The sequence below is a fragment of the Meles meles genome, chromosome 5 (genome assembly GCF_922984935.1).
Source record: "Meles meles chromosome 5, mMelMel3.1 paternal haplotype, whole genome shotgun sequence".
In the NCBI taxonomy this organism is placed as follows: domain Eukaryota; kingdom Metazoa; phylum Chordata; class Mammalia; order Carnivora; family Mustelidae; genus Meles; species Meles meles.
In genome coordinates, this window is record NC_060070.1 from 119,381,649 (window position 1) to 119,486,767 (window position 105,119).

General features: G+C 38.6%; 1 protein-coding gene and 1 non-coding gene across 2 annotated transcripts; both read left to right on the forward strand.

Annotated features, from left to right (window-relative positions):
- Positions 1–19,993: 19,993 nt before the first annotated feature.
- Positions 19,994–101,656, forward strand: SRPK1 (SRSF protein kinase 1). Its single transcript, XM_046004880.1, is given in 17 exon segments — positions 19,994–20,074; positions 20,077–20,133; positions 20,136–20,658; positions 64,235–64,353; positions 65,755–65,863; positions 66,653–66,740; positions 68,300–68,387; positions 73,002–73,108; positions 74,171–74,336; positions 76,197–76,222; positions 76,651–76,864; positions 77,243–77,662; positions 78,037–78,137; positions 88,296–88,403; positions 93,882–93,951; positions 97,648–97,740; positions 99,200–101,656. Coding segments are annotated over 17 exon segments (2,490 nt in total). The 5' UTR covers positions 19,994–20,058; the 3' UTR covers positions 99,385–101,656.
- On the forward strand, positions 60,251–60,441 carry LOC123942779. The gene has a single exon (XR_006818472.1). It is a non-coding gene; the product is annotated as a U2 spliceosomal RNA (small nuclear RNA).
- Positions 101,657–105,119: the final 3,463 nt, after the last annotated feature.

Consider the following 105,119-nt stretch of genomic DNA (forward strand, 5'->3'; position numbering starts at 1 on the left):
CAATGGGGCGTCTGCTTCTCCCTCTTCTTCTCCCTTTGTCCCTAACCCTGCTCATGCTCACTTTCTGTCTCACTCTCTCTCTAATAAAATCTTTTTAAAAATTAAAAAAATACAAAACTACAACCTAGAGCTATCGTTATAAAAAAAAATTAAGTAGTAAAAATAGTTACATAGCTCAAAAAACAAGAACTACTCAAAAAGTTGTCAGTGAAAAGTCTTGCTCCTAGCCCTGTTCCATACTCCCATTCCCAAATTCCTTTTTCCTTAGACCACCCAGATAACCACTATTATGTGCTTTTAACCACTTTTGTGTGCTTCCAGATCCTTCTAATACACCGCTATACAAATATGGCTATTTTAATTTAATTTTTTTTTAAGATTTTACTTATTTGACAGAGAGATGACAAGTAGGCAGAAAGGCAGGCAGAGTGAGAGGGGTGAAGCAGGCTTGCTGCCAAGCAGAGAGCCTGATGTGGGGCTCGATCCCGGAATCCCGGGATCATGACCCAAGCCGAAGGCAGAGGCTTTAAACCACTGAACCACCCAGGCGCCCCAAATATGGCTATTTTTTATGCAACTAGGCGTAAGTATGAATATGTGAACATATAGTCTTAGGTTCCCCTTTTCTTTTTTTTTAAGATTTTTTATTTATTTGAGAGAGAGAGAGAATGAAAGAGAGAGAGAGCATGAGAGGGGACAGGTCAGAGGGAGAAACAGACTCCCTGACAATCAGGGCGCCCAATGTGGTACTCGATTCCAGGACTCCAGGATCATTACCTGAGCCGAAGGCAGTTGCTTAACCAACTGAGCCACCCAGGCACCAGGTTCCCCTTTTCTTGCCCAAATGATAAATATGTTTGACAACTTTCTTTTTTAAAAACGATCTTGGAGATTTCTAATATTAATACTGACCTAAAGGAGGGTTTTTTACTTGTTTTATTAATTTTTGTATGTGTGTGTGTGCTGGACTTCAGGTCAGTTTTCACTTTAAACAGCTTTATTGAGCCATACTGATGTACAATAAATGATACATTTTTAAGTGCCGAGTTTGATGTTTTGACCTATGTACCCACCCACGAAACCATTACCACGATCAAGATAAGCATATTGGTCACCCCCCAAAAATTGCTTGTGCCCATTTGTAAACCCATGCTCTGGGCCCTGCCCAGCCAAGTCTCCACTCCCAGACAACCACTGACCTATTGTCACCATGCATTGGTTCTCATTTGCTGGACTTTTGCATAAATGGAATTATATGGTATGTGCTTTTTCCGGCAAGGCGGGGGAGCTGGCTTCCTTCACTTAGCACTTTAAGACTTAAGCATATTGCTGCATTTACCAAGGATTCATCTCTTTTTATTGTTAGTTTTCCATTGTACAGATAACTCACGACCTGTTTATCTATTCATCTGCTTATGGATGTGAGTTATTTCCAATTAGGGACTATTACAAATAAGGGTGCTATAAACAGTAATGCAGAAGTTTTTGCATGAACGTATAGTTTTACTTCCCTTAGGAATAGAATGGCTGAGTCATATGGTAAGTTTGTGATTAACATTTTAAGAATTTTCCAAAATGTTTGTACTATTTTATATTTCCACCAGCACTGTATAAGAATTCAGTAGCTCCCTATCCTCATCAACACTAGTTATGTTCAGTCTTTTTAATTTAAGACTTTCAAAAAGCTATTATATCTTACTGTGCTTTTAATTTGCTTTTCTCTAATTACCAATAATGTTGAAAATTTTTTCATGTGTTTATTTTGTATTCATGTATCTTTTAGTTTTATTGATTTGCTCTATGGTTTTTCTATTTTTTATTTCATTGATTTCTACTCTGATAACTTTATTTCTTTTCTTTGCTTATTTGGGATTTCATTTGCCCTTCTTTTATTAGATTCTTAATGTGGAAGTTGAGGTCATTGACTTGAGACCTTTCTTCTTTTTAACACTGTTGTTAGAATGCTATAAATCGGGGCACCTGGGTGGCTCAGTTGGTTAAGCTACTGCCCTCGGCTTGGGTCATGATCCCAGGGTCCTGGGATTGAGCTCTGCATCAGGCTCCCTGCTCAGTAGAGAACCTACTTCTCCCTCTGCCTCTGCTGCTCTGCCTGCTTGTGCTCTTTCACTTTCTCTGTCAAATAAATAAATAAAATCTCAAAAAAAAAAAAAAAGAATGCTGTAAGTTTCCATCCACATACTGCTTTAACAACATTCCACAAATTTTAATATGTTATGGTTTTATTCAGTTCAAAATACTTTATGATTTCACTCTTGATTTCTCCTTTGACCCCTGGATTATCTAGAAGTGTGTTATCTAGTTTTCAGATATTTGGGGGATTTTCTAGATACCTTTAGTTTATCTCTAACTTAATTCCTTTGTGGTAAGAGAGCATACTTTTCATGATTTGATTCCTTTAAAATCCTTTGAGACTTGTTCAATGATACAAAAAAGATCCATCTTGGCAAATGGTCCACATGCACTTAAGATGGATGTGTATTCTGCTCTTGCTGAGAAGACAATTTCATGAATGTTCATAAGGTCAAGATGGTTGATAGTGTTATTCAAATCTTCTAAAGCATTACTGATTTCCTGTCCATTTGTTCTATCAATTCTGAGAGAGAGGTATTGAAAACTCCAGCTACTGCAGCACCTGGCTTTCTCAATTGGAAAAGCATTTGACTCTTGATCTCAGAGTTGTAAGTTCAAGCCCCACGTTGGGTGTAGAGATTACTTAAAGTAGTATTAAAAAAAAAAAATGAAAAAAACCTCCGACTCTAATTGTAGGTTGGTCTATTTTTCTTCACATTCTGCTAATTTTGTTTAACATGTATTTTGTTCTTAAGTGCTTAATATTTAGCTTTGTTATGTCTTCTTGATAATGGACCCATTCATTCCTTATGAAATGGCACTCTTTGTGCCTGGTGATATTTTTGCTCAGAAATTTACTTTGTCTAATATTATTATTGCTGTTACAGCTTTCTTTAGAATAGTGTTGCCATAGCAAATCTTTTCTCTATCCTTTTATTTGTCACATATTTGTACCTTTTAATTTAAAGCGGGTTTCTTGTCTGCATCATATAATTTAGTCTTGTTCTTTTTTCTGTCTGAAAAATCTCACATCTTTATTTAGGGTATTTAAACTATTTACATGTAATGTGATTATTAATATGATTAAGTTTGAATCTATCATCTTGTTATTTGTTCTTTATTTGTATCATTTGTTCTTTGTTCCATTTTTCCTTTTTCTGCTTTCTTCTGGGTTAAGTGAATATTTTCAGTGATTCAGTTTTATCCTTTTTGTTGGGTTGTTAGCTACAACTCTTTGTTGGGTTGTAGTAGAGGTTGCTATAGGGTTTATAGTATGCATATTTAACTTATCACAGTCTACCTTCAAGTAATAGTCTGACTTCATCTTTAAGAACCTTACAAATGTGGGACGCCTGGGTGGCTCAGTTGGTTAAGCTACTGCCTTGGGCTCAGGTCATAATTCCAGGGTCCTGGGATCAAGCTATGCATCAGGCTCTCTGCTCAGCAGGAAGCCTGCTTCCCCTCTCTCTCTGCCTGCCTCTCTGCCTACTTGTGATCTCTCTCTGTCAAATAAATAAATAAAATCTTTTTTAAAAAAAAGAATTTGTTCTTTATTGCTGCTTTTAAGCAATTTGATTAAAATGTTATTTGGAATAATTGGAGGGGTTGTTTGTTTGTTTTTAAGATATTATTTTAAAGTAATCTCTCCACACATTGTGGGGCTTGAACTCACAACCCCAAGAGTCACATGCTCTACCTACTGAGCCAGCCAGGCACCCCTGGTGTAGTTTTCTTCGTTTTTTTTTTTCTTTTTTCCTGCTTGTGGTTCATTGAGCTTCAGGGATCTTTTGGTTTATACTTTTCATCAAATTTACAAAATTTGGTCATTTTTCTTGAAATATTTACTGTCCCTCTCCCTTCTTCTCCAGGAACTCCACTAACGTGTTATTAGTCCACTTGAAATCGTCCTATAGCAAACTGATACTCTGGATTTTTGGTTTTGGTTTTCCCCTTTTGTGTTTATTTTCTTTATTCTTTCTTTCTGTATTTCATTTTGGATAGCTCCTGTAGTTGTATCTTTGGGCTCACAGGGTGTTGGTTTTTTTTTCCTTCTACAATGTCTACTCAACTGTTAATCCCATACAGTAAATTTTTTCATCTCAGACATTATTGTTTTCTTTTCTAGAAGTTCAATGTTGGTCTTCTTTTATATCTTCGCATCTCTACTTAACATATTTAACCTTTCCTCTAGTGTCTTAAGCATACTGAATATAGTTAGAGTTGTTCTTGTGTTCTTTTCTACTAATCCTACAAGATACTTTCTGGGTTGTTTCAGTTGGTTGATTTTTCCTTCTCTTTAGGGGCCATATTTTTTGCCCCTTTGCATATGAATTAACTTTTATTGGATGATGGACCAGTCATGTTAGATACTGTAAATTTTACCTTTTGGAGCATGAGATGTGATTGTATTCCTCTAAACATTCCTGACCTTTGTTCTGGGATGTGGTTAAGTGACTCAAAAACATTTTGATCACTTTAAGAATCAATTATGCTTTGTTAGGTGAGACCAGAGTAGCATTTAGTCTAAGGCTAATTTTTCCCCTAAACTGAGATAAAATCTTTCTAAATATACCCAATGCTCTGAATATTGGATTTAACATAGTCAAAGGGGCGCCTGGGTGGCTCGGTGGGTTAAAGCCTCTGCCTTCGGCTCAGGTCATGATCCCAGGGTCCTGGAATCAAGCCCCACATCAAGCCCCACATCAAGCCCCACATCAGGCTCTCTGCTCGGCGGGGAGCCTGCTTCCTCCTCTCTCTCTGCCTAGTTGTGATTTCTGTCTGTCAAGTAAATAAATAAATAAATAAATCTTTATTTAAAAAAAAAAACATAGTCAAAGGAGCCTCATGGTTTAAACAATTTGTATTATTTTATAAATCTGCAGGTGGAGACTTTTTTGAGCTCATGATATAAGTTTGCTAAAGTTTTTCATTGTAAGAATAATACTTGCTTCTAAACAAAAATGTAGAAAATATAGAAAAGCAGAAAAAAAAAGTCCCTTGGACTTATATTCCCTAGAGATAAATTCTGTTGCATTCTGGGGTGCTTCCTTTGTTTTACTTGGGAGCATGAGCTTTCTCATGGTAATGGAAGGATTCTCCCCTCCCAACACTATAGAACTTTCTAAAACTTCAACAGATTAGGGAGTACTTTGATTAAATCTAAAAGGGAATAACCCATGCTAACATGCTTTTCTCGTTCTCAGGTTGACTGGTAACCTGGGAAGTGCTGCTGGCAGCCCATATCTGGCCCCAGCCCTCCAGGCAGCTCCCAGGGCCAACAAGTTTTCTAGCACCCTTTCTTCAGACTAAATAAGCCAAGGAACTACCCAGTAGACACACTCTATGACCATGACCATTCTCTGACCCTCTTTTTTTAGGAAGCCTTGGGTCATGTCTGCACCTCCAGTCTCAGGGCAAGTTGTCCTGAGCCAATCTGTGGTGTCAGCAGTTTATCTCCAGATTTTTTTCACTTAGGGAACATTTGAGTGCTTGCCAATCGCCGAGTCTTATGCTTGTCCAGGTTTTTATAGAATGACTCTCTGCTCTGGAGGAAACCATAGGCAAGAGGAGGAGACAGCACACAACCCAAGGACTATAATGTTAAATACACTGATTCCCCTGTTCGAAGTTGCTGCAGGGCAAAGCGTGAGGCAGGACTCTACATCACCCTCTGCTGGGAGCATTGGGAAAGAATTTTAGTTTTGATCCGTTGGTTGGTTTCTGTTTTTTTTGTTTTTTTTTTTTTTTACAAAAATACTAAACATACTTTCTTGGTAGAGAAGAACAGCCATTACATGGCCCATTAAGTAGGAACATACATTAGCAGTCAAAGGGTTAGTGTTATATACAAATATAGCTTTTTTCTTTTGTAGCCGTGGCTATAGCCTTAGGCATGTAAAAAATAGCATTTTGCAGCAGCAAGTTAGGAAACCGAGAAGCACTCACCAGTGGTTTTGAGCACATTAACAAAAAGACACAAGAATGGGTTCAACCACTTTAGTGAAAAATATCTAGTGAAAAAAAATATGGGTTCAACCACTTTAGTGAAAAACTGTAAGTTCAGTTCAATACTAAGCAAACACTAGAATTTGATATTACTTCCAAAATAGCTCACTCAGGTAGTATCGTATACTATTCTAAGTGATAAAAAGGTGCTAAGTAAACTTATTTACAGATACAATGACCATAGAGTGCCTTTTAAATCTGCAATTTAGGTTTCAGATTTTCTATGAAAAATTAACTGTACTGAAGTTCTATAGATTGTACTTAAGCAACTTGGCTATGAGAGTTTACAACAAAGAGAAATATTGCCATCCAAATTATTAACTACAGTTTCACAATAATCTCCACATCATGGCCACTGTCATTACTATTATCTGACTTGTTTGGCCATCTTCTAGTCTCACTTTCGTCTTGGTTCACAAACTCTTCGTGGGAATAGGAGCTCAGGATGGGAATCAATGATTAGACTGCACATGTCAACTTAAAAGTCACACATTGGGGGTGCCTCGGTGGTGCAAATGATCGTCTGACTCTTAATTTGACTCAGGTCATGATCTCAAGGTCCTGAGATCGAGATCCAACCCTTAGTTGAGCTCGTGCTCAACTGCAGAGTCTGCTTGTCCCTCTCCCTCTGTTCCTACTCCTTCTCTCTCTCTCTCTTTCTCTCTCTCTCTCTCTCTCTCTCGTAAATAAATCTTAAAAAAAAATCACACACAGGATTACATTGCAGCAGCTATTCCAAATGTCTGGGGGTTTTGTGTGTTTTATTGTTGTTGTTTAGTTTTTATTTCATAATCATAAACTTAACTCAGCAATCCAGCTGGACTTGGAGGGGAGGAAGGAAAACATGAAACCCGTAGAACTGCAGTGAGCGCACAAAGATTATCGGATATTTGGATCAGATGGGGGTAAAGGGTGCCCTCCTGAGCTACAGAAGGAATGGTCTGGTATTTAAGAGAAAACACAAGTCAAATGTATTAAATTTGTCCGTAGTCTGCAATGGTGATCTTCTTGCTGGTCTTGCCATCCTGGACCCAAAGCTCACCATGGTTTCCATGATGTTCCTGCCCTCTTCTACCTTGCCAAAGATCACGCACTTGCCTTCCAACCACTCAGTGTAGGCAGTGCAGAAGAAACACTGGGAAGTGTTTGTATTAGGGTCCAGTATTCGCCGTGGACAAGATGCCAGGACCCACATGCTTAGGATGAAATTCTCATCATCAAATTTCTCCCCATAGATGCATTTGCTGCCAGTGCCATTATGGCCATGAAGTCACCACCCCAGCCCGCCAATCCCAGAACTGTCCTGTGAAAGCAGGAAACTTTATAACCACATCCTTTCTCCCCAGTGCTCAGAGCACAAAAGTTGTCTGCTGTCTTTGGAGCTTTGTCTGCCAATAGCTCAAAGGAGACGGGGCCCAAAGGCTCACTCTAACCAGCGATATCAAAGAACACCCTGGTGGGGTTGGCGGAGGCTGGCTGGCGTGAGTGGCTCGGAGCAGCAATGACTACAGGGTTCCAAATGTCTGCTTTGAGTTAAAGCACTCACTAAACTATTCATACCTAACCTATCAATACAATTTTACTACCAACTTTATAAATCTGAAAATTTAGAGCTATTATTTATAAAACCTGGTTTATAAACAGTACCTTTTGCAGAACAGGCAAGGAGACTAAACATAAACTATATCAACATGTAAGTGAACTCTACTATGCCCTTGTGGCCAGAAAACTGCACTTTTTTCTAAAAGGAAGATAGTTATTGTTTTTTAGATTTCCATTTACAGAACTCCAAGCATCGCTGCTTTCAAAAGTTTATAGAAAAATTCTTAATAAAACAAACTTAAAAGTGAGTCATACCATTGAAACACTCCTCCAATATTAATAATTCACTCTTCGGTAAGAAATAGAATTCTTCTTCACAAATGTCCCAGAATTACCTCACTCAATTACCACAAACATTAAAAACCAAACTGTTAGTTAAGTTGGCAAAATACTTTTGTAGCCCTACTGAATGTCTGTACCTGTAGCTCCTCTGTTGTCTCAATAGGCACCACACTTATCTAAGTAACAGCAGGTCACATCTGGCAGATACTCACACTATGCTTATATATTGTACTGAAAAAGCCTAAAGGTAATATGTGTGCTTATTGTCGGTAGACTCTCTGGGGCACATAAAAGTGGATCTAGTTAATGCCCTTTGAGAACAGCAGAGTTCTCTCTTAACTTTTTGTTTATAATGATACTTTTTTTTTTTTAAGAATTGGGTTTTGGGTTTTTTTAAAGATTTTATTTACTTATTTGACAGAGATCACAAGTAGGCAGAGAGGCAGGCAGAGAGAGAGAGAGGAAGAAGCAGGCTCCCTGCTGAGCAGAGAGCCAGATGCGGGGCTCAATCCCATGACCCTAGGATCATGACCTGCGCCAAAGGCAGAGGCTTTAACCCACTCAGCCACCCCAGGTGCCTCTCTTTTCTTTTCTTTTCTTTCTTTTCTTTTTTTTTTTAAAAGATTTATTTAAGAGCGAGTGCAAGCGGGGAAGTTATACAGGGAGTGGAAGAGAGAATTTGTAGCAGAAACTGCTCTGGGCGCAGAGACTGACGGGGGCTCAATCTCAGGACCCTGAGATCAGGACCTGAGCCAAAACCAAGAGTCTGACACTCAACCCACTGGGTCCCCCAGGCACCCCTATAAGGATACTCTTTTTAAAAATTCTGTAACATTTGGGCGCCTGGGTGGCTCAGTGGGTTAAGCCTCTGCCTTTGGCTTGGGTCATGATCTCACGGTCCTGGGATCGAGCCCTGCATCGGGCTCTCCCCTCAGCAAGGGGCCTGCTCCCCCCCACACCAACCGCGCCTGCCTCTCTGTCTACTTGTGACCTCTCTCTGTGTGACAAATAAATAAAATCTTTTTTTGAAAAAAGTTTTAAAAAAATTCTGTAACATTAATGATAAAGGAAGCCCATCAATTCCATTACAGGTAGTTCGTCTGCGGATTACTGCATGGCAGATAATGGCAGGCTGAAAGGGAAAGTCCTGTCTGGTGATACAGGAAACAGTGGTTCAAAATACATGCAAGAACTGGGATCTTTTAAATTCCAAGCATCCTGTTACAGCAGAGGCGCGAAACACACACAGGTCATGAGCATCAAAACTAAGGTTGTGTTTCCGCTGTTCAATCTGGACACGAAGGGATCTGCCGTAGGGGCGGAAGCTCACAGAGAAGAGGTAGTCCTCTTGTGCAGAGTCGCTGAGCAAAAATGTTCCTGCAGTTTTCCCTTCAAGAAGGGCTTTCACTTTGTAGCGGCCCATCGCTCCCCAGCAACGGGGATTACCTGTAGTCGGAAGCAAATCAGACATGAGGCAGTGTATGTAATCAGTGGGTGGCTAGACTTCCCAAGCTCCCCGTCAGTTAACATGGGCACAGCTGCCTCCAGATACCTGACGTTGTTTCTGCCTACGTGACCGCAAGACAGGTTGGTTGTGTCCTCTTCTGAGTCACAATTAGCTTGTGAGATGGCAAAATGGTTCCCACTTATTTCAGGCATTCCCTGAGCTAATAACTTTGGTCCCAGTTGATATAAAGAATTACTCTGTGCAGCGGCTTCAGTGTATGTATTTGTGCATTGAGAAGGGTGTCAACCCCTTCCCCAATACTAGGCCACCGTCTCCCTCTACCTTTACTTACTTTATCCTCTGTAGAAGCCAACTACGGAGCAAATGTATCAAAAAATGTGAGTGTGGTTTCACAGGGCCTACATGCTATGTAATCAAATGCCATTTTGGAGCTAAATCTGAGCCAGGAGGAAAAGGGCATTTTGCAAGGATTAATTCAGACAGGTGTATTTTTCTTTTATTAGAAAAAAAGGACTTTAACTACATGTTGTAAATTCTCATGGAAAAACACAAGCCCATAGTATCTGGCAACTTTTGTCCCAGAGACTGACTTCTTTTCAGGGGTCCAAACAAAGGGACATATTGAAATACTGGTGTCTGGATTGAGAAAGTAAATACTTGAATGACTGACTAACACATCTTTCTGCAAGTCAAATGGTTTCCCATTATCTGATTTTGACAAAATTGAATAAGGACCTCCTGGAATTGTCAGCCAATGAGGGATTAAAATAAGCTTTGGTGGCGATTACTGCATGATCTTTTGCAAATTATTTGAAAGGAGTTCCAGAAGAACTCTGAGCATTCTATTACTATAGCAGAACTCTTTCTATTCCCATCTACTTGTTTCACATGGGCCAGTTTTCTTGGCCACTACTAAAAGAAGTAGGAATGGAATGATGCAGGTCTCATTGAGAAAAATCACCTACTGTTCTACTGAGATGCACTTGCAACAAAATTTCATTTATCAGAAAATGATATTATATGTTGTTTTGATTAATCCTGCAATAAGAATGCTTGTAACAACAAGTAAGAAAGTTTTTAGAAGATTATGATCTCAGGAAATGTTTTTAAAAATTAAATTTCAGGAACACCTGGGTGGCTCAGTTTGTTAAGTGTCTGACTCTTGGTTTAGGCTCAGGTCACGAGGTTGTGGGATCAAGTCCTGCATCAGGCTCTGCATTCAGTTAAGTCTGCTTCAAATTCTCTCTTCCTCTCCCTCTCACTCGTGTTTTCTCTCTCTCTCTCTCTCTGTCTCTAAAATAAGTAAATAAAATCTTTTAAAAATTTTTTTAAAAAATTAAATTTCAATGTAAACACACATTTTTGTGGTAGAGAAGTATAACGGGATGATCAATAAAGACTTTTTTTTTCTCATCGTAAATCATTTGGAATCTATTTCCAACTCCAATATTTTATAGTTATTTTCTTGCCCAGGTGAGATTTTTTTTTTAAGATTTTTATTTATTTATTTGACAGACAGAGGAGAGGCAGGCAGAGAGAGAAATGGGGAAGCAGGCTCCCTGGCTAGCAGAGAGCCCGATGCAGGGTTTGATCCCAGGATGCTGGGATCACGACCTGAGCTGAAGTCAGAGACTTTAACCCATTGATCCACCCAGGTGCCCCCGCAGGTGAGATTTTATTCCTGACTCATGCCTCCCTTTTCTTTCATTTAAATTCAATTAATTAACATATAGTTTATTATTTGTTTCAGTGGTAGAGGTCAGTGATTCATCAGTTGCATGTAACACCCAGTGCTCGTTACATCATGTGCCCTCCTTAATGTCCATCACTCAGTTACCCAATCCCCACCCACCCACCTCCCCTCCAGCAACCTTCAGTTTGTTCTCCATAGCTAAGAGTCTCTTATGGCTTATCTCCCTCTCTGATTTCATCTTGTTTTATTTTTCCCTCCCTTCCCCTATGCTCCTCTGCCTTGTTTCTTAAATTCTGCCTATAAGTGAGATCATATGATAATTGTTTCTCTGATTGACTTATTTCACTTAGCATAATTCCCTCTAGTTCCAGTCACATCATTGTCAATGGCAAGATTTCATTCTTTTCCATGGCCAAGAAATATTCCATTGTATATATACACCACGTCTTCTTTATCCATTCATCTGTCAATGGACATCTGGGCTCTTTCCATAGTTTTGCTATTGTGGACACTGCTGCTATGAACATTGGGGTGCAGGCGCCCCTTCAGATCATTACATTTGTATCTTTGGGGTAAATACCCAGTAATGCAATTGCTGGGTCATAGGGTAGCTCTATTTTCAACTTTCTTTTTTTTTTTAAGATTTTATTTATTTATTTGACAGACAGAGATCACAAGTAGGCAGAGAGGCAGGCAGAGAGAGGAGGAAGCAGGCTCCCTGCTGAGCAGAGAGCCCGATACGGGGCTTGATCCCAGGACCCTGGGATCATGACCTGAGATGAAGGCAGAGGCTTTAACCCACTGAGCCATCGAGGCACCCCTATTTTCAATTTTCAATAAAGACTTGAAAGCATAAAATTACATCACTTGAGAATCAATTTCTGTGACAGTAAAATGGACTAGAAACACAAGTTCAAGGAGACAAAGGAGTAATGTAAACTTTCTTGTACTTAACAAAGTGATTTTACTTCTTTTTTTACATATATTAATGGATGTTGGCAGGTATCAAATTGGCATTCAAAGCTGATGTAACACTTTTATTTCAAAGTATCAATTTCCTTTGCAATTTGTATGCTTTTACCTCATTTTCTTGCCTAGTGACCCTGGCTGGTACTTCTAGTATACTACTGAATAGAAGGAGTAAGAATGGACATCATTGTCTTATCCCTGATCTTAGGGGACAGTCTTGTCCCCTCATAATAAGACATTCAATCTCTTACTATTAAATATGGTGTTAGCTGGGGGTTTTCATAGAGGCCCTTTATCAGATTGAGAAAGTACACTTCTGTTTCTAGTCCGTTAAATGTTTTGCATGGTGGTAGCTTAAAAGTTATTTCAGTGGGTAAGGGAGCAAAATGTTTGAAAGTTCAAGTTCAAGCTCCTCAGATGCTCTATCCTTGCTGTAGTCCTGCCCATAGAAGAGGCCCAACAAGTATCTGAGGAGCGAACTCTCTCCCATCTCCCCCCTCGCATTCTATGCTCCCCAGTGATTCTATGGTGTCTATGCCTCCCCCGCTCCACTCCCCAACACCGTGCTGTCTTATCTAGAATTTCCTTTCCACTCTCTTCTATTCCCAGCTGACACGTATTCATGATCCCCAACGCTGTCCAGGTGTCGTCTCATTCAGGAGAGACACTCTTCCTCAGACCCTGAGCTAAGTGGGCCTTTTTGTGTGTGTTCCCATAGTACCCTGTGCTTCTTCTACCATTATACACCGTGTGAATTATTTATCTATATGTCCATCCCCCACTAAATGAGACAGGTGATATACACACACAGGTGTGTGGCCAAGAGTGTGGATTCAGGAGCCTTACTGCCCAGATTCAAAACCCAGCCTCTTACTAGCTTGGGTGACCTTGGCTGTGCCTCAGTTTCCTTATCTGCCACGGATGATGATAATAACGCCTATTTGGTAGTGTGTGACAGCTGAGGGACAACAGTGTCTAGTAAACAGTAATTATTCCATGAGTTAACTATTAAGTCCCATAGGGCAAGGTGTTGGTTTTTTGCTTCTCTGCTTCTCATAGCCCTGGCCTAAAGGTGAGTGAGTCCTCAATAAATGTTCATCATGAGGGTGAGCATGGTGGACAGTATCTGAAAGAAGGAAAAGCGAAATGGATTCAACGTTGCGCCACAGGTAGAAGTCAGAATTCAAGTGTGTAAGCCATTTCTACATATTTCCTAGCCCTGCCTTCTGTCTCATCCTGAGACCAAGCTGGAGAAATTAAATACCTGTCATTATGTACTCCCTCTCCCTGGGGTCCCATAAGAGCCTGGGAGGTTTATGAACTGCTCAGAAAATACTTTGATCTCCAGTCCATTGTTTTTCTGGTCCAAGTCTTCATCACCCCTTGAACACATTTAGTATAACAGAGCATCTTGTCCTGGCTTCCACCTCATGATGTTTATAATTTGCCTTAAAATATTTTGGGGGCACCTGGGTGGCCTTTGGCTCAGCTCATAATCCTGGAGTCCCAGGATGGAGTCCCACATCAGGCTCCCAGCTCCACGGAGAGTCTGCTTCTCCCTCTTACCTTCTTCCCTCTCATGCTCTCTCTTTCTCTCTCTGAAATAAATAAATAAAATCTTTAAAAAAAAAAATTCGGGATTCCCCCCAGGGAATCAAGGAAAGATCGATCCTCTAGATCCATCTCTAGATAGACCCTCTAGGTGGTTCTTCTGGTACTTAACAGAACCTTAGAAAGGAGTTCCTGGGTCCCTGTTTCGGCAACTCACCTAGAGGGGATGTACTATAAAACTTTGGTAACCATTCCCTTAGTGTTGGACTTCCACGTTTTTTTTTTTCTTTAATTGGCATTTTTCAAGAAACACATCCATTTTTTCAAAATAAAATACTTGGGCATATTAAAACTTCTGACAAAGACCGGATAACATTTGTAGGTGCTAGTTACTTATAGTTAATGTCCAGGTGCGGCTTACATTCTAATCTGTGATTCCCATGCCAGGAGTGGTTTGTAAACATTCCAATCAGAAGGCGGCTTCCACAAAGGAGTTCAGGGTCATTGATTAACGCATATTCCGCCAACGGCAGCTTTTTTTTTTTTTTTTTAAATAACATCCATTACACAAATTAATAGGCAACTCATTTCATGAGTGGAAACCTGCTTCCAATGATGCCTCTGGTGTTGATCAGGATTGGAACAGCATAACTAATTATAAAGGAGACTCCGTCTCTGGTTCCCTGCTGCCAGCTCTGTGGGTGACAGGGTCCTGCCTCGGTGATACTGTTATCCCACCTTGAGTAAAACAGTAAAGCATTCATGCAGTGGCCAGAGCATCCAAAAGGCCAGAGAAAGAGCTTACATAGTCATAGGAGCTGTTTTGTGCCAGCCTGCTAATGAATGTGTAACAAAGATTGCTTGTGTGTGGCCGGTTTTAGTGTACAACATTTTTCTTTATATTCTGGGAGTGAAGATGAGAACCTGGCAACTCCTCATTGCTTTAGACTTCTCTGACAGTTATGGTTACCGACAAAAAAGAATGCAGAGTTGGACGTGATCAGCTCATTTCAGTTTACAACACCTGCTGTCTCCCTGAACATGCATGGAGCAGAGCAAGGGCTCTCCCTACCTCTGGAACCACCAGTCTCTGGGACCTGCCCATTGCTAGAGAATCTCCTTTCTCTCTCAACTTTCCTGCTGTGGGCAGAGCATCCAAAAGGACAGAGAGCTGAGACCTCGAAGAACTTACTTAGTTTCCCATTCCACCAAGCCAAGGTTTTTACTCTTTTATCTATTCTCCCTACTCTCCCCAACCCTTCACTCCAGCACTATTTCTTTTTGAAGCTTAAGCTTTATAAAGGAGGAAGTGGGGGGAGCCAGAAAGGGAGTTATCTCTGAGCAGCTTCTGTTCTCAAGCCTCTCCAAGGGAGCTCAAAAGGCCGGCTTATTTGCTTGGAAAGTGCTAGCCACTTTGGGTGTATCTTGTAGACTGCCCAGACAGGCTGTGCTGGATAGTCTCTGTTTGCCCCTCCAGATGAACCCTCCACCCTTCTCCACCCTCTCTGTGCCCTGGTAGGTTGGGTTGCACAGACCGCATCACCCATGCACCCTTGCCTTCTTACTTCCAGTTGGTTCACTCAATGGGAGGTACTAGCTGGCCTGAGAGGATGAGAGGAGTAAGAAATTGGGCATTGAATTCCCTGCCAGACAGTGGTTATGTCCTTTTATCAAAGGGCACAGCTGCCATCTAGATGTTTCTTATCACTACAATTCTGATAGGGGTTGAATTGTGTCCCCTCCACGTCTGCCCCCCCACCAAAAAAAAAGATATATTGGAGTCTTAACCCCTAGTACTTTAGAAAGTGACCTTATTTAAACATAGGATCTTTACAAAGGTTAAAGTTAAAGAGAGGGACACGGGGGGTGGCTGCCTTGAGCTCAGGTCATGATCCTGGGGTCCTAGGATCAAGTCCTACATCGGGCTCCTTGCTCAGCAGGGAGCCTGCTTATCCCTCAGCTTGCCGCTCCCTCTGCCTGTGCTCTCGTTCTCTCTCTGACAAATAAATAATATTTTTTTAAAAAATAAAGAGAAGTTAGAAGAATTAGAAGTTAAAAGAGATCATTAGAATGCATCCTAATGCATTATGACAGATGTCCTTATGAAAAGGGGAAATTTGGACACAGACTGAGACACACATAAGAAGGAAGAAAATATAAAGAGGTACAGAATCCTCTACAAGCCAAGGAAAGAGGACAGATCCTTCCCTCACAGGCCCCAGAAGGAACCACCCCTGCTGACACCTGGATTTCCAGCCTCCAGAACCATGAGACAATAAGTTGCTGTTGTTTAAACCACACAATTTGTGATACTTTGTTATGGCAACTCTAAGCAGACTAATACAAGGTATTACTGGGTTCTGGTTAACACCTCCACCCCTTGTCCTTTCAGGCCTAGGGGTGGTAAGGACTCCCACTATTGCTAGACCTTGGACGCCTCACCATTCCTTCTTGGTTTCCCTTAACCCTACCCACACCTCAATCCTTTCATTCAATTATCTTCAATTTTTCTGTTGAATGTGCCATGTGTTTCTTGAAACTCCAGCCTAGGATATAATTGTTTTCCCAATATACTTCACAAAACTATGTAAAATTCTGTTGGGATTCTTCAATCATGCAGACATCTACTGGGAATCTGAAAAGTAAAGCATCTGATTATTTTCATTTTGTTCTGCTGTCCATTTCATCTCACAAGACAAAAGGGAAGCCATAAAAGGGAAATGATATTTTTCGATTTAATTCAGATCAAAACTTAGGACAAAGTGTCAAGAGTTTGTGGTAACCAAAGCAGGAAATGTTGGGTTTGATGAAACATGTGTCCTAAACTATAGGTGATCAAATTTCAGAAACTTCTAAGAAGCATTAGGGGACGATCCCAGGGAAGTCTTAATAAATTAGCTCACATGGGGTGCCTGGGTGGCTCAGTGGGTTAAGCCTCTGCCTTTGGCTCAGGTTGTGATCCCAGGTCCTGGGATCAAGCCCTGCATTGGGCTCTCTGCTCAGCGGGGAGCCTGCTTTCTCCTCTCTCTGCCTGCCTCTCTGCTACTCGTGATGTCTGTCTGCCAAATAAATGAATAAAATCTTTTTAAAAAATTATAAATAAATAAATAAATTAGCTCACAGGGAATGGGATCTTTTCAGAAATTAAATTCTGACACTGCTCCTGAAGTTTTCCAAATAATTCTAGTTTTAAAAGAACTTGAGAAAAACAGTTGTGCAAGAGGGATATGCATGCTTCACCACTTGAAGAGGAAGGATGAAATCCAGAATAGGACAAGCCCTGTGAAATTGGGGATGAGAGGGTGGGGAGTGATTTTTAACCTTATGTTTAAATTAAGAAGCACAAAAAAGGCAGAGGCTTTATTTTTTTATTTTTTCAACTTTTTATTTAAATCCCAGTTGGTTAAAATACAGTGTAATATCAGTTACAGATGTAGATTTCAGTGGTTCATCACTTACATACAATACCCAGTGCTCATCACAAGTACACTTCTTTTTTTTTTTTTTTTTTTTAAGATTTTTATTTATTTATTTGACAGAGAGAGAGATCACAAGTAGGCAGAGAGGCGGGCAGAGAGAGAGGAGGAAGCAGGCTCCCCGCGGAGCAGACAGCCCGATGCGGGGCTCGATCCCAGGACCCTGGGATCATGACCTGAGCCGAAGGCAGCGGCTTAATCCACTGAGCCACCCAGGTGCCCCACAAGTACACTTCTTATCACCCATCACCCACCGAACCAAACCCCCTGCCCACCTCCTCTTCGGTAACTTTGTTTGTTCTCTATAGTTAAGAGTTTGTTTCCTTGTTTGCCTTTTTTTTTTTCTCCTATGTTTATCTGGGGTTTTCTTTCTTTTTTTAAAATTTTATTTATTTGTCAGAGACAGCACAAGCAAGGGGGGCAACAGGCAGAGGGAGAAGCAGGCTCGCCGCTGAGCAAGGAACCTGATGCAGGACTCCATCCCAGGACCCGGGGATCATGACCCGAGCCCAAGGCAGATGCTTAACTGACTGAGCAGTTTCTTACTTAAAAAGGCATGGGTTTTAGAATGTGGGAGATGGGGCAAACTAGCTCAGATGAACAACTATACGGATTTTAGAAAAAGTGTGGAGAACTGAACATACTGAGAGAAAGGGGAAAAAACAAAAAAGGGAGAAATGGTCAATGAGGGAACTCAATCCAGTGAACTTGACAATGACTCTGGAAAAATTCTCGAATGAGTTATTAAACAATAAGCTCTTAGGGAAAGAAGCAGTGATCACTCGGAGCCAGAATAGGTGTGAAGAATTCATGCCAAGTTAAACTTATTTCCTTCTTAATGAATCTGCAATATTGCATTTGGGTTATTAGCACAGTTTCACGTTGTCCGGCTCAGTGTTTTCTCTCTCTCGTCTAGAACTTTCTCATAAACTGCATATCATTTATTCTTTGATCAGACAAATATTTAAGCACCTCCTAGGTGCTGGATACTACACTAGGCACTGAGGATACCTCAAGGAAAATCCAAACAGGATTCCTACACTCATAGAGTTTACTTTCTTGTGGAGAGTACTTGGCCAATTCTGGGACTTCTCATCAGCCACCACAGCTCTCCTGTCTTTTCTAAATCACGGGAGGTTTTCCTGAGCTAGCAGAACCCTCAGGCTCCAAGGCCTCACTGTCTGCCCCAACTCTCCCTCTGTTCTCAAGTAGAGTGGGGAGGAAACTGGGATGCAGTTTTCCTTGGCCAACAAGTGGCTGTCCTCTTTTGCAGTATGTCCAGAAATGCTATCATTCAGGTTCCATGCAATAGATATTAATTACCTAAATTTCAAATTCGGCCAACCTGCATTTCTGGCATCACGTTCCACTGGATCCACTGCTGTCATTACCAGCCCCGCCCCCACCCTTAAGTTTCCAAATCTGTGCCTTTTTGCTCAACTGATTTTCTCATCCAGGAATGCCTAACGTCTCTTTCTCCACCTACGGAAACCCTACACATTTCCCAAGACCCAGTTCAAAAGCTGCCTCCTCCCCTGGCTGAATTTGATTACTTATTTTGCTCAATAAAATCCCACCCAAACCCCCATGCTTCACTTGTGCAGTACTATTACACTTTCATCTTCCTTTCTCAGTCAGTCAATTATTTGTCTGTCTTCCCCATAGAGTCTAACTTCTTCTAGGGCAAGGGTCTTCAAAGCTTACCTGCTGTCCAGCTTTGGTACTTTACAACAGGGGTTGGCAAACTAAGGCCTGAGCCAAGAATGATTGAAATAGTTGAAAAAGATTAATAGAAGAATAGTATTTTATGACATGTGAAAATTACATGAAATGCAAATTTCAGGGACCATAAACAACGCTTTATTGGAACACAGCCCCTGTTTTCTATTTTCCTTTTGAGCTCCAGGGGCAGAATTGAGGAGCTGAGAGAGATCTTATAGCCCACAAGCCTTAATGTTTACTATATGGCCCTTTACAGAAAATCTTTGCTAACCTTGCCTTACAATATGGGTTTGATGATGGAATCATTGGATCAGGACACCCAAAATTGGGGGCACATCCCCTCCAACTTTCAGTTTCTTAGTGGAGGTAATATTTTGTTTTTAAGCTGTCACAAATATCAAATGAGATAATGCATTTAGAACAGTATAAACACACGCTACAACTATATCATGTACTAAAAAGATGATAAAGTGGTAAAATGAGAAAACACTGTTTTTATTCTTCCCCTTCCTTCCTTTAGAGCCTTCATATAAACGTGGAATTTTAAGAGAAAATTCAGTTTTAAGGTTTTCACGTTTAAAATTTTTCTTTATTTATTTAGGGTTTTCACTTTTAGAATGAAGGTAAGTTCACAGGCTCCTGCTTTCCAGGCTCTTTTTGGTGCTGCTCCACCTTTCTTTTCTTTCTCACTTGTAATTTCGCCCGCCCGCCTGCCCTCATTTTCTTTCTATAGTATCTGAACTGAACCTCGCAAGAGTTCAGCAAAGAAACTGGGACACGCCTAATTAAATCCATTCTACAGACCAGGAAACTGAGGCTGACTCCAGTGGGCTGCGGAGCACCGACTCACCACCCAGGGAATCCTCAAAGCCACGCTCGTCTTCTTTCCTCAGGGGCAACCGCCCTGCAGAGAGAACGAACCTGACCCCGCCAGGCTTCCAAGCTGGTTCTCAGCACCTCTGTAGCATTCACACTTGGCGTTCTTTCCTCCTCCCAGCCCCCGATTCTATACAGCCCCCCCTCTCCTGGGGAGCAGGTGGTAGGCTCCGCGTTCAACGCGCAGGCGCGCGCCGTCGTGGGGCGGGGGCGGGGGCGGGACCTGGGGGGCGGAGTGTGCGCGGGCTTGGTTTTGGGCCGCGGCGGGAGCGGGAGTCACCGCCACTCGAGTGCGCAGGCGCCTGGCGGTTACCGGTCTCGCCATGGAGCGGAAAGGTGAGCTTGGAGCGGCCTCTGCCACGAGGGGCAACGGCTGGCGGGGCGAGGCCCGAGTCAGCACTGGAGCTTCGCCTAACCGCCGCAGTCCGGTCCCCGGGCGTGCGGCGCCCCCCCTCTGAGGTGGCGCCGCCCCTCACCCCCCGCCTCTGGGCTGCGGGTCCGCGCCCCTCAGCCCGGGCGTCCTTCCGCGCCGGCAGTCATCGCCCCTTGTTCCCCGACAGGCCGACCCGCGCCTTGGGGCCGCTGCAGGGCCCGGCGCTCGGCGAACCAGACAGACCTCCGCCCGCCGGCCCCCTGACCCGGCCCGAGCCCTCGCCGGCTCACCGCGCCTGGGCGCTGCTCTGCACCCCGTGGCCCGCCCGCCGCCCGGCCGGCCGCCTCGCCCAAGCCGCGGCGCTCGCCCCAGAGTCGCCTCTCAGGCGGGCCCCGCACCCGGGCCTCGCGCCCCTGCTGGGTCTCCGCCCTCACCTTGGTTGCCTCCTTTCCTCCACGTTCGCCCTTCATCCATCCCTCTCTCCTGCAGTGCTTGCGCTCCAGGCCCGAAAGAAAAGGACCAAGGCCAAGAAGGACAAAGCCCAAAGGAAGTGAGTCTTGTACCCCAACATCCCATTTAGATTTATTCCCGCACCTCCTTTCCTCTGGTTTCACCTCTTGAACGTGCGCCGGGTTTGGGCACCGCGCGGCCCCGGCCACATGGCCTCGGAGTGGCCTTGGAGGGTCGCACTCAATGAACCGTGTGGAACCGAGCCGATGTTGCTGAGGGCCAGGCCTGGGTATTAGCAGCCCCGGGCCTGCTGGAAGGGGCTGTTGGAGGAGGACCAGAGCCCGCCCGGTACCTTAGCTCACCAACTCCGGAGAGGAGGCACCGCTCCCCGAGTTTGGGCCTCCGGGCGGAGCTGGTTGATCAGTATCAGCTTGTGGACTGTTGGTCTCTTCCGTACCTGCTTCCCCGAGTCTTAACTGGACTCCTACGTCTGCACTGTAGGCGTCAGGGAGTTCTTAAATGAATTTTCCGCATTTTGGTCTGCCAGCCACACGCTCTCGCTTACAGAGGAGGGCACGGAGCTTTCCCCTGGGTTAGCCAACTTCCTGAGCCTGCTCGGCGCATCGCCGGCCCTGCAGTGTGCGGGCAGACCACTGTGTGTACAACCGGCTTCTCTTACTGCTCCTCTCCTCTCAAAACCTCAAGTCCTCGCGCTCAGTGCACATTACCTTCTGGAGTGGGCCTAACAGTGGTGACGGGTGTCGGCGATGCTGGTTTGGTGTGTGAAGTGCCACATGTCCGGGTTTATCAGCAGGATGCATAACCGTGGTTTAGCGCCACTGTGGGAAACACAAAAGTTGGTCCCATCTTAGAAACGCCCAGTAGAGGGCTTCTGCCAGTGAGGCTTAGCCGAAAGAACTTTTAGCTGGGGCTGACGTTTAATTGCCCCGTGTCTTGGAAGTTGTCTTTTAGGCAGTTTGTGTTGAGAAAAATAAATGCATTATTTTCTTGACACTTTTCCATTTACTTAATGTTACATGGAGTTACATACAGCTTCATTCTTCTTGAGCTGATGAAGCGAGAATTTCTAAGGTTTTCCTGGGTTACCTTTCTGAACGATACTGCCAGATGTGATGTGTCTGTGTGGGTTTTGGTGGCTCCAATGTTTGAGAAGAGCACATAATGACTTCTATCAATAGAGCTAAAGTGGTAGGTGACCTCACCTCTTGTTCCATTTCTATCAACTGTCTTATGAAATTTTTTATTTCGTAAAGTGCTTTGTAACCTACACATTTAAATATGAGTTTATCTACATGTGTGTGTTTGACTCTTGATTATCCATGTGTGGATCATTTCAAAACCAGTTTTTAATCCCAGATTGGCTTAATGGAAACAGCAGAGGAGCTAACCTGGTTCTTGTCTGCAATGGAAATTTAAATGTTATTCTTTTTTTTTTTTTTTTTTTGTATGTGCCTTAGTTTTGTTAGTCCCTGTGGAGATGTTGAGATGTATTATAAAACGTTATCTTTTCTGCTGATGTGGGGAGATGATAATTTTATTATGTACTGTACTGTTTAGAAAAGATCTGTCCTGTCCACATGGAAATTAATTTTGTATCAACCTGAATAGCCTATAATTTGGGAGGAAAGTATAGATAGATGGATTGATGGATGGATGGATGGATGTATTTATTTTTAAGTAGTTTCCACACCCACTGTCAGGCTTGAACTCACCGCCCTGAGATGAAAAGCCACATGCTCTACGGACTGAGCCAACCAGGCATCCCAATCATATATTTTTACTTAATATTTGTTTATTTTATTTATTTTTCAAGGTTTATTTATTTATTTGACAGAGCACAAGCAGAGGGAGCAGGAGAAGGAGAAGCAGGTCCCCCTCCAAGCAAGGAACCTGATGCGGGGCTCGATCCCAGAACCCTGGGATCATGACCTGAGTTCAAGGCAGTTGCTTAACCACCTGAACCACCCAGGCACCCCTGAATCATATATTTTTAGTACCAGATACTCATTACTTTGGATTATCTATTTAGACCATGTGCTTTATTTCTAAAGCGGAATGTATGTGCTTTGGATTATCTATTACTCCTTCACTTACTGGTGTATAATTTGTGTTATTTGCATACTTGCACATTTAATTTAAAAGCAGTTAAATAGCATAGCAGTTATTTTACTATTTGATCTTGTACAGCTTTTTTATGTAAATGAGCCTTCATTTACTTACAGTTTTAAAGATGCTTTATTCTTTTTTTAATTTTTTTTAAGATTTTATTTAGTTATTTGACAGAGATCACAAGTAGGCAGAGAGGCAGGCAGAGAGAGAGAGGGGAAGGGAAGCAGGCTCCCTGCCGACCAGGCTCAATCCCAGTACCCTGGGATCATGACCTGAGCCACCCAGGGGCCCTAAAGATGCTTTATTTTGGTTTTTGTTTTCAGTTAATAGTTTTTCTTGACAATTTTAACTTTTTGTTTGTTTGTTTCTTCAGACTCCTTTTAAGTAGCTGAAATGTCTAATTAACTTGGTTAGAGTACTGTGTCAGAAGTTCAGGCCCCACCGACTCACGTAACTTGACTCTGCTCCATGACTCCTGACTGCACTCCTAATTTCCAGTCATTTTGCAAAGGCAAACTGCTAGTTACCAGATTAGTCAGGGAGAAGGTCTGAGGAAGAAGCATGACATAAAGGGCGCCTGGGCGGCTCAGTGGGTTAAGCCCCTGCCTTTGGCTCAGGTCATCATATCAGGGGCCTGGCACGGAGCCCCTCATTGGGCTCTCTGCTTAGCAGGGAGCCTGCTTCCCCCTCCTATTCTCTGCCTGCCTCTCTTCCTACTTGTGATCTCTGTCTGTCAAATAAATAAAGTTTTTAAAAAATTTAAAAAAAAAAGAACCATGACATAAAATTCGGTCTTTGGAAAAAAGAAATATTTGGTCTTTGGAGTGAGTCAAATCTGGTTTGAATTGCGATTTTGCCACTTTTAGCAATCTGACTTTGGATAATTTAGTTAAGGCTATGGTCTTATATATTGTTATGACTAGTTGCTGAGTCATGATGAAAACTGATTAAGAATTTACAAAAATTAAGTATTTAAATGAAAAATTTTAGAGACTTTTGGAAGTACAGCCGTAACTGCATCTTAGTAATTTAGTCGTGGTGTAGTACAGGTGGAAAGGATTTCAGTCTCCTAATTTTGTAGATGTTAAAACTAGAACCTACATAACATGAAATAATATTCCATGGAGCTGGAGCTGGTTGTAACAGGATCAAAACTGGGATCCAGGGCTCCTGCCTTCCAGCTCAATGCTCCCTAGCCTTTGTTTCCTTCAGGTTGACTTTGGGGATTTTTAGTTGTCTTATTTGAAGAATTTTGCCTCCATTTCACTTTCTCAGACATTGTATTCTTATTTACTAACTTTAACTAGTGGATGATAATCTCTGTTTTACTTTACAGGTAAAGAAATTGAGATTTTTCCATATTACTCCCATAGAAAAGTATAAAGCCAGGTTTTAACCCCGGGTCTCATGGACCCCAAAGCCCTCAGTACTAACCATTGCTGTCTCCCAAGTGACAGTTTCTTCTGATGAGCCTGAGGACAGACAAGGTAGAAACTGAGCAAACTAGGGCTTTTAAATAAGGTAACTCAGGATGCCTTGGTTAAAGTGTAAGTACCTACTGGCTCGTGGCTATATTTCTAAAAGGACACAATTTTCTGTCTTTCTTAGGTCATTCAAGTTTCTTCGGTAATTTCAATATATATATCAATAGATGTGTGCCTTTATCTGTTTGTCATAAACTTTTATAATTTAACATCCTTTATGTTTGCTTTTGACATTATTTCTTATGGAACATGATTCCAGAATGGATTTCATATTTAATAATTTTGTTGCTTAGCTTAGGAAGTTAGTTGGGACAGTAATTTTTACTTTCTTTGAAGTTAAAGAACTTTATGAATTTAGTAGTCAAATTACTTGCACTGGAAAAGTGATTTTTGCTTGTTTCAGCACTCACTGATCAATGCAGTTAAAGAAGAGACAACTTTATTTCCTAGTTGTCTGGAAGATTTAATTGTTATATTGAAAATTTAGAAGAAAAGATAGTGGAAAATTTCTAACATTTTTATCCAGTAGAGAGCAGAGTACATAAACTTGAAACAGTTTTTTTTAGTTAAATGGTTGGATGCTTTTTACACTTAACAGTGTACCTTGGAAATTGATTCTGTATCAGTTCCTTATAGCATAGCCTTATTATTTTTTTAAAGTCTGCCTTTTTCACTAAGGCTTCGAAATGGTTCAGTATCAGGACACCTGGGTGGCTTAGCTGGTTAAGCATCCGATTCTTGATCTCAGCTCAGTTCTTGCAGGTCTTGATCTCATGGTGGTGATTTCAAGCCCCACATCGGGCTTCATGCTGGGCGTGAGACCTACTTTAAAAAAAAAAAAAAAAAAAAAAAAGAAGAAATGAATCCGTATTAGGGCATAGTTGAATAGCTTCATTTAGCATTCTATCATTCCATTAATTGGTTGTATCATAATTTATTTTAGCTCTTATTAAGCAATATATACACATGTATTTAGTTCCTATTAAGCATATCTATATATACATCCAAAAATGGAATCATGAGTATACTTTTCCCCAGCTAGCTTTATCATGCATATTTTTCATAACACTAAATATTCCATATCCTTTTCATTGTTCTAGTGTATGTTGTTTCCAGTTTTTCACAATTCAGAGCTAAGATAAATAAGCTTTTGGATGACAACCATTGTTCACATCAGTGATTATTTACTTAGGATAAATTCTTGGAAGTGATATTACTGGTATGTAGATTTTAAAGGTTTTTAATTTGGGGTGCGTGAGTGGCTCAGTCAGTTAAGCGTCTACCTTTGGCTCAGGTCAGGATCTCAGGGTTCTGGGGTGAACCCCCACATCCTTGGGCTCCCTGCTCAGTGGGAAGTCTGCTTCTCCCTCTCCCTCTGACCCTCCCCCTGTGCTTGTGCCCACACTTGCTTGCTCTCAAATGAATAAATAAATATAAATAAATAAAGGTTTTTACCTTCATATTGTCAACAAAGTTTTCTCCAGAAACATTAACTAGTTTAATTAGGAATTAACTAGTTGAATTTGCCTATTCATTAAACAAATAATTTTTTAACACCTTCCGATATCCTAGCAGTTTTCCATCCTCTGGTACATGGGTGAAGAAAAACGTCTTTGTCCTTGGGAACTTTATTTTCATGGGGGAGGGGATAGAGAATAAACAGTGCACATGGTAAGTACCTTATGTGGTATGTTAGGCAGTTAGTTGGAAAAATAGAAGAAGATAAGGGGAATTGAGGAGTGGGGATGGTGGTGCAGTTTTAAATAGGGTAATTGAAGCCATATTGAGAAGAGGGGAATGAAGGAGGACTGCTCCAGACACAGTGTTGGAAGTGGGAATATTCTTGCACATCCTACTTGGGCACCAGAACTGGGCAGTGTTACTTAAAAAGCTTCCCAAATTTGGTAATCTGTAATTTTAATTTTTTTTGTTACTATAATCTATATACCTATGGATAGGTAATCTATAATTTTTAATTTCTTTTGTTACCAATAAGGTCAACCATTTGTGGGATGTATTTATTGGCCTGTTCCTTTCTTTTACCCATTTTTATATTGGGTTGTAGATAATTTTTGTGATATTAAGAGCTATTTATTAAGAATATACCGTTGTCATGTGGCAGATTTATATTTCTCAAGCCTTTCTAATTTCATTTATAATGTGTTCTTGACATAAATTGATTTTTTTAAAAATGTGGCAAACCTGTCTTTTCCTTTGCTTTTTATCTTTGAAATTTTCAATGTTAATTGTCATCTTTAAAAAAGTTTTGTTTGTGATTCCATTAAAGTGTGTGGTTGCAAAATTGCATTTCTAGAATTACAGTTGTCAGAAATACTTTCTTGTCCTCTTTTCTTCCTCAGTAAGTTTATATTATGTTAGTAAATTTTGTTTACATGTCTTTCTGCTACAGTGAGGCCCAGAGGCTTGCCAGATTACTGTATTCCTTTAGTTTACTTGAAATCAGTAACTTATGGAGGTGCTGAAATGGTAGGTACTTAGGAACTCCTTTATCGAAAATGAAGAAAAGACAGGCTGGTCAACTAGATTCAGGTTTTGTTTTTTTTTTTTTAGAAGTTAAAGGGTAAGAGTGTTTTTTTTTTTTTTTTAAAGATTTTATTTATTTATTTGACAGAGAGAGAGAGATCACAAGTAGGCAGAGAGGCAGGCAGAGAGAGAGGAGGAAGCAGGCTCCCTGCAGAGCAGAGAGCCCGATGCGGGGCTCGATCCCAGGACCCTGAGATCATGACCTGAGCCGAAGGCAGCGGCTTAATCCACTGAGCCACCCAGGCGCCCCTAGATTCAGTTTTTAATGCATTTTTTAGACCTGGCAGAATAACTGCGGCAATTTTTCTCCCCCCATCTTAGGGAGACTTTTTGCCCCATGTTCCCCAGATCTTCTCTGTCACTAATGCTAACTTAGGGACTAGTTTTATTCTTACATTGTCTAAAGTATTATTGTAATGCTTCTCTCACTGTAACTGAATTAATTCCAAGTAAGTAAGAAAATTCAGATGGCCAAGAGATTTTTTTGAATTCTTCATTTCCAGTACAAGGCAAACAATGATTTAGCTAAGGAGAGATAGATAACTGGATGTATTTATAATCTTGGGGGTTTTTTCATTGAATTTGAGACGCTGTCATTTTTAAATTACACCATCTTATATTTATCACGTAGAAAAAAAAAAACCAGTTAAACACACCATTCGCTCTAAGATGTGTCTTGATTTCAGAGATGTGGGAATGTTAGGAGACCTGTTTGTGTTTGAATTTGTGAAATGCATTAATTCCAGTGATGTGTAGAATTGGGAGCACTTCTTTTTAAAAGCTTTATTGTGGGAAATTTCAAATTTATACGAAAGAGGAAATGGCAAAATAAACTTTTATGTATCCATCTCAACTTAAGCAGTTATCAGCTATGGCTAATGTTTCATTTTTATTTCCTGCTTCTGCTCCCCTCCATCTTTTAAAGCAAACTGCAGACATCATATCATTATGTAAGATATAAACTCTTAATTTTCTAAACATGGCTACAGTACTATTATCACACTTAAAATTTTTTTTTTAATATTTTCTTTATTTATTTGACAGAGAGAGAGGTCACAAATAGGCAGAGAGGCAGGCAGAGAGAGGGAGAAACAGGCTCCCCGCTGAGCAGAGAGCCCGATGCGGGGCTCGATCCCAGGACCCTGAGATCATGACCTGAGCCGAAGGCAGAGGCTTAAACCACTGAGCCACCCAGGCGCCCCCACACTTAAAATTTTTTGAACCAAGGCCTTTATTGGTTAATTTTAAGTTTGTTTAAATCAGGATTCATAAGATCATTACATTGCTATTGTTTGAGAAGTCTCTCTGGTCTTTTTATCTGTTGGTTCTTCAGGGTTTTTTTTTTTTCCCCCCTGCAAATTTGTTTTTGCTAGACTGCTTCATAGCTGGTGTTGTATACTTCTACCAGGGGACACCTGCTGTCTGATGAACTTTTTGTGATGTTAGCAGCCACTGGTCATTGCTAGATCCATCTTATTTAGGGTTGCAAAGTGGTAATAGTCTGTTCTTTAATTTATTAATTGTATTGTTCTATGAAGAGAAACTTTACCTCATCTCTTTGGTTACCCAGTGAGACACTTCATATATGTAAGACACGGATAAATACTTTCCAATTTTCATATAATGAATTAGATTCCCAGCATCCTCCAAAATGACCAAGAAAAATTTAATATAAACTCACAGATTTAAACATTTGTGTTTCAGTTCATTGATTGGATTTTTTTTTTTAAGATTTTTTATTTTATTTATTTATTTGACAGAGAGAGATCACAAGTAGGCAGAGAGGCAGGCAGAGAGAGTGAGAGGGAAGCAGGCTCCCTACCGAGCAGAGCCCGATGCGGGGCTCGATCCCAGGACCCTGAGATCATGACCTGAGCCGAAGGCAGCGGCTTAAACCACTGAGCCACCCAGGCACCCCCATTGATTGGATTTTTTTTTTTTTTTTTTTTTTTGGCTGGTATAGCTTTATGGAGGTATAATTTACGTATGAAATTTGCCTGTTTAACGTGTATAATTCAGTGGTTTTTAGTATGCTCACAGAGTTGTGCAACCATCACCATGATCGAATAAGATTGAAACATTTTCATCACCCCAAATAGAAACCCTGTACCCATTAGCAGTCACTCCTCATTACGCCACAACAGTACCCTACCTCCAATCCTAGGCAATGACTAATCCACTTTTTTGCCTATCTGGACATTTCCTATAAAAGGAAGCATATAATAAGTGGTCTTTTGTGACCGGCTTCTTTACCTTAGTCTTTTTTTTTTTTTTTAAGATTTTATTTAATTATTTGACTGAGAGAGAGAGAGAGAGAACACAAGCCGGTGGAGCAGCAGACAGAGGGAAAGGGAAGGGGGAGAAGTAGACTCCTTGCTGAGCAGAGAGCCTGATGCGGGGCTTGATCTCAGGACCCCGGGATCATGACCTGAACCGAAGGCAGATGCCCAGCGACTGAGCCACCAGGTGCCCTGTATAGTCATTTTTATTGATTGACCCATCTTTGGTCAGTTGAAGTCCCTTCGAGATGGCCCCAAAGTCCATTTGACTTAATCTGAAGCATCTTTTATAGCTTTTTTGCTGTGACAATTTGTCTAGAATTATCTTGTACATTTTCTGCCCAGACCAGGAAATAGGTCTTTCTCTAAGAAGCTTTTTCATGGGAAATGGCATTTCAAAATCACAATCTAGGTGCTTAAAGTATTTATTCCTACTGAGTTAGTCATTGTTTCTAGGCCTTGTCTGTGTTTGGAGCTAGGAAGTAAGTTTTTTTTTCTTTAAAAAAAAAAAATCATGAGTTCATGTTATACTTAAAAATCAAATTTTTCTTAGCCTTCTTTGATTTTACATCTCCCATTTCCTCTCTCCCACACTGGAATTATTTTCAACAGCACCAACATGATAACAGTATAACAACTTTCAAGTATAACAACAGATAACAACTTTCCAGCAGTATAAATACAAAAGAGTCACAGAATGACAATGCCAACACTACCACCAACATATTATTGAAGAAAGCTAATGATTTTTTGTTGTTTTTAAACCTTGGGATATATTTCCCTAGGGATATAGAGTCAAATTACTGAGTTTTAAAGTTACTTGGGCCAGTTCCTTGCTGTGTAATTATGTTACCACCTGGTTAACACAGCTTCATTTGTCATTTTGCTCTCAATTTTATAGCATCTTTGGTGTTTAAGACTCCATGTCTTAGAGAATTTGAGTCACCTGTGTTTTTAATTTAAAATTAATATTGTATGTAATTTTTAATTGTGTTATTTTATTTTTAGAATGTGGCTTATAAAACATACTCTGAGTAAGCCAAAAGGGAAGAGTGGTTATTAGAATGTGTGGAGTAAACCTCCTCCTTTGTATCTGAAGAAGAAACGACTTCTTAGCTCTCCTTCATTGTCCTGTGAGATGAGTCCAGTGTAATAAGATCTTCAGATTTTTCAGGAGACCCTGGAAATCTTTGTTTTCCTGTGATTCTCCAGATTATTTTGATTTTTTTTTCTTTTTCAACCATTGTAAACAAAAGTTTAGGGCCAGGATTTGCCTTACAGTCTGCAGTTTGTCATCTCTGCCACAGAATCTGAACAGGATGAGGGTTAGGTATTAATAGCCTAATTAATTGGCTTAATACTATATCAAGTACCCTTTCCTAAAGTTACAGTAAACACAGTTGTGGAAGAGCCCTGTGGTTCTGTGTACCTCTTATTGGAGAATGTACTTTGGGAATTTGGGAAAAAAACATGAGATCAGCTATGAAGACTGGTGTATCCAGTTTTTCAACTCTTTTGACAAAGAATGATTTCAGAAAGTTATCAGAAGCCACAAAATAAATATACTTTGTTCATTTTCAGGGAAGTATAGTAGTACTGGACATAAAAGTCAGTTGGCAGGAGCTAGATAAATAAAAATCATGTTCGTTTGTACCATGACAAACCTTCAGTTGTATAGATTAAGATTAAAGTTGAGGGCAATTTGTTGCTTTTGGGTAGTAAGTTCATTGGTGGCCTAAATGCCTTGGACAATATGGATGGGTATTTTAGGACAGCTTATCAAGAAGTTTGAGAACATTTAATACATATGTTTTTTAAGGACTTTTTTTTCTTAAGTAATTTCTACACCCAACATGTGGCTCAAACTTAGAACCCTGAGATCAGGAGTCACACACCACGCCAGCTGAGCCAGCCAGTTGCCCCTTAATACATATTTTTAATTACCATATAAGAATTGTCACAGATAGTGATGAACAAACATCAATGCCATGAAGTTTGGTGTTGGTAGGTACCATGAGTCACACTGATGACCTTTGTATTTGATTTACTCAAATTCTAAATTCTTTGTTTTGAGTGGCTAGGCGTTTTTTAAAAAGGCTACCAGTACTTTTGAGGTGATTTTGTGAACTTTTGTTTCCTGAAATACTAAGGTAATCTTATTTTGTAACTAATTATAAATGTAGTTTGTGGCAACTGTATCTTCTCATTCACTTTGCTTTTAATTATGGTGCTGCTTCAGTTTGTGAATATTCTTGAATGTCCTTCTAACCAAGGAGTTTGATCAAAGGTGTTGGGTTCTTTTTACACATGAGCTTGGTGACAAGCTCCCTTGATACTCCTTTTATCTTCTACAACTGTCTGTGCCTTTGAGAATAGATTTAACAGAAACCGTATTTTGCATTTTTCTTTGCTAGTATTAACAATATAATGTGATTAAATTAGTTAACTTGTGCTCATGTTTCTAAGTGGAAGGTTGGTATAGGTGTATATGCTTGTGTGCAGTTCGCCAAAAAGAGCTTGTCCTTTTAAAACACCATCCCAGGTTCCAGCCTTTCTCCAGCACCATTGCTGGGTTGATTTGGACAATGTCATTTGACTTCTGGAATCTGACATGGCTTATCTGTCGGTGGTGAGATCCTGAGGGTGAAACTGCGTGGGAGTGCCTAGCCTAGCCTAGCCTAGTGTGAAGCTGGAGTAAAGTGCTGGTGGTTACTTCCTTCCTCATGCTTTCTTCCTTACCTTACGTAAGGTAAGGATTACCTTTGACTTTTATGTGACATTTCTTATTATTATTCATGTATCAAATTAATGGTTTTAACTTACCTATTGGTGTTTCCTCTATATTAATCTGTATATATAAAGTCTGATTTGGGATATAATGGCCTAAAGGCCAGGGATAATTTATATTTAATTAACACCTGATAAACTTAGGCACTCAGATTTTTATTTTGATGGTGCCAAATCCTAGCTCTGGTTTAGGATTACTGAGTTGAGGTTACTACTTGAGCATGTCTCAGAAGTTAAGTTCAGCTTGTCAATTTGCAAAAGAAAAAATTCCTGTCAGGAAAAATATATATGGAAAAGTAGTGGGAGAACGTTAGTACTTACTGAGCTCTACTGTGTTTAGGTGCTGGAACTTAAAATAGAATCTTATTAAAATTTTGCATCAGATCAGGTACTTCAGAAGAGATGGAAAGATGGTTTCGTGCACATTCGCCTCTTCCCCTCAAGGGGCATACAAGCTCTTAAGGGAGATGAGTGTACAGATAGGATTTTCTCTTCGTCTGTATTAGTTCCCTAGGGTTACTGTAACAAAGTACCACAAAGTGTATGACTTAACCCATAGAACTTTATTGTCTCAACAGTTCTGGGGGCTGCTTGTCTGAAATCAAGGTATCAGCAGGTTTGGTTCCTTCTGAGGGCTGAGAGGAAAGAATCTGTTTTTAGGCCTCTGTCCTTGTCTTGAAGACGGACACCTTCTCCCTGTGTCTGTGCATCATCTTCCCTCTGTGTGTGTCTCAATTTGTGTTCGAATTTTTACCTTTTATAAGGACACTGGTCATATTGGATTAGGGTTCATCCCAGTGACCTCATCTTAACTTGTTCACCTCTGTGAGGACCCTGTCTCCAAATAAAGTCACATTCTGACATACTGAAGGCTAGGACTCCAGTATATCTTTTCGCGGTTATGGGGTGGGATACAGTTCAACCCATAACACAGTCCCTGGAAGACAGTTCTCTGCATTAGGAGATTCTATAATTCTTTATTCCCCACAGTCAAATGAAGACTAAAGTTTACAAGTATGTAACCTAGAGTTGCTGGGTGCTGTCTCTAATCAGCTTTTAGGCATCTCTTACCTCTACTCGAATGTTACAACCCTATTTAAAATAACGTTGGTGTACTCTGTCCCCTTAGCTTAATTTTTCTTCTTAGCCCTTCTTGTAGCCTGACATTATAGAACTTGTATCTCCTTGAGAGACATTGAGATAAGACTTTGATGGGACGTTGTAGTCCCAGCTTTAGCTATGCATTGGCAAAAACTCAAGAATCAGATAAATTCAGATTCTTTAAGGCTATTTTTTCACCTCATGCTAAAATGTAAACATGATAAAGACCCTATTTTTTCTTTTTCTTTTTTCTTTTTTTGCTCATGGTTGCGTTTCCAGCGCCTAGAAAAGTGCCTGGCACAAGTACTTAGTAAAAATTGGTTAACTAATGAACAGATAATTGCTTATTCCTTTTCCCTTATTTCCTTCCTGCAGTGCTACAATTTATGTATCAGGCCCTGCACTAAGTAGAAGATAAGCATAATGTCTATAAGGTAGATTTTTATCCTGTCCTCTTTTCACACAGCTGAAGGTCAAAGAACTTCCTAACCTAGCAAAGTGGAGCTCTGGTAAACTATAGAGCCAGGATCAAACCTAATAAGTCTTATGGCATCAGAGACCTTGCTTGGAACTACTATCTTTGCAATGTCTCTTATATTTTTGCTTTCTACTTCTGCTACCTTTTACTACCTTCTTGACAAAGGAATTTTTCTAAAACACTGTTTTTATAGGGTTACTTTGCTGCTTACATGTCTTGATGACTTCCACATAAAATAATTCAGTGCTTGACATTTAAGGCTCTCCACAGTCTCCTTCGGTTAGGGGACTGGTTTGGGGTGGGGGGCGTGTCACGAACAATCGAAGGATGGTGAGTGATAGATAGGGATGAAAGAGAAGATACATGCCTTTTATGTATCCCTTTCCTAGGCATTTGGGTTACATTTGAGCAAAATAAAATCTGTCCTCATGAGACTTAAATTCTGGGAGTGTGGGAAGGAAGACAAGAAAATGTCAACTGCTGAAGAAAAATGTAGCAGGGTAAGGGGATGGGGGGAGGGCATGCAGCCACTTGATGTTTTATATAGGAGTGTCAAGAAGTTCTCTGAAAAGGCAACACTAAACTCAGAACTAAAGAGATGTAGTCAGAGATGAGTTTGGGGGCTAGTGAAAAATTGGATCATGAAAGGCCTTGTGTACCGAACCTAGGCTGCTGTGATTGGAAGGTCACAGAGTGCCATCTAGTGGTTGTTGATCATAAATGTGGGTGAGCCTTCCAGACTGTAAGAAGGCTCTACAGTAGTTTGTTTTTGCCAGCTCAGTCATATAAATGGAAAATGTGGATGCCTGAAGAAAACCTTCATTTATGAACTATTTGAGAGTAATTATAAACATTGTCCCCCATACCCCTAAATATTTCATGTATTGCCTTAGAACAAGGACGTTCCCATATATAACCAGACTTATCTAAATAAGCAATAAAATATTGATACAACATTATTATTTAATCTGGATCTTACTCAATTTTACCAACTATCCCGGTGTCTATAGAAAAACAAATTTTTTTCTGGCTTAGTATCTAACCTAAGATCATGCATTGCCTTTAGTTTTTCTGTCTCTTAAATCTAGAACAGTTCCATAGCCTGCCTTTGTATTTCCTGACATTGATATTTTTGAAGAATATAGGCCATTTTTTTCTAGAATGCCTTTTGGTTTGGGGTTGTCTGTTTCCTCATGATTTAGGTTTTGTGTGTTGGTGCCACCAAAGTAAATTGTATCTTCCTTGGTGTATCACATCGTATCTGTCTCAGAATTGGCATTGTTCCCGCAATTGCTTAATTAAGGTGGTGACTACCCAGTTTCTCCAGCATAATGTTATGTTTTCCTCCATTGCAAATCACAAGTTCTTTGGGGGGGAGATACTTTGACCTGTGTAAATAACTTATTCCTCATTGAAATTTCACTCTTTTAGTATCCATTGTTGATTCTTGCCTAAATCAGTTGTTATTATGACAGTTGCAAATAGTGATTGCCTAATCCTCCCATTTTCTGCTCGAGTTATTGGTCAGCATTCAGTTGTTAGAAAAAACTTTCCCCTTTCCCCATTCATAATCATAGTCCTAATCCTTGGTATGAATTTAGGGAGTCTTGTTTTATTCATTGAGTTTTAATCCATTACTCTCATTATTTGATGCTCATATTCTTTCATATTTGACCAGTGGGAGCCCTTTCAAGCTGGCACCTTGTCTTTCGACAAGTTTTCTGCATTCTTTGAGCACTTATACTTTCTAGCACAACAAGGTGTTCCAGGTTCATCTTTGCCTGCTCCAACCCTGGAATCAGTCTTTTCTTGAAGGAACCCTGGTTTCTTTTTTTGAAGTCTTGGATTTGGGTGTGATTTTAAGATCCAAAAAATTCTTTGTTGGACAATATGTTGGCATAGTAGGACGTTTCTGTGACATCACAGTTCTTTATTTCCAATGAAAATTTTAGGTGGCAGAACCTGTGATAACCTCCTCACGCCTTCACACCTGTTCTTTGGTATTACCCTACACTGAGCAGGTTGCTGGACCAGTGATAATTAATGTTGTAGGAAACCTCCATGTTTCTATTCTTGAAACAATACCATTGTAGAATTTGTGATTAATAAGTTCCCTAAAATGTGAATACATGAAGACTCATTTAAATAATGATTAGATCTCCCCAAATTAATACATAAATGTCCTATCTAGTAACAAGATTCAGTTAAGAACTAAAGCAGATTTTAAATTTTAATGGAAAAATACAAATGTAAGAGTAATAAAAATTGTAAAAAGTATAATAATAAGGATGGGATCAGAACTGCCCAGATATTTTAAATGCTGTGAAGTTGTAATAATTAAAGTTGCTTGATACTTACCCTTGAATAAACAAGACAGTGGAACAGAATAAAAAATCCAAAAAACAGTGAGGGCATGGGAATTTAACACCATAAAAGTTGTATTTCAGATGAATTCAGAAAAATGGATTCCAACTGCTGTTGGAAGAACTAGGATTAAAAAAATATTCATGAGCTGTTCTTTGTTTTTGTTTAATAATACCAGCTAAAATTATTTTAACTTCTTTTTTTTTTTAAGATTTTATTTATTTATTTGACAGGCAGAGATCACAAGTAGGCAGAGAGAGAGGAAGGGAAGCAGGCTCCCTGCTGAGCAGAGAGCCCCAATGTGGGGCTTGGTCCCAGGACCCTGGGATCAGGACCTGAGCTGAGGGCAGAGGCTTTATTTAACCCACTGAGCCACCCAGGTGCCCCTCTTAACCTGTTCTTAACACAATTAATTAGAGGTGGAGCAAAGGTTTAAACATTAAAAAAGAAACAACATATAAGAAAAAATGTGAATGTTAAAAGTGAAATAATCTTGGAGGAAGGCATGACCAAAAACTGTATCTAAAGATTGAAATATTTTATAAAAATAAAAAATGTATACATGTCAAAAGGAGAAAGTCAGGAAAGCCAAACCAAAAAACACTGGGGAGGAGTACTTTTTTCTTTTTTTTTCTTTTAAAGATTCTATTTATTTATTTGAAAGAGATCCCAAGTAGGCAGAGAGAGAGAAGGAAGCAACCACCACCCCTCCCACCCCCCCACCCCCACCCCCACCCCACCCGGGGCAGAGAGCCCGATGCAGGGCTGGATCCCAGGACCCTGAGATCATGACCTGAGCCAAAAGCAGAGGCCCCAACCCACTGAGCCACTCAGGCGCCCCAGGGTGAAAAGTACTGTTCAACCTGTGCTCGAAGTGATGATGTTCATTGGGCATGCCGTTTGGTTCATTTGTGTTTGCATTCCATTTCAGGTTCTCCCACATCCTCGTTGGTTTTATTTATATTTTTATTTTGGGAGCCAAAGGACACATCACTGTGTTTTTGAAGAGTCAGAGCTATAGGAGAAGATATAATCAGAAGTGCACTTCCTCTTCATTCTGGCTACCCTCTTCCCCACTTTTTCTCTTTCCCGATTCCCCATTGTTGCTTTAGTTTCTCTATTCTTCCTGTGTTTCATTTTGCACAAATGAGCAGGTGCATGGATTTTTTTTTTTTTTTAATATCCACTTTCTTCCATGGATGGTGGCATACTGTAGCTACTCCTTTGCACTATGCTTTTTCCATTTAACTGTATGTCATGGTTGTCTATTATTCTATATCAGTTCATAAAGAACTTCCTCAGCCCCCTTTTTTTTCTTTTTTTGCAGCTGCATAGTGCTCACTTGTGTGCACATACCACACTGTATTTAACCACTCCCATGTGTGGGCATTTAGGTTGTTTTTAATATTTTGCAATTACAAACAAGGCTGCAATGAATAGCCTCCTGCCAATGTTATTTCCAGTTTTTTGAAGGTATATCTTTCAGGGTAGATTCCTAGAAGTGGAGTTGCTGAGTTGGAACCCAAGTAGATTTATCATTAAGTATTACCACATTTCCTTTCAGCAGGATTGTGCTGTGTGCTTTCTCACTAGCAGTGTATCAGGTGCTTATCTTCCAAGAGCTTCCCCAAAAGAATGTATATTTCGGCAGTCTGATAGGTGAGAAATGGTATCTCAGTATTTAATTTACATTTTTCTTTTCAATGAGTTTCACCTTTAATATGTGTAGAGCGTCATTTTTACCTGTTTTTGTAAATTGTCTCATCTCCAGCTTTTTTTCTTTTGGAAAAAAAATTTAAGTCTGTGGCAAAGTTGAAAAAAATGGGATGATAGCCTGTAATTGTCTTCTCCTGTATTCACTAGCTGCTGACATTTTGCCATATCTTCTCCTATCTTTCTACATCAGAGTAACACAGTTTGATGACTTAGCAGCTGTGTGCATCCATGAAATCACCACTGTAATCAAAATACAAAAAATTTCATTATACCCAGAAGTTTCCTGCTCCTTTGTAGTCCATTCCTTCCTGTGTTGCTGGCCCCAGGCAAAGACTGATCTATTCTCTGACATTATGCATCAGTTTACATTTCTGGATTCTTATATAAATGTAAATACACGTCATGTATTCTTTTGTATTTGGCTTCTTTCATTCAGCATAATGATTTTTGAGATTCATCCATTTTTCCTGTGTATCAGTAACTTATTTCTTCTTATTGCTGCATAGTATTCCAGGGTATGGCTTTACCACAATTTGTTTATCCATTCACCTTCTGATGATCATCTGGTGGTTTCCAGTTTCTGGCCTTAAAGCTGTCGACACGGTAATTTTGTTGCTGAACCGTTTGAAAGTTACAGGTCTCATGACACATCATCTGTAAATACTTCAAGATACATCTCTGAAGAATGGTATTTCCTTTAATAAATGCAGTAATGTTATTATACTGATAATGAGCACACCTAAGAAAGTGAATATTAATTCAGTGTCATCTAATACTCTGACCATATTTAGATTTTCCTGTTATCTCAAATATGTCTTTTATACCTTTCTTTTTTTGGATCTAGAATTTAGTCAGGGTTCAAGCATTGCATTTGGTTATGTCTCTTCAGCTTTAGTTATGTCTAAGTTTTTACGTAAGGAGATACTCCACATTCTCTTTGCTTTCCCTGCCTCAGAATGGAATCATCCATTGCCCCAAAGAACCCCCTTGTGCATTTTAGTGAGTAATTATATTTGGAAACCAAGATCTAGGTACTGGTCCTGCTCATTGCTATTAGGATTCTGTTTTTCTTGAAGTGGAAGTTGAGGGTAGAACTAAGAAATATATTTAAATATATATTTTAATTTTGTGTGTGTGTTGTGTGTATTTATTTATTTCATGGTACTTCCAATTCAAGTGTACTACAGGTTTTCTTTACTTTCTCTTATTCTGTATTGGTATATCCCTTCTTTGTTCTCAATGAATCTGTATTATTCCTTTTGCTTTCCTCCAGTTATACACAAGTACTTTCAAGATTACGTGTCACTGTCAACACTAAATTGATAAAGTGCAATGTTTCCTTGTAGTTCAAGTCCTAGCAGTATATCTCACTTAAGGATGCATAGACAGCTGTCCAAAATTAATTGAATTAACTTTTTCTCCTGTTTTATTGATTTAATATTCAGTTAATTTATTTTTTCTATCTATTTTTTGTTTTTTCTATCTGTTTACATTGAATATTAAGGTTTGCTTTTTCATCATTTTTTCTTTAATTTCAGTAATACAGATACCGTACATGGTTTAGGGAGCCATCCCTTTCCCCTTTTCCTTGTCCCCCACCCCACCTAAAGGTGACCATTTCATTCCTTTCTTTTCTTTTTTTTCTTTAAGATTTTATTTATTTTATCAGGGAGAGAGTGCATCCACATGGGGGTAAGAGCCAGAGGGAGAGGGAGAGAATCTTTTTTTTTTTTTTTTAAAGATTTTATTTATTTCTTTGACAGACAGAGATCACAAGTAGGCAGAGAAGCAGGCTCCCTGCCGAGCAGAGAGCCCGATGTGGGGCTCGATCCCAGAACCCTGAGATCATCACCTGAGCTGAAGGCAGAGGCTTAACCCACTGAGCCACCCAGGCGCCCCGAGGGAGAGAATCTTAAGCAGACTCCACGCTGAGTGGGGAGCCCAACACCAGGCTTGATCTCACGGCCTAAGGCGATCATGACCTAGGGTGAAACCAAGAGTCAGACACTTCACTGACTGAGCCACCCAGTGGCTTTTCTGATTTATCTCTTTTTGTAAAAAAAAGTATATATGTATTATTTCTTCATCTGCCTTATACATAAAATAATAAGCATACATTGTTTTGCAGTGTGCTTTTTTTTTCCCTCCTTAATAGTATATCTTGGAAATCACTTCATACCAGTTCTTAGGGATCATCATTCTTTTTATGGATTCCCAAGTTTTTTCGAATTCTTACTTTACTTCAGAGAAACCCCAGCTGGAAATTAGAGTTGATACATATGGGTGTGATAGTTACAGGAAAGGTGGTTAGGAACCGGAGTCAGTACAGCTATACCCGAGAAATGGCCTGTTCACTTAGATATTTTAGGTTATAATAACTATTTATAGTATATGTATGATTCCCTGCTTTACCCAGTGTTTTCACTTAACACAGATACCAGTGTGATCAACTTGAATTATAGAGCTTCTACCATCCTTTGAGATTCTGTGATTTCCCCATCTGGTTGGCAAAGAATAAAAAATAATATATGGTATTGAAAAGGAAATGAAGAGACACGGTCATATGTTGCTGATGGGAGTGTAAATTGATAAAGCATCTATGAAAGCCCATCAGCAGTATTATCAAAAAGTAATTTGCACATACCCTTTTTTTTCCAAAAATTTGTTCCAATATTCATTGTTTGTGCACCACACCCAGTGCTCCATGCAATAAATACATGCCCTCCACAATACCCAGCACCAGGCTCACCCCACCCCACCCCCGCACATACCCTCTTCTAGGAATTTGTTAAACTGATAGAGATATATGTGTAAAGAAGTATTAAATACAGGGTTTAGAAGTTTGTGACAATAGAAGAAAATATCCGCAGAAAGATATTTTTTAAAAATTAGGGTATACCCTGCTTCCATTAAAAATGAAGTACCTGCATCCCTACTTTGAGAATTATTATAAAATGTTAGTGAATGAAAAAAGAATGCTTTGAACATGTATTGCATGCTGACAATAGTTAAAAATAAGAATATGTGTACATGTGCCTATATACCCATACATACATTTATTATATAGAATGATATAGGAGAAACAGACTTATCCCTTTGGAGAAGGGAAAAGGGGGATGGGAAGCTGGAGTAAGATAAGAGAGTTGTTTTGTTTTGTTTTGTTTTGTTTTTTTAAGATTTTATTTATTTATTTATTTGTTAGAGAGAGAGAGAACACAAGCAGGCAGACTGGCAGACAGAGGTAGAGAGAGAAGCAGGCTCCTCGCTGATCAAGGAGCCCGATATGGGACTCGATCCCAGGACCCTGGGATCACGACCTGAGCTGAAGGCAGTGGCTTAACCAACTGAGCCAGCCAGGTGTCCCAAGAGAGTTATTTTTTACAGTGAATAACAAGAGATCCAAAGTAATAAGTGGCTGAAACAAAATTATTTCTTCCCAAGGTTAAAACTCTGGGGATGTATCTTTAGCTGTTTACAATGGCTCTGCTCCACACCACGAAGTGTCATGTGACCACAAACTCCTAGCTCACTGGTTCCGCCCTCCTGGATTTTGGGTGTTGTGCTTTGGGGCCAAGGGAGCATCTTGTTTAAGTCATGGGAAGAAGTCTAGGGTACTTGCCAGTTTCTTGAGGAGAGTTTCCCTCTACGTGGCCCATAAATAGCTGCAAGGGAGACTGGGAAATGTGTCTCTCTCTGGTATAGTCCATGTGTCCAGCTTTAAAAAAACACAATAAGTACTGTAGAGGAATAAAATGGAAAGTGATGTAATAGTCTCTGCCATAATATCATATTGTTAAAGTTTGAAGTTTTTGTGGTGTAAGCAAACTAAGTTGATCTGATACCTAAACCTTTTTTTTTTCCCAGCATGAATGTTAAGTAACCCACATGGCTAAATAGTTAATTAGTTTAAAAGAGGTTTTACTTTACCCTGAAAATAGTTTCTTTGAATGGCTGCTGCTTGAATTCATTTGAAATCATAGAGGGATTTCAAGTGACTACAGGACACTGAACTAAACTTTAGAGTTCCAAAAAGTATTAGGTATGGAAACATTTTCAAGTAGGTTTTATTTTCTTTTTTAAAGGTTTTTTTGTTTTGGTTTGGGGTTTTTTTTTCCTTTTTTTGTTTGTTTGTTTGTTTGTCTGTTTTGACACAGAAATAGAGAGTACAAGTAGGCAGAGCAGCAAGCAGAGGGAGAGGAAGAAGCTGGCTCCCTGCTGAGCAAGGAGCCTGATGTGGAGCTGGATCCCAAGACCTTGGGATCCTGACCTGAGCCGAAGGCAGCTGCTTAATGGACTGAGCCATCCAGGGGCCCTTCAAGTGGATTTTATTAAAAGGAACCCATGAGGTCATAGAAATTAAGCAGACTTTCAAATTTATTAACTTTTTCAAACTAAATTATAGAAAATTGTTCTGCGAGGTATCCTCCTGAAGGTCTGCATTTTGTAGAGACTTAAGCTGGCCCACATTTTTGCTCCTACTTGTTTTCACAGTTAGCACCCCATTCTTTGTGCTCTTTCAAGTGCCCTTTGAAAATTAAGTGCTTGTCTCCAGATCTGCTTTTACTGCTTCTTTTGTCTCTCTTGCTACTGTTCTTGCTCCATTGCAGGACCTTTCTTTATGAAAAGCTATTAGTTTGCTGCTGTTGGCCAGATGGCAAGAACTCTCAATAAGCAAGGAGAATCTCAGTTCCTTGGCTTTGTATTAATCCAGGGATAGCTTTAATTTCTATCAAAAACAGAGGGAGGGAAATACTGTGCCTTATTTAAAGTCACCTCTGTTGTGTAATTTACAAACAGTAAAATGAACCCATTTTCATAGTTCGGTATATTTTGACAAACATATACACCCATGTAACACCCCCTTCCCATCCTGACCCTGAGCCAGGTCTTCCTTCTGTTACTGTAGATTAGTTTGGTCAACAACTGAGATAAATGGACTCATACAGGATGTACCCTTCAGTGTCTGTTTGGGGCTCAGCATACTGATTTTGAGATTCATCCATGTTTGTTGCTATGTTAGTACTACTAACATTATAATATAAATTATATATCTATATAATATATATATTAATATGTATAATAATAAAATTATATTTTAAATAAAAAAGGTTTATTCCTTTTTATTGCTGAATACTAATCTGTGACTATACCTCAGTTTTTAGTCTTTAATCCATTGGTGATCATTCGTGTTATTTTGTGTTTGGGCCTATTATGGATCAAGTTTCTATGAATTTGTGTATAAATCTTTGAACATATCTTTTCACTAGGATTGGACTTCGGAGAAACGTCAAAGTGTTTTCTTAAAGAACTCAACAAGAAAACATTCCTTTTCATGGAAATCAGTAAATAAAAATGAAACCTTTTGTAAAATTGAAGGATAATTATGATTTATTAACAGGGCTAAAGAAATTAAGCCTGTTCAATTCAGTAAACTTTTGAATACCTGTGAATTGTTAGGGAGTATCTAAAACAAAAATGGATAAGACACAGTCCCTGTCCTTGTGAAAATTCAGCCTAGTGTCACATTGGTTGAGAGCAAAGAAAAATTAATATTGTTAAACAGATATTCCTAACTGCTGACTAACTCTAGTTAACCAGGTGTCAGAAAAGAAACAGTTTTCATTGGGGTGCCTGGATGGCTCAGTCAGTTAAGCATCAGAGTTTTGAGTTCAGCTCAGGTCATGATCTTGGGGTCATGAGATCAAGCCCTGAGTTGGGCCTGCGCTGAGTGTAGAGCCTACTTGAGATTCTCTCTCTCTCTCTAAAGAAAACACACAAAAAAGAACATATTTTTCATTATTGAACAAATATCTGCTTTATAAAAGGAAATCTCTTCTTTGGCATTCTGGTGGTTTATATAAATGGAATTCATAGTTTACAGAAATGGAATTCATAACTATACCTGTACTAGAGTTCTATAAGCCACAAGAAAATCATTTATTAGTTTATAGTTGTACCATGTCAAGAAAGTGGATTTAGGGGCACCTGGGTGGCTCGGTGGGTTAAAGCCTCTGCCTTCGGCTCAGGTCATGATCTCAGGGTCCTGGGATCGAGCCCCGCATCGGGCTCTCGGCTCAGCAGGGAGCCTGCTTCCCCCTCTCTCTCTTCGTGCCTCTGCCTGCCTCTCTGCCTACTTGTGATCTCTCTCTGTCAAATAAATAAATAAAATCTTTAAAAAAAAAAAAGTGGATTTAATGCTTTCCTGTGTGTCCCATTGTTTTTAATGTTTGAAGTTGTTAATCACAGAAACCTAAATATCCAATAAAGTAGAAATAACAAATAATGTATCTGTGTGGAATTTGCTTTTAAACAAGAATAATGACTGTAAAATGTTGACTAAAATACATATAAAGCATATGAAAACAGCTTGATTCTGTCCTAATCCTTTTTCTCAATTACGAAAAATTTCAAAAATCTAGAAAAGTTGAAAGACTAGCGTAGTAAATACTTTGTATATTTATCCATCTAGGTGTATTAGTTATATATATATATGTAAATACTTTTTATTTTTTGACTGAACTGTTTGAAAGTAAGTTGCAAAATCTATAACACCATATCCCTAAATACTTCAGCTTGCTCTTCCTAAGAATATGGATGTTCTTTTATGTATTTGTCTTGGCTGTGGTAATGATGTTATGGCTAACAGTAATTCTTTAGTATCATCTCACAGCCAGTTTATAGTCATATTTCCCTAGTTGCCTTTGTAAGTGTCTGCTGTTTAAGTCATTAAAACAAGGTTCACATATTTTGGGTGTGTAAATTTATCTCTTCATCTAAAACAGTCCCCCTGTCCCCCACCACCCCAATAACTGATTTTTTTTTTTTTCCAAGAGATCAGGCCAGTTATCTTGGAAAATATCCCACATTCTGGATTTGACTTGTTCCTCTCTCCCTGTATTTCCTTAAAACTAGAAGTTCAGACTTTCTGATTTTTCAGTTTTGAGTTAACATTTTGATGAGAGTAGTCAAGATGATGGTGTGTACTTCATATTGAATCATTTTTTGTTTTTTGTTTTTGTTTTTTATTAACATATAATGTATTATTTGCTTCAGGGGTACAGGTCTGTGATTCATCAGTCTTACACAATTCATAGCACTCACCATAGCACATACCCTCCCCAATGTCCATCACCCAGCCACCCCATCCTGAATCACTATTTGTAATGAGAAGTTTAACCATATGGCTCTTGGAATCTAGTTTTTGAATAATTTTTAAGGTAAAACCTTGTTCAGTGTAAATTCCTTTGATTAATTAGGAAATGCTAATATTTATAAATAAATATAACCTGATGGCTTTTTCTGTCCCCCAAATGGGAGAGCAAATTTTGATTTTGTTGCATGCTTTCTCCTCCAGGACTACTATTTTCAGTAGTGCGTAAAGAAGAAACAGGAAGTAATAAGCTTTATTTCTGGATCAGTGATGCAGTTTTGTCCTGTATTCCCATATAGTTTGGTAGAATACTCAAAATAACCTTTCCTTCATTATGTATATATCCATTACATAAAGCAATGGTGGAGTTTAATATCCTTGTGTTTTGAATTAGACTGAAACAAGCAAACTTGGTCTTTTTGCTATCACTAATTTGAAAAGTAGATGTGTGTGCAGCTTTTAAGTTTGATGTTTTTGTTGTTTAAAACCTATTGCTTCTTTTAAATCTGATCCCTCTTTGAAGAGGGGAGATCGTAACATGGTCTATGAGTTGAAATTTGTAACAGTATGATAAATTAGCTTTTTAAAAGAAGACAGTAATGGGATGCCTGGGTGACTCAGTTGGTTAACTGTTTGCCTTCAGCTCAGGTCATGATCCCAGGGTTCTGGGATTGAATCCGGCTTCAGGTTCCTTGCTCATAGGGAGCCTGCTTTTCTCTCTGCCTGACACTCCCCCTGCTTGTGCTTTCTCTGGCTCTCTTTCTCTGAAAAATAAATAAATAAGATCTTTTTAAAAAAGGAGAAGACGACCGTAATATATACTTTAGAAGTTCATTACACAGAAACATTTTTTAAAATAGTAAACATTTAAAATGGAATGTATTGATTAAGGGGTACAAATAGATAATCAAATTTTTTTATGTTAGATGAACAAATTGGCAATCAGATTTTACATAAATGGTGATTTTAAATAGCTAGTAAACTTACTTAGCACTCTCTTGTTGGATTTTAGGTTTCTAGTTTGTTCCATAAGGAATTATGTCTTTCAGTATTAAAAAATAAATATAGAATGGAAGTCCATTGCATAAAGGCTATTCAGTCTTCTGTCCTACTCTTTCCCCAGTTGTGGGCCTACTTCCTTAAAGCAACCATTTTGACCTGTTTCTTTGTAGTTGGTTGTTTTGTTTTATTGAGATACAGTTGACACATAACATATTCATTTCATATTCTTTTGTTTAATGCATATATCTATCGTGCTTATTGCTGTTTCTTGATTGATTGGCTTTAGCTATTACCACCAATTTGTGCTTGATTAAAGAAGATTTAATTCACTTGTCCCACCTCTACTCTCCCCTTTCCTACAACAGAGTTGTACAATCTTACCACAATCTAAATTTAGACCATTTTCACCACCCCTGCACCCTCCCCCACTAAAAACAAACATAAACAAACAAACTCATTAGCAGTTACCATTATACCCTTACCCCAGATTCTGCAACTAATCTACTTTCTGTCTGTGAATTTGCCTATTCTGGACATTTCATGTAAAGGAAATAATATAATATGTGGTCTTTTGTGGCTGACTTCTTTCACCTAGTATGTTTTTAAGGTTCATTCATGTTGCAAGTTATTTCCTTTTTATGGCTTGATACTATTGCATCACACGGATATACAATCTTTTATTTATCCACTCATCAGTTGATTTCCATTTTGTTTCCACTTTTGGACTATTATAATTAATGCTGTTGTGAACCCTGGTGTACAGTTTTGTGTGTGGGCATGTTTTCATTTCTCTTGGATATAGACCTTGAAGTAGAATTATTAGATCAAATGGTAACTTTAATATTTAACATTTTGAGAAACTAACAAACTCTTTTCCAAAGTGTTTGTATTATTTTGCACTTCCATGAGCAATATAGTATTCCAGTTTCTCCAAATGCTCACCAACACTTGTTATTTCTTATCTTTTTGATAATAGCCTTCCTAGCAGGTGTGAGGTGGTATCTCATTACGGTTTTGATTTGTATTTTCCTGATGTTCAGCATCTTTTCCTGTACCTGTTGGCTATCAGTATTATCTTCTTTGGGAAAATGCCTGTTCAGTTCTTCTGTGCCCATTTTTAAAAGGAATTTTGTTTTCTCCCTATTGAGTCTTATGAATTCCTTAGTATTTTAGATATTAGCCCCTTATCAGATAAGTGATTTCAAATTTTTCCTCCCATTCTATAGCTTACCTTTGATTTTCCTTCTCTCTGTAGTAGCTTTTTAGTGTATGATGTGGTCCCACTTATTTATTTTTAAAAAGCTTTTGTATTTGCTTTGGGTGTCAAATTGAAAAAATTAATAAGACACCCAAAGTAAATACAAAAGCTTTTTAAAAATAAATAAGTGGGACTACATCACCTATGTTTTCTTTTAGGAGTTTCATTGTTTCTGGTCTTCATGTTTAAGTGTTTAAGTGTGTATAGTGTAAGATACACCATTTTCATTCTTATGCCTATGGCTGTTCCAGTTTTCCCAGTACTATTTCTTGAAGAGACTGTCCTTTCCCCGTTGTATATTCATGGCTCCTTTGCCATAAATTAATTGACCATAGATGCGTGGATTTATTTCTGTGTTCTCTATTCTGTTCTATTGATCTAGGTGTCTATTTTTATGCAGTACCATACAGGGTTTTGTTTTTGTTTTGAGAAAGAGAGCAATAGCAAGCAGGGGGAGCAGAGGAAGAAGGAGAGAGAATTTTTTTTTTTTTAAGATTTTATTTATTCATTTGACAGAGAGAGACACGGTGAAAGAGGGAACACAAGCAGGGGAAGTGGGAGAGGGAGAAGCAGGCTCCCTGCTCAGCAGGGAGCCTGATGTGGGACTTGATCCCAGGACCCTGGGATCATGACCTGAGCCGAAGGCAGATGCTTAAGGATTGAGCCTCCCAGGCGCCCCAAGGAGAGAGAATCTTAAGCAGGCTCCACATTCAGTGCAGAGCCCAGTGTGGGACTTAATCTCACAACCCTGAGATCATGACCTGAGCTAAAATCAAGAGTTGGACGCTTAACTGAGTCACCCAGGCATCCCTAGTAACATACTGTTTTAACTATAGCTTTATAATGTAGTTTAAAATTAGGGAGCATGATACTTCCAGCTTTGTTCTTCCTTCTCAAGATTCTTTGGTTATTTAGATTTTTTTTTTAAGGTTCCACACAATTTGTACACTTATTTGTTCTATTTCTTTGAGAAATGCTTTTGGAATTTTCATGGGAATTACATTGAATGTGCAGATTGCTGTAGCTAGTATGGAAATTTTCATACTGATTCTTCCAGTCCGTGAATATGGACTGTCTTCCATTTACTTGTGTGGTTTTTTGTTTGTTTGTTTCCATTAATGTTTTATAGTTTTGTACACAGGCATTTCACCTCCTTGATTTATTCCTAGGCATTTTATTCTTTTTGATATAGTTGTAAATGGCATTATTTTCTTAATTTCTCTTTCTGATAGTTCATTAGTATATAGAGACACAACCAGTTTTCTTATGTTGATTCTGTATTCTGCTACTGAACTGAATTTATTAGTTCTAACAGTTTTTTGGTGGAGTCTTTAGGTTTTTCTATATATAATATCATGGCATCTGCAAACAGTGACAGTTTCACTTACTCCTTTCCAATTTGGATGGCTTTTTATTTTTTTCTTACCTAATTGCTCTGGCTAAGACATCCAGTAGTCTGTTGAATACAGTGTCTGCTGTAGGCTGTGTCATATATGGCCTTTATTATGTTAAGGTATTTTCTCTTTATACCTACTTTGCTGAGAGTTTGTATCATAAATGGGTGTTAAATTTTGTTAAATCTTTTTCTTTATCAAGGTGATCATAAGACTTTTATCCTTCATTTTGTTAATGTGTATCATGTTGACTGATTGGTGAATGTTGAACCATCCCTGCATCCCCAGAATAAAGTTCTGCTTGACTGTGGGAACAATCCTTTAATGTATTGTTGAATTTGGTTTGTTAATATTTTATGAGGATTTTTGCATTTATGTTTACTGGGGATACTAGCCTGTAATTTTCATTTCTTGTGGTATCCTTGTCTGGTTTTGGTATCAGGATAAGTCTGGCCTCTTAAAATGGATTGACAAGAGTTCCCTCCTCTTCTGTTTTTTGGAGGAATTTGAGAAGAATTGGTATTGTTCTTTGACTTTTTGGTAGAATTTACCAGTGGACCCGTTTGGTTTTTGTTTGTTGGGAGATTTTTGATTCAATCTCCTTACTAGCTATTGGTCTGTTCAGGTTTTCTATTTTCTTCATGATTCAATATTGGTAGGTTGTATGTTTCTAGCAATTTATCAGTTTCTTCTAGGTTGTCCAGTTTATTAGCATATAGTAGTTCATAGTAGTCTCTTACGATCTTTTATATTTTTGTAGCACAGTTGTAACATCTCTTTCATTTTTTATTTTATTTCAGTTATCTTTCTTTTTTTCTCAGTCTAGTTAAAGGCTTGTCAGCTTCTGTCATTGATCTTCTCTATTGTCTTTTTAGTCTATATAATTTCTGCTGTAGTTTTTATTTCCTTCCTTGTACTAACTTTGGGCTTTGTTTTTCTTTTTCTAGTTCCTTGAAGTGTAAAGTTACGTTGTTTGAGACTTTTCTTGTTTCTTAAGGTAGGCATTTATCACTATGACCTTCCCTCTTAGAAGCACTTTTGCTGCATCCCATAAATTTTGGTACATTTCAGTTTTCATTTGTCTAAAGGTATTTTTTATTTCTCTTCAGTTTCTTTGATTCATTGGTTGTGTGGTAGCATGTTTAATCCCTATTTTTAGTTTTCTTGTAATTTATTTCTGGTTTCATACCATTGTGCTCAGAAAAGATGCCTGATACGATTTCAGGCTTTTAAAATTTATTAATATTGTTTTGTGAATATATTATCTATTTTGGAGAATGTTACATGTACACTAGAGAAGAGTGTGTATTTTGTTGCCTTTGGGTGGAATATTCTGTATGTACCTGTTAAGTCCACCTGGTCTAATGAGTCATTTAAGGCCATAATTTTCTGTCTGGATGACCTATCCATTGATGTAAGTGGGATATTAAAATTCCCTATTGGTTTTTTTTTTCTCCACTGAAGTCTGTTAATACATTTAGGTACTCCTATGTTAGGTACATAAATATTTACAGTAATGTTATATCCCCTTGTTGGATTGACCCCTTTATTTATAATGCCATCTTTTCTTTTATTATAGTCTTTGTTTTTAAGTCTTTTTTTTTTTTTTTTTTTTCCTGGTAAAAGTATACCTACTCCAGCTTTCTTTGGGTTTCCATTTGCATGGAATACCTTTCTGTACTTTCACTTCAATCCCTGTGTGCCCTTATATCTGAAGTGAGTCTTTTGTAGGCCACATATAGATGGGTCTCATCTTTTTTATGCCTTTAGCCATTCTGTGTCATTTGATTGGAGCATTTCCTCCATTTACATTTAAATTTATTATTGATAGGTATGTACTTATTGTTAATTGTTTACTAACTGTTTTGTAGTTTCTATCTGTTCTTTTCTTGCTGTTTTCCTTTGTGATTTGATGACTTTCTTTAGTGGTATAATTACATATTCCTTTCTCCTTACCTTTTTTGTATACACCATAGATTTTTTTTTTTTGTGGTTACCATGAGGCTTACATGTAACAATTTTATCTAATAATCTATTTTAAGTTACTGACAGCTTAAGTTTGAGCCCATTCTAAAGCTTAACATTTTTACTCTCCCCCATATTTTGTTTTTGATGTCACATTTTATTGTGTATCCCTTAATCAATGTAATCCTCGTTATTTTTACTGCTTTTGTCTTTTAACCTCCATCTAGCTTTATACGTGATTAATCCATTTCTTTTGCAATATATTTACCTTTGCAGTGAGATACAATCTTTCATATGACTTCTTGTTGCTAATTAGTGCCTTTTCTTTTGAGCTTAAAGAAGTCCCTTTAACATTTCTTGTAAGGCTGGTTTAATGATGATGAACTGGAAAACTATCTTTCCTTCAATACTGAATGATAACTGCTGGGTAGGGTACTCTTGGCTGGAAGTTTTTTTGTTTTGTTTTTTATTTCAGTACTTTCTGTATATTGTGCCTTTCCTTTCTGGCCTGCAGGGTTTCTGCTGAACAGTCTGCTCATAGTTTTATGAGGCTTCCTTTGCACATAATGAGTTATTTTTCTTCTGCTGTTTTAAATTTTCTTCTTGTCTTTAACTTTTGAGATTTTTTTAAAAAAATATTTTATTTGAGAGAGAGTGAGAGAGAGAGACCATGAGAAAGGGAGCACAAGCTGGGTGAAGAGCAGAGGGAGAAGTAGACTCCCCACTGAGCAGGGAGCCTGACATGGGGCTTGATCCCAGGAACCTGGAATCATGACCTGAGCTGAAGACAAATGCTTAACTGACTAAGCCAGCCAGGTGCCCCAAGTTTTGAGATTTTTAGTTATGTCTTGGTGTGGCTGTCTTTGGATTCATCTTCTTTGGAAAACTGTAGGCTTCCTAAATCTGGATGTCTGTTTCTTCCCCCAGGTTAGAGAAGTTTTCAACCATTGTTTCTTCAAACAAGATTTCTGCCTTTTTCTCTCTTTCAAACTTCTGGGACTCCTCTAATGCAAGTGTTAGTCCATTTGATGTTGTCCCACACCTCCTTAGTCTGTCTTCACTTTTTTTTCCTGCTCTCTTTCACTGTCTTAACCTTTGAGTTGATTGATCCTTCCTTCTGCTTCATCTAGTCTAGTCTGCCTGTTGGATCTAGTGTATTTTTTCAGTTCAGTTATTGTACTCTTCAGCTCCGGGACTTCTGTTTGGTACTTTTTAGTATTTCCTGTCTCTATTAAAGTTCTCACTGCGTTCATCCATTCTTCCCCAGGGTTGGTGAACATCTGTATGACCATTGTTTTGAACTTATTTCCGTTGTTAAGGGCTATTTTTCTGAGGTTTTATCTTGTTCTTTCGTTTGGAACATATTCCTCTGTTTCATCATTTTGCTTGTTTCCAACCAACCACCTCTCCAAGTCTTGAAGGAGTTGCCTAATGTAGGATATGAACCTTACTGTTTAACCCTGCCCCAACTCTTTGTTGTCTTTCAAACATTTGTCCAAGCAGCCTATTATATTTTTAATAGAGCCTAGTAGTTGAGAGTATGCTAAACAATTTTTAATAGCTCCAGTAGTTGAGGATAACCCTGAGGGGAGGATTTAAGCACCTAGAATCAGGCTCTTTGGAAACCAGACCCTTAGGCAGCAGCTTTTAATTGTGTGCACATGTATATATTCCTGTGGGACCACAGCATAATTAAGTCTCACTGGCCAGACAATTTGATAGTGTCCCCTGGGCAGCATTTGCAAAAATTAGGCCTCCAGATGAGTGTATAATCTCTTTTCTGGGAGATACTGGCAACCTGGAACGTGGCAGAAGAGTTTCAAGAGGCACCCACAGCTGTGTTCCTTGAGAGCAGCACCATAGTCTATTAAATGTGTGCCAGACCTGAAGCCCACCCCTCAGACTGAAGCTCCTGGACAAGCCAACAGGCCTTCACAGAAAGACTGAGGGTTGTGCCCTGATATGCAGTCTACACAGTGCCCTGGAGGTAGCTTCCTGCCAGGACCCATCTCTTTGATTGCAGTCCCATGAGATGCAAGCCCCACTGGCTATCAGAAGCTAGAGGACAGCAGCTGCAAAAACAAGAGCACCAACTGCATGCAAAATTCCCCTCTAGGAGGCCACTGCTTCAGAGCATGGCAGGAGAGTGCAGAAGTGGTGTCCATCCTCTGAAGTCTCTGGAAAGGACTATAGTCAACCCCTAGATTCATTTTTTTTTTTTAAAGATTTTATTTATTTATTTGACAGAGAGAGATCACAAGTAGGCAGAGAGGCAGGCAGAGAGAGAGAGAGAGGGAAGCAGGCTCCCCGCTGAGCAGAGAGCCCGATGCGGGACTCGATCCCAGGACCCTGAGATCATGACCTGAGCCGAAGGCAGCGGCTTAACCCACTGAGCCACCCAGGTGCCCCACCTAGATTCATTTTTAATTATGTTGATTTTGAAAGTAGAAAATCAGTAATCTATTAATAACTTACATTACTTTAACTATTATACCTATAATTATATATACTTTTTTGTTTGGCTTTTGGTGGTTTTCTGGAATTTTATTGTTTTTCCCCTTTGTGTCATTTTCTTTTATCATGTATCTCCAATATCTTGAGTATACTTTCTTGTCTGTGTGTTTTCCCTGAGACCTCCCTCTTAGAGTCCTCCAGCCTCTCACTGTAGAGTAATCTCAGAGTAAATGCATTTTAGGGCTTTTTAAATTGTTATTATAGTAACATCCACAGTGTCGTTAGGTTCAGGTGTACAATACAGTGATTTAGCAATTCCATACATGACCCATTGTTCATCACAAGTGCACTCCTTAGTTGCCATAGGTTTTCTTCACAGTTGTTCTCTTGGAACTTTTTTTTTTTCTGTCATCTCTTTTGGATCTCATGTCTTCTTTCTTTAACTTTTTGTTTCCTGTTCTCAAGCAACTTCTTTAGAAAGGGTGAATGATAGATAAGTTCTATACCTTCTGTATTTAAAAGACTCTGCCTTCAACTCTATTCAAAACTACATTGGGTAAAACAAAAAAGTTATTTTCCTCAGAATTTAGAAGTCATTACTTCATTGTCTTTTCATATGCTGGATTTCTAATGAGACATTTGATGCCAGTGTGATTATTGTTCTTTTAAATCTTTTCCCCCCCTAGAAGCTGTTAGGACCTTAATACTGGATTCTGAAATTTCCCTAATAATATATCTATATGTGAGCAAAAGTAATCCTGTTTAGCACCATGAGGGGATGTTTTGATTTAAATGGAGATTCTGTTTAATCCCCAGACATTTCTTGTATTCCTTTAATAATATCCTCCCATCCAAACAGAAATCTCTTATTTTGCCACTCCCATTATTCAGATGTTGGACCTCCTGAATTGATTGTCTCTGACCTCTTTTTGGTGCATCTATCATCTCCATAGGTAATATTTCTCCCCCACATTTAGAAGGCTTTATATTCCAAAGCTTCTTTCCCACATTACTTATCTTTTAGAGCACCTTATTCCATTTGGAAGTTAATATCACTTAAGATATTAAATCTCTCTATTCATATAAATTATGGTTGGCTCTTGAAAAACAAAGGGGTTTGGGATGCCAACCCCAACAAAGGGAAAAATCCATGTATGTTTTGACTGCCCAAAAATTCAACTACTAAAAGCTTACTGAAGCCTCACCTTGCTGGTAACATAGTTCGTTAACACATATTTTGTATGTTGTATGTGTTATATACTGTATTCTTTTAATAAAGTAAGCTAGAGAAAAGAAAATATTACTAAGAAAATCATAAGGAAGAGAAAGTACATTTACAGAACTATGCTGTATTTATCATCAAAAAATTTGCATATAAGTAGTCCCATGTAGTTCAAACCCATGTTGTTCAAGGGTCAAGTGTAGTTTTATTTATTTATTTTAAAAAAATTTTTAGAGTTCTGTTTAGTTGAGAAAGAAAGAGAATGAGCAGGGAGGAGGGGCAGAGGGAAAGAGAGAGAAGCAGACTCCTGCTGAGCAGGGAGCCCAACATGGGGCTCGACCCCAGGACCTGGAGATCATGACCTGAGCTGAAGGCAGACGCTTAACCAACTGAGCCACCCAGGAATGCCCAACTGTAGTTTTAAAAATTGTGATCTTCCTGGGGCATCTGGGTAGCTCAGTTGGTTGGGTGCCTGACTGTTGGTTTCAGCTCAGGTCATGATCTCAGAGTTCTGAGATAAAACCCTTTGTTGAGTTCCCAGCTCAGCAGAGTCTGCTTCCCCTCATTCTTCCTCTTTCCCTCCCTAATCCCAGCCCCCTGCTCATGCATTGTGCTCTTGCATGCTCTCTCTCTCTCTGAATGAATGAATGAATGAATGATAACCTTTTTTTTTTTTTTTTTTAATGTGTTCTTCCTGAATGCACTTCTCTCAGATCAGTTTTCCAATTGTTTATCTTGGTCTCTAGGGGTTGGAGGCTTTTCTCAAATGTTTGCTAATACTTGGTCAGCTTTTCATTTTTATGAGTTTTGCAATTAGAGAACTGATTAAAAGCCTGTGTCCATAGCAAGAATTTTTCTTTAAGACGAATAAGTAGAGAATCATCCATGATTCTGGGCACCAGAATCTGGAGAACTTTACTCTGGAGTACCAGCATCCACACTTGACAGCCTTTGTTATTCTATTTGTGTTCATTTTCTTTTTTTTTTTTTTTTAAATTTTTTATTTTATTTTTTATTTTCTAAAGATTTTATTTATTTGTCAGAGAGAGAGAGAGGAGCGAGAGTGAGCACAAGCAGACAGAGTGGCAGGCAGAGGCAGAGGGAGAAGCAGGCTCCCCGCCGAGCAAGGAGCCCAATGTGGGACTTGATCCCAGGACGCCAGGATCATGACCTGAGCCGAAGGCAGCTGCTTAACCAACTGAGCCACCCAGGTGTCCCTGTGTTCATTTTCTTTAGAGAATAGCCCTACAGGGTAAATGCCAGACTATCTACTGTGCTGTGTTAGGGTGTCAAAGTTATTTTACAAACCTTCAGTTAATCTCTTTATTTATCCCTCATCTCATACCTGCATTCCATCATACCTGTATCCATCGTTTAATCAGGTATCACAGGTTGGCTATCTCCCTCTACCACCGTAGCTCACCCTACCTTTGTGTTTCTGGGTTGCCAGGACATTGCTCTTTCTGTCTCCTCCACATTGTTTTAGATTTATAACCTTATTCCTTTATTTAGTTTTGTTGGCTTTGAGCAGGAAGATGATATAAATAGTTGTGCAATCCATCATCTTAAAGTGTATTCCTAGTTTTTGTTATAATAAATGCTGTGATAACCGTAATTATGTCCAAGTCTTTGTCCATACATATCTTAATTTCTTTCACAAATTTTTAAAGCTTTTTAAATTTTAAAATAGGGGTTCCTGGGTGGCTAAGTTGTTGGACATCTACCTTTTTGGCTCAGGGTATAGTACCAGGTCCTGGGATGGAGCCTTGCATCAGGCTCCCTGCCAAGGGAGCCTGCTGTCCCCCTGCTTGTGTTCCCTTTCTTGCTGTCTCTCTTTCTGTCGAGTAAATAAATAAAATCTTTTTAAAAAAAATAAAAATAAATCTTTTTTTTTTTAAGATTTTATTTATTTATTTGACAGAAAGAGAGGGGGAGAGAGAGAGTGAGCGCACAAGTAGGCAGAGAGGCAGGCAGAGAGGGTGGGGAAGCAGGCTCCCTGTTCAGCAGAGAGCCCGATGCGGGGCTGGATCCCAGGACCCTGAGATCATGACCTGAGCTGAAGGCAGAGGCTTAACCCACTGAGCCACCCAGGTGCCCCTAAAAATAATAAATCTTAAAATAATTGCAGGTTTGCAGGAAGTTGAAAAGATAATATAAGGAGGTTCTAGTTTCCCCCAATAGTTGCTTCTTATGTAACTATATCAAAACTAGGAAGTTGACATTGGTATAAAGTGTGTGTCTATCTTAATTTATAGGATAAGTGTTTTAGAAGTGAAATAATTTAAAATTGTTGTGATTATTGCCTAATTATGTTTATGTATGTGTCTTATTTAGAATGCTTCTTGTTATAAGTACCCAAATTCAAACTCACTTAGGCTGTATCCAGAGGGATTAATAGGTAGGGAGTTGTCTGTAAACCCTGGAGATACATTCAGTGCCCATTTTCCTCCACCCTTAGCCAATAAATACCTTTGCTTTATTTTTCTTTATTTTGACTTCATTCTCAGAATTCTCTCCCTACTTGGCAACAATAAACATATTGGACAACTCCTTGGTCCTTACTGCTTAAGATTTCAGAAATAGAGCTCCCAGCAGCCATCATTTCCCCCTCAAAAGGATCCTAGATCTTGCTTGGATTGTGTGTCCACCCCTGTAGAGAGAGAAGGTGGGTAGGGCCATATGATTGCAGCCTTGGCAATTGTAGAGGGTCATTTCCTAAAAGAAAATGATGCCAGATAGAAGATGAAGCAGAGTATGAAAGTGGCAGTCCTATCCTTGCACTCTTACTAACCTAACAATGAGTTGTATCTTTTTAAAATTTTATCTATTTTTTAAATGATGTGAATATTTCATGAGTAACAATTTTTGTTTTATAATTGGTGTATTCATGGTTACAAATTTTTCTCAAGTGAAATTGTCACAGATTTTAACATGTAATATACCCATTTCTAAATACTTTGAAGTTTTATTTAATTTTTTAAGGATTTTATTTATTTATTTATTTATTTATTTGAGAGAGAGAGAGAGAGAGCAAGCAGGGTGAGGGGCAGAGGGAGAACCAGACTCCCTGTTGAGCAGGGAACCCAACGCAGGGCTCAACCTGGGACTCAGGGACCATGACCTGAGCCAGTCAGATGCTTTGCCAACTGAGCCACCAGGCAGCCCTACTTTGAAATTTTGATTTTCGTTTCCTCTTTAAATCAAGATCTAAGATATTTTTATTATATTTTATGGTATGCCCATTATGGGGATCTTATTTTTAGATGTTTGGGAAGACCAAATACAAAGTTCACGTGTAAGTATATCAGTTTAATATGTTAAGTTATTATATAGTTGTTGCCCATTTGTACTCCTCCTTGATCATATCCCTATATGGTAGCTCCACTGTAGAATTTGTAGTTACCCTGAATTTGTTTTTTTTTTTTTTCCTTGTTTTAATCACTTTTTTCCCTCAGCTTTTTTTGAGATACAATTGACCTATAATATTGAATAAGTTTAAACTGTACAACATAGTTACTTGATATATTTATATTGCAATATTATTGCCATTGTAGCATTAGCTAACATCTGTTGTGTCAGATGATTATCATTTCTTCTAGTGGTGGGGACAATTAAGACCTAGTCTCAGGGCACCTGGCTGGCTCAGTCCTAGAACATGTGAATCTTGATCTCAGGGCCATAAGTTCAAGCCCCATGCTGGTCTAGTTTACTTTTTTTTTAAAAAAAAAAGCAAAAGTGGGGCGCCTGGGTGGCTCAGCAGGTTAAAGCCTCTGCCTTCAGCTCAGGTCATGATCCCAGGGTCCTGGGATCAAGCCCCACATCCAGCTCCCTGCTCAGGAGGGAGCCTGCTTCCTCCTCCCTCTCTGCCTGCCTCTCTACCTACTTGTGATCTCTCTCTGTCAAATATAAATAAAATCTTAAAAAAAAAAAAAAAAGGCAAAAGCATATTTAAATGTTTTAATTTAAAAAACAAGATATTGTCTAGAGGTGCCTAAGTGGCTCATTTGGTTAAGCTTCCAACTCTTGATTTTGATTCAGGTCATGATCTCAGGGTCATGGGATTGAGTCCTATGTCAGGATCAGAACAGTCTGAGAGTCTCTCCCTCTGCTCCTCGTCCTGCTCATGTGCTCTCTCTCAAATAATAAATGGATAAATCTTTAAAAAAAAAAAAAAAAAAAGATCTAGTCTCTGAGAAAGTTCAATGTTTGGGGGCACCAGGCTGGCTCAGTCAGAGGAACACGCAACTCTTGATCTCAGGGTGATGAGTTCAAGTCACACATTGGCTGTAGATGTTACATAAATAAACTTTTTTTTTTTTTTTTAAGAAAGTTTAATGTGTGTAATACAATTTTGCTGTCTGTAATCACTCTACTATGTATTAGATCTTTACTAGTTGCGGTTCTTTATTTCCTTATATTTTAACTATATATTGGCCATTTTGTTTGTCTTTTAAATTTGGTTAAAGTGATATATGTATTCTGCATATTGCTATTTTCACTTCATCTTGTTTGTACAATTAATTCATGCTGTTTAATTAATTCATTTTGTTGGATATAATATTTTACTATATCAAAATACCATGACTTACCCATTCTCTTCTTGACGGACATTTCGTTTCCTGCTTAATGTTATTACAGATGGTGCTGCTGTAAACATAGTCACGTGTGCTGCTTCTGGGGTGTTCATAGTACCGTGACTCATAATAGTCAAAAAATGGGAACAATTCAAATGCCTATCAGTTGATGAATGGATAAATGAAATGTGATCTATCCGTATAATGGAATATTATTTATAAAAAGTAATGAAGTACTGGTATATCCCACAACATGGGTAAACCTAGGAAAACATGATGCTATGTGAAAGAAGTCAGTCATAAAAGACCATATATTGCGTGATCCACATGAAATGTCCAGAAAAGTCAGATTCATAGGCACAGAAAGTAGATTAGTGGTTTCCAGAGTCTAAGGGAAGAGTATAATGGTGAGTTACTGCTAATTGGATTGGGTTTTTTGTGGGAGTGATGAAAATGTTCTAAATTAAGATTGTGGTAATACAACTCTGTGAATATACTAAAACCACTGAATTATATGCTTTAGATTGGTGATCTTATGGGATGTGAATTATATCTCCCTAAAGAAGTTAAAAATAATTTCTAGGTCACTGTTTTTCAAACCAACCTTCTAGTAGGTTATAAACCAATTTAGTTGGTTAGTAATAGACTTTGTAAAAAAAAAAAAAAAAGAGAGAGTATAAGTAAAAACTCTAAGTAGCATATTCTTTATGGCAATTATAAATATATAAATATAAATTATAAATATATAGTATTTGCTCACAAAAGACAGTAGTTTTGGCACTTGGGTATTATTATTTATTTGGCTGATTAGAGACTGAGGTAAAGGATGCTTAGAAATGAGGGTTATACGAGAAATGGAATCTAAATTGAAAAGATCCTTAGAAATAAGGGGGAATACCCTGACTAATATGGTTTTTATCTGTTTTTGCTCCTTCTGTGTCAAGTCTTGCTTGGAAATATAAGAGGAACAAAACTGCCAAACTTTTCCACTACTTTCTGCCTTCCTCACAGATTTTTGCCTTGGCTTCATTCTGTACCCTTGTCAAGTACATTCCTATTTCTAACAGTACTGCTGTTTGGATCAGATTATCTCTTCTGAAATCATGCTGCTATTAAAATTTGATCCATTGTCCACTTCAATTTCTGTGAGATTTTGTAGGTGTAATCTTATATGCTTTGAGAGCTTTAATGTGCTGGCATAATTTTTTTCCTTCTGAACATGAATAGCAAAATGTTGAGACCCGAAGTGTAGGTATGAAGAATTTCAAAGCACAGACTGAAACTATTTTAGAACTCCCCTTTTTTGTTCTAGGAAGAATGGGCTTTAGTTCCTAATATTAATAAGCTGAAATTTCTTTCTGTAGCATTTCTTTCGATTCTTTACTCTTAACACCCATTGTCAATGGAAGTTAAAGTGATTCTAAATTCTTTAATCATATCACCATATTATCCTCATTATCTACTAGTTAACTCTGTTTCCTCAGAATTTCTCTTTTCTTTCTGTTTTTGTTTCAGTTGTCTGATGTTACATAAGTATGGCATTAGTAAAACATGGGTGGTTTGAGAAAGCCAAGATAATACAGGATCAGAAGAAAACTTTAATTAGTATCCTTAAGGTAAAAGATAGTGCCTCATTGAAACTAAGCAGGAGTCTAAAAAGGGAACATTCAAGAGCAAAAATGGGGCAACTGGCTGGCTCAGTTGGTAGAGCATATGATTCTTACTCTTAGGGTTTTGAGTTAAAGCCTGTGTTGGGCATAGAATTTATTTTTTTAAAAAAGCGTAAGAAGATCGCTTCTCGGCCTTTTGGCTAAGATCAAGTGTAGTATCTGTTTTTATCAGTTTAATACCTGATATGTCCTCTATCTGAGGACAATATATTAAATGGATTTTTGGAGCAGGGAGATGGAATAGGAGCTTGCTCCGTCCACTCCACGCATTGACCTGGTATTGCAGTACTTCCAGGAACGGTGCACCCCCTCGGGGGTTAAAAAAATAAAAAAATAAAAAATAAAAAAGTGTAAGAAATTAAAAATATGGTAGAAATGTAATAGACAGCACAAGTTAGATAAATCTAAAAACTAGAACAGCAACAGAATCTAAGGAGATAGAAAATGTAAGAAAATTAATGTAGTGAGTCAGAGGGTCCAGTGTCTGAAAAAACATGTTCCAAAGAGAAAAGACAAAATGAAGAGGATTAAATTTACATTGAAATACAGGAAATTTTCTCAGAACTAAATGAATCTCTGTCTCTCAAGTAATTACACAGAAAGTACTTAGCAAGCTGGATTTTGAAAAAGCCATTCAGGAAATTTCAGAACATGGGAATTAAAGAGAAAATCTTTAAAAAAAAACACTGAGGGAAAAAAACAAGCCCTGTTCAGAAGACTCAAGAAATCAGAAGGCAGGGGCGCCTGGGTGGCTCAGTGGATTGGGCCGCTGCCTTCAGCTCGGGTCATGGTCTCAGGGTCTTGGGATCGAGCCCCGCATCGGGCTCTCTGCTCCGCAGGGAGCCTGCTTCCTCCTCTCTCTCTGCCTGCCTCTCTGCCTACTTGTGATCTCTCTCTCTGTCAAATGAATAAATAGAATATTAAAAAAAAAAAAAAATCAGAAGGCATTGGTTGGACTTGTCAGCAGCAACACTGAAAACTAGAAGGTGACAGAGGATTTACTTTATACCCAGACCAGCAGTCAAGGGTGAGGAGAAAATAATAAGAGAGATCTTAAATTTACCTCCCATGTGCTCATTCTCCAGAAGTTACTAAGAAATGTGCACTATGAAAATGAAGGAGTAAATCACTGTGGGCCTGAAGGGACAGGACATCCACCAAATAGAGATGACTGGATGTTAAGACATTATATATTTGAAATTAATACTTGAATGTAAATTTAGTATATTTTTTAAATGACATTCCAAAGTTAAAAAGTAGGATCCCTCCCCACTTAAGTAATCTTTGTCTATTGTTTTAGAATAACAGGATAGGGGCACCTGGGTGGCTCAGTGGGTTAAAGCCTCTGCCTTCGGCTCAGGTCATGATCCCAGGGGCCTGGGATCGAGTCCCGCATCGGATCGGGCTCTCTGCTCAGCAGGAAGCCTGCTTCCTCCTCTCTTAATGCCTGCCTCTCTGTCTACTTGTGATCTCTTTCTGTCAAATAAATAAATAAAATCTTAAAAAAAAAAATAGAATAACGGGATAGTTTCTTCTGTCCCAACATATGTCAGGGTAGAGACTTGTGTTTCAAATTGTGACTTGCAATTCATTATTCAATCTTGAATTCTTTAACTGGGCATTCTACTTAAAGATAAACTCTTCACAAATATATTTGTTTCCAAGAATGTACAAATCTTTTAAAAATAATTTTTTAGTGAATCCTATGATGTTGGTAGAATCCTAGTATTTCAGCACTTTTATGTCTGGTTTTCGCTCTTATATGTCACTGCTTTTCAAAAGTTTCGAATTATAGTTCTCGATCAAGTTGTAATTTTTGTAATTTTATTTGTATAAGGTACAAGTTTGAAATTAGAGAATCTGTTTTAGAAATTCATTTTAATCTTAAATTCAGGAATATTCATTCAGACTCATATTTCCACATAGGAAAGTGGGCCAGTTCTTTACTAAATAATTTTCCCAAAGACGTTTTCACTAAAAATGAATGCTTTGAATAGTGTAGTTTATAGCTACTTTTATATTCCTGGAAGACAAAATAGTACCCAGAATTGAGGCAGGTTAGAAAGGTCACCAAAAATCTAAATCTGAATCATTAGTTATGCTTGCCAAAGTATTCCCTATGTCCCTATGTCTCAGTAGCCCATATAACTGGTTTTCCTATTAAAAATTTTTTTCTGTTAAACTGTGTCTTTTAAAAACAATCTAATGAAGCAGAATGATGAAAAGATAAATACGAGGGGGCGCCTGGGTGGCTCAGCGGGGTAAAGCCTCTGCCTTCCCTGGGGTCATGATCCCAGGAGCCCCGCATGGGGCTCTCTGCTCAGGGAGCCTGCTTCCTCCTCCCTCTCTCTCTCTCTCTCTCTCTCTCTCTCTGCCTGCCTCTCTGCCTACTTGTGATCTCTGTCTGTCAAATAAATAAAGAAAATCTTAAAAAAAAAAAAAAAGAAAGAGAAATAACCTCTCAATTGCCTTAATGTTTGAAGTGCCTTCAATCTTTGCTTCAGCAAAAAAAAATTTTTTAAAAAAGATAAATAAGATATTGGAAAATAGGGATTAAAATTCCTTTTCCTACTACTGAAAGGAAAGTTGTGTACCTGCTTATTTTGCATGAAACTTTATAAAGCAGGCAACTAAGAGGTGTCAACCTGAATACAAATCCAAGCCTTTCTGCCTCTGACCTTTTCAGTGCACAAAAATTTTGATGCAACTAATTGATGGCATGTAGAGAAAGGAATTAGTAAAATTTTTTAAATTCATTTTAAGTTGAGAAACCATCTTTACCTATCAGATAAGCTAAGTTTTCCAAACATGTTAATACTTAAGTACCAAAAGCACATACATGGCAGGAAATGTAACTCATTACAACCTCTTTAGAAAAGTCATACTTACATAATAATTCTAAAGGCTGTTCATGGCTACAGGCTGGAAAGAAACAGTTTAAAATACTAATTTGTTCAGAATAGAAGTGTTTTAAAATAAAATAATTGTTTCCCAAACTTTCTATATTTAACATGTTGTGGGGGGTTTTTTTGTTTGTTTTTTTGCGTTTTGTTTTTTTTTTTAATCTGACAGAGATCACAAGTTGGCAGAGAGGCAGGCAGAGAGAGAAGGGAAGCAGGCTCCCTGCTGAGCAGAGAGCCTGATGCAGGCTCAATCCCAGGCCCCTGGGATCATGACCTGAGCGGAAGGCAGAGAGAGGCTTTAACCCACTGAGCCACCCAGGCACACTAACATGTTGTTTTTATAAATAGAGAGAATGTTTCTATCCTTTCCTGGTGGTTTAACTTCAGGGAAATAATTCTGAATGCAGAATAAAGATTATCCAAAAATACTCATCAGCTTAATTTTTAGTGGTAAAAAATTAGAAACAAGTTAAATGTCCAACTGAGCAGAATGTGCCGAAGTAAGTGGTGATATGGCTAAGGAAAATATGTAAGATTTAAGAGATGGCATAGGAATGAGGAAAAAACTTTAAAATATAATGGGGAAAGCAGGATACCAATTTGTTTATATAGTATGTGATTACAGATACATGTTTTCATAAAAATACAGGAAAATACTGAAAGAAAATATAATAGTTTTATCAGTAATTTGTTTGGATATTGAGTTTAAGTAGTTTTTCCCTTTGTACTTTTATGTGTTTCCCAGATTTTATTTAATCATGTACGGATTTTTTTTTTCTTTTCTTTTTTTCTTTCTTTCTTTCTTTCTTTTTTTTTTTTTTATTTTCGTGGGGCATGGGGCATCTAGGTGGTCTGTTAAGCGTCAACTCTTGGTTTCGGCTTAGGTCATGATCTCAGGGTCGTGAGATCCAGCCCTTGTATCAGGCTGAATATGGAATCTGCTTGAGATTGTCTCTCCTTCTCCCTCTACCCCTCTCACTCATGTGTATTCCCTCTCTCCGTCTCTCTCAAATCTTTTTTTAAAAAGGTATTATTTTCCTAACATAAGATAAAGTGAGAGCTAATATTTTCTTAGGCCACCACTAGATAAGATTCTCATTATGTTATCTGTTAAGTAGGGAGACATTTTGATAATGACATTTTCTTAATGTCCTATTTTACTTTGTCCATGTGGAATGAACATGTTTGTATTATTTCTTAGATCTGAAACTCAGCACCGAGGCTCTGCTCCCCACTCTGAAAGTGATCTACCAGAGCAGGAAGAGGAGATTCTGGGGTCTGATGATGATGAGCAGGAAGATCCCAATGATTATTGTAAAGGTAAGGCTTTTCATAAGGCGATACCAAGTAAGATAGGATTCATGTACATGCAGTATCTCACTTAATTATTTGGTCTATGAGTGTAAGCTCTTTTGATGTTTTCTGCTTCTTGCATCCTTTACTTGAAGTATAAGAAATAGTATTTCCTCTCAGTTCAATTTAATGTATTAAAGCTTGGTTTTATATTAAATCTGTTTTTACCCTTTTTTTCCCTTAAAAACAATAGTACGTATTTACTTTAGAAAATTTCAGAAGTACATTAAACAAAAAATATAAGCCATCTGTAACACTGTATCACCTTCAATTTTGAGATTTGGCATATAGACTTTTCAGAAAACCTTTGCATTATTTTTTTCTCATAGTGATGATTGCTAAGATAAGTTAAACTGGAATTACAGATACTTAATAGCAAGTGATATCAGAATGTATCTATCTGGGAGAACCTGGTTTGTGTTATTCTCAGCAAGCAAAGATGTAAAAATACCTTGATTCCTGCCACTGTTGGCAGCCTTTTCAAGTTAAGTAAATGGAATTCATTGATCTCCCACATAAAAATACATCCTAAGACTGCAACTATAAATAGATTTTATATAAAATTTACATGTTTAGGTAAATCTACTAGATTATTGAGGGGCAAGAATATTGTGATACATAACCTTATTTTTGTTTGAGAATGACTTATTTTGGGATGCCTAGGTGGCTCAGTTGGTTAAGTGGCTGCCTTCAGCTCAGGTCATGATCCCACCCCTGGGATCAAGTTCCACATTGAGCTCCTTGCGTATTAGGGAAAAGTCTACTTCTCCCTCTGCCTACTGCTCCCCCTGCTTGTGTACTCACTCTATCTCTCTCTCACACACACACAAATAAATAAAACCTTAAAAAAAAAAAAAGAAGAATGACATATTTTAAGTAACATGGTTGTTCAACAACTTGCTTACTCTAAATCATTAACCTTATTTTCTAAGATTTTTTTTAAAGATTTGCTTATTTTTTTAAATGAAGATTTATTTATTTAGGGACAGAGCACAAACGTATGTGTGTGCAGGAGGTGGGGCAGGAGCAGAGGAAGGGCAAGAGAAACTCTCCAGCAGGCTTGCTGTTGAGTGCAGAGCCCAATGCAGGGCTCTATCTCACATCGCACAACCCCGAGATCATGACTGAGCCAAAATCAAGAGTTGGATGCTTAACCAACTGAGCCACACAGGCGCTCCTAAGAATTTTTTTCATAACATGAGTTCAGAAATACTGTGTGGCTGACTTAAAATTTTTTTCTGTTCAATTGATTATGTAGAAGAAACCATTTTTATTTAATAAACGGTGTATAGATGTTAGAAAATGGAATGTAAGATATCTTTTTTTACTACTTAAGTGACAATGTTTCTTTCTTATTGTTTCTTCCAGGAGGTTATCATCTTGTGAAAATCGGAGATCTATTCAATGGGAGATATCATGTCATCAGAAAGTTGGGCTGGGGACACTTTTCAACAGTGTGGTTATCATGGGATATTCAGTAAGTTGTAATGGTCCTGCAAAAGAATTAGGTGATGCCTAAGAGTTTTCATCTGAATTTCCAGAGATGATCCAGCCTTCAGTCTATCTCTAGACGAATTTCTTGATCAGAATTTTGTTGTTGATAATCTTTATGTTCTTGGGCAAATTTATCTTTCATCTGGGGAAGAAGAGCCTTGGAGACAAAAGATTGATTCGATTAGTATCCATAAGGCACTTGGAACTCGGAAATTCAAAACATTACAAATATTCAATGAAAGTATGGTATGTAAATTCTTTAGGGTGTTTTTGTTTGTTTGTTTACTGGAGTAAGTTTTTAAATGATGTCCTATACCAACCTATGTGAAGTATTTCTTCTGGCTTTTTCTCTTTTTTTTTTTTTCCTTCTGGCTTTTTCTAGGAAAGTGTTAAAGCTTTTAACCTTTTAGCTTTTGACATGCAGATATACAGGACACTTCTGATTTGATGTGGTTGTCCCCCATATTTACTACAATTTCTTAATTTTACTTGGATTCAGAGAAGCATTCAGAAGGTAGACTTTAACTTGGAGAAGTGTGTGCTGACTGAAATTACCTGAGAACAGAATTTCTTCCTTCTATAAATGAAATCTGGCCAGTTAGTACCATTAACAGTTATAAGTTGATTACATAGAAATAGCCTATGTTTAAGTACAGGAAGACATGAAATCAGTATTTGTCCTTTTGTCACTGCCTCCCAGTTACAAGTAAATTTTATCTTCCTAAAGTGAGGATAGGGCATTAGGACTTAACTGCCTGTGTTTGTTTCTTAGGGGGAAGAAGTTTGTGGCAATGAAAGTAGTTAAAAGTGCTGAACATTATACTGAAACAGCACTAGATGAAATCCGGTTGCTGAAATCAGTGAGTATTAGATCACATGTGTGAACCACAAAGCATCATAAACAAAGTATTGCTGAATTAAGACACACCAAATGTAGACTCTTTAGCATGACTAATTTTTATTGTAAAGTTCCAACATCCTTAAAGAGGTAGAGGAATATATTATTTATAAATTCTGTGCTTGTGGTAGGGGAAATGGTGGATTCCCATCAAAAGCGTTTAAAAAAAACTTACAAATAAATGAAAATATTTATGGAGCATGTTTTATGTACCAGAAAGCACAAAAAATGTTTTACTTTCCTACTGTAGTTTAAAGTTGTCTGACAATAGCCAAAAATATCCAGATGCCCATCAACAGATGACTGGATAAAGAAAATGTGATATTGGGGGTGTGTGTGTGAGAGAGAGAGCACGCGCGCACGCGCGTGTGCTGAAATATTACTTGGGCATCAAAAAGAGTGAAATCCTGCCATTTGCAATGACATGGATGGAGCTAGAGGGTATTAGGCTAAGCGAAATAAGTCAGTCAGAAAAAGACAAATATATGATTTCACTCATGTGAAATTTAAGAAACAAAACAGATGAGCATAGGGGAAGGGAAGGACAAATAAAATAAGATAAAAACAGAAAGGAAGACAAACCATAAGAGACTCTTAACTATAGGAAACACACTGAGGATTGCTGGAGGGGAGATGGGTGGGGGGATGGGATAACTGTGAGAGGTGGGCGTTAAGAAAGGCACCTGATATAATATGAGCACTGAGTATTACAAGCAACTAATGAATTACTAAACTCTACTTCTGAAACTAATTAAAAAAAGTAAAGTGTGAATAAGTATATAATATCTATTTTATACTTTAAAATATTATAAAAATATATAAAATAAACACTGTTTATTAATTCCTTTTATATATCTGAAAACTTAGGTAAATTTTAGAAAACTTATTTTTAGTTTTGTTAAAAATTAGGAAGTTATGGTAGAAGGAGCTTAAACTCATAGTTAGAAAACCTGGGCCTTACGACCAGCCCTAGTCCAGTATATCCTCTGGCTCATCATGTCATTTCTTCTGAGCCCTTGAATTTTCATTTGTAAAGTGAGGGTGTTAGACCAGGAGAGCTCTAAGAGAATAATTTTCAGAGTGCCAGTCTGACAGGCTAAGAGTTAAATCGATACTGCTTGCTTCCTTGATTGAGAAGGTTTTTTATGGGGGGGATAAAGTTCGGCTGAGTAAACAGTGTGAGGAATGTTGGTTCAGTGGTTGTTTTGCATCCTATGAAACCTCCTTATTTCCTCATGGCCTGGTAACCAGCATTAATTTGAGAGTCACACTTCTGGTAGAAAAATGGTTGCATTAGAGCAATAGTCTTTGTCAGTTGTATTTCCTTTTGTGCACTGTTTATTTCTTTGCCTGTTTGAGCAACTAAAATTTTACTATGTTTTTCTCATAATTTGTGTGATCTCTTTCTTGGGAGTAATTATTCCTTTGTTACATGTGCTACAGGTATTCCCTCCCTCCCCCACTAACTGGCTTATTTCCATGCTTTCCCTTTTGCTAAATACTGTCTCTTTCCCACTATAGGTTCGTAATTCAGACCCTAACGATCCAAATAGAGAAATGGTTGTTCAACTACTAGATGACTTTAAAATATCAGGAGTTAACGGAACACGTATCCTTTAAAGAAATGTTTGAAAATAAATCATGAAATAACCTTATCTCCGAGAAAGGAAACCAGATTTATATAAATGGCATTCGTCTCTTTTCTCAAGGCAAAGTATAATTAAACTACTTTGGGTTATTGTAGACTTCTGAACAGAGATATGAATAGTGTTTATATGTTGTGACTTAGGGTATTGCTTAGGCTTTTTCCCCTTTCCAGGCAAATTAAACCAAAGTCAAAAGGAAAACTTTTTTTTTTTTTTAATTAGGCTTGTATTAGTAAAGGTTCTTAATGGGAGTAATTTTTCATGATAAATACTGGAAAAAGAAAAAATTAACACATTTTATTATCTACTGGCCTTCAACATTGAAGAGGGTGTGCATATAGGTTATACTTAGAATCTAAACAGAATCTAAGTTATACTTAGAATCAAAATGAAAAAACTGACTTGTTTAATGTTTTTATCTGGATTTTTAGAATTTCTTGAAGGAACCTTAGCTGATTTTTTTCATAAGTTAATATCACAGTGACATGTTGTGAGCTGATTAAGAGGTTATTGCAACAGCCATGCTTATGATGGCTCATCAGACTTTTCAGAATAAAAGATGAAGTAAAATCTCACTTGGATTGGAGAGTCTAAAACTTCCTGTTCATAAACTATTTAAAAATGTTGAAAGAAAGACATTTAATCTCTCATTCTACTTTTTCTGCATATTTAGCTTCTCGTAATGTGCACTGTTAATTGCCAGTTATCTCTTTTTAAGGAGGTGGGCTACATATGGTTCTGGAATCATGTGGATTATGGTAAGAGATTTGAATGGAGGAATGGGCGAGAACAGGTGATAATGTGAAAAGATTTTTTCTGTGTTTCTAAATTCAGTTGTTATTTCCTTGGAGAAGTATAAATCACATATCCCTGATGTCTGAAGAAAAGTGCTTCAAGAATCATCCATTTTAAAGCAGAGTCTTGTGACTGTTGAGATCACTCTATAGATGGCTTGCTCTGTATGTATATAATAAGGCTAACCAAGATACAAAAACATACATAGGATGCCATTAGATTCTGTTTCCCTGTTGTTTGATCTTGTAATGATTGTCATGCCAACTCTCTCTGCTAATTTGGGAAAGCTACAAATAAAACTAGAAATATTCTAAATAGTCTCCTCAATAATGCTTGAGTATCTTGATTTGACTCTAATAAAGAAGGGTGTTCTTTTTGTTGGTTTGTTTTTTAAACTATTGAAATCTTAGTGGGTTTGAATTTGAAGTTCCAAAATATTTTCCAAATATTACCAGGTAGTTTCTCTGTAGTTTTATCCACTGAATCCCTCTTTGTCCTGAGTCCATTTCTCCTCTGCTCTTCCTACTTGTCTCCCAACTGTTTTGGCTCTCGCATTATTTGCTGCTACTAGAGATGAAAAAGATAAGAGCACTGTGTTAAGGATTAATGGGTTATGCCATTCTCTTCTCACAAGATAAGCATGTCTACATGGAGCCATATATCTGTATTTTTCTTTGTATCTGAGCATTTCCAGAGCACTGTCCTTCTCATACTGAAATATGAGGGACCCTAAACTAAGAGAGAGCACAAGCAGGGGGAACAGCAGGCAGAGGGAGAGGCAGACAGGCTCCCCACTGTGCAGGGAGCCTGGTGTGGGGCTTGATCCCAGGACCCTGAGATCATGACCTGAGCCGAAGGCAGAGACTCAACCACTGAGCCACCCAGGCGCCCCTTTTAAGCTACTAAATGTTCAGTCATTTTGTATCACTGCGTAGAGATTGAAAATCCCACTGTCAAAATTACAGTGCTTCTCTCAACAAATCAAAGATTGAAACTAGGAGCATAATAGAATAACTTAAAAATTTCATTTTCTGGTTGTTGTTGTTTTTAAGCAATCTGCATTTTAAAAACTTCTGTTTTGTTATATTTTGTGTATAGAAAAGTAGAATAGTTAATATCCACACACTCCTATGCATTTAGGATCTTGTTTAATCTTGTTTTGTCTCTACCTCCTGCTAATTTTGTGGCCAACGTTAGATATATTACCTCACCCATAATTATTTTAGAATGTATCTCTAAAAGACAAGGACTTTAAAATATAACCTCAATATGATTACTATATCTAAAAAAATTAGGACCAGGGTTTTAATCATCCAGTATCTAATCTGATAGTATACCACCTATGTTTTTGTCTAGGAGTTTATGGATTCAGGTCTTAACATTCAATGAAGTCTCCATTTTGAGTTGATTTTTGTATGTGATGTAAGGTAGTCATCAAGTTTCATTCTTTTGCCTGTGGTTGACTAGTTTTCCCAACACTATTTATTGAAGAGATTTGTTCTTTCCCCAGTGTGTATGTTTATGTCTCCTTTGTCATAAATCAATTGACTATATGTATGGGTTTATATCTGCCCACGACTATGACTATGAATTTATCTAGCCTTTTTGATGAGAACAGACATTGTTAAAGCCTTTTGGGAACGCTGGTCACTATTCTCTCTAATCCCCTCAGATGATATTTTCCCCCTGCCTCCAGTAGTTTCCTTGTATACTTACGTTGATTAGTAGTACTCTGCTAAATACTTAAGGGGATCCCTCTGCAGATCTCCAAGATTCTCTTTTTCTGTAGCTGCCTTGGTCTCCCAAGTCTGTTAACTCCATCTCTTAAACTCAAAGGATCTGGAAAGTCTCAAGGCAATAAGATGGGGTAGTCATAGGATTCAGCTCATTTGTTTCTCTTTGAAACAAATGCCTTTATTTGCCTGAAGGATCACTGCCTTTATTTGCCTGATATTAGGGTCAATTGCTTTTGTTGTTGTCATTTTAAAAGAGGGTAAATGCATGCCCTGTTAACTCCATCTTGACAGAAGTTCGTAGGGATGTTTAACTTTGAGAATTGCCAGCCAGTTTTCCAAAGTGGTAGTACTATTTTATACTTATCTTAGCAAATAAGAGAGTTCTTATTGCTCCATATCCTCCCCTATATTTAGTCCTGTTGGTCTTTTTATTTTAGTTATTCTAGTGAATTTGAAACGCTATCTTATGAAAATTTTGTTTGTGTCTCCCTGAAGTATGTCCCTTTAATCTTCTTTAATTTAGAACGTTGCTTTCCTTTAATGGCATTGACCTTTTTTTTTTTTTAAGAATCCAGAGCAGATATTTTATCTTTTAATTTGGATTTGTCTAATGGTTTCCTGAAAATTAATTCCAAGTTAATTATTTTGGTCAAATATACTACATGGATGATGCTTTATTCTTCTCGGTGTATTAAGTCAGAAGGTACCTGATATCAGTATGTACTTTAGCATTAGTGGGTAATAAGTTGGATCACTAGGTTAAGGCACAGTCTTCCAGATTGCCCTGTTTAGAAGTACCTTTTTCCTTTCATAATTAATAAGCAATCTGGGATGATACTGTGACATTGTGACTTTATCCCAACCAGTCTTTAACTCAGTAGTTTTAGTGTTCATTGATTCTTACTTGAGCCAGTTATTACTACAGTAATTATAAAATGGTAATTTTCTATTTCTGTCTTTGTATATCTGTTCCTTGACTTTTTCTCTAAAAAAGATATTTCCAGGAGCACCTGGCTGCCTCAGTTTCAGGGTCCTAATTCTGAACCCCTTGTTGGGTGTAGATTACTTAGAAAGAAGATTAAAATCTTTTTAAAAAATTAAAAATAATTAAAAAGATATTTCCCTGTCCATAACACATACTTTTTAAAGTCTTTGATTGGACTCACTCCGTTTTTATTTATAAGTTAATTCATAAATTCATTTTTAAAAATGCTTTCAACTTGGCCAGTGTCATCCTTTCCAAGCTGTTTTCTTGATGTGTTCCATTACTGTTCACACAATTAGGTTTCCAGGTTCACCTGGAATTTGGCCATTTCTTCAAGGAGCCCAGGTTTTCCTTTAGTGAAAAATCTTATTTAAAGGAGAAGTCTGGGCACTAGTTCATTATTACATATGTATATTTTGACTTTTCCCATATGTAGAAATTTCTGGAGATGCTACTTAAAATCCCAGCCGTGCCCTGCACATAGTTATTCCTGCTTATGGTGATTGGGATGTTGATACATGAAGAGAACACACGGTGGCACTAGAATCAAGATTAGTTTTGTAAACTACAGAGCATAAAGCAAGTCAGTTTCCTGTTTTTAAAAAATGTTGGCCTTCACATTTTTTTAGGTTAAGTTTTGGTACATTATTTCCTGCAGTTAAAGCAGAAGTTATTTTTTCTTGCTTTGAGACCATGAGAGTAGGAGTTGTTACCTGGGCATTAGTTTTGCATCAGGGAAAACTAATCAACAACTTAAGGCTAGTGCTTTCACTAATTGAATGTGCAAGTTTCACTTTTCTTTTACTACTGAGTGTTTTAATGTACATAGTTTTATCAGTAAAGCAGCTCTCCCCGCTCCCATTTCTTGGATGTTTTCAGTAACTAAAGCATTCACTAATCTTTGGAATTCAGAATATTGACAGCTAGTTATTTTTTTAGTCATACTCTTGCTTTTTATACTGAAAGAATTATACAGTAACAGTTTCATTGGGGCAGAACACATTTTATCTTGCCTCTTTCTTCTTTTGTGTCTCCCTTTTCCTTCCTTAACAAACTCCTAGATATCTGTATGGTTTTTGAAGTTTTGGGGCATCATCTGCTCAAGTGGATCATCAAGTCCAATTACCAAGGGCTTCCACTGCCTTGTGTCAAAAAAATTATCCAGCAAGTATGTATCCTAGTTTTTTCTATGTGGTGATTGTTTTATATTCTTAAAGTGTCAGGAGTTTCCTATATCCAATAGAATTTTTATTTTAAAAACTAGGAATTTTTTTTAAATTATTAAAATTAGGTGTTTTATTCAGCCCCTAATGTTTATTCTCTCTTTAAGTGATTTAGCAATAATCATTTTTCCCAGATTCATCTCCTACAATAATCATTAGAGAGGAAGATGTGTTCATTGACTGGTTTGGAGCCCTTATCTGGAAGTTCTGGTTGCAATTATTATTTCTTAATAGAGAATAGCTATGTCAAATTATTACTATCTGTAGAACATTATTCAAGGGTATTTTCTAATATTCTGAATAGCTTTCAATATACAGTAAAGAAGTTTACTCTCAGGAAAATATTAATACTTCAGAGGGCAAATAATTTGTTTGGATAATGTCTTTTGGTGAAAGGAGCTCTACACTGGGAATCAAGAGACCTCAGTTCTTTATCAACAAGGAAATTTTAATTAAGAGATCTAAATCTTTCATTTTTCAGCATTTTAAGAGCATATTGACTTTTATTCTCAGTCTTAATGTTCTTCATTAAATATCTCCAAATACTATTAGCTTTTTAAAACAATTAGCCTTTTAAAACTTTTTATTAATAGATGAACTCTTGCCTTTGCTTATACTTTACAGATAATCTTTCTGGGGAAGTTTCCTTGGTGCCTTATTAAAAATGCTTTATTCTCAGGGGCACCTGGGTGGCTCAGTGGATTAAGCCACTGCCTTCGGCTCAGATCATGATCTCAGAGTCCTGGGATCGCCCCGCATCGGGCTCTCTGCTCAGCGGGGAGCCTGCCTCCCCCACCATCGCTGCCTGCCTCTCTGCCTACTTATGATCTCTCTCTGTCAAATAAATAAATAAAATCTTAAAAAAAAAAAAAATGCTTTATTCTCTGTTGAAAACTACCATATTGTCCTTATATTTTTATTTTTTAAAATGTTGTATTGTGATTTCTTCCTTCTCCAGAAAGACTTGTATTCTGTGTTTGCAAGTCTACTGCTCTGTTCCCATTCAGGTGTTACAGGGTCTGGATTATTTACACACCAAGTGCCGTATCATCCACACTGACATTAAACCAGAAAACATCTTGTTGTCAGTGAACGAGCAGTATATCCGAAGACTAGCTGCAGAAGCAACCGAATGGCAGAGATCTGGAGCTCCTCCACCTTCTGGATCTGCAGGTATGTTTCCTTTAAGGACTTTGGTCTCGTTAGAAGTTAATAAAAGTTCTGGGGCACCCAGGTGGCTCAGTTGGTTAAGCGTCTGCCTTCGAGCCGGTCCTAGGATCAAGCCCCCACATCAGGCTCCTTGCTCACTCTCTCTGTCTCACGGTCTCTCTCTCAAATAAATAAATCTTTTTAAAAAAAGAAAAAAAAGTTGAGAAGTTCCTATTTTTATTCTATTACCTGGCAGTTAAGTAAAGCATCTCTCATTTAACAATAAGATACAGTAAGTACTTATGTGTAAGAAATAGTCTCAGCCTTCAAGACTTTAAATTTTAATCTTCAATATTGCTCTCCTATAGAAGTCTAGAAATTGTGTCTTCTAGATAGTTATTTTGTATACTATATTTTGTATACTATAGTTATTTTGTATATTATAAGTTATTTTGTATACTTTTTTGTATACTATATTTGGTCTGTATTTTGTATTTTTTATATTATCTTTGTTTTTTTGTATTTTGTGTTATTTTGTATACTATAAAAGTTATTTTGTATACTATAAAAGCTATTCGTGATTCATATTCTTGTTTTAAAATATTTTCTCTTGTGATTCAGTGGCCATTTTTGATGTGTTTACCTCTGACCATGATCATACATACATGCTTGCTTATAGATCAGTGTGATCTGTAGAGGGGCAAGATAACTTTGCTGTCAAGAACTTGAGTTTAAGCACTGGATTGGACAGACCTGGTTTGAATCCTGGCTTCATCATTGGCTGGGTGTTTCGAGCAAGAGTCTTGACTTCCTTTTCCCTCATGAAGTTCTTGAGATTAGTTCCACGTTAAAGCAGTTAATAGGTTGCCACACAGTATTATGTGCTAAATAAATAATGGCTATGATTGTGATGTGCTTTTTTTTTGCCATTTTAATTTTAGTAGTTTTGTTATATTTGAGGAACTTTTTTTTTTTTTTTTTTAAGAAACTTGAACCTCAATTTGAAATGTCAGTTACCATAGGTTTCCTTTAAAAAGGAAGACTAAAGGGGCGCCTGGGTGGCTCAGTGGGTTAAGCCTCTGCCTTCAGCTCAGGTCATGATCTCAGGGTCCTGGGATCAAGCCCCGCATCGGGCTCTCTGCTCAGCAGGGAGCCTGCTTACCCCTCTCTCTCTCTGCCTGCCTCTCTGCCTATGTGATCTCTGTCTGTCAAATAAATAAATAAAATCTTAAAAAAAAAAAAAGGAAGACTAAAGAAGGGGGAAATAAGAAATTGTTTAATGGGCATAGAGTTTCATTTTTCCAAAATGAAAACGTTCTAGAAATATTACACAACAATGTGAATATAATTAACACTGTTGAACTGTACACTTAAGAATAGTTCAGAGGGAAATCTTACCTTGTGTGGCTTTGACCACAATTAAAAAAAAATTTTTTTTAAGGAAGATTCTACCTCTCACCTAATCTAAACTAACACCCATAACATGCTATGTTACAAATTATTATATAGCTCTCAGTGCTGCTCTCCTTTTAAAACTGACCATTGCCAAAGGGAAGAATTAAGAGATGGGGATTCTAGGTGGGGATGAGGGCTGTTGACTATCATTTTCTATTTTAAGCATACATAGGAATGAGATTTTTGCAACATTAATAGTGGAAACCAGAAATTGGGACTTGGATCTTTGCATGTATGGATTTTATCTGGAGAGGAATTTAATTTTTTTAAATTCATTCTAAGTTTGCCAACTTTTATGTGCATTATTCTTTTTTAAAAGATGGTACTTCTACCAGAGTTGCTTTTAAAAACAGTGGTTTTCTCTGTGACATAAACTTAATATGGCTTGCTGAATGCCAGCATTCTTACTTGGTTTTCTTTTCTTTTCAGTCAGTACTGCGCCCCAGCCTAAACCAGTAAGTATAAGGTGTTTCTATGTTTAATTCTGATCTATGGGCAATGGGCAGGGATTCCTCTGTTAGGGATTACAGTTTGTGTAGACTTTGAAAACCAAAGAAAAGAATATTCCTGCGCTTCTATATTTTCTCCAGTAAATGCCCATGCATCTTTGACAAGTTTGTACTGGTGAGGCTCCTATAAACTTGAGTGTGTCTGAAAGTACACCAGCCCCACAGTTGGCTCAGAGGACCAAAATTTATTGTTAAGTTTGTTTCTATTTGGTTTCATAAGAGTATCCACATTGTTTAAATTAATGAGAAACTTAAGTGGTATGTTAGGAAAAGAGTGAAATTTAATTAGGAAATATTAAAGTTAACAGTTATCTCCAACTGGGGGTAATGGATTAGCCACCTGAAGGCTTTATCTGTTTGTAATCTCCGCCCAGGCTGACAAAATGTCAAAGAATAAGAAGAAGAAATTGAAGAAGAAGCAGAAGCGCCAGGCAGAATTACTAGAGAAGCGAATGCAGGAAATTGAGGAAATGGAGAAAGAGTCGGGCCCTGGGCAAAAAAGACCAAACAAGCAAGAAGAATCAGAGAGTCCTGTTGAAAGACCCTTGAAAGAGAACCCACCTAATAAAATGACCCAAGAAAAACTTGGTATAAATAGAGCATACACAAAAATTTACTTTAACATTACTTTATCATTGTTCTATAATATAGTGGTTTCATGCATACAACACATCTTGGGGGTGTCCTTATACAGTAAGAGTACAGAACCTTCATAAATGTCAGGCAGGTAATATTCAAATGTAATTTCTGACTTTTCTATGGAAATGCAACATAGACTTCATTTTGCAGTTGAGTAAGGATAAGAAGATCTTTTTGTCCTTCCATAAATAGGTCTTAGATGTTCAGTCATGTTTTTATGTCACCCTGTATAAGTTCTAGAAAGCATTTTTAATCTTGTGGAGAAATTTTTTTGTTCTTTCACTCATACACATACACATACATCCTTTTTGTCTGTTTGTTCCTTAGAAGAGTCAAGTACCATTGACCAGGATCAAACACTTATGGAACGTGGTGTAGAGGGTGGTGCAGCAGAAATTAATTGCAATGGAGTAATTGAAATCGTTAATTATACTGAAAACAGTAATAAAGAAACATTGAGGCTTAAAGAGGATCTACATAATGCTAATGACTGTGATGTCCAAAATTTGAAGCAGGAACCTAGTTTCCTAAGCTCCCAAAATGGAGACAGCAGCCCATCTCAAGAAACAGACTCTTGTACACCTGTAACCTCTGAGGTGTCAGATACCATGATGTGCCAGGCTTCACCAAATGTAGACCAGTCATTCAGTGAACAGGACATCAGCCAACTTCAAGAAAGCATTCGGGCAGAGATACCCTGTGAAGATGAGCATGAGCAAGAACAAAATGGACCATTGGACAACAAAGGTACCTGAACAGACATCCTTCCCCAGTACTCCTTCCCTGAATAGCATATTCATGAATTTCTCGTCTAAATCTACCATTGTTTTTATAAATAAAACTTCATACCAAGTTCCCAGGTTACCTTCAGTGTGTAAATTTTTAGCTAATTGTGAATTGTATTGGTCGTGTAGTGGGTGCACAGCATTTCTCTTGCCCTGAAGGCAGAGGTAGATTTTAATTGTGTAAACTGAATGTGTTGCTCTACTCTTTTTATCTTACAAAATTTAGTGAACTTTTCCAGTCAGAGGCCTGGGTGTATTGCCTCAGAGAATTTTATTAAGCTTTGGGTATGTTTGTGTTCACTAAACACTCTTATTAATGATACCTTTTGTCTGTAGGAAAATCCACTGCTGGAAATTTTCTTGTTAATCCCCTTGAGCCAAAAAATGCAGAAAAGCTCCAAGTGAAGATTGCTGATCTTGGAAATGCCTGTTGGGTGGTAAGTTAAACTTAGTGCTGTGTTTTGAAGTGACTAGGAATGAAGGAAAATTTGAACTTTAATGTGCTAAGGAAGAAAACATCTAGGTCTGTACCCAGATTGCCAGTTAACATTTTAGTGAAAATTTTTTCACTTTTTCACTTTTTTCTTAATCTTCAGTTACAGAAAAGTTCAAATATACTTAACAGAAATAGAGAGAGTAGTATAATAAAACAGCACCCACTCCCATTCCAGTGGGAATATCACCTATCACCCAGGTGCAACAATGTTAATTCCTGGTCAATCTTGGTTTTTAGGGGGGAGGGTTGTGGTTTTTTTTTAAAGATTTTATTTATTTATTGACAGACAGAGACCGCAAGTAGGCAGAGAGGCAGGCAGATAGAGAGAGGAGGAAGCGGGCTCCCTGCTGAGCAGAGAGCCCGACTCAGGGCTCAATCCCAAGACCCTGAGATCATGACCTGAGCCGAAGGCAGAGGTTTTAACCCACTGAGCCACCCAGGCACCCCAGGTTCAATCTTGTTTTATCTGTGTTCTAATTCATTTTCATATTCAACGATGCTTATGTTCATACTTCCCCGATATTTTCAAAATTGATATTGATATTATTAATTGTAACCTTTTAACTCATTTAATATTTTGGACACTTTGTCAAACAGAAATTTATATCAAATTCAGTTGGTTATGTAGTATTCCCTAATATACTTCGTTTTTTACATGTATTTGGTAGCTCTTTACAGTGAGCATCTATTTTGTTTTTTTAAGATTTTATTTGTTTGACAGAGATCACAAGTAGGCAGAGGGAGGGTGGGCAGGCTCCCTTGCTGAGCAGAGAGCCCGATGTGAGACTCAATCCCAGGACCTTGAGATCATGACCCGAGCTGAAGGCAGAGTCTTAAACCACTGAGCCACCCAGGCGCCCTACAGTGAGCATCTTTACTCACAAATCTTTATATGGTTGTCCTTAGGACAGAACCTAAACATAGAATTCCTAAGTCAAAAAGTGCGTGCTTCTTTTAAAATGAATTTTTGATGTATTGTGTCCTTTAGTAATATTGTTTACCTAGTTAAGAAATTGGGGGAGGGCATTATTTTTAATGGACACCTCAAAAATCTACAGTAGGATGATTTGCACATAAATGACACTACCGGAGTCATATACCTTGTAAACAGGAATGTTGAAGATTGCCAAAGGCAAAACTGCATTATTAAAAATCCATAATAATATGTTTTACATTTATTTTTATACTTCGGATTTTTCTATTCCATATGGCATTCAGGTAATTAGAATTACTCCCCCACACCACGGTCTGATCTAGGCCAGCCAGTCTTCACCTGACTGACTGCAGGATGACTGCAGTAGCCCACTCACTCTCCCTTTGGTTGCCCGTGTCCCCATAAGACTGTTGTCAGCACATCTATCAGAATGACGTCCCTCAAAATGAATGCCAGAGTCTTTACCGTGTCCCACATACCACCAAGCAAATGATGTCTTCCTTCTGCCTGGAATTCTCTTCCCAAGACAATGTACAACTCATTTTCTTCAAGTTCCTATTCAGCTGTCATCGGGAAGATCTTCCCCTGAACACCTAATATAATAAGCAAACCACCACTCTCCAAACCCATACACCTTTATTATATTCATTCATGTATTGTCTCTCTCTTCCTCTCCCCCCTCAATTTTTTTTCTCCATAGCACCTGTCACACACAGTCTAATACTATATAGTTGTTTGCTTACTGTCCCTTTTCCTAAATGTATGCCCCATCACAACAGATTCTTCTGTTCACTTTGTATCTGCAGTACTTAGAAAAGAACCTAGGGAGGTGCTCAATAAATATTTAAGTCAGCAAGTTGTGAGTTGTGCTTTGGCCTGTCACACATGTCACGTGGTATGAACATCGGATGCTTCAGGCTTCTGGGCCTTTGTGTTTAGAATGCCTTTCTCCCTTACTGTCTTACCCAGCTGGCACACTTTTCTTTATTCTGCTGCAAGCTGTCATGTCACCTTTACTAACACGATTACTCTTTTTTTGTCTGCATGTCTCTTCTCTTTTTAAAAAATGTGTCCCTATGCTAAAATGTCTTTACCTTCTTTTCATTCATTCACTCCTTCAGCAAACATACTGGCACATGCTCTGACCTTGGTACTAGGACACAGTGTGAACAAGACATCAGTGTCTTGTCCTCCTGGATCCTAGTCAGATGTCACATCTTACTGATCTCTGCAGCATCAGCAGCATCTGGCATTCAGTAATGGAATTGTGTATGATTTTCAGATTGCTTGATTTTTTTTAAATATTCTTATCAGTTATGCATGTATGTAGTTTAAGTTGATTTAAAAATCTGTCCCCTCCCGTTGCGAGTTTTTTACTCCCCACACAACAGTATTTACCTTCATATTGCTGATAAATAACTTGGCTATGCTGCTCCCAATTTTGGGGGGTAGGCATTATACAGGATTTGCATACCATCAGTACACCCAGCCCCCATGTTCCCAACTTAAGATGATTTTGGCTAGTTAATCATTCTATGTTTGCATTATTGGGACCCAGTGCTATCTTGAGCATACATTATACTGATTCTTTCTCCATTTCTGCCTAAACTGTGTTTCATTTGCTTACTCATCTTTATACTATTTATTACTTAATTCAACTCTACACTTTCACCCAGTGGTATAAATATGTACACTTTAATGCATGTAGATGCCTTGAGTATTCTTGCAACTTCTTCCTGAAGAGCTCTGTCTGGAACCTGGAGTCTTCTAACCTGTGTTCACCTGTTGAATTGCCCGTAGGCCTGCGGCATTACTGCCATTCGGATTTCCTTTCACCATCATCCTGGAGATTATGTTTACTCTCTCTTTATATCCCCTGCTTTCTGTCTCTTTGATCTTTCGTGGTTTACTGTAAAATTATTATTATTTTGTTTTTTTGTTTGTGGTTTTGGTTTTTTTGTTTTTGGAGTATATACAACTTGAAGTAGCTTCCTAAGAAGAGGTGTGTGAGACTGGGAGGGGGCACCTTGCATGTTTGCTAATGTTTCTGTCCTACTTTCACACTCAGTTGGCTGCAGGCAGAGTTTTAGGTTGAAAACAATTTTCCTTCAGAATGTTTGTCATTGCTCTGTTATCTTCTGGTTCCCTGACTTGCTGCTAAAGACCATGGCCATTCTGAGTCTTGATCCCTTGTATGAAACCTTTTCCCCTTCACCGTGCTGTGCCTCACTTGGGTCTGTTTCTATCCATTATACTAAGGACTTGGTGTGCACTTTTTTTTTAAGGTTTGTTTGTTTATTCATTCATTCATTTATTAAGTTTATTTAAACAGTCTCTACACCCAGTGTGGAGCTTGAGCTCACAACTCCGAGATCAAGAGCCACATGCTCTTCCACCTGAGCCAGCCAGGCGCCCCTGCTGTGCACTTTTAATTTTGAAACTCTAGTTCTTTCGTTTTGACTCTTTCTTTGTCATTAGGTTGGTTGGTTTTTTTGTTTTCTTTTATTTCCTTGGTTTCTATTCTCTAGCTCTGAGATGTCCTTATTCAAATGTTAGACCTCCTGTGCAGGTATTATCTTACTTCACTCCTATTTTCTGTCATTCTCTTTTTGCTTTATTTTCTGGGAGATTTCTTGACTAGTTATTATATGCCTTATTTTTTTCTCATTTCTCTCATTACATTTTTACTTCTTAAGAGTTCTTTGGTTCTCTGATATCTCTCAGAGGATATAATTTATTATCCCATTTTTCACATTGTTTCTTCCTATGTGATGTCAGTTGCCTTCTTTCTGAAGGAAAACGGGGGTTCAACATGCAGTCACTAGTCACTTGATTCCTTGTTTTTTAAAATGGTACTCTCCCATCAATCGTGTGGAGTATCCTTCAAAGACCCTATTTTACCCACTCCAGACAAAACCTCCAAATGATCTGTCTGGTGAGGGAAGACGCTGTTAGATCGCATCATGCCCCTGTGTTCTGGAGCCCTGTTTCTTTTTCTTTCTTTTTCTTTTTTTTTTCCCACATTTTTAAAAAATTATTTATTTATTTATTTATTAACATATAACATATTGGGGTGCCTGGGTGGCTCAGTGGGTTAAAGCCTCTGTCGCCAGCTCAGGTCATGATCTCAGGGTCCTGGGATCAAGCCCCACATCAGGCTCTCTGCTCAGCGGGGAGGCTGCTTCCCCTGCACCCCCGCCTGCCTCTCTGCCTACCTGTGATCTCTCTCTCTGTCCAATAAATAAATAAAATCTTTTTATTTTTTTTTATTTTTTAATTTTTTATTTTTTTAAAGATTTTTATTTATTTATTTGACAGACAGAGATCATAAGTAGGCAGAGGCAGGCAGAGAGAGAGAGGAGGAAGCAGGCTCCCTGCTGACCAGAGAGCCCGATGCGGGGCTTGATCCCAGGACCCTGAGATCATGACCTGAGCCGAAGGCAGAGGCTTTAACCCACTGAACCACCCAGGTGCCCCAATAAATAAAATCTTTTAAAATATATATATATATATTCTAACCTGTTTTATATATATATATAATGTATTATTAGCCCCAGGGTTACAGGTCTGTGAATCGCCAGGTTTACACACTTCATAGCACATACCTTCCCCAATGTCCATAACCCCACCACCCTCTCCCTACTCCCCTCCCCCGGCAACCCTCACTTTGTTTTATGAGATTAAGAGTCTCTTATGGTTTGTCTCTCTGCTGATCCCATCTTGTTTCATTTATTCTTTTTCCTACCCCCTACGCCCCCCACGTTGCCTCTCACCTTCCTCATATCAGGTAGATCATATGATAGTTGTCTTTCTCTGATTATTTCGCTAAGCATCATACCCTCTAGTTCCATCCACGTCATCGCAAATGGCAAGATTTCGTTTCTTTTGATGGCTGCATAGTATTCCATTGTGTATATATACCACATCTTCTTGATCCATTCATCTGTTGATGGACATCTAGGTTCTTTCCATAGTTTGGCTATTGTGGACATTGCTGCTATAAACATTTGGGTGCACGTGCTCCTTCAGATCACTACATTTGTATCTTTAGGGTAAATACCGAGTAGTGCGATTGCTGGGTCATAGCGTAGCTCTATTTTCAACTTTTTGAGGAACCTCCAAGCTGTTTTCCACAGTGGCTGCACCAGCTTGCATTCCCACCAACAGTATAGGAGGGTTCTCCTTTCTCCGCATCCTCACCAGCATCTGTCATTTCCTGACTTGTTAATTTTAGCCATTCTGACTGGTGTGAGGTGGTATCTCATTGTGGTTTTGATTTGTATTTCCCTGATGCCAAGTGATGTGGAGCACTTTCTCATGTCTCTGTTGGCCATCTGGATGTCTTCTTTGCAGAAATGTCTGTTCATGTCTTCTGCCCATTTCTTGATTGGATTATTTGTTCTTTGGGTGTTGAGTTTGATAAGTTCTTTATGGATTTTGGATACTAGCCCTTTATCTGATATGTCGTTTGCAAATCTCTTCTCCCATTCTGTCAGTTTTCTTTTGGTTTTGTTAACTGTTTCCTTTGCTGTGCAAAAGCTTTTGATCTTGATGAAGTCCCAGTCGTTCATTTTTGCCCTTGCTTCCCTTGCTTTGGGCAATGTTCCTAGAAAGAAGTTACTGCGGCTGAGGTCGAAGAGGTTGTTGCCTGTGTTCTCCTCAAGGATTTTGATGGATTCCTTTCTCACACTGAGGTCCTTCATCCATTTTGAGTCTGTTTTCATGTGTAGTGTAAAGAAATGGTCCAGTTTCATTTTTCTGCATGTGGCTGTCCAATTTTCCCAACACCATTTGTTGAAGAGACTGCCTTTTTTCCATTGGACATTCTTTCCTGCTTTGTTGAAGATTTGTTGACCATAGAGTTGAGGGTCTATTTCTGGGCTCTCTATTCTGTTCCATTGATCTATGTGTCTGTTTTTGTGCCAGTACCATAGTCTTGATGATGACAGCTTTGTAATAGAGCTTGAAGTCTGGAATTGTGATGCCACCAACTTTGGCTTTCTTTTTCAAAATTCCTTTGGCTATTCGAGGTCTTTTCTGGTTCCATATAAATTTTAGGATTATTTGTTCCATTTCTTTGAAAAAAATGGATGGTATTTTGATAGGGATTGCATTCAATGTGTAGATTGCTTTAGGTAGCATAGACATTTTCACAATATTTGTTCTTCCAATCCATGTGCATGGAACATTTTTCCATTTCTTTGTATCTTCCTCAATTTCTTTCATGAGTATTTTATAGTTTTCTGAGTATAGATTCTTTGCCTCTTTGGTTAGGTTTATTCCTAGGTATCTTATGGTTCGGGGTGGAGCCCTGTTTCTTTAAAAGAGGTGGTTGTTGTTTTAAGATTTTATTTATTTCAGAGAATGCTGCTAGAGAGCATGAGGTGGAGGAAGGAGAGAAGTGGAGGGAGAGGGAGGAGCAGGCTCCCCCAGCATGGAGCCTGACCTAGGGCTCCATCTCCCTGAGATCCGTGACCTGAGCCAAAACAGAGTCAGGTGCTTAACTGATTGAGCCAGCCAGGCATGTCATCTTTAAAAGATGTTTAAGGCAGTGTTTCTGGATTAAATCCCATCCTCACTTGCGGTGATATGTGATACTGCCAAACCCTGAATCCTGAGGCAAGGAGTACACTGGTATACATCCCAGTGCTTCTCATCTTGCACCGGTGGCTTATTCAGTTTTCCTGGATCCACTGAGATTTTTCCAGTGATCTGTTTTTCAACTTGTAAATTTTATTGCTCTAACTTCTTTGTCATTCTGTCTTTGTTAGTTCATGTAAAACATGAATTCTTACTAAGGTGGAGCTTCAGGAGTGGGAGGATGTGTGTGTTTGTATCTGATCCACCTTCTTTACTTTTGCTGATTCTTGGCCTCATTTATCATTCACAGCATCTTTCTAAGGCAATAATGAGGCACAAGTAGTAAAGACAACTCCCTTGAACAGCATGTCCATTTTTCTAAATGTATCACTGAAAAGGATGCCTGAACTCAATTGTGAAGAGCATGTGTGTGTGTGTGAAGGTTTTCCCACACCAAGCAGTTCTTGGACAGTAGTCTGAGAATTCAGCTCAATTATGACATTATCTACCTGGGGAAAAATGAGATTCTACAGGTAAAGGGCTCAGTTCCACAAGACCTCCCTCCACTTCAAATCCCAGTTGCAAGCCCAAGTTACCTTTGCTTCAGACCAATCGGCTATAAATTGGAGGTTCCAACAACCCCCTCCAATTTAGGATGCCAGTCACGAGTCCAGGTTGTTACCTGTACTTCTGACCAACTGGCTGTAAATCAGAGATTCCCACAGCCCTTTCCTTGGGTTTGGCTGATTTGCTAGAATGACTGACAAAGCTCAGAAAAACCCGTTTACTCACTACATTGCCGATGTATTACAAAGGATATTAAAGGATACAAATCAATAGCCAGAGAAAGAGGTACAAAGGGTGAGGTCTCAAAGAGCTTGGGACCTGCCCCAGTGGCATGTGGCAGCATTCTGGTTCCTCATTGTGGATGCTTCCCAAACCCCCTCCTTTTGCAGGTTTGTGGAGGCTTCATTACATAGGCGTGATTGATTCACTTACTGGCCATGAGTGATTATTCAGTCTATAGCCCCTCTTCCCTCCCCAGAAATCAGAGATTGGAACTTTCAGTCCCATCCTCTGTTCATGGTTAGTTCCTCTAGCAACCAGCCCCCGTCCTTAGGTGCTTTCCAAGTCAGCTCATTAACATAAACTCAGTTGTGGAAAGGGGCTTATAAATAATAAGATGCCCATTTTACCTTTACAGCCTTAAAGTGTTTTCTGGAACTGAGGACATATAACAAATATACTCCCTTTTATTCTTATTGTTCCGTAAATTCCAGGGGTTTAGGGAGTTTTAGCCAAGAAGAGTGGATAAAGACCAAATATATATGAGAAATGCATTTTGAATGACTCGTACACTTGAATAGCTATATGTGTGTGTGTATCTGTCTTATAAATTACAGTATCATAATTGCGTGCAGTACATTTCCACTTCAGACTCCTTATCTGAGCCTATTGTTTTCCTGTAAAACCACTTCCCAAAGTCTGTCAGTCTCCATTTTTGTCAGCAGACAGCTAACCCTTTAGGCCTCTGCCACTCAGTTCCTACTGTCTCCTACATACAGCCATTGAATTTTTAAATTCTGCTTGTTCTTTCTTTGGCTGTCCTGGGTTTACTCTTCCCTCTGCTGTTTCCACAACCAGTGCTTAGATTTTCATTACTGGCCACCAACAAGCAAATGACTGGAATGATATCCTCAGATATCTTGTCATTCTCCCTGGAGCATACTTTCCTGTGTGTTAACATGGAGTGATGCCAGATGAAATCCAAACTCTGTCCTAGCAATTAACTGTATGTGGCTTTAGCAGGTATCTTTCTGTGCCTCTACTGGTGATGTGCTCCTCCTGGTAGAGGAGTACAAAAGTCGCTCTTTCTTTTTTTTTTTAATCTTTTATTTTTTATTTTTTTATAAACATATAATGTATTTTTATCCCCAGGGGTACAGGTCTGTGAATCGCCAGGTTTACACACTTCACAGCACTCACCATAGCACACACCCTCCCCAATGTCCATAACCCCACCCCCCTCTCCCAACTCACTCCCCCCCCAGCAACCCTCACTTTCTTTTGTGAGACTAAGAGTCACTTATGGTTTGTCTCCCTCCCAATCCCATCTTGTTTCATTTATTTTTCTCCTACCCCTTAACCCCCCCACCATGTTGCGTCTCCACTTCCTCATATCAGGGAGATCATATGATAGTTGTCTTTCTCTGATTGAAAAGTCGCTCTTTCTGATCAGTCTTTGTCCCTTTGGAGCTCTGGTCAATACTGGTTTCCTTCCTGAAGCTTTCTCTGCCTAATATCTCCTCTTCACAAATGTTCTTCCTTGGAGTGCCTGGCTGGCTCAGCTAAAGGAAGATAGTGACTCTTGATCGTGGGGTCATGAGTTCAAGCTACATTGGGTGTTGAGATTACTTCAATAAATAAAACTTTAAAAAACAGGAATCCTTGTTTTTGCATTCCAGTAGGATTAAAGAGTCATCTTCCACACTTTTTTGTTACATGTTTTTTAATATTTATCTGGATTTTGTGTTGTGTCTGTGACTCATTCTAAGCTTTTTTCTGCAATGTTTTTTATTATGGCCAACTTCAAACTTACACCAAAGTAGAGAATACAACACTGAAACCCTGTGTCATTATACTAGTGTCATCCAGCAATTATCAACTCACTGCCAGTCTGTTTTCATCTATACCCCCACTCTGCCATCCACTCCAGATTATTTTGAACTATGTCCCAGGTATCTTATTTTCATTCCTAAATATGGCTTTCTAAAAGATGGCTCTTTCAGGCAACCATGACACCGTTGCTGCACCTACAAAGTTGGCAGTTCACCAATATCAAATATTCGGTTTGTTTTGCCATTCTTTTAATTCTTTTGTTGTTTGAAAGGGGATCCAAATAAAATCTTTGAATCCAAAATTGGATACTATGTCTCCTAAATTGCTTTTACCATAGTTTTCCCCTTTTCTTCCCATGCAATTTGTGTGTTAAAGAGATTCTGATTGTTTTGCTGATTGCATTCCCATGATACTTAACATGGTCTCTTTTTCCCCAAGAATCATTTTTGAGTTTTTAGGGGAGTGGGGGGGATGGAGGAGAATGGGAGCAAGAGTTCTTTGTAGATGGTGCTTACAAGATTCTTGAAACTTGAAACCTAATTTTTTATTTCTTCATAATGAGCACATAACAAGGAAAGTTTGAATTGAACCTAAATTGGTGGCATTTATTTGTTGAAGAGTTTATTACTATAGACAGATGACTAACTTACTTTTTGCTTGGGGTAATAGTTTTCCATTTCTTAAAAAGCAATTGTTATTCTCTAATCTGTATATCTATATTATGGTTAGACTTATATGTTCATTAAAATAATTTTGGAGTAGATGGTGTATTAAAGCAAAGTACTGTTTGAAGCTAATAGCGTCAAAATGCTACTTTTAGTAAACTAGCTAAATGAAGACTGGTTTAAGGAAAGTAAGAGATTTATTTTAATCTCTTAATTAATTAATTTTAATTAATCTTTTATGATTTGTTACTTTTTAGAATAAGTGAATTTTAAAGTACTGTGTTCCTCTCCATTTTCTCAGCACAAACATTTCACGGAAGATATTCAAACAAGGCAGTATCGCTCCTTGGAAGTTCTGATAGGATCTGGCTACAATACCCCTGCTGACATTTGGAGCACAGCATGCATGGTAATGTTTTTCCAAACCCTTGACCTTCACTTAATTATGTGGTAGTTTTATACCTTGCCCTTTTTGCTAATTTCAGTAGACCAGCAAATTTACAAACAGGAAAACATTTTTTATGATGTACCACTAGCACTCTAAATCTTATGTCTGGAGAGGTTGGAATTCAAAAGCTGATAAGAACATCTGGCATTGGGGTGCCTGGGTGGCTCAGTGGGTTAAAGCCTCTGCCTTCGGCTCAGGTCATGATCCCGGGGTCCTGGGATCGAGCCCCACATCAGGCTCTCTGCTCTGTGGAGAGCCTGCTTCCTCCTCTCTCTCTGCCAGCCTCTCTGCCGGCCTCTCTGCCTACTTGTGGTCTCTGTCTGTCAAATAAATAAATAAAATCTTAAAAAAAAAAATAAATAAATCTGGCATTCTGTGGCATCTGGGTGGCTCAGTCGGTTAAGTGTCTGACTCTTTGATTTCAGCTCAGGTCATGATCTCAAAGTCGTGAGATTGAGCCCCCACTTTGGGCTCCATTCTGGGCCTGGAGCCTCCTTGAAATTCTGTCTCAAAAAAAGAGCATCTGGCATTCTGTTTTGTTGTGCCAAATTGCTGCTGGTTGAAGGCACCAAATGTTTCTTAGCATGGGCTTCGGCCGAGGGGATTAAAAATAACTGCTCCAAGGTGGTGCCGCTTTTGATTAGGAGATTACCAGTACCCTTGCCCTTTCGGCTCTGATCTGTTTTCAGATTAGGGAAACTGTGGAAACTACTTCATTCTGTATAGTTTGACAGTTCCTCAGATATCTTTGCACCTCAAAAGATGTGAAAGCCCAGTCATCCAAAGAGTCTTAAATTGTTGCTTTGTCCCTGTCAAACAAGTACTCAGGCAGTCAGATTTAGTTGACATTGAATGGTTTCCCACAAGTAACCTTTGTTGGAATGTGTTATACTGTTTCCTGAAATAGAGTATACTCATCAATTTGATTTGTAATTGTGTGTTTCTTCACTTATTTCTCTTGCACTAGGTTGTAAGTGCCATGCTGACAGGAACCATGTCTGTTATGTATAGCTAAGTGTCTGGTTCGGGCCCTGGCACATTCTGAGTAGATGCATACAGTGCGATTCTGATGCTAACTGCCCCAGGTTAGGGCAGACTTCATGGGTTAAGGGCAGAGTTTCCCAGAAGGCCCCTCAGTCAAACACCAGCTGCAGGCTCTTGAGTCCTCAGGCCACTTAGAGTTCCGACCCACTGGCGACAAATTGGGAGGTTCCATTATCCTTTCAGATTCAGTAAATTACTAGGAGGACCCACAGAACTTGGGAAAGTACTAAACGGCTATTGCAGTTTTGTCATAAAGGCTACATATCAGAACCAGTCAAATGAAAACGTGCATAGGGCGAGCCCTAAGAGGGTCGCAAAGCTGAAGCTTCTGTGTCATTAGGACATGTTGCCTTCCCAGGACATCAATGTGTACCACCAGCCAGGGAAGTTCACATGGGCTTCAGGTGTCTCGTTTTTTATTGAGGTTTCATCACTTAGGCATGATTGATTGAATGAATTGTTGATCATGTGATTGAACTCAATCTCCAGCCCCCTTTCCTTCCTGGAGGTTAGGATAACGCAGGCTCAAAGCCCCAGTCCTCACATAGTTGGGTCTTGTCCAGTTAGGGTGCATATCCAGCCCTCCTCTTATAATTATCTAGGAGCCCACCATGAGTCACCTCGTTGGTATAATGATTAGAGTACAAGGGGACAACGTGAATGACAAAAGGCATCATCACTTGGAAATGCCAGGCTTTTAGAGGCTTCCTCTCAGGAAACAGGAACACAGACCAAACAAATTCTTTATTATATAGCAATACTTAATAAAAAATGTTGGTGGACCATCAAATGAGTAAACTAAACCAGAAGCCTATTAAACTGTCATTTCAGTTGACATTGTTCACAGTCAACTTTGGCAAAGACTTGAGAAATTACAGACTAGAAGCCCCAGCCTGTTTTAGGTCATAGATTTCGTGAGATCCACATTCCTAAAAAACTTTGTCTTCCAGAGATAATAGAGGTAAAACCGTGTTTGTTGTTAAGATGGCATGACCTTGTAAATCACTGTGTTATTGGCATATCGATGGCCTGTTAAGATGGTGTACTTTGTGAAATGTGAGGGTTGGTACTGTGTGCACAAGATGAAAGAACATTGGAATAAAATCTAACTTCTTGGGGCACCTGGGTGACTCAGTGGGTTAAAGCCTCTGCTTTCAGCTCAGGTCATGATCCCAGGGTCCTGGGATCGAGCCCCGCATTGGGCTCTTTGCTCAGCGTGGAGTCTCCTTCCTCCCCTCTCTCTGCCTGTCTCTGCCTACTGGTGATTTCTGTCTGTCAAATAAATAAATAAACAAATCTTAAAAAAAAAAAAATAACAAAACTAACTTCTTTCTTGCCATACTTTAAAGCTTTGTATTTTCAGGAATTTGATTTGCTGGAGAAAATAAGTGGTAGAGATGCCACCAACTACAAAATATAACTAGTTTGTAGATGACATCTGGTTTATTATGATGTGGTTCTTAGTAATGTGTTAATTGTTTGGGGGCAGTAGGTCCTGCTTGCTATATAGTATGTTAATACTAAGGCAAAAGATAAAAGGGGAATTAACCTTGCCCCCTGTTTGGACTAGCTCACATGTAGGAATTTTCTCAACCAAGGGAGGGAAAGCACTTACTTGACATGAGACAATATCATGAAACTTGAACCCCCTTCGCCGTTCAGTTTCTCTTATTTTGCAAATAGATGTAGAAATGTTGCTTTCCTTTTAGCCATAACCAGAAAGTAAAAATAAATCCTGTAATATCAGAAGTGTCTGGAAAGATGGATCATCCTGCATCCAATGCAGTTAATTGATAGAAAGATTGGAGCCCTTTCTGAGAGATAAAGAGATTGCCTGCCACCTTAGTGATTGAGACTACCAAGTTAGAGGGAAGTTATAAAAAGGGAGAGTTCTGTAAAGACCACTTCGGAGTTGACAAAGATTTAATGCTTTAAAATCCTCCATTCTGTAAAATCCTCCATTCAAAATCCTCCATTACACATTTTGAAAAATGTATAATGACTTCTGTCTACCACTGTAGTATCATACAGAATAGTTTCACTGCCATAAAAATCCTCTCTGCTCTGTTTACTCATCCCTCCCTCTCTACCCCCGATACCTGGCCACTACTGATCTTTCTATTGTCTTTATAGTTTTGCCTTTTTCAGAATGTCCTAGAGTTGAAATCATAAAAGTATGTAGGCTTTTCAGATTAGCTTCTTTCACTTCATACTATTTAAGGTTTGCCTATGTCCTTTCATGACTGGATAGCTCTTTTGCATTTTTAGCACTAAATGATACTACATTGTCTGAATATATACCAGAACACAGGATTTCCTAACTTATGTTGCCTCTGGTTGTGAACATGACGCTGACTGTCACAGAACAGGCTCTTTGGTCAGTGTAAGACCAGCATAGGAGTGGGAATCAGGAACCCTGGATTCTAGGATGGGCTTTCTTGCCTGTCACTTTTGGTTACAGTTTTCTTATCTACAAAGGGAAGGGTGTTCAACTAAAGTGTTTCGTTTCTAACTAGAGCTTCTGCTAGCTTTCACTTCTGACATTGTGATTGTTTGGTTTGGTTTGTGTTTTTCTGCTATTATCTTATTTACAAAATTGTAACTATTAGCAACTGCCATATGTTCCAAAAAATAAAGTTCTCAGAGAACTTGAGGTAACTAGTTGTAAGTGTCTGGGTGAAAAATTTAGAAAACGTTGAAATCTTAGAAATTTTTCTTTATTTCCTTGAATTTTAGTTTCAGTATTTTTACTGCACTCCCATTATGAGGCTTTGAAAAAGTACTGGTTTCAGAAGAGATTAGCAAATTTTAATGAATGAGAATCACAGTTTGTTTCTTTTCTCCTTTGGGACTATAAGCCTCAGATAAGGATAGAACAAGTTATCAGCTTCAGTTTCTTGATGAACTTCTGGAATATAAAACCAGCTAATGCCTTGGAGGGTCGTACAGTTCAGGTAATACAGTTTTGAGAAAAGCTGTCCTGTGGTGAAATTGCACAAGCGGACTCTGAAAAGCCACAGAGATCTAATCCTAGGACTGAATTAGAGAGTGCAAACCACACCACAGTTTTTGAAATTGTCTGACCATTGACTTAATCAAAATTGACCTGTGACTGGCACTTGACTTACAACTGTACTTTTATACCAGTATGGTCCTTTATAAAAATTGCTGTTACATTACCTTTTTTGACCCATTTTTTAATCAGTGATGAAAGATTAATATAGGCCTATCACTCAGATGCTGTCTTTCCGTAATGCTTGGTGTGTATTCTAAAGGAAATCACTTTTTCATACTTGTTGAACACTGTTTACAAGAGGTTTTCATGTAGAAGACCTGTGCCTGCCTTTTCCTGGTATGTGATTGCCATACCTGTCAGTCACATAAAACCTGAATGGCTCTTGACTACATTTATACTTAATCTTTTTCTGATTTTCCTTTAGACCCAGGAATTGAGGATTCTACTGGAACAGTTTAGGGGGTGCTTCCCAAAGCAAAACTTAAAAATGTACTTTTTGCCAAATAATTAAGAGTCATAGGTAGAGATCTGTCTGAGGTTTTTGGTTTTGATTTTGTGTACAGAATCTTATTTCTAGCTATGTGAAATTATAACATAAGAAAATAAGACCCATTCTTCTCATGAATAATTTAATAACTTAGAACTAGCTTAATATCCACATGTTGCCCTCTCTAAGCAAAAAGAGAAATTCAGGAGAGCCAAATTGCTGATAGGAGCATGGGATAGAAGAATTCATATGTTGATATTAATAGTTTTTGCTGTTTTCCTGCTCCATTTTACTAAGAAACTGGTGTGGAAGGAAAACTCCTTAGATAGAATCTCAGACATTTTTTACAAATTTGTTTTCTTCCCAACCAAAATCCCTATAGCATAGGTTCTAATTAATGTTGTCATCCAATCACTCAAACTAGAAACTCTGGAATCATCTTTAAGTTTTCTCTCTCCAGATATTATTAGCCACCAACTTCCATACAGTCTTAAATTCATTCCCTCCTTCTCTCCCTTGACTCAGGGCTGCAACATCGCTCCCTGATATTTTATTTATTTGACAGAGAGAAATCACAACTAGGCAGAGAGGCAGGCAGAGAGAGAGGAGGAAGCAGGCTCCCCGCGGAGTAGAGAGCCCGATGTGGGGCTCGATCCCAGGACCCTGGGATCATGACCTGAGCCGAAGGCAGAGGCTTTAACCCACTGAGCCACCCAGGCGCCCCTCAGACATTTTTTTAAAATGATCATCTGTGGCTTTTTTAAAAAAGAAAAAATTACTTCATATTGAGTCAGATAGTAAGCAATAAGCTTCCCAAAGGCAACCTTTTTGTTTGTTTTTGTTTTGTTTTGTTTTGTTTTAATGCTTTCATATGCTGTCCTCTTTTTCTCAGGCCTTTGAACTGGCCACAGGCGACTATTTGTTTGAGCCTCATTCAGGGGAAGAGTACACTCGAGATGAAGGTGAGTCTCCTTAACCGAGAGTCTCTGTGCATGGCGGTTACACTTTCTATGTGTGATTAGCATGGTTTGTTAGTACTGAAGAGCTTAGTCTTTTTAGTGTGCTAAGAATATATAAATCCCAGTAAAGATAGAAATATAAGCTGTTTTATATTAAGTATTAGATACACTAAATATCTCATAATAGCTATTAAAGAACTATATGAGGATTAAAGAAGAGACCACAGTTGGTTAATAAACTAAAACTTGTATTTGCCAGGTAATTTCTTCTAAAACATCTGGTTATCTTCCTTTCTGTATAAATCAGTGATTTCATTCTTTACCCACTGTGAACAACCTGTTCATCAGCTTGTTGCTCATTTATGCCTGCAACTTTATTTGGAAGTCAGTAATTTTATCTGCAAACACACTACTTGAGTGGTGTTTGTGAATGCAGACACTAGAGCTTGTTTGTCTGTATAAACTCTACAATATTTAGCATTCTTTTTCCCTTTTCTAAAAATTAAAACCATACTTTTTTCTTTGTAAATGATACTGACATTTAGAATTCCATTCTAAAACAGTGTTATTGGGTCGCCTGGTGGCTTAGTCAATTAAACATCTGTCTTGGCTCAGGTCATGATCTCAGGGTCCTGAGATTGAGCCCCACATTGGGCTCCCATGCTCAGCGAGGAGTCTGCTTCTTCCTCTGCCCCTCCTCTTCCCCGTGTTCTCTCGCTCCCTCTGTGTCTGTCTGTCTCCAATAAATTTAAAAATCTTTTTAAAAAAATAAAATGGGGGCACCTGGGTGGCTCAGTGTGTTAAAGCCTCTGCCTTCAGCTCAGGTCATGATCCCAGGGTACTCGGATCGAACCCCACATCAGGCTCTCTGCTCTGCAGGGAGCCTGCTTTCTCCTCTCTCTCTCTGCCTGCCTTTCTGCCTACTTGTGATCTCTGTCTGTCAAATAAATAAAATCTTTAAAAAAAAAAAAAATGTTATTGATTTACATTTTGTGATAGCTGATGGGAAAGGCCCAAGCTGTCAGTTTCTCCATCTGAGACTATGAAAGCACACAACTGGATATGTGATTTTTTTTTTTTTATCATGGTCATGTCCAAATAACTTAGGTAATAATGTAAATGAAAGAACTATTAAAGAAATGTCTTACCTTCTTTATTATACAGTTTCAACAGGTTTTATTTTCAAGATTAATGGGGATTACTTTGAGAGAACACTAGCAATGTTAGCAATGTAGCCTCCCAATGTGGAAAATATGTCCTTTACTTTCTATACTTCCCTCAGTCCTTAGGGAAATCAGGTTTTGTGTTGTGTGGAGCCAAGAAAGCTCTTCATTTCTTAAACCATGGTCCCTTGGGATAGTAATAGGTAATGTTAGTAGGGCCTCTTGGTACTCCTCTAACACATAATCTGTTTGGAAAAAGTTACGATAATTCCAGTTGCCAAATGCCTATTGTAGTGAGTACAGTTTGGATGTTTTTCTGTATATAAGCCCTTTTAAAAATATACTGTAATAATTATCTATGTACACATTTAATTTTCCCTAATCTCTGCTTTCTTTTTCTTTTCTTTTTTTTTTTTTTTTTTTTGCCAGTTGTAAGTTTGGGGCTTTGGACATTTTTTAGAAATGCTCTGTTATACCTGTTTAAACGATTTTTTTTCTCTTTACTTTCCTAGACTCCCTGTAAATAGTTGTGGTACAGAACACATATAACAGCTGAAATTACACTCTGTAGGGTCTTACGTTACCAAACCTGAAAATTGAAGTGTATCTAAAAAGTCCCAAATAAGGGGCAAGGGAGAACTGTCTATTCTAGATACTTAAATTCAAATTTATTTCCTCCTATACCGGTTAGTACTAATAGTCCTTAGAGGAAACTTCTTATTCCCTAGCAAGTGTATGCATAGTTTGTTGTAAGTCACTATAGGACTGGGGCCTACATAAGAGGCATGTTTTCTGATGCTGTTGATGTTCTGCAGCCCTAACTCTTGGAATAATACTTGATAATTTTGCCTATCAGGTATATCATTCCTATGATTAATTGATAAGCCAGAGACAGGCTGCTGGAATTAAATGTAAAATAACACATTCAAGAGAAAAATAATTTTTGGTACAGGAAAAATGTTAAAAGAACCAGTACTTCACTTGGAGGTTTACATTAAGATAAACTGTAGTCTCATTTATACAAAAACATTTATTTGCAAGTTTTGCCTAAAATGAGCAGAAATTTCTTGGCGGCCAAGTCTTGTTAGCAAACGACAAATTCAGTCAAGACTGCCAGAAGTTTGTAGTGATTTCATGAATGTAAAGCTGTTTTAAAATGACAGCACAGAATCCTTTACTTGAGAACAGATAGGACCTGACACCATCACAAATTCCCACATATAGTGATGTCTCTGGCATATCATTACTGCCCTACAGGATTAAAGTCATTTATAAAGCTCTTTTGTGCCATCACTTTTTAAAATTCCTTCCTATTCTTAGTTGCTGACACCTGCAGAGTTAAAAAGTAGTAGAGTTTCCTGTAAATGTGGCTGCTGGCTGGTCCCAGGCTCACCGCCTGGGACACACTTCCCTGGCAGTGCTCACAGTTCACATTCATGCTGGGATAGTTACAAGACACTGCTACGACATGGGCATTTTTTACTGGCCCACAGAAGTCAAGCAGCTATACTTTAAAATGTTTGTGCCAATTTCTACTTTAAAAGTCTGATGTATTTTAAAACAATTACCCAGCTCTGAAGTACACATGATAAGATGTGGGTTCATTTTGAGTTCTAGCTCCTGTTTGCCCTATACCTTCAAGTAGGCCATTTATTCTGAGGTTCTGTTTTCTCATTGTTAAAAACGGGGCATCAATTAGTTTTGACCTGTTTTACAGGGTGATTGTAAAAACTCATCGTATATGAGTGCTTTAATTGTTGTGAACTTTGTTAAATAAAGTGATATTACTACTACTTGAAGCCCAGAGTAGTATCATAAATAATAGTATCTTAAGCACATTGGTAGTTCTTTTAACCTTAACTGAAAAATCCACCTGAATCTAGATGTATAGACAAAATAGAAATAAAGATACAGATAAGCCTCTAAACTCTAGGATGGGTCTTGCCAGCTGCTATCAGGTGACCAACCACCTGAAATAATTCTTGACCTTCCCTCCCCTGGAGTATCCTTGGTTATATTTGTAGTTACTTTTAAGCAGCTAGGCCTGAAAAAGCTATTCATTTAAAAAAAAAAAAAAAAAAAAACCTTTTACAGCTTGTCCTTGATCCTGTCATTCTTACCCTTCTATTTTAGACCACATTGCGCACATTATAGAGCTGATAGGCAGAATTCCAAGACGCTTTGCCCTCAGTGGGAAATATTCACAGGACTTCTTCAACCGCAGAGGTAGTATTATTAACATGAGTTTTCATCTAGGCCCCAGGGATACAACTTCAGGAAGCAGAGCATTCACACCAAGATTGTTTTTAGTTGTAACTTTAGTCCCACTGAAGTGGGCACCTGATTTTTTTTACGGTTTTCTGGATTCTCCATGAGATGGATAGAGTCCTCTTCCTATTTAGGACAGAAAGCAAGGCTGAATGCTTTACAAAGAGGTGTGCATGCTACTCTTTCTGCCATTGTCTAGAACTGCATTTGTTACTCCTGTTACGTATGTCTTTTTTTTCCCCCCTCCTGAAATGTTTGAAACATACAGATCACATTGCATTGATCATAGAACTTCTGGGGAAGGTGCCTCGCAAGCTCATTGTGGCAGGAAAATATTCCAAGGAATTTTTCACCAAAAAAGGTAAAATAAATGTGCTTGTTCCCAGACATTAAGGGAGCAAAGTGTTTAAAAATGAAGAGGTAAGTGCAGCTGTGTACATGCTCCCAACACCTTTGGAAGAACGGTCCTGCCTTGAGTGCTGAACTATAACAGCAGAGAGGTGAAATACTGTGGTCAGGAGCAGAGACTAGGGCCACACAACCTCAGTCTGCTGATTTCTTAATGGGGATTTTAAGTGTTTACTTCACACTAAATAAGTTACTGTGTATATAGTGCCTGACACATAATTGGTTGATTACTCCTATTCAGTACTTCTGAAAAATGGGCGGATGTTGGCTAGTGTTTGATCTAAGAACTGCCTCTAACAAAGAGCAAGTAGTTTAGTTTAAGCTTCCTAAGGGCAGGACTACATCTTACTCATCTTGTAGCCCAGTGATACCTAATATAGTCACTTAAGTATATCAGTCCTCCAAATTAACTTTACCTTTTGCAGTTTTATAAGTTTATGTTATCACCAGTTAGTGAAAGAAACAAAGATAATGCTCTCACCTGAAATTTTTGACTCAGTTAAGTATGTATTTAAGTAGTAAGTATGTAGTTAAGTATGTATTTCTTACGCATCCAAATAAAATTTAAAAGCTGAAATTTGAAAACCTTACCTAGGAAGGACTAAAAACTGTCTTGCCTTTTTTCCCTGTTTGCCAATGTTCCGTTTTTCCTCACAACCTCTACACTTGACAGCAAGTATCCTCAGAAACATTAATGTTTCTTTTTGGCAGGAAAATAGTGAAGTGCTTCCTAAGAGTTCCTCCTTGTGCAAAGACCAGTTAATGGCATATGTATATCAAGTGGGTAATGAATCAGGCACTCACTGCCCACAGAAAGAGACTTCAGATAAGTGTTGTATAAGTTAAAATGGTTATGTCAAAGAAGCAAGAATTAGAATGACATTTCAGAATAGGACAAAGTGTTGAAATAGCTATATCTGAAAGCTGTATGGGGTTTGTTGTTTTAGTCTTGTTACTTTTTATACAGGTCTAACATGGTATTAGCTCTTTATTTTTAAATTGGCAGCAACATTACTAGACTATTAAGCCCCCCCAAAATGCAGTTGTTCTTGGTATGTGATGATAAACTGTTTTTAAACCCCCTTTGAGACTTTGTTGCATATATAGGCATTTAATACTCATTTTAGTGAATACCTAGTTCCTGCTAGGCCTACCCAATTTTACTGGGACAAAATATCCTAGAGTGGTGGAGCAAACAAATTAAGGTTTTAGGCCCTCATGCAAAGTGGAGACACTCCAAGGAATGTATTAAAGAAGAGCTTTGTGAATAGAAAAGGATTAGATTCTGATGGCAAAATTTGGTTCTTTATAGAGCGCCTGGATTAGTTCGTGGATTAGTTCCTGGATTTCCACAAAAGGATCTTGTCACTTGTCAATATCGGTCAGTTTCTTTTGTACTGTCTTTACCATAGGTGACCTGAAACACATCACGAAACTGAAACCCTGGGGCCTATTTGAGGTTCTAGTGGAGAAGTATGAGTGGTCTCAGGAAGAGGCAGCTGGCTTCACGGATTTCTTACTGCCCATGTTGGAGCTGATACCTGAGAAGAGAGCCACTGCCGCCGATTGTCTCCGGCACCCTTGGCTCAACTCTTAAGCCCCAGCCCAGCACCGCAGCAGAGATCACATGCTGACCCTCGCCCCTCCCTGCCAAGCATTTCCCTCTTCCCTTTTCAGGGTGAAGCTCTTCCTTCAAGGGTTTCCTAGGTTTTTTGGTTTTTTGTTGCCCCCTTTTTTTTTTTTAAATCCAACATGTTCATTTGGGTTTGCTTACTTGACCCTGTGGAGATCCCCCACAGCCACTGGGCATCCTAGGTGAATTTGGCCTCAATTGAGCTCTGCCAAAGACTCATAGACTAAAATGTGAAACAGCCTCTCACCCTGTACCCTTGTCTTTCCATTAAAACACCCTTTAAATTATGAGCATCCTTTTTAAAAAGAGCTATGAAGATGATGAGCTCATCCTTTTATTCATTGACTCTAAGAGTCATATTTTCTAGTGCATCTCCTATTGCCAGCATAAGGATGAGAGGGGGAAAGGGTGTTACTTCTGTGTACAGCAGAGACATTAAACTTACTGTATCCAGGCTGCATCATCTTCCTGGATTGTTTCTGTTGTTCTCTGTGTTCATGTTTTGTCCCGCAACTTTGAAGCTAATATCATTTTAAATGAGCTGTATCAACACCAAATTTGGATACCACTTTTATCACTGTTCAAAGCACTATCAGATTCCTTTTTTCCTCCCATAACTCTAAGATCCTTAAATCTTTGGTCTGATTTTTGGTGGAAATAGACATGGAACCATTGACTAGCTATTTCTTCAGAACTAGATGTTCTGCAGAAACAGTCCTTTCCTCTGTGTCTTCTGCTACCCTAACCACAGAGTTATTTTGATTGGCTGCTTTGGTTTTTGTTGTTTTAATCCCTGGCTGGCAGTTTACTCATTGCACTTGAGTTTCCTGCCCCAAAGCTAAAGAATTCAGGATGACTCCAGAAAGGGGATCTCGGTTTCAGAGATTTCCCCTCTAGGAAGAAAATGTACTAGAATTCCCAGTTCTTTTCCAGTCAGTTCTCTACTTTATTTACAGCTTTTTCTTTACCTTGTCCAAAATTTAACCTTGAAGCAGTTTTCCTCTCTGGCTTTGCCACTCTCATTTTCTCAGAGGCTTCAGGTCTTAAATGAAATCCCAGCATAAAAGAGCCAAGGGGAAGGGTGGAGGGATGCACTTTTGGGGTTTTTGTTTTTTGGGGAAAAAAAAATTTTGGGGGGTTGTTTTAGGATTAGCCATTCTCTGCTGCTATTTCTTTGAATAATGTAAGTTTTTAACTGCAATTCTGAGATAATTGAGATGTACTCGAGGCTTTTTTTTTTTCCCATGAGAAAAGGCTTTGTGAATCTTACTTTAGAATGGGCCTTTCCTAGACTTGCCCTAGACTTCACATATTCCTTGGGTCATATTGAAGAGCAAAGGGGGGCAGGTGTGGGGTCACAGCCGCTTGTTCATCATGGACCAAGTGGGCCTTGGGGATTACAGCATTCTGCGGAGGCGGCTCCAGGACTGATTTACAGAAAGCCAAGGAAGTGCAGCTTGAGGCTCTACCAGCAGAGCTGCCAACGAGACTTTCAGGTAGCCAACTCTGTACTGGAGATTGGAGTCCAGATTCTGCCATTTTTCCACCAACAACAGGAAAAAGTGGTGCAATTATGCAATTCATTTAACGCATAAACACAGAACCCTGAGTAACTATGGCCAGCCATTCACCGGATCCTTGATTGGGTAGTCCTGAAATCAGACGTGTTCCTGTAGAAAGAATTCTAAATGAGACTGTCTATGCACCTATCAAGAATAAAGAAAATAGATTGTATCCAACAACGGCAGGGAAAATCCTTCGGCAATTCTAATCCACTTTGGCTTTTCAGCGATGCATATATCTAAAGCAATAGCAGACTAGAACTGAATTCTTGTCTACACTGTAAAATAACAGTTGTGCAATTACAGGAATTCTGGTGACAATATTAAAGTGAAATGACCAAAACAGAAATAGAAGGCCCCATTTTAACAACTGATGTGAAAAGAAATTTTAATAACTTCTTTCTGAAAATGTTTTCCCACCAAATAAGGGCTTTCCCCCCATCATTTAAGGAGCCAGATGAATTAGAAGCCGTAGAAAGAGGCAGCTATAGAATTTGATCTTCCAAATACCCCATGTACCTTTATTGAACTTAATCATAATGCTGTCAAATTGCCACGATCTCAGTAAAGGATTTCTATTGCTGTCAGTTACAACCCCAAATGCATTTTTATTCTTTCTACTGGGTGCATTGTCTGTTTTCTTTATAAATGCAGTACAATAAACAAAATATTTAATAATCTATATGTTTCCAGAGAATTTATTTTACTTTGTTGCCCAAGGTGGTATGACCCACACTTCAGAATGGAGAGAAGGATTGGTTGAATGTCGTTTTTGACCTTAAATATGCAGTATAACCGCCTGGCTTGAACAGCTGCCACCACTTTATGCCATTTGTAGCTTTGCTTCTGTCTTTTAAATTGGGGGTAGGTGAGACTAACAACGCATATTTTGGAAAATCTTAGAAAGGCTATCATTCCCTATATCCAGTAGCATTTTCCCAGAATATTGGTGGTGTGTCTTTTACCACTCCCTGCTCAGATGATGATCACAATCCCAGTAGATGCAAAATGCCAAAGATTTGTGAACTCTGCCTAAGGCATTGGCATGACAAACCCTCTTGTACACGGGCTTTCATAGATTCATTCCTTAGAATAAATTCTCCAAAATGGCATGGCTGGGCCAGAGAGTAAGCACATTTTCATGGCTTATAATAAATGTCAGGTAACTGATAGGGAGAATGATTGGATGGTTTTGCTGTGACCAGCAGCATTTGAATGGGCTTGTTACAGTCACATTCATTTTTTTCCCAATAGCCAGTTTGAGTGCCAAAAAACAAGACTTTGCCTTGTTTTAATTTGAATATTGGATGACAAGTCAGAAACTTGTTTCATGGGTTTTATTGGCCTTTTTTTTTTTCTTTTGTTTATTTGCTATGTTGTCCAGCTTTGTTTTTGTGTGCTTCCCTTTTTATTTGGTAAGGGTTTGTTCTGTATTAAAGATAATGCATTTTTGTCGTTTTTCCATCATATATACTTCAACAGTTTTTAATTTGCCTTTCACTTTTATTTGTGGTGGTTTTTAGTGTTACTACTCATAGAAAGTCCTTCTCCACCCCTGGGCTACATTAACTCTTCTAGTTAATTTAATTGCATCATACTTAACACCTTTGTAGTGTTGACCAGAAGAGAATGTAACACATTTTAAAAACAACCTAGGGGCACTGGGTGGCTCAGTCGGTTAAGCATCTGTCTGCCTCCAGCTCGGGTCATGATCCCAGGGTCCTGGGATCAAGCCCCAAATCAGGCTCCCTGCTCAGCTGGGAGCCCACTTCTCCCTCTCCCTCTGCCTGCTGCTCCCCCACTTGTGCTCTCTCCCTTTCTCTCTGCCAAATAAATAAGATTGTTTTTTAGGTTTTTTTTAATTTATTTATTTGACAGAGATCATAAGGAGGCAGAGAGAGAGGAAGGGAAGCAGGCTCCCTGCTGAGCAGAGAGCCTGATGAGGGGCTTGATCCCAGGACCCTGAGATCATGACCTGAGCAGAGGCTTTAACCCACCGAGCCACCCAGGTGCCCCAGATATATATATATATATATTTTTTTTTTAAACCTAAAAAATTGAACTGGAATTCATCAAACCAGTGTGTTCACCAGACTGACCAGTCTAGATAGTCTCCAAGCCTGTTGGAGGACAAGGATGATTTTGGAAAACTTACATGCTGTCCTAGGAGAACTTGTAGCTGTCTTAAAAGAGCCAGCAAACTGGGGTTTGAATTAATCCTCCACACCCCCCCAACCCCCCTGCTTTTCAGTCTTCATTTGCCCTGAGTGTCCACAGAGGAGCCATTTGCCTGCTCCAGGCCCAGTTACATTCTTTTATTTTTGAAGACTAGAGTTTTGCTCTTATGAGGAAAGAGATTTGCTGTTAGGTTACAATATCACAGAAAACTTGTGATTTATTAATAACAGAATCAAAATTATATTTACTCCAGGAGTGCCTGGGTAGCTCACTGGCTGCCCGCACCTGAGATATGTTCTAGAAATGCCTGCCCTCAGTTCAGGTCATAATCCCGGGGTCCTGGGATTGAGCCCCACATAGTCAGGAAGCCTGCTTCTCCCTCTCCCCCTGCTTGTGTGCTTGCTTGCTCTCTGTTAAATAATTTTTTTAAAGAATTATATTTATCCCCAAAAATAAGGCCTGATGACACCAGAGAGCTTGAATAGTCCTTTGTGTTTTGCCCACCAATTTGGGGCCTTAGAAGTTAGCAAGTCATTGGTAACTACCAGATCTCTTGCACAGTCTTCAGTATGTGAAGATTAAATGTATACACTTTTATATATAATCTGAGAGTGTCGAGACCAGAGGAGGAAGTTTGTTTTCATGTCACTAAAGTCTTGGGGTTTGATTTTGGTTTTTGTTTTATTTATTTGTCAGAGAGCAAGCAGAAGCAGGCAGGGGGGCAGCAGGCTCCCCACCAAGCAGAGAGCCCAATGCAGGACTCAATCCTAGGACCCTGGGATCAAGACCTGAGCAAAAGGCAGACACCTAACTGGCTGAGCCAGCCAGGTGCCCCTAAAGTATTGTTAAAAGTTGGAATTTAGGAACTCCATGTATGATACACATTTGTCTTTAAGTCTCTACACAAATATTAATCCACACAAATTCCTTGTGATGCCAGATATCCCAGTTAAAAAGCCAGAAAATTTGAGATCATTTTAAGTGTTTGGAAGTTTTCATTAAGCAAGTTTACATTAGTATGTAGTTGTGTTGCTGGCTGTACCATTCCTTCTGAGGGAAGAGGCTTTTTTGTCATAATCTTTTGTCCTTAATTCCAGTCTAGCTTCTGCCCACCTTAACCCAGTAACAAGGCTTGTCCTGCAGCTGTCAGAACTAGACTATTGTAGAAGTCCACTGGCTGCCCGCACCTGAGGTATGTTCCTAGAAGTTGTTCCCTTAAGACTGCACCGGTTGCTTTGGATTTTGTAAATGTAGAGGAAAGGACCATCGGTGTGGGAAATTAGTGGACCCTACTTACTACAAATCCTCTTGAGGTAAGCTAACAAAAGTGCGATGAGTTTTGAGGGTTAGAGCACTTATTTGATCTTCAGGAAAAAGGATCCCAATGATTCCCACCTGGTACTAACATACTTGTATAATCCCCTCATCTTTTTTTTTTAAGATTTTTTTTTTTTTTTTTTTTTTTGGTCGGAGATCAAGCACAATCAATCAGGAGTGGCAGAGGGACAGGGAGAAGCAGACTCCCCGCTGAGCAAGGAGCCCAGGACCCTGATATCATGACCTGAGCCGAAGGCAGGCACACAACCATCTGAGCTATCCAGGCACCCCTGTAATCCCCTCGCCTTGAATGTGGGTTGGACTTGATGACTGTTCTAACAGGTTAAGTCAAAAGTAGCAAGTGGTACTTCTGAGGTTGGGTTATAAAGGACTGCGGCTGCTGTCTTCTGCGCCCCTTCTGTCTTGGAACTCTTCTGGGCAAACAAGCTGCCATGTGAGTTCCCTTATGGGGACGCCTGCAGCCCAACCACCTGTAAGAACCTGCATCCTGCAAACAACCACTGAGCTTGGAAGAATCTGACACCTTAACTGCAGCCCTGTGAGAAACCTGAAGGCAGACACCTTACTAACTCTTGCCAGATCCCTAACCCACAAAAACAAAAACGTTTAAGCCACGCAGGT